General features: G+C 38.3%; 1 protein-coding gene across 2 annotated transcripts; it reads left to right on the top strand.

The window, feature by feature from the left end:
- Positions 1 to 46,510: 46,510 nt before the first annotated feature.
- ell2 (elongation factor for RNA polymerase II 2) lies at positions 46,511 to 143,145 on the top strand. Of its 2 annotated transcripts, XM_039759378.1 has the most exons (12): positions 46,512 to 46,674; positions 64,809 to 64,856; positions 87,462 to 87,583; positions 95,943 to 96,106; positions 97,126 to 97,385; positions 108,421 to 108,545; positions 108,701 to 108,791; positions 111,910 to 112,489; positions 125,246 to 125,300; positions 129,559 to 129,730; positions 137,611 to 137,655; positions 139,843 to 143,145. In XM_039759378.1, exons 1-12 carry the CDS (start codon positions 46,543 to 46,545, stop codon positions 139,957 to 139,959), a joined length of 1,911 nt encoding a protein of 636 aa, XP_039615312.1. In that variant the 5' UTR covers positions 46,512 to 46,542; the 3' UTR covers positions 139,960 to 143,145. The 2 variants fall into 2 exon arrangements, with proteins under 2 accessions (XP_039615313.1, XP_039615312.1); XM_039759379.1 differs by lacking the exons at positions 129,559 to 129,730; positions 137,611 to 137,655; positions 139,843 to 143,145 and adding an exon at positions 127,904 to 127,961 and having other exon boundaries at positions 46,511 to 46,674.
- Positions 143,146 to 144,179: the final 1,034 nt, after the last annotated feature.

The raw sequence follows: 144,179 nt of genomic DNA, 5'->3' as shown, positions 1-144,179 counted from the left end.
ATTTAAGACTGCCAGAGAGGCCCACCCATTGACTAAGGCGATTTCTAAGAATATTCTGATCAATGGTGTCAAATGTGGCACTCAGATCTAGGAGGAAGAGAACAGATAAATGGCCTCTGTCTGCATTTACCCGCAAGTCATTTACTACTTTAACGAGTGCAGTACATGCATGCAGCAGTGCATGACGCACACCATGAACTTTAATGAAATTTGTAGTATTATACTGTTTATTAACACTTCTGTCATATGTGTGCCATTAAATCAGTCATACCTACATTATTGTGCAATCTCTACCTGTGGACATGTTGATACTGTATTTGTTGTGCTTGCTCTTTCAGAAAAAATACCAGTTGATAACAATGTATTACATGGTATTTTGCACATCCCAAGGTTTTTCCTGGAGTCATCCATTTTGGTTTTTGGAATGTTTTACTAGAATGCATTCAACTCAGGTGTGATGTCATATCCAGCTCTAACTGTGATGAAAGAGAAGAATCTGCTGGTGACAATGCCACTTGTTGTCCTGGGGTGGAACTGCTTACCTCATCAGAGTCAGGAAGGTAGCCCTCAGGTGCACATGTGACAAAGTATTCAACCTTCTTTTCACATTTTGTGGTTATAAAATACTGTATATGACTGAATTTTAATTTGGCGTTGTTGATACTGATCAACAGAATAAGATGCTTTAATGTCAAAGTGAAAACAGATATCTGCAAAATATTCTAAATTAATTACAAATTTAAAACATACAATAATGTAATGCCTAAGTATTTGCCCTGTTCAAGTCAATATTAAGTAGATGAACCTTTGGCAGACATGACAGGCTTGAGTTAGTGTGGGCAGCTAACTATCAGCTTTGCACATCTGAACATTGCCATTTTTTTCCTCATTCTCTTTTTAAAACTGCTCAAATTCTGTCAGGTTATAAAGGGGTCACCTGTGAACGTCCTTTTTTCAAGTCCACCCACAAATTCTCTTTTGACATTAATGAGTCTTTTTTCAGTTGATCAGTGTCAAGAAAGGCAAATTAAATCCACTGTGATTCAATATTGTATAGTAATAAAGTGTAAAAACTTCCAAGGTAGGGGTGGGTTAATACTTTTTACTAGCACTGTTCATCCCCATTTAAACTTTTTGTACTGCTGGCCGAGCATTATAGAGTATAACTTTGTCCCCCCAGCCTTGTCATTCATTATCCTTGCTACAGTAGCCAATGCTGGGAGGTTGCACTGAGCCAGCGTCAGCCTTAGGGAGTGCACGCCTACCTGACACCAAGATTACCAGTCGTTGTTACTTGCCTTATATGCTAATGCTCAGTAAATCCACATTGTGCTCTGTGACTTCTATTTGCTGGAATTCCCCAGGTCAGTTTGTAATGCCCCTTTAGTGTTTACACTGAAATCCCACCTAAAAACATATACCTTATCTCATTACCATTGTCCACTCCTGCACCTATCTATTCTATGACCCTTCATTACTGGCAGTACTGCTCCTTATAATTATTGTCAATCTGCTATCCTGCACTAGCAGACGCCTTACAATTTTGTTCCTTTATTTGTTCCTTCATTAAGTAATTGGCCGATGTCTTCGCTATAGTAATAATATGAATAAACGTTTAGGATGTTGTTGCTTGTAAAAAATAACGTTCACTAATGATAATGGGAAGCTATAGAACATTCACTTTTTTATATAATTTCCCCCTGTATTTTGACAAAGACCTCACAAGTATACACAGGCACATATGTAAGTACTATGCAAACCTTTGACCTCCATGCTCAATCTACCTTTCCCACAAAATCTCTGAATACATTTTGTGTTTCTCCAGAAAACAGAACTGGCATTCTGTCCTCAGGGTAAGGGTAAAGATCAGCTAACATCAGTCATGTTTCAGATGTGTAAGTACACCTTTTCTGTAATGTAGTATTCATGAGTACAAAAAGGTAGGATTTGCATTTTTTTTTCTGGGAGGTAATTTGTTTTCTAAATGTGTGACTTCATGGGACGAGACAAATCTTCATACGCTATGGTGTAGTCCTTAAAGGTAATAAATAAATGAAAAAAATCACTGAAATACAGATACTCATTACATTTCTTACTCTTTGACTATCCCCAAAACATTAGTACTGTTATCTTTGATGTATTATACATTAGTATTCATTCTTATCAATGTTATAATAAATTATAGCAACAGTGAAACAATGTACATCTAACTATCAAAGCACTATAAAAATCAAAGTAACGGATACTGCTTAATCATCAACTATCACAAAATATACAATAAAAAGAGGGTTGGGCAAAAGTAGGTTTACTGTTGTTTGTATGGAAAAAGACATGCAGGTGATGATTATTACAATAGCTTTATTAACTTTATTAACTCAAAAGAATGTCACAATGGTGCATTGCTCTTAGGTATAATTTCATAAATGTTCAAAATTGCCAGCCTTCATTGCTAATAACAATAATAATCAGAAGAAGAAGACAACTAATAAAAATATATAATAAAATAATTAATAAATAAATAATAGTACAAGAACAAGCTCTGTGTTTTGCATAATCAAAACGGTAAACCTGCTTTTGCCCACATTATACAATGTACATAAGTAGTATAATGTGCATGGTAATACAAAAGACCCCTCATAACCACAGGTGATACATTACAAGACCTATTGCAGATGCCCAAAATTGCAGATAGTAGTGAACCCTCTATATACATATTGTCACAATAAGACACAGGAAACATCAAAGGTTTGGGGCAGCCACCCATATAGTATCCCTGGCTGCAAAGTGGGTATTTTTTTCCATGAGTTGTGCATGCTACAATGTCCAAACAGAACTCACTTAGGTTGAGTAAAATGGTGGTTTTAAAGGTCGGGACAGGAAATTACGTCATCGGGACCGGAAGTGATGTCGCAAGGACTGGATGTGACTTCATCAGTGGCGCCTGTACCAGATGTGATGTTATTAAAATTGTCGGCACCTAGTGGGATTTCCCGAGGATAGTCAGCAGAGAACAGAGAGATAGAGAGAGTACAGCTCGTCACTCCCTGGTCTGGTGTGGTATTACTGCTATTTAAGCCCTCTAGCTGCCTCCCATGCGCACGTGTGTGACAATATATATGTATATGTATCTGGGTAGTATTTAACTCTTCCAGTACATACATATGGTATGACACAGCTTAGGAATGACTGTGAGATTCCTGACCGGTCAGCATGTTCACATTCAAAAGCATCCGTCTCCAAATACTATATATTTTTTACAACCTGTAACAGAACAGGGATTGCATGATTTCTGCATAATGCTCTCTGGCTCCAGAGAGGCTCCAATTCAGCACACAACTCCAAGAGGGTAGCCATAGGAAGTCTAAATCAACTTATAAATCAGTCATCATCATAAGCCAAAAAATCATTGTGATCCCTGATATCTTGGAATTAGTGATATCCTCCAAAGAGAAAAATACTGCCTTTGCCAGTGCACAACGCACAGCACTCCATTTTTATAGACACAACAGATAGGCATATACAGTAGGCATTATTAGCAGCACTGAGCACAGTTGTATTGCAAGAACGTGTCAGTTAACTGATATAATTAGTTCAAGAACATCAGAATGACATCTTGGTATGTGCAACATAAGATTTTCTGTTCACTTCATTGCCCTGCTGCCTGGTTTCACAAAAATGCCAACCCCAAAAAAGCCTGTAGAGGATTTACCTAGTACTGTAAAGTTGCTAAAACATTTTTAAGACTGTTAACAGATTATCCTTATTTCATGGGGTTCCCTGAATATATACTTTCTGGTTAACTGCTTTCTTTACCCTTTTTCTCTCTGAAAATGTTTTTTTCACATTTTAGTGCTAAACAGATTACTTCTTTTGAAGAGCCCTCTAAATTATGACTCATCATATCATTTTAAGTTCTTCCAAAAGGCCTTTTGTAAAAGCAGAAATTAGAGCTGCATTCATTTTACACATCTGCTGCTTAAGTCTTGAAACATATTATATAATTACTAAAACATTTGGTCTTCTGTTTTAGATTTAGATTTAGCAGTTTACTTGTTAGCATAGCCTTGTGTTTTTTCAGGTATCAAATACAAAAACAAAATTTTATCTGGAAACTCTCAAAATCATTACAGCACGGTTGACTGCTAACATTTATGGCAGTTGCCCATTCAAGATACTTGCCAATGAGAAAAGAAACTATAAGGGCTATATTTAAAATTCTGTGTAGCAAAACTACTGGGCTGTAGGTTAAATGTCAATTTGTGTGTCCAAAATTGTCTTCCAAGCAGCACTTGCGTTTGATGGTATTTGTGTTTTCTTATTATTACTGCTGTTCGGGATGCAGCCGCAGCAGCTCCTAGACTTCATTTTTATGCACCTCCCTCCACTACTAGTTGTTTGATGACAACAGCCAGTTTAGAAACCTGCATCTGCAGGCTGTTATTTTGTTGTGAAACAACTTTTAAGAAAAGACATTTTAATCACCATGCCTCCATCATTTAAGATTTGAACTTTGGTAATGTCTGAGTAGGATGTAGTTCTAGCTGGCAAATTCGGGTAATGAGTAGTTGAGATCTAAAGAAGCCTTTCTTTAGATTTACTGTTTATGCCAAGGTGAAAACTCTCTTTGACAGAGAACAAAAAACATGAAATTGTCCACAAAATGACAAGGGAGTGAATGGCTAAACAAAAGACTAGTCATTTAAAAAGTTAGGGGATAAAACCAGGAAGACAAAAGACACTGGTGCCAAGCCAATGTGAAACCCAGAAGCCAATGTAAAAAAACAAAACAAGACAAATGGTCCTAATGTAAGTAGAAATCCTTTCCCTAACTAAAGTCATTTACAACAAAGATTTCTTGATCTTAGACACCATGAGATCTTAAATACTAAGTGCTCATAGAATCCCACACCAAGATAATGTCCAGTCTTAATGGCTAAAATAAATAAAATTTCTACAAACATAAAAAGGACAAAATTACATACAGTATCTACTGTATAACATAATAAAACAACATTATTAATAAATACAATTGTAAAGAATATTTTATACTTCTGTGATGGTCCATGTCGGCTCCATATTCCCTTGTCATTTCCTCAAGCTTCTTAAACCTGAACCCATCAACAGTCATAAACCATGATGAGCCGGCCAATGAGGACACATTTATTAAAACCAGGAGAACAAGCAGTGTTCCATAAAAGTGCAGTACAACAAACGATCTTCAATAAATAGTCAATAAATAAATAATCCCATAAAACCAAGTTGAACATGAAGGCTAAAAAAAATCTAAATAAATAAAGCCAGCTACAGTGGGCTGGTGCCCTGCCCTGGGTTTGTTTCCTGCCTTGCGCCCTGTGTTGGTTGGGATTGGCTCCAGCAGACCCCTGTGACCCTGTAGGTAGGATATAGCAGGTAGGATAATGAATGGATGGAGTAAAACAAGAAGCCAGTAAAACAAGGTTAAAATTCAGAGACAGTTCTTCCATATAAATATGAGCCCTAATGTTTCCATCTAAAACTGCCTGAGAGAAGATGCCCAACTGACAAGTGCAGTTAACCATAAATTCCTGACTCAGGTCCCCATTGCCAGGCCTTCAGCATCCATGGGGTGCCATGCCAACTCACACACATGTCTCCCACTGCCAGTCTCTCAGCGTCTGAGGTAGACACTGCAAAACAGACCACTCCTACTCCCCAGCATCACTCAATGCAAGTGCCCCCCTCTTCAGCCTCAGGCTCGCTCCCAACCACCTGCCTCCATTCCTCTCTGCATGTGCTCTCCTGATCCTGCCTCTTTCTTTCTCTGTTCTTCTTTCCTTTTAACCTCCATTCGGGTGCAGATATGACCCTCTGCCCACTCTGAGGTGTGAAAGAGGCACCTGACTGACAGTGCACTACTTTGCCTGGGGGCATATGATGCTGTTAAGACGGCTGTTGTCTAACGTAAGCAGTGGTGATGAATGAAATGACTCAGGTGAAACTAAATTTCCAGTGAAATTCTATTTGAATTTGTGTTACTGACACAAGAGCAAAGATGTTTAGTCCTCTCTGGAAGCATTTACATGCCTTAATTATGTATGCCTCTGCCAGTCATTTAGTATTTAAATAAAGATCTCTAGTGAGCAACATATAGACATTTGGCTGAACCGCATCATGTGTTCTGATGAAAAGATCCCCAATTATGATGACAAACTTAGTGACTGCAATCCTAAAGATGCCTTGTAGACAGAAAAGAAACTTGAAACTCCAAGGCACTTAGGGAGTGCATACTCATTCTCTTCAGCAGGAATCGAATAACAGGAAATGGTGGTTACCAATAAATGGCAGAGGAGGAGGCTCTGCAGTGTGGTAAGATTTTGCAGTGGAGAAAAAAGTAATGTACATAGTAAAGTGCATGATCCAATCCACCTCCTGGAGAACCTTTCACCATGCTCCTCCATAGGTTTTCCCTGACTGCTTTGCCGCCTTCTCTCAATCACTGTTTCCCATTTGCTTCTGCCCATTCTCTTTTCTTACACCTTACTTTCATGATTTCTCTTCTCAATTCATTCTCCCTTTCTCTTTTCCACTCAGGCCCTTTATACCTTGTGGGTGAAGGTACTCTGCTAATGACCTGCACAGCATCAATGAAGAACAGCTGAGCTGATCGTGTCTGCATGTTAACAAGCAATCAGCTCGCCTTCCCATTGAACACCCCACGGATGCACAGCTTTGCAGCAGCGCATACCCGCGCCCACTAGCCTGAGCTGCACTGTTTTATTTTTAAATCAATGCACTGCCATGGACCCCTTACTTGCTTCATCAAAGCAGTATATCACGGAGCCATATTGATGAATAGTTGATGTCAGGCCAGCTCTATTGACAGCAGCACACTTACAAAATCAATAAAGAAGTTGCACTTACTGATAACTCTCCACAAAACTTTTCATCTTGACCCCATCAGAAAAAAAAATTGGCATGAAGTTAAATCTCTTATAAAGCCATCAACCTTCACCCATAAACATGAATCTGTTTCTCATAATGTTAACAGGCATGATTCTTCACCTTTAACTTAGAACGCTGCCAACTTTCATCCACTTCTGTGACAAGCCTTTCAGCTCCATCCTTGATAGTAGCCTGAACTTTGACTCTAAAGTCTCATCTGTCATTAAAATTTCTCCCTATTTACAAAACATGAGCAGTCTTTCTTTGTCTCTCTTTATCTCAGATATGGAGTTTGAATCATCTTGAGGAAATTGCTTCTTACTGTAGATGCAGTACAAATAACATCTGCGTACACAGAAGATATTCAGAAACTTCATCTCAGTGACTATTGTCTTTGGTGTTTCTTGTTTTTATGTAACCAAGCTAAAGACCAACCTCTTAATAAATGATGACTGTATAATGCACGTATTATTATCTGGTCACACATTGTGGTCTTCATCTCTTCTGCTATAATATATATTACATTTCACATTTCACCTTACATTATATTGCATTCCTTCATTCTTTGATACTCAGCACATTACTTGTTTTTGTGTTTCTACAAAAACCTCTGGGAATATATTTATGTAAATGTTCTGCCTGGTAAATGTCATTACATTATTATTATTACACATGAAGTGCATTACTCACTAAACATTTGTTTCAAAGTATTTGTTAGATCAAACCTACCACAATGCCTTTAAAGAAAAAAACAGAATTTTGCATAACATGACAGTTTGGATTGGGATCAAGTATTTTTATTGCAATAAGATGATGTTCTATTGTTGCTAAATTGTTGGAATATACATGTCATTACATCCTTAAACTATTTTAAGAGAAGCAGCCCATAGCAGCATATAGACCAGGACCAACTCGGACACATGGTCACCCTCACACTCCCTCAAGGATAATCAAGAATCCCCAATTAACTTTTACATGTGCATCATTTGGCGATGTGGAAGAAGAAAGTGAGTACTTGAGGAATAACCACTTAGACAACAACCTGGCGTGGGATTATAGCTCAGAATCTTTGAAAGGCTAAGGCATCATATCTGAACAGTGGGACACTGACACCAAAAAAACAGAATTTCACCTAATTCTAAAGCCAAAGAAACAACAGCATGCTTAAAAAATTAGGGAAGAAAATAAATACCAACCAGATATTCCACAAAAGTAATGAAGCAACCCTCTAACTGTACTTCTGTACTGAAGATTTTATTACACTACATGACTTTTCCAATACTTTTCTTTTTTGTGATTATCTATTAACTTTTCCAGTGATTTCAATCACTTTTAATCATTTACTTTAATCTTAGCAAGTTGAGGTATGCTGTAGCTCGCTGTCATGGTCATCAGTCAAGTAGTGTGACATCTTCAATGACTCACTCACTCACTCTGTCTAGCCACGGCAGTGTATTGTTTTGTCTTAAGCTGTACAGATGGGTACTTGTGTGTGAGAGTTGACAACCAGTGAGTGCTCATATTTGTCACATCATAACAGACGAAAAGGAAAATAGATAGGCCAAAACTGCAGTTGAATTTGTACAGACACAGACATTGTCATGCAGCACACTAATTAGCTGTCAAAATGTGGTAAGCTTGCGATACTTTGGAATTGTGCTGAAAGGTCATGAGGCAATTGTGTTAGCGGCACCACCTACGATTGCTACTCGTGAAATCTGATATTCTCAAGGCAATGAGGTCCAGCAACCGTAGTCATTAGGTCTGACATGCTCTCTGACTCGAACTTGCGTAGTGTCTCTCTGTACAAGTTTTAAGATGGCATCCTAATAAACCTTCATCCATCAGGCGTGTGTTCATTAGCTGTTTTTCTAATTCCTGCCTAAGTTCCTGACCAGTGCAATTACCTACTGAAACTATTTTTAATATAGAATTATTAAATGTACTACATAATAATTCCATATTACATTCTCATTCAAGTGAATTGATTCTTTCATTTAACAATAAGTAAGAACATTTCATCTATAAAAACACAAAAAGGAAGCTGAATCAAATATGCACATGGCCATCCCAAGTTTCTGAACCTTCGTGATGACCTTAGCAGTAATCTATCTATCCAGTCCCTTTTTAGTTCTGTTTGGTTCAATTCATGGTATCTGACAGCACTGAGCACAAGACACAATTCATTAGAAGGTACATACGGTCACAACAGGCCCAAATTAAAGCCATCAATGACCCCAATCTGAAAACTTTGGAAATGGATGTACCCAGAGCACCAGAAGAAAAACCCATGCAGACAAGGACAAGCATTGCAAATGCCACACAGACAATGACCACAAAGGCATCTGAGGCAAATCACTTGTACTGGTGACAGAGAAGAATGAATGTCTGCATCATTATTGAGTAGTATGCATTGCTGACATTCTTCAATCTGCAGACCAGTAGCCATTTGAACTCCTCCACCTTTGTTTGCTTGGTCAAGTCAATCTGCCTACTTGGCACCTTTCTGTCACTCTTCTCTTCCTGCTGTATATTATCATGCAACGTTAAATTCCTCAGTCATGATATACTGCAAAAATAATAAATGAATCACATATTGTACATGAAGAATGTCTTTTTGTTCCAGCTTAGTACAAACTCTCCTCATTTTATTCCGCAAACTTTGACTGAGGTAGATACATAAATGCTTAGCATTTCCAGTTCTATTCTAGTGAATGATAGGAGTCCGTCCATACCTATCTGCAGGAACCCTTAAAAGGTTAGTCATTTTCAAGGTCTTATATCATCCCTCTATTATAACCCGCCTTTCATAACCATTGGACTCATGAATGTAGCAAAAATAATTACATTACATGTGCCACTTTTTGATAAATATGGGAACTTCTAGGCAACAAAGTTTGTTTATAATTTAATATTTCAGCTTGAGCTTCAGCTTACTTATTTAGAAGCTAGTTTTTGTTGGCTATAAATTATTGGATTTTATATTTTTACATCTTACACATCTTATACCTTTTCTTCTACTTCTTCTGTATTTTACTTTACACCCCACTTCTTGCTTCTTCTCACTTCTTTGTTCCTATTTTCCCTCTTTTGCTAACTTGCCTTACTCTGTCTCTGTCTGCCCTCCTCTGTGCCTCTGTGGGGGTTCCTTTTATTTATGTGATTTTTTAGTGCATTCACCTTTAACTTATTTAGTATTTTTAGTTGATCAATATGTTCTGCATTACCTGCATTACTTGCATGTTACGAATTCATCTATATACTTCATTATGTAGTGTTAACAATTCTAGCACTAATCAGGAAAATTGGATGAAATTTCAAAGAACTTTCAAGAAGAAAAGGTGGAATTACAATCTTAAAGCTAAACACGTATACATATTTAAGAACAAAGTAAGAACCAAGCACTTGGCAATGGGAAGCACATTAAGAGAATGGTATGGCATTGTAAAAGAGGTTGTGGTTTTGGAATGTAATTGAGCACACACCAGAGAAGATTGTTGCACTCCGAAGTTTTGTCGAGGAAATGCTACCACCTTGACAATAGACAGGAGAGAATTAAAATGGATTACCTTGATGAAATAATGAGCAGGGAAATATGCAGAGACAGTATATGGTTCTTCACTCAGATCAGTAGCTTTCTAACTTGATAGGGAGTAGACAGACATGTTATTCCACCTATTTTGCTTTGTCCCTTTAAACTTAGTCTCCATTAGCTCAGTCGAAACTTTCACCTTCACGACAAGAAAAATTAATTTTGTAAAGAAGACTTGAGTTAAGCCATTGCTTTACTTTCATACCAAATACCATAGGTCACATAACAGTGTTTTAAAATGAAGGACACCAGAGCAAAGCAGGGCAACTTCAGATTCTGAGTCAGTCTATTTGACTCATGACAGCGATTTTGGAGCCAAGCTAAAAAAAAGAATAAGATAACAAATAACAACACTCCTCAAGATAATACCTTTAGTAATGGGCTAAATGTTACATCTTATCTTCAAATGAGAGTGCAGATGTTTTTGGACCTCATACTCAGTGTGTCTGTCTCACAATGGAGGAAGTGGTGTAAAGATAGGTAATGTTAGGAATTCTCAAGAGCCTGGATAGATGGATGCTGGCTTGTGTAAAGAACTGGCCATGCTCTTATGGGAATATAAAGTATAAAATTTGAAAAAATAGGCAATACTTTCCAATTCAGTATTCAAGAGGTATGCTCCACTTGTTAACAGTGTAGCATTAAAACAAAAAACAAAAAGCAAGAAAATATAATGTTCTAACTATAATTATCTTCCCAACTAACTCCCAGGATGATAGTATCAAAGGAACAGTCAGACAGTTTATGACCATTAATGCAGTCAAATCCATTTAAATGGGTTCACACAATTTGCATTGGTTCTTCCTGATGAGCAATCAAAGGTACTGTTAGTATGAAAAATGAGAAACAAGTACTACCAGTCTGCTTTAAAAATGGCCAAACTCATTTTTAAGCTAGTCACCCAACTAAAACAATATATCAGTTAAATTAATGAAGTTATTATATTAATGCATGAGGTGGTGAGAAGACATGAATTAAGTTCTCAGAGAAAGCTTTGATTTTAGTGGTCACTTTACACTCTGCATTAGTTAGGCCTCATCTAATGCATAAGGTGAAGTTTTGGTCACCATATTACAAAAGAGATAATGCTGCACTTGAGATACTTGAGCTACAAGGAATAACTGAAGCAGCAGTCTCATTTCAGTTCTGAGCAAATAAGTTGGAAGACATGATGGAAATGTTCATAATAATAAAGGGAATTAGTACAGTGAATACCTGTTGCCACTGTAAAATGAGCCCTTCAGCTAGAACAAGGGGGGGGGGCAAACATTTTCCATAAACATGAAGTACTTTTATTCACACTGAGAACCTTAGATTTATGGAATATGTTCCCAAGTAGTGTGAGAGATAACTGTATTTTGGTGACCATCAAATCTGAACTGGATACCAGTTGCGTTAGTTAGAGATTGATGAGCTACAATTATGTTGGGACATATGCTCTTTTTCCCATATTCACTCATACTCACCAGCTTTTGGGAGAGATCAGAATATAGTGGTCACAGGAACACATGGCTAAGATTAACTTCAAAGAAAGGGTTGTTAGTAGTGATAAGAGAAACAGTGGAGTATTCTTTTGCATAGATTTTTCTTTTTTTTTTTAAGTGTTTTGCATGAAGTTCACAATTGTGAAGCATAAAACTCATTAAAAAGAGGTTTTAGGATTTTTTCGTTTTTTGGGGTGAAAAAACATTCTTCACTGTTTTGTATTTGCCTGAGATTTTCCACAGCTGTGTAGTGCAGGTAATCTGTTGCACACCAGTAAAATAAAATTATACTTTATATCTTTTTTACCATCACTATAAAGTAGCATGGTGTATATTTTAAAAATGAAATGCATTTCATATTATCAATGCAAAGACACAAAAAATGCCATTTTCCCCCCAGATAAAACTCACCCTTTGCCATTATGTACCAAATGCCCTTTCCTATTTATTGATTCCAGCCAGATGAGGCTGAATTTATGCTACTCCAAGCTTAGTGGAGGAATTAAAAAATTTTTGTTTAATTCCAAAACATACATTTATGATTGTGATCACTAAGACTGTTATCATAATTGGTAAAATGGGCATCATACTGCCAGAACAACCACAATACAAGTCTCATGTCTCAATCAAATGTCTACATATGACAGTAAATAAGTTATTTTTTTCACTAGAGAACTTTTATTTAAACTCTAAATGACAGTCAGATGGAATTAAGATGGGAAAACACTTTCAGACAGGAACTAAATACCTTTCCTTCAGTGTCAATGCTCCAAAATTTGTTGATCATGAAATAAAATATTTTTGTGAAGTAAAAAGTTTCACTGCAAATTCAATTTCACATGAATTGCAGGTTCATTACTAGGTATTAGACTCACTCTCTATGACAGCACAAGGAGCGCAACCATGCAGGTGGAACTTAGGATACAGCTGTTCCTCTTCCAGACCAAGCCGGTGAGGTATATCAATCACAACAAATTGGGGGGAGGCCCAATAGTATACCAAAGGCATTTTGGGAACATTTTATCTCTTAATTGGACTGTGAACAGCAGAATTGGTGAAGGAGATACAGAATTTTGTTGGAGTAAGGCAACATTCATCACAATGTTGTCCATAGTAAAATTTGATTCAAAAGGTGCAATGAGTGGATTGTACACAAAATACATAGGAGTACAAGTAAAGAGTACATAGACAGCATATGGAAAGTGCAAGGATAAGGCAAAAATGAGAAACAAAACTAACCACACAGAGTGAATAAAAATGTTGCTTTTCAGAGAACAAATGTGAAAATATGGCTTTTCAGCCTGGATATAGAAGTTAAGACTCCAAGAGTTTCATGGTCATTTAAACAGTACCATGTACTGTACATTTAACCACCCTAAAAAAGTTTAGGGAGGTAAAAATAATTCTAAAAGTGCATACCACCAACCTACAAATCTGTCAAGGTTTTATTATGACATATTTTTGATACCTGCCACTATGAATTGTCTTAAGAGGGTTTAATAATGGATGGATGGATGGATGGATAGATATTTCCAATAATTAAATATATGTGGCATTTAAATTATTCTTTGAGCTGTTACAGTAATATACTTTTCAAGATGCTTTAATTCGTATTTGTGGTTAGGAATATGAAAACTATTGGCAAGAAATACTCTCTGCAGCTGTAAAGTTTTCTAAAGCTTATAAATTGAAAAACTTAATGTTACGACATTCTTAGAATGAAATTAATTCCATACATATTTGAATGCTTATAATCCAAATATAACAGAACATATGGTTCAATTTATCCTTTTTATTGGCCAACCAAGATCATATTTCTCACACATTTAGTATTGCCTTATAGGTTTTAAATAAAAGGTCAGACCATGTTTGCATGATTATAAAGAAATCGATATTGTTCAAAACTGAAACAAGTGTGATTGGGGTCTCCTTTGGGCCTGGCCTTTGCTGGGTTTTTGCTTTCACCTTTATTTAACATAATGCATTTCAGAACTCATTGTTGTTCTTTGACTTAAATGTTTTATGCTAATCTTCATGGAACCCACCATACCGAGCTTTATTGCAAAAATGTTTATTAAAATGTTGACCTATATTGAAAAGTAAAGTCCATAGACAGAAAGGCTGCCAACCTGAAGCTGTAATATCACGAATGTAATGGATTCTGTGTCCTGTTGGAGGAAGAAAAAGCCCGTCTAACAAGCATGTAGTGATTCACACTCATAAAGCACATAGAAGAACATATACAAAACAAAGCATTTAACGTGTTACTTTAGTTGCAATGGTATTTGAAAAACTAGTAAATTAAATGATTTTAAGATGAAGTTTATGATGTTCTACTTTAATGACAAAATAAACTATGTGATTAAAGTGGAAATTTCGAGATTAAGGTTAACATTTCGAGCTTTTTTCCCCACTGTGTCCCTATTTTTTCTTTTTTCTTTTCTCTGTACCCTAATAAGCTTCTATACTACACTCAGACAGTGGGCTATGACTCACCTTTTCACAGCGACTTTGATATCTGACAACTTATTTTTTATTTTGGGAACTGTGCGACTTTGTGAACTTGAGCTTTTGAGTTTTTCCAACAATCTATGTCACTCAATCAACTTCCTTTTGTTGTTTATACAACTGTTTAAACCAACAAATAGCACATTTTTCCTTGTCTCCACTTGGTATTCACTGAAATTCTTCTATTTTCCCCTGTGCTTTTGCCATTGCCTTTTCACAGAATGCTGAGCTTAATGGATATTTATTTTGATTTTCATATTCAAAGAGGCGTAGTTCTGGGAGGAGTTATGGAGTGGCAGCAGGCGCGTGCATGTGCATTACTTTCGTGATGCCCAGGATTTATGTAGCAAAAGAACATGGAAGTTAGCGAACACATAGATTAATGTATCTGGATTTTTTTGTGCGTACGCACATTTCCACTCTTGTCCATATACCATGTTTTAGTGTGAATTCTACGCACAGCGTTATGCATGAGGCCCCAAGTCAGTACTTAACCTTGGGGGGATGATCAAACAACCAGCTGTTCTTCAATGATCACATTGCAACTGTCTCTCTTTTGTGCAGATTTGTCCTGTATAACATCCATAAGATCAGGCCATATCTGATGTAGCATGCAATAACTTCTATTTCAGGCATTTGTCCTTTCATGTCTGGACTACTGCAACTCCTTACTGGCAGAAGTACCTGAATGTGCTACGTACCAAGCCACTGCAGATCATTCAAAATGCAGCAGAATATCTTCTCTTCTACCAGAGGCATGCATGTCAGTCCTCTTTTTAGGCGACCACACTATATGCTGTAGCAGCATGCATTAAGTTCATATCCTTAGCTAAGTATATGGTGGCACTCATAATTTCCTTTGCTCCTTTTCATCCAGTCAGGTCTGCTAGTGAATGATATCTGGTGATACCACCTCTGTATGGCATCAAATCTCTAACCAGACTCTTTTCACATGTACTGTAGCTTCCAGCTGGTGAAACAAGGTGCCCACCTTCATCCAAGTCACTGACTGCCTCAATGTGTTTAAGAAATATTTGAATGCTCTTTAGTTTTTCTGATGTTACAGTAGATTCTTATATTCTTCTGTTTGGTTTAGAGCTCTTCAATTGTGGTGATCAATTTTGTAACCTTGTTCTGTAACACTTCTTTCAAAACAGTCCCGAGGCTGATATTTACATGATTATGTTTGACCTCTTTTTTAAGGCTCTTTGGATACAAGCATTTGCTAAGTGAGAAAATGTAATGTTTTGATGATATTTACTGACATTTGAACCCAAATACTCTTGACACTCAATGCTCATTGTCATGAGGGCCTGCAGAATCTGCCTGCTGGTCTTAAAATGAGATTTTAAATTAGGATTTCCAAATTTTCAGTCTTGTGCATTTAGATATGTCATGAGGTGTGTCATGTCATGATTAGTGTCTTATTCAGGGATGGTTTCTGCTTGGCACCTAATGTTTCTGGGATAGGCACTAACCATCCAAACACTGACCTGGAAAAATAGGTTTGGTTATAGAGGAATGAATGTATGGATTCTTTTTGGCAATTTATAAGCCATCATGGATTGGTTCTGGATTTGCTCTGAAGGTTGCCAGTATAGGCCCCAGCCCCCAACATACCAGGTAGTTATTAGTCACTTTAATTTCACCATTGATTGAATTTATGCTGCTTCGGATTATCTGGGTTTAATTTTCATCAGATTTGACTGTTCACTCTTGTAGAAGTGTCCGATATAAAGTGTCCAATATAAAAAGAACAAAAATTACATGTTCTTAGATTGATTAAACCAGTCTGACATTATCTATTAGAAAGCTCATTAAATGGCAGCATGGAGAATGTTTATTGGCGAAATGATGGTATTTGAAGGATTCTACTAGCCGGTGAGTGTTAAGACAAGGCTGCTGTATCTATCACAAGTAACATCTGTAAGACAAACATGGAGGGTAAGGGCTAAATTAATGTAAATTGTGTTGAAGAAAATTGTAGCAAAAGAGATGACATACAAGCAAAAAAGCAAAAAATAAAGGTATACAATAAAATCACATCTACAAACAATAACCTCTTGTCTTCCCTATCTGTGCAGATTGCCTTTTTCCTAAAGCACCATTAAATATCCCACTTTAAACCCATATTCTCTGTTTACAGCCACTCAGATACAGAAAAAGTAATCATCTCTAGGATAAATGATGCAGGGTGGGATGGCAGCAAATAGCTTGAGACTAAGTTTTGAATTTTTGCCGAATCACTGTTTCTGAGGTTTATACTGTATATGTTCTCCTCCTTTGCATATAAACCTTTCATTGGGTACTACAGTTTCCTTCCAGAGCTCAACATTTGGCATGCTGGGTTAATCATTGACTTTAAATTGACCTAGTGTGAGTGTGTATGGAGGTGCATGTGGGCCTGCTCTGTGCTGAATTTCCTTACTTGTGCTTAATTCTGCCAGCATAGGCTTCAGGTCTCCATGACCGTAAAAGTAGATTGAGTGGGGTCAATAAATGGTTTAACGAATAGCTGTCACATAAATGCTAACACACCTATAAAAACATGATACTAGAATTTCATAAGCACTTACTTGGTTGTTCTGATATTTATTACCACATATTTATGTTAATTTGGTAATAAATAAATGTACTGTATAATAAAAACTCCATGCTAATTTATTTAATATATTATGTCAATTGAATACAATTTTTGCCACTGTTTTAAAGTTATTTGCAAGATTTATCATTGTGAGAGTTGCTATATAATTAAGGCTGATTATTTTAATATCTTGCAATGTACATTTCAATGCTTCATATTTGTACTGATGTATCCCACAGAGGGACATCCTATTAGCTTCACTATTACACATGCTCTTTTCCTATCAGTTTTTATTTGAAAGAAAAAGGGTGCTAATGGAAAAAAACAACCGATAACCTTGCTTCAGGTCAAAAATAATGGAGCTTATTCAGTGGATTTAAGATTATTTAGTGATTTTTATCTTTGACTCAAAATAATTGTATTGCTTTTTATCTGCACATAAGAAAAGCGTAACACTCAGTGTTGCCAGCTCACAGCAGGTGTAAGATCTGAAGATTAGTTCTGGGATAAGGTGCTTTCCATTTACATTTGGCATATTCTTCCAGTGTTTAATGGAATGTTTTTTGAAAATGTAAAAAATGCTGTGAACATGATGGGAGGCATTAAAGAGTGTGCTGTGCTGTGCACAACACTGTCTTAAAGATCTTAATTATATCCAAAGCCTGTTATTGTTTCTTTGTAACAGCATCTCTGATGTAAACCAATGAATGGATTTTACTTTAAACCCTATACAGTATGTACAATTTGTAGTGGTGTGAAATACTGGAGTACAGATAATATAAAAACATAATATTGCATAACATTTTCCAGACTTATTACAGGGTCGTAAAGGACTATAGCCTATCATGACAGTACTGGACGCAAGGCATAATATCCGTTCATTGCAGGGTCTAGTCAATTATATATGCTGTCACAAAACGAGTCAAAGACAGAAAAGGTTTGGGGCAGCCACCCATGTAATTTGGTATCCTGGCTGCAACTTCGTTTTCTTTCAAATACCAGCACTGAAGTGCTTACAACAGAGTCCAAAACAAGACTGACACAGAAGGGAAAAGGGAAGGCTTTTAAAGGGGGAGACAGGAAGTGAGGTCATAAGGGTCGGGCACGTGTTCATTGTTCATTGGTTTAGTCCCGGATGTGACATCAGGGGGGCCGGAGCTGGCAAGGTCTGTCTCCATTGGCTCGGTCCCAGAAGTGACGTCCAGAGAGACAGGTGGAACCTCCCGGGTTAGGTCTACAGGGAAGTGAGAAAGAGAGTTAGTGCGCTCTGCCACATCCCGGCATGGCTCAGAACTGCCTTCACTCGAGCCCTTTAGCTGCCTCCCATGCGGCGTGTGTGACAAGGCCCCCTCAGCCCAGACCCGTGGGTCGGGCGACCTAACCGAGAGGTCGTAACCCGAGAGAGCATCGGCGTTGGCATGGAGAGCACCCGGCGATGAGCGAGCGAAAACTTTGCGGCTGCAGGTCAAGAAACCACCGGGTGACCCGCGGATTCGACTCCTTGTGCAGGGCCATCCACTGTAGAGGTGCATGGTCCGTGACAAGGGTGAACTCACGCCCAACAGGTAGTACCTCAGCTGAGTGATCGCCCATTTAATCGCCAGAGCCTCCCTCTCCACCGCCGCATACCTGGTCTCCCGGTCCAACAGTTTCCGGCTCAGGAACATGACGGGTGTTGACACCATCGACACTTTGGCTCAGCACGGCTCCCAGGCCTGTGTCCGGCGTCCGTCTGGAGGATGAAAGGCAAAGAAAAGTTAGGTGCCATCAAAATAGGTGCGGGCGTAAGGGCCTTCTTCAAGTCACCAAATGCAGCGTCTGTTTTGCAGTCCATACCACAATGTTGGGGCCCTCTTCTTTGTTAAATCAGTCAAGGCGCTTTCTCCGAAACCGGGTACAAACCGGCGGTAGTACCCGGCTAACCGAAAGGCTTGGACCTGCCGCTTGGTTCATGGACGGGCCATTTCAGAATGGCATCAATTTTGGAGCACTGTGGCCTTACGGTACCCGACCCACCAGGTAGCCTAAATATTTGGCCTCGCTTAATCCAAAGAAACATTTCTTGGGATTAATCCGAGCCCGCCTCACCAAGTGTCCGTAATACCGCTTGGACATGCTGTAGGTGTTCCTTCCATGTGCTGGAATAGATGACCACGTCATCTAGGTAGGCAGCACTGTATGAGTTATGAGGCGAAGCACTTTGTCCACCAGGCGCTGAAAGGTTGCTGGAGCCCGTGTAACCCAAATGGAAGGACACGATACTGCCAGTGTCCGCTAGGGGTACTAAGCGCGTTTTTCCTTGGAGTCCGTTAAAGGAACCTGCCAGTACCCTTTGTCATGTCAAGTGTGGTCAGGTATTGAGCCTGTCCAAGCCTCTCGAGGAGGTCGTCCCACGCGTGGCATTGGATAGGCATCAAATTGGGAGACTTGGTTAAGCCGGCGGAAGTCATTGCAGAACCTCCAACTCCGTCAGGCTTACCGGCGAGCACAATGGGGCTGGACCAGGGACTATAACTCTCCTCAATTACACCTAGTTCCAGCATGCGCTTGATCTCAGTTCCACTTCAGCCTTTTTGCCTCGGGAAGGCACGGGCGTTCTCGGACAACAACCCGGGCTCTGTCACAATGTTGTGCTCAATCAGAGAGGTCCTTCCGGGTGTTCACTGACTACCTCTCGAGCGGTCCGGATAACTGTTTCCAGCTCCTGCCGTTGCCTGGGTCTCAAGTCTGCGCCAAAGTTAAGGTCGTGTGTGTGAGCGAAGAGTGGCGGGGCTGGCGGAGGAGGGATCAGGGTCCCTGTCCTTCCACGGTTTCAGCAGGTTCACATGATATACCGCTCCTTTGGCCGGCGATTGGGTTGACTCACCAAATAGTCGACCAGTCCCTTCCTCTCCTTAACTTCGTAGGGGCCCTGCCAGTGGGCAAGCAACTTAGAGTGGGAGGTAGGCACTAGGACCATGACCCGATCTCCGGGTGGAACTCCCGAAGAGGCGTGCGCGGTTGTAGTAGCGAACCTGTGCTGCTTGAGCCTCCTCCATGTGACTTTTAAGGACAGGCGAATCTTTCCAAATCTATCGCGTAACTGCGATATACTCCAGTATGTTAGTGGTGGGAAGAGCCTCTTCTTCCCAGCCTTCTTTCAAAATATCCAATATGCCCGAGGTTGTCGCCCATACAGTAGTTCAAAGGGGAGAACCCGTGGAGGCTTGTGGGACTTCCGATAGGCAAAAGGACGAGGGGAGGAGCTGATCCCAGTTCCTTCCATCCTCGCTGACCACCTTACGTAGCATTTGCTTGAGAGTTTGATTAAACCTCTCTACTAATCCGTCGGTTTGAGGATGATACACGAGGTTTTAAATGCTTTATTTTCAGTAATCTGGCAGTCTCCTTGAACGTCTCCGAGGTGAAGGGGTCCCCTGGTCTGTCAAGACTTCTTTGGGGATCCCCACGCCAATACCCTAGTAATTCCCGTGCGATGGCTTTAGAGGTAGCTGGCGCAACGGAACAGCTTCGGGTATCGTGTAGCATAATCCACGAGGACTAAAATGTACTTGTGTCCTCGGGCTGAGGGCTCTAGAGGTCCCACCAGGTCGACCCGATTCTGTGGAAGGGAGCGTCAATCAAGGGAATAGGAACAAGAGGAGCACGGTCCCTCCTAGGAATCTGTCGCAGTTGACACTCCGGGCAGGAAGCGCCAAAGCGGCGAACCTCCTCATTAATTCCTGGCCAGTAAAACGGAGCTTGATCCGCTCCAGAGTTTTTCGGTGCCCAGGTGGCCACTTAGGAGGTGGGCGTGTGCTAGCTCGCAGACCTGCTGCCGGAAGGTGCGCGGCACTAGCAGCAGCCTCGTCTCCTGCCCGTCATGCATTGCTACACGGTAAAGGAGGTCATTATCTAACACAAAGTAGGGGCCCTGTGGCATCGACTGACTAGTGCGCTGGCCATTGACAAGGACCACTGCATTTTTTACAAACTTCAGGGAGTCGTCATTCCATTGCTCCCTTTTGAAAGAAGCCGGCGTCTTTTTAATTGAAACCGCAACACGGAGAGAGGGTCAGCGCCGACCTCAATGGGCGTGGTTTCCTCCCGCTCCGCCGGGCGTTGGTGGATGGCGTGTCAGCCTGCGGCGGCCGGGAGTTGCCACGTCAGCCAGGGCGGCTGCTTCACCTCTCTGCCGGCTGATTACACGGCGTGGAGGCAGCTTGAGACGGTTCATCTCCGTCCATAACGAGGCCCAACTTAACCCGGGAGTGGTATGTGTCTCGCCGCTTTTAATGTCAGACCAGTCCGCCCTAGTATCACCGGGTGCGGAGGATCAGGAAGGATTGCCACGGTTACTTTCTGGACTGATCCTCCGTAGCTAATGACACAGCGGCGGTGCTGTACCAGCGGTTTCCCGTGGACACAGGTTATACTGGTCTTGAATTTTAGCCATTGTCGCGGTAGCACAAAGCGGCGGGCAACAATGGAAATGTTGCTGCGGAATCGAGCAGAGCGGAAGTTTTAAACCCGTTAACAATCACCACGTCTGTGTGCGGGACCGTCAACGGGTTTGTCAGAGCACACCAAGCCCTCCTCCCCTCCACCTGCATTCCTCCTCGCCTCCAAGCGGTTTTGCGTGCCAGCGCCGCGGACGCCGATGCAAGCTCCGGGTTATACAGGGAGGGGCTAGGTCTTGGGACATACCCGGCTGAGTTTGGCAGAAGGGCGGTTCTGCTCTCCCAGAGTGTGAGGCCGCCCTCTGTGTTTCCAGAAGCTCTATGAGCTCAGACATGTTCTTAAACTGCACGCCCCAGACCGGCTGGGTGAAGCCCTGGGGAAGTGCTTTCAGGAGCAGATAGCACGCTACCTGCTCAATGACCTGGTGGGGTTTGTTTTCCAAGGGCCGTAGCCACTGCCATACTTTTGCCCATAAGGACCAGGCTTGTTTACTGGTCGGCCTCTCAGGGTCCAACCTCCACTTGTTATTTTACTCACCTGCCAGTCTGGGGCACCCCAAGGTGGTAAAGGGGCTGTGGTTTCACTGGGGGCAGGCACTCTCCCCAAGAGAGCATACTGAGTCCCTCTTGTCTCCCCCCAGGGCAGCCCAATTCGGTGAGCCCCACCCGCACACTCCCTGGCCTCTCTAGACGGCCTAGTTCTGCGTGCTGGGAGCGGAGCCCGCACCGGGTCTCGCCGAACCACGGGCACCCTCCCGCCTGAATACTCGGCCCGCACGCTCCCACCTGGGTGTTTTGCAGGTCCTGTCCCCTTCTCTTCTGGGACTTCTCCATCCTGCCGCTCGCCACTGTCACAAAACGAGTCAAAGACAGAAAAGGTTTGGGGCAGCCACCCATGTAATTTGGTATCCTGGCTGCAACTTCGTTTTCTTTCAATACCAGCACTGAAGTGCTTACAACAGAGTCCAAAACAAGACTGACACAGAAGGGAAAAGGGAAGGCTTTTAAAGGGGAGACAGGAAGTGAGGTCATAAGGGTGGGCACGTGTTCATTGTTCATTGGTTTAGTCCCGGATGTGACATCAGGGGCGGAGCTGGCAAGGTCTGTCTCCATTGGCTCGGTCCCAGAAGTGACGTCCAGAGAGACAGGTGGAACCTCCCGGGTTAGGTCTACAGGGAAGTGAGAAAGAGAGTTAGTGCGCTCTGCCACATCCCGGCATGGCTCAGAACTGCCTTCACTCGAGCCCTTTAGCTGCCTCCCATGCGGCGTGTGTGACAATGCTCAAGTGCCTATTCTTATATCCACATATGAAAAATCCAAAATTACCAACTTTGCACAACAAAAATATTGATGTCTTTAACATTATGTCAGAAATACATGTAGCTGAAAGTGCTTTACAAATGGAGGTTAGACAAAATATCTTTAAAAAAGAGTTAATTACACACTTTTTTATTTAAATATATGCTTAGGTATACCTTATTTGATTATTTTGAATTTTTGTTTTACTTATGTAACACTCATACATACATACATACATACATACATACATATATACAGACTGTATATATTTTTTCAGATTTTCCACACTTCTTGTGTAAATTCTGTCATGACCATGGAGAATCTGTCATGGCACAACATCAGACTCTAGTCTTGCACTCTGGATCCAGCATTGAAGTACAGTATATACCAGAAGGAGGGCATTCAATTGGAAAGAATAGATTTTAGGGTGCCAACCCTGCTGTCCCCTTATTTTCTGTTGGTTTGTTCTTGAAACATAAACAAAAAGGCACTCTATAGTACAAGATAAACAAACAAAATAATCTCTAACAGACTCTTTAGGTCTTAAGCAAAACATTCACTAAATGTGGATCCAAGGGATTGAGTTCCATCTTACTGGACGCTCGGATTAATGAAGGACACCTCGGTCCAGAAGGCTCAAGATTTATAGGATGGGGAAAAGAAGGTGTAGAGTCAGTTGCCCTCACTGGACATCTCAGAATTGTGGAGGGAAAGGAAGAGAACTGGATTGGTATCAGTACCCCTTCTCATTCAGGAGTGGGATTGCGTACTTCAGATGAGTCTAGAACATGCTCCTCTGATGCATGTGCATGACAATGTATACTTGAGAAGAACTTCTTAAATCCTTCCCAACCCATGGAATTACTCAAATCAACTTTAGTATAAGAATGCTGACAGAATATTCCTCTAGGTGACACAGCTAATATATTTGTGTAGAAAGGTGCACCAGAAATCCCAAGGAAATACTAAATTGGTTGTGTGGTATTGTGTATCCACCTGGTTGCATGTTCTCTCTAAGCTCATTGTCATGAGGGCCTGCAAAATCTGCCTTAAAATGAGATTTTAAATTAGGATTTCCAAATTTTCAATCTTGTGCATTTAGATGTGCCATGAGGTGTGTCATGTCATGATTAGTGTCTTATTCAGGGATGGTTTCTGCTTGGCACCTAATGTTTCTGGGATAGGCACTAACCATCCAAACACTGACCTGGAAAAATAGGTTTGGTTATAGAGGAATAAATGTATGGATTCTTTTTGGCAATTTATAAGCCATCATGGATTGGTTCTGAATTTGCTCTGAAGGTTGCCAGTATAGGCCCCAGCCCCCAACATACCAGGTAGTTATTAGTCACTTTAATTTCTCCATTGATTGCATTTATGCTGCTTCGTATTATCTGGGTTTAATTTTCATCTGATTTGATTGTTCACTCTTGTAGAAGTGTCCGATATAAAGTGTCCAATATAAAATGAACAAAAATTACATGTTCTTAGATTGATTAAGCCAGTCTGACATTATCTATTAGAAAGCTCATTAAATGGCAGCATGGAGAATGTTTATTGGCGAAATGATGGTATTTGAAGGATTCTACTAGCTGGTGAGTGTTAAGACAAGGCTGCTGTATCTATCATCTCTTTCCTCCTTAACAGACTGGCAAAAATGTAGATATTCCTAAGAAGGCTCAAGATTTATAGGATGGGGAAAAGAAGGTGTAGAGTCAGTTGCCTTCACTGGATATCTTCTCAGAATTGTGGAGGGAAAGGAAGAGAACTGGATTGGTATCAGTACCCCTTCTCATTCAGGAGTGGGATCACGTACTTCAGATGAGCCTAGAACATGCTCCTCTGATGTATGTGCATGACAATGTATACTTGAGAAGAACTTCCCAACCCATGGAATTATTCAAATCAACTTTAGTATAAGATTGCTGAGAGAATATTCCTCTAGGTGACACAGCTAATATATTTGTGTAGAAGGGTGCACCAGAAATCCCAAGGAAATACTAAATTGGTTGTGTGGTATTGTTTATCCACCTGGTTGCATGTTTAAAAAATCCTTTTTGTGTTCCTCTGCAACAACATTTAATTCCAGATTCATTGCATTCAGGTCAAGTTGATAACAAGCCGTTTGAATGTAATCTTTGCAGTTTTGCTAAATTTATACAATTCATTAGCTCATTCAGATAACTCTAACAGTTGTAGAAAAGGTTATGTAGTCCTAAATTATTAGGTACAGCACTTGTAATTGTATGCACAGTCTTGCATAAATTATTAAAGAAAAAATATTATGCCCGTACTATACGATTTTTAATTCAAATTATTGCAAGATCATTAATGGACTTGAAAGTCTGACATAAACAACACATTGTACGAGTCGGTACATTCTTTCCCATAGCAGAAAGCTTGATGAAAAATACTGTTTTTTCAAGGCAAAACTGACAAATGCATTAAACTCTATAATGAATAATGAATGCGATTTGCAAAACAGATGTTTTAATTATTAGGATTCAGTTCACCTTTGGGATTAATTAATTTTGTTTCGGTTATGTGAATGCATTTTGCCTAAAATGGTTTAGTCATCCTGTTTATCAATAATCTGCTTTCCACTTGTTTATTTTCCCTACAAATAGTGTATGTATATATAATACAAATCTTTTTTTTCACAAAACCATAATAGATTAACATTTTTCTTGAATAATCTATTTTGTTTTGGTCATTTTTGAAATCAGAATTGAACTTTAAAAAGGCTAGTGCATTGCAACCCTTGGAAAAACTTGCTCAAATTAACACAAAAATAAAGATTTCTCTAATAACCAATTAGCACTTAAACATGTTTAATTAAAGATTGACTAAGAGAGTTTATCATTAGGTCACTTGAGTAATAAATGCTGAAAATGGATATTTGCAGTCATATGTGAAAAATAATTTATAAATCTGTCACTTCAAACAGTAATAGCCATTAGCAACATCAGTAATGTCTTGGCTATATTTTTAAATAAATTTAATAGTACCTTAATTAAAAAAAGTATCAATTGCCATCAAAAAAGTGATTCCAAACTTCTGACCACTAGCGTATATTTTGTGATAATATACAGGAGTACGGGAGAGCCACAAGGGAGAAGATGTGGGACTCCAGAAGCTTCATAACATGTTATTCCTTCTTTTCATGAGAGAACCAGAATCATTTGAAGAGAAACACACCCTTTAACAAAACCAAAGGATAGCAGGGAGTTTGCTCCACCAAAGATCACTGAGGATAAACAACCAATTCTGGTCAGGTACTGTAACTCTGGTCTTAGGCCTTGTTCACACGGGCGTTAAAATCGAGCGTTTTTTGCATTCGTAGCGTCCGGTGAGCGCGGATCAAGTGCCGATTGTTTTCTACACGTAGGAGTCAATAAGAGTGTTCACACGGGCTTTGGTGACGTGCGTTTGTCCGGCAGCACGTTTATACGGCATCAAAAAAACTTTGCATGCAGCTTTTTCTTGGCGTTCAAAACCCAACGAACGCAAGGAAACCGCTTCTAGTTCGTTTTCTGCGCGTTTATTTTACGCTTCGGAGGACCGGATATATATAAGTTTACATGTTGTATATGAAAAAATATTAATATTTTATGTTTTCATATACAACATATATATTTTCATATTGCTTATTTTATTTTATTGTCTCATGTAATTTGTAAACCATGAACCTATTAATTTATGTTCTAATATAATATTTGATAACGATTATGTAGGGGGGGCAATCCATGGCGGGGAGGGGCATTTCAGTGCATAACACTGGTGTAAGCGCACACTCGACTACTGTTTCCTTACCTCAAAGTGACAAGTAGTCTCTCTTTGGGGCTAACACCAAGTCGCATATTGGTTGATTGGCGTGCAATGTGGCATTGCACCAGCTGCAGCAGACAATCAAAAGTGGAAACCGACATCCGACAGTAATTAAAAACTTGCGGAAATTTTAGCATTTCTTCATAAAGCACAAAAAAACTTCCTTTAACCCGACGTTGTGCAGTCAGAGGATGAACCCAGTAGCGGCGATTTTTTTCTCTCCCTACATTGCCGTATTACGAGTATTTTTAAAACAAGAAGCAAAATGGTCCATATTGAAAGGAGGCACCTCAAATAAAACGACAAGGGCTTTCATATCCAGTTCCCGACACTGCCTTCACAGGTTAACACACAAACTACAATTTGGGCTGCAGGCTGGCGTTAGACAGAGACAAACGAACGCCGGTGTAGAAGTCAATCGATCGCCACCACAAAATGCAACATAAACGTCTAGGATGTTCAGAGTAAGTTCGTTTATCCAAAAACTTAACGCCCGTGTGAACAAGGCCTTAGATACTGTGAACGCTGGCCCGGACACAGACAGACGGACATCATAATTTCACCACACACCGTTTATTTTATAACTACTATGTACAAAGTCTACCGTGCAGTCACACCCCAGTGCCTCCAGCACCGATCCCCCAAAGTCCAGGCCACACTCTTCCAGTCTTGGTGCCTTTCTCCTGGCCGCCTCCTGTCCTCACTCTAACTCCGTCTTCCTTCCTCCCGACTCTCGCGCCATGACTGCTGGGAGGCGGCCCCCTTTTATGGGAACCCGGATGGGCTCCAGCTGCTTCCCGGCACTCCTCCGCAGACACGCCCTTGTGTGGCAGAAGTGCCGGCTGCACACCCGGAAGCCGTCCAGGTGTCCCCTGTCGTCTTCCCCCCAGCACTTCCTGGTGTGGCGGAAGTGCTGGGCTCCAGGTCTGTTCAGGCAGCGAGGCGCCGCCTGGCGGTGGCCACAGGCCCCTACAGGGCTGGGCTTCCATGCCCCTTACCCGAGGCCACCAACATAACCAGGGCGGACACCCCCTCGTGGTCTGATGGAGGTACAGGCCCTCCTCCGGTCCTCCTGGGCGTCCCGGCCGGGCTCCTGCCTCGGTCGGATGTGGCAGATGATGGTCTGGAGTGGGGCGCCACCTGGCGGTGACCACGGGCCCCTACAGGGCTGGGCTTCCATGCCCTCTACCCGAGGCCACCAGCGTAACCAGGATGGACGCCCCCTCACGGTCTGGAGGAGGTACAAGCCCTCCTCTAGTCCTCCTGGGCGTCCCGGCCGGACTCCTGCCCCGGCCAGGTGCCACAATACGTAAATGAAGCATTAAGAGTAAGACTGTAAATTCACTTCACGTGTCAAGAGAAGAAGAAACTCAGCCTAGGCACAAGGCATTGTTTGTCTCATTTTCAAAAAGAGTCCCTAATGCTGTATACTAATAGCAAACAGCTACAAGAAAGACTGGTATAACACCCAAACACATTTTTGAAACTTTGAATTTCGTTTTTATAGAACTTCACTCAACTTCATTAAGATGATGGATACTAGGATTCAGTTAAACAGTAGGTGAAATCCTTACAGTGTTATTATACTTACTTTTGACTTCAGTTACATATGGTTGAAAAAAAAACAATAAGAATTGTGTACTGAAGTTGCCTGATTACCCCCACCTGACAATTTCACACACACAAACACACAAATATACCGGTAGGTCTGAATTTTAAGTGTGTATTTTCAATGGATTTACATATTTTAGACATCACTGAACACAGTTTGACCACTGGAGTGCAACTTGTCTGATCCCATGTGCATGTTATCTGAGTGCTAGGATCTGAGTTACTGTGAACTCACAAATGTTCAAATAAAGCTTGGCAAAGTTATCAGTATTGCTAATTCATTTCAGAAGATTTACATTCATTACAAAATTTGCTTTATTATGTCAAACTGCATTAAAAATGAGAAAGAATAATACTAATTTTTTCAACAAGATATAATTGTCACTTTTCATTTTAACGTAATACAATATTGGACTGCAATATGGTACTGCTAAAACAATATTTTTACATCAGAAAATGAATGTGCACACATTAAATTTAAATTAAATAAGACATGCTGTTTCAGATATGCAAATAACTTATCTTTCATCCAGTAACGGCACACTGCACGATAACGTGCAGTGAATACACTTGGCTTGAGCATTCCTAGTTTTCATCCTCTTTCTCTGTACGTTTAGCATTCATTTGCTCAGAGGTTTTTCCGCTTGCTGCTTACTGAGCAGCTCTTCTTTTCTCCACCCTAGCACCCCACTTCTTCTCTTTTTCTGTTGGCATCTTTTTGCCTTAAAACTGATTAAGTCCGTTTTTGTGTTGCAATTACTTAGTATGCTTTTCTTAATGTTTCACTTAAGCTGGCACTTAAGTATTCAATCTGCCTCAATAATGATTTATCCATACACATGCACCGCATGGCAGCCCTGCTGCTGAGAGTTGATTCTACAATAAAATAAAATAAAATAAAATAAAAAGAGGAATAGCCTTGGAGGTCAATCATCACCCTGAAAGCGGACAGTAGACGTCACGTAGTATATATGTGCCAAATTTCCAGTCAATAGGTCAAAGCTATGCGAGCTACAGGTGATTTAAAATCCTGGACAGACAAACAAACAACCACGGTAGCGTATTATATATAAAGATTACAGGGTCTTGAGTGGCCACAGACTATGTTAGCTGCATTGGATAAAAGGCAGAAACAAACCCAAGATGGGAGGCTAGTTCACCACAGGATACATCCGTATACATCTTCACTGTGCCAAGTTGGACTTTCAGTTTATCTAACATGCTCATTCGTTGGAGGAGTGAGAGCAAACTGGAAGACCTAAGAAAGGCTCAATGAACATAAGTGGAGTAGAGTAGAGGTAGAGTATGCAGACGCCACACAGAGACTGAGCATCCAAGAATTTAAACCACTGTGTGGGAGCTGAGAGACAATAACATAAGCCACTGCAACACCTTGGCACTTCTCTGTCAACCACCTTTCATTATATTGTATTCCTTTTTGAATGTAAAAGAACCCTAGATCTCTTTCTAGTAAAATGATATAAGGAACTATGAAGAACAACATAAGGAATTGAACAAAGCCTTAAACAATGCCCGTGCCCAATATGCATTGTCTAGCTATTCCAAGGTCTAAAATCTATGATAAAAGCATCTATGTATCTGAAGAAATGGGTCTGCAGGATATCATTGAGTATCAACTACAGCAGTATTAACAGTGTTGTATATTATAAACTCACCATTAAAAAGGGCAAGTTGGAATGACACTTCTCTTTTTCATTACCAGATGATTTTATCTTAATTTTGACTTTAACATCGGTTAAAGCAGTTAGTCTGTGTATATTTTACCAAGGGGGCGGCACAGTGGCACAGTTTTAGCGCTGCTGCCTCACAATAAGGAGACCTGGGTTTGCTTCCCGGGTCCTCCCCGCGTGGAGTTTGCATGTTCTCCCCGTGTCTGCATGGGTTTCCTCCGGGTGCTCCGGTTTCCTCCTACTGTCCAAAGATATGCAGGTTAGGTGGATTGGCGATTCTAAATTGCCCTAGTGTGTGCTTTTTGTGTGTGTGTGTGCGCCCTGTGGTGGGTTGATGCCCTGCCCGGGAATGGTTCCTACCTTGCGCTCTGTGTTGGCTGGGATTGGCTCCAGCAGACCCCCGTGACCCTGTGTTCGGATTCAGCTGGTTGAAAAATGGATGGATGGATGGACGTTTTACCAAGTCACACTAACATCATTGCGAAATTGTGCAACATCACCATGACATTTGTGTGTACAGGGCCCCACATAAGTAGATGGCATAAATGCTAGCATTCAAGAAGCATTTCGGGTTTCAGAGGAAAGGATGACTAAAAAACAGAATAAAAAAGTGTCAAAATTTGTTTCATGGTATTTCTGTGTCTGTTTTATAACAAGTTTTTTAATGTTTTATAATAATATTATAATAATTACTTTTTGTGCCCAGCACAAATTTTGTATTTAGTTACAAATTTTTCTGAAGCCTGACACTTGACTGAAAAATTAAATTCTCAATATATTCTTTCAAGATGATTTGCTAAGCCCTCACAGCAATTCAATGGCTGTTTATTTTAGAGCTTTGACTTTTACCCTCTTTTGAAGAAAGCAAATAAATATTTGATGGAATTACAACTTTCAACTTTTTTCCCCTTGATGAGATTCTTGGTCACTTTTGGAGTGTATTTTGGCTCATTGTCTGGTCAATAAAGTCTGGAGGCTTTTCCTTGTATACAGACAAAGAAAATGCTTCTGTGCACTTCTGTGGTAATTTTGCCACTACATTAGTTGCATTACAAATGTAAATTAGTGATACACTTCCAGAATTAGCCATTTATGCCACAAGCTATGCCACCAAATTGGCATAACTACACTTTGATTTTGGAGAGGCATGAATTGCATTGGGCTATAATCTACAAATAAAATCTGAAAAACATTTCTTATGAAGCAGTGTATTTGTATCAGTTTGGTGCTACTTTCCAGATGGATATATATGCTCTTGAGGATTGTAGGTGTGGGGAGGAAGGTTTCCAATAGGTTATTCATAAGGCATGAACAAATCCTGACAATGCAACAATCAATTAAAGGGCACTTCCACACACAAAGACACACGCTTACTTATACCAGTCCAACTAAAAATGCACATATTTATAATATGAAAGGAAGCCAAACACAAGATGGACGTGCAAACTCTAAGATCTAAACAAAGACATTTTACGTTACAGATACACAAAATAGCTAATGATAAATGCTAGCATTCTGTACTTTTGCTTCAAATTAATATTTTCATTAAAAATACAAATTAATTTTCAATACCTAAATATAATTATGTTGACTTTACTGTCTCAGTAGTGGATAGCACATTGATGTAGTTATTAATGCTGCTACCTCACAACTCCAGACTAAAAGTTTTAAATTGTGGCCTAGTCACCTCTGTGAGAGGTTTATATGTCATCCCTGCAAGTAGTGTGCATAGTTTTTTTTATTGGCAATTCTAGATTAGCCTGGCTAGAAATGTTGCGTGTGACTGTGAATATTCTGCAAAGAGCTGGCATCCTTTACAGGTTACTATTTTTCTCAAAGTGCTTCAGGAAAGTGTATTCCAAAATACATAGGCGGATGTCCAAATATGTATATATACTAGGGGGCAAACCCCTCTGGAGCCTTCGGGGCACAACCCCCAGTATAATTTATTAAATTATTATTTATTGGAGTCAAAATCACAAAATTCTAAAAATATGCAAAAGAAAAATTATTATTTAACAGAGTAAAAATCATGAAATGAGAATAAAATATTTACTTTCTTACCGATTGAAGTGTTCCTGTTAAACTGAGGTTTACTATGCTCAATGAGTATTTATAAGAGTCTAAATAAACGATCCATTCGTTTTAACTGACAAAAACTACAACTTTCTTGATATTTTAGATTATAATTTAAAAACGGAATAAGAATCTGAAAATCTAACATCACATTAAAGTTCGATAAACTCTGAAAAGAATGATACCAAACATATATACTGTATGTAGGTTTTAAAATAAGCTCAATTTAAAGCGTGACAAAAAAGTGACATAAAAAGTCACATAAAATCATTGCACAAAATCGTTGAACTTTTAGGCTTAGGATTTTATATACTGTACATAGAGTAGATATATATATCCATGTGCAAGTATACACTATGCTTGCATACTGTTATGTACTGTATCATAGATAGAAAGATAATGACAATATTTTCATAACATTGAAGACCAGAGCTTATCCAGCAGCAATATGCCAGGCAGGACCCAGCCTTGCAGGGGGTAATGGTCCATCGCAGGTCCCATATAAGCAAACAGCAATAGGGCCAATTTAGAATCAACAATCAACCTAACAATCTTATCATTGAGGATATGGGAGGAAATTCCATGCAGACACAGGTAAATAGTGTAAACGCCAAACGGATAGTACCAGACATTGGATTTAAACCTGGTATCCTGGATCTATAAGACTTCATGATAACCACTGGACCACCAACCAAAAAAATGGTTTGTTATATTTATTAATAAAAAGAAGCCTGTGATTAATTTTGCACTATCATGAACCACTAATATGTTTCAATTTTATCCTAGACCCAAAAATATTTTTTGGTGCCTTAAGTACCAAATGTTCCACCATTATGACACCCAATAGAGCCTTTGTCATTTATGTCACCAAACAGGTTTGTTTTGTGCCTCACCCAGGAGCTCCAATTAAAGCTGAAACATACACTTCTGAACCAACTGATTATTCTGTTTCATTTTCACATATACATTAGTGAATCTGTCTATAAAGTAATTCCAGGGTCGTAGGGTGTTAGAACGTATCCTAGCAGCATCAAAAACTGTGCATATACACAATATATAGCATATATTGTATGTAGTATGTAACTAACTGATTAAACTGTGTTTTAAAATGCATTCTGAAAAAATCTGATTAATTCTAATTACTTCATAGCAAGTGTTTAAGGGATTATTACTGAATTAAAAAATTAAATCGATACTGACAATTCATGTTTTTATGTTACAAATTGCTTATAGAAAGACAAAACAGCATTTTTGAAAACATTAACTGGCTGTCAATATAACAGAGTTTTTTTTTTTTCTTTTTAGCCTGCAGACAACAATTACATTTTGCATTTGATAAAGTAAGATTAAAGACAATTTGACTGAATGTGATCTGATCTTCACTGTGCCAAATTTCAGCACCTAAAATGAATTATTGTGAGGTGTAAGATAAAGTACATTTACTGCTTGTGCATTAAAAAGTCATACTTCATCAATGGTAGTGAATGTTCTCCTGCTTTGAAAACAAAAGTAACAGAAACCAAATATTTTCTTGTAATCCAAAAATATTAATTTATTGAAATATTAATCTGCCAGTGCTTATTTGTGGCCATGTTTGACCTCTAGTTTGGTGGCTTCCTTTTATCAAACTAGCACTAAACATCAAGATGGAAAGTGGGTTTGAGCTGAAGAACTAGCAAATCGAGCAAACAGCAGGTTGTCAGTTCAATTTCAATGTTCTAACAAAAAAAAATGCACATTTGAACAAAAATCATCAGCACCACTCATTAAATTTAGATATATAATGAACATTATGTAAATGTAACAGATTAAATATTCCTGGTGTAAACTGGTCCCCACAAAGACTGAAACATACACTTTAACACTGCCAGTTCACTTATAGAGAAGTAAAATGTGTGAGGATGGACACAAAACAGAACTGATGCAGTGTCTATCAAAGTGTATATAGTCAATATACAGTATAATACAATATCTTAAATAACAGATAAGTGATAATATAAATTCCTAACATTGTATTAATTTTCTGCACTGCATATGAGCATACTGGTTTAATGGTTTTTCTGGTATATTGGAACTTAGATGAAGTAGTAATTACATTATACCATGATGCTATATTAGACCTATGAAACATAATAAAAAGCAGCAAGTGAAATTAGAAATAATAAGAATGATTGCTCTTTTCATCTACCTATCTTTTTTCTTTTTGTTTTTGCATAGCATCGTTGACATCACATGCGATAATAGGGCTCATTGTGGAGCAAAAGACTGTGTAGGAAAGAAGATTGTCCAAAGAAAATGACCTAACCTTCAAAATAGGGAATTACATTTAATAATGTGTGAGCCTGCTTCATATACTGTATTACTGTAACTACTTCTTAAATATCTAATTTCATACAAAAAAATATATGTACCATGTTATTCACTTTTTGGCAGCTTTCATTGCATTATCTTCATCATGGATATCACTCCTATATAGACATCTTTAAATATTACCAAGGCATTGAAGTGATTAAATGTGTCTTTACAACAACAACAACGACATTTATTAAATCTCCATGACACGATCCTCCATCACAGATCCTTATTAGACTCATAAATTTGTTCTCACTCTTTAATACTTTCTCTTCTAGTAGGCCTAATGTTTTTTGGTAACCATGTCAGCAGAATTGCTATGGGTCCTAAAATGCTACTATCTTAGCTGGTGAGATTAAAATTGCACTTGATGTATGCATGTGATATTTTAATGGTTCTTTCCTGGTCTAGAGTGTAGCCAAAGTACATTCACAATTTTTCATATATTTTTCAAATTCACTGCTAATGTACTGTACCTAATAATATTCTATAATCTTTTGACATAAATCTATCCTTTGACTAACCACAACTGAAACTTTTTTTTGACTGCAAAAACATTGACTCACATAGTTATCTTCTCTATGGTTAATTCATCCAAGGTTGCCAGGGCACAGAGAATATTCCAGCTCTTTTCAGTTTTTCAATGCTTTATATACCCCATCATCTCTAAACAGGTTAAAATTACACACATTTCAGTATACAATATGCAAAGATTAGTTTACAAAAAAAAATATCCTCAATGTCTGAGCCTGGTTATGTCATTTAACATGAATATGTGCATCTTCTAAAAATATATATGTAAACAAATAAAATGTGCCATGATCTTGTATGTTACATTTCATAAAAACATTTGCCAAGTAAATAATAATAATAATACAAAATACAAATACACATCACAGCTAATGATATACTTGAACAATAAAAAGACTGTTGAAGGCAATATATGTGTTGCAAGGAATAGCTATGCAGTTTCCTAAAACATATACATGTATACACACCACATAAAACTGTCTTACGTCTTTGCCTTGGTCTGATATAGGCAGAAGCAATAGAACTATCACAGAAAATATTTTGAATAATCAAATTAAATATTTATCAATGTACATTACTCATGGAACCTTCAGCCAATCCAACACAATGCCTTAAAATATTCACCACAAAAAGTACAACATCTGCTTCTTTCCTTCCATTCCTAACACGTTTCTTTTACATCAAGCTACTAAGAGTAACTTTCCAATCTGTCAGATTATTCTCTTCTCACACAACAATATGTTCCTATCTGTTCCTCCATGCACTTTTAGTATTTCCAATTGGGGCATGCTTGCTTGTTTGTAAACCTATTTGAAGTTTTCCTCTAGAAAGAGTACAACAGTTTTTAAACTTAAAGCCGAAATGTTTTTGGGTGTCTATTTATAAACATATAAAAAGTGCATCTACTTTTTCATTTTTCTTTCTTTTTTCTTTATTAATTGTTTTTCCCATTTTTGCTTTTGTATTTCCCATTAATTTTACATCTATTATTGTTAGCTTGGGGTGGTACTGAATTGAGATACTACCCTCAGGTGATACATTAGAGCTGCAATTATTTGAAGACTATTTCAAAACGCCTGCTGCCACAGCTTCTTTGCTGCAGTATTAACTCTTGTAGATGTGTCATTTGGCTGCTCTCTGCTTTATTCCTTTGTAACTCTTTCGGTCTGGTGATTATTGAGATTTAGGACATTTGCTTTGATATTCTGGGAATTTTGGACTGTCATACCTCCTGTTTAAAAATGTATTTATTTGGATTACTTCATAGTTAATTTCGTATTTCATTTGCAATTTTAATTTCTTTTTTTTTGGAATTTGAAAATTTATATTTTGCTGTATTTTGCATATTTTATTTTTTTATTTAATGTAATAAATCAAATAATTATGGTATTGCTTGGAAAATATACTTTGGCAGTTTTGGCATCCAAATTCTGGTCTAATCATATGACTGTTAGTCCTTTAATTGTAAGTAAAAAAAAAAGTATGTTACAAAACACTGTTTGAAAAGTACATATAAAGGAGACTCTATAATCAGAGTTTTTGTACAAGAGCTTTTACAATATATGACCCCAAAAGAATTTTTCACTTCAGTATTTAAGGTATTTTTTGACAACATTGAAATCACTAATCCTCAAAATAAATTAATTGATTAAAAATGCAATAGTGGCCAATAACCAAAGTAATCTGTTTTTGAATTAAATTTTGGAACGTTTTTCTAATTACTACTGATATAACTCAAAAACTAAATTATAACATTGATACAGAGAGTCAACATGTCCTAATACCAATACTGATAACTACATTTTTGCTGGTAACTGAACTGTTTTTCCATCCAATTATGACTTTTTCAATCCAAGGAAGCTGAATAGTTTAACTGTGGCATAATTTATGGAATAAATCTCAACCAGGGAAAACATTGGGCTCTCCTTCCAAATAAAACATTATTATGCAAAGCAACATCATTGTTAACTAAGTATATTCTGCTGTAAATGCAGTCAACATGAAATTGTCTGCTTAAAAAAAGCTTAAAAGAGACATTGAATATTTTGAACAGTACATAAACATTATATGGTATTGCAGTATGTTTTAAAATGTGAAATAGTTTGCTTAAGTTTGTTTTTAAAGTTAGCTGATATTAAAATGGAGATGAAGTGTGCTTTGGTCAGACAGCCATGACTGTAATTTCATTCAAAGATGATTGCAGTGCGAGGCCACAACACAGTGTCCCATGGATACCATGTGGTCAGCAAGTCTCTCAGCATTCCCTGTGTATCACTGCTCTGTACTAAAAATGAAGAGAAGAGATTTTGGTAGTATTTATAACATTACTGGTCCAACAAGATTTTGAGCCTTAAATCCAGCTTCACCGTTTTCCACACTTACACTTCTACTGTCATCTGAGATTTTTTTGTCATAATCCTTTACAGTAACAGTTTTAAAAAGGCTCCTGGCACTTGTTTGAAGTGGCACTTGACTAAGCACATGTTTGTTAAAATCAGCTCTTGCTACTAATTTCTTCTATTCTTTCTTAAATTTTTCCTTCATTTTGTCCTTTTTCTACTTGTTAGCCTGGCATGACTTGTTCTCTTATTGTTCTGTCCTTGTCTGACTATTTTGTCCACTCCTGATCACATCTAGATTTGCACCTTTTTGTTTCTGTTCATACACACTACGTGCTTAGCCATGTCACTATAACAAATAATTTATCCTTATATAAAATAAAAATGGAATAATTACACTGTTAACAACATTCATTTGATCACTCATTGGCTACTTTAAGTTGTGGTGACTTTTCTGACAAAAAATCTTTAATGTACCAGAACATTCTACATCAAATGCTGATCTGATCATTCAACTCCAAATCATATCATATGCCTTTACAATATCTATAAAAATGGAAATTGAGACTTCTTATTCTTATTTGCTCTTTTAACATCTGTCTCTAGTACAACAATATGACTTAGTATTCATCGATTTTTCCTGAATCCACACTGATGGTTAATAAGTAAATCTTTATTTTCTATATAGTGTATCAATCTCCTGCAGTGGGCTGGCGCCCTGCCCAGGGTTTGCTTCCTGCCTTGCGCCCTGTGTTGACTGGGAATGGCTCCAGCAGACCCCTGTGACCATGTAGTTAGGATATAGCGGGTTGGATAATGGATGGATGGATGTATCAATCTCTTATTTACCCTCTGTGTTTATTTACACATATATAACTGATGTTACAGAAGAATCTGGGGAAGAACTCAAAATTTAACCATTCCATATTCTTTATAAAAGAAATCTGTCTTCTAAAATAGGAAAACAAAAATAACTTTAACTGAATTATTCAATTCTAACACACTTTATGTTCTGATCAATTGCAGGATTCTAAGTTTCCCAGCTCTTTACCACAGTTTATAAGTTCTTGGAGCCTGCCCAAAGCAACACATTTTGTTGCTGGAAGCTCTTCCTTATCCAAAACATACACCCTCCAGGGAAGGCTGCTCTGAAGTGCACTAAATCAGAAACTTCTGGTTTCCCTTTTAATCAGACCCCTGAGAATTACGTTGCGAGAACTGACTTGCAGTCTGCATGATTTCCCTCACTGGGCAGTCCTTAGGCCCTTGGTGCCCAGTGACCTTGAGTATCACTGGCTGAGGCTGGCTTCTGGTCTTCACCTAGGAAGATAGAACAGCTGACTCTGAAGCACCAGGAATTTCTCATTTATTCCCTTTGAGCTTTCCCTGTACTCACATTGAGCAGGCGGGGGAGTGAGCCATAATTCAAATGAGATGTTAATACAATTGGCTAGAGGACAATTGTAAAAATGTAACTATAGATTAATTTGAATGCTGTTTATTATTGTGTTTCATTTGGCTAATTAACATTTGCCATATGCCTTTATCCTTTCTCAGATTGACTTATCACATTTATTATTCCTCCTTAGAACCATTTTTTAGCTTTAAACTGGAATTCACATTACAGCAATTTTCATCAAACACCAGTAACAATTCCATTAAACTTCCCACTATCTTAATCATGACATTCTTGCGTAGTGAACTCTTCATTAAAACTCATAAATTTTATGGAATCTGGTTTATGGAAACTGGGATGCAGTACTGACTCCAAATTATAAGACAAACATTTGCCAGTTTTCACACTAAATTATTACTATTTACTGTACTTCCCATGCATACCATATAGCACCAGAGCTAAGGACAAATGTAAGATCTAAACAAGGTTTATTCAACCAACTATCAAGCTGTTTACCACTATCATTATTTTAGAATACTACACGTAACACCATTGATTCAAAACTTCCTCAACACACTCTCCATTTTTACCACTATATCTACTACCCAATAATACATAAACCACAATGATATCCCCACAACCAATATTTCTGGAAAATGTTGTATCCTCAAGCTAATTAATAAGGCACCCAATATATAAATCTTTACTAGAACTAGAAGTAAATACAGTTAAATGTTCTCTCAATCTCTTGTAGACCATTCACAGGAAATCCTGCAGAGTACCAGCACCACTGATGACGCCACTTTCCGGCAATAATCAGATAAGACTATATAACATGCTAGATGGCAGCATCCCTGGCCTTTTGGACCCACTTGGATGCTCCCAGGGTATGCTGGGAACTGTATTCCTCAAGGGCAGCACTGTTGGGGTTCTTGGGTGCTGCTAAAGGTACCTGCAAGGTAATGCTACCCCTCCTTCAAGGGACTTTTGTTTGACCTGGAGGTTCACAGGCAATGCTCTGGCACTGGAAATACCCCAGGGTCTTAGACAAAAAGAAAACACTTCACCTACCTCAAAGAGTCAGCGTCAGGTGGCAGAGGACAAAGCTCATCAAAGGAGTGGGAAAAGAGATAGAACAATATATAAATTATATCTGTGGTTGTGGTAGTTTGGCTGTGCTTACCTGCTCTTTAAGGTACTGTGATTAATAAAATAGACTATATTTGAACCCGTGACTATGTTGGATGAGATTGTGTCTGGGGGTTTGGGGCTCTATTGTATCCCCTACTGGTTACAATATATACACACTTAGTATATAGAAGAGGAAGGCTTGTGCTGTTAACACTGAAAGTGATGTCAGCCATCTTCTAGTGTTTTCTCCTCAACTCAAAGGGAAACAGAAACAGAAAGCCACAAAACACATCTGGATGTTGGGGTTCCAAAAGAACAAATGCTCATGAAAGGAACAAAATAAGGAATGTGCATGAAGCAGCACCAGCACAAAGTTAACCATTTGTCTTTTTTAATGCTCTAAATAGAGGCAATCTCTCCTTCACAGGATCAGGGGCCAGAATGGATGCTGAATTCCTGTGGCTTCTCTGGTAATATATGGAACTAGGCAGAAGATACACAAGGTGGAACTGACATCAGAGTTTGCTCAAGTAGTCCTCCTTCACACAGAGGCAGCTAGTGACAGTGTTTCGTCATTATCCTTCCCCATTTTGACATGCTCAAAGACAGGAAGCCTCTCCTGTGGCTTGCGTGTGTGACTCCACATAGGCAGAAACATTCTTTGCTTCTGACCTGCTATTCATATAGCATTTCAAGTGAATGTTGACCAGTAAATTTCAATTGTCCACTTTTGAATTATTCATTGATATTCAATGCATGCAAAGAAAATCAAACCATATATTAGTGCTGCTAGAAAAGTTGATGTGCCTGGCTGTGAGGATCATTCACAATTTTTAACATATTTTCATCTATGAACAGAATGAAATCCTGTAAGATATCATTTGTATCTGAAGCATCTGCCTTGCACTCTGGAGATCCATTGAATGGCAATTTTGAAAGCTGCCCAACACTCTTGTCATACCATGCATGATCAGAAAGAGACATCACAGTATAGAGCAAAATCATTTCCTGTGTATGCTTCATTATCACTAAAACTAGCATTTATTACACTGTCATTGTCCATTTCTAAAGAACTGGTACTACTATGACATGATAAATCACTTTCTTCTTCAAGTACTTGGAAATGCTGCTAGACTATGTGGCTCTGGTCTACATCTCTTTATTAATTTTAACTGCTTTTAAAACTACTTTATCAAGAGAATGTTTACATTTGTTGTTCCCCTTGATTGTCCCTTTGCATTCTTTACCATACCAATCTTTTAACAGACCAATATATTATATACTTCAAATTATTACATTTTTTTCTTCAGTTTAAACTCATTGAACTTCCTGCACTAAGAGCTCTGCCACAATTGCAACATTATAATCTCTAACTCTTCTCACATTTCCTGTAGTAACATTCTGCTCTACACTGTGAACATCTAGATATACCTCTGCAAAGAATAACCACGTGTCCAAATTTTTGTCATTTAAAACATCTCAATAATTTCATTATATAAACTTTAACTTACGAAAGTTCTGGCTGTCCCCTCCTTGAACCGTCACCTTATTGTGGTGGAGGGGTTTGCGTGTCCCAATGATCCTAGGAGCTATGTTGTCTGGGGCTTTATGCCCCTGGTAGGGCCACCCAAGGCAAACTGGTCCTAGGTGAGGGATGAGACAAAGAGCAGTTCAACAAACCTCCAATGACGAAAGACAACTGGAGCCAGGCTTGGAGGTGGGGCTCGATGGTGAGCGCCTGGTGGCCAGGCCTGCACCCATAGGGCTCGGCCAGGCACAGCCCGAAGAGGTAACGTGGGTCCTCCTCCCCATGGGCTCACCACCTGTGGGAGGGGCCAAGGAGGTTGGGTGCAGTGTGAGTTGGGTGGTGGCCGGAGGCGGGGACCTTGGTGGTCTGATCCTCGGCTACAGAAACTGGCTCTTGCGACGTGGAATGTCACCTCTCTGAAGGGAAGGAGCCTGAGCTAGTGCGCGAGGTTGAAAGGTTCCGGCTAGATATAGTCGGACTCACCTCGACGCACAGCTTGGACTCTGGAACCAATCTCCTTGAGAGGGGCTGGACTCTCTACCACTCTGGAGTTGCCCCCGGTGAGAGGCACCGAGCAGGTGTGGGCATACTTATTGCCCCCACTGGAGCCTGTGCATTGGGGTTTACCCGGTGGGCGAGAGGGTGGCCTCCCTCCTCCGGGTGGGGAAGGGTCCTGACTGTTGTTTGTGCATATGCGCCGAACAGCAGTTTGGAGTATCCACCCTTTTTGGAGTCTCTGAAGGGATGCTAGAGGGCATACCTTCTGGGGATTCCCTCGTTTTGCTGGGAGACTTCAATGCTCACGTGGGTAATGACAGTGAGACCTGGAAGGGCGTGATTGGGAGGAATGGCCCCGATCTGAACCCGAGCGGTGTTTTGTTATTGGACTTCTGTGCTCATCACGGATTGTCCATAACGAACACCATGTTCAAGCATAAGGGTGTTCATATGTGCACTTGGCACCAGGACACCCTAGGCCTCAGGTCGATGATTAACTTTGTGGTCGTGTCATTGGACTTGCGGCCATATGTCTTGGACACTCGGGTGAAGAGAGGGGCGAGCTGTCAACTGATCACCACCTGGTGGTGAGTTGGCTTCGATGGTGGGGAAGATGCGGTCAGACCTGGTAGGCCCAAACGTGTTCTGAGGGTCTGCTGGGAACGGCTGTCAGAAGTAGCTTCAACTCCCACCTTCGGCAGAACTTCGACCACATCCCGAGGGAGGTGGGGACATTGAGTCCGAATGGGCCATGTTCCGTGCCTCTATTGTTGAGGAGGCTGACCGGAGCTGTGGCCGCAAGGTGGTCGGTGCCTGTCGTGGCGGCAATCCCCAAACCTGTTGGTGGACACCGGCGGTGAGGGATGCCGTCAAGCTGAAGAAGGAGTCCTATAGGACTTTTTGTCCTGTGGGTCTCTGGAGGCAGCTGATAGGTACCGCAGGCCAAGCGGAATGCGGCTTCGTTGTTGCTGAGGCAAAACTCGGGCATGGGAGGAGTTTGGGAGGCCATGGAGAGCGATTTCGGACGGCTTCGAGGAGATTCTGGTCCACCGTCCGGCGTCTCAGGAGGGGGAAGCAGTGCAGTGTCAACACCGTATATGGAGGGGATGGTGCGCTGCTGACCTCGACTCAGACGTTGTGGGTTGGTGGGGGAGTACTTCGAAGACCTCCTCAATCCCACTAACATGCCTTCCAATGAGGAAGCAGAGCCTGGGGACTCTGAGGTGGGCTCTCCCATCTCTGGGACTGAAGTCACCGAGGTGGTCAAAAAACTCCTTGGTGGCAGGGCCCCAGGGTGGATGAGATCGCCGGAGTTCCTTAAGGCTCTGGATGTTGTAGGACTGTCTTGGTTGACACGTCTCTGCAACATCGCATGGACATCGGGGACAGTGCCTCTGGATTGGCAGACCGGGGTGGTGGTCCCCTCTTTAAAAGGGGACGGAGGGTGTGTTCCAACTATAGAGGGATCACACTCCTCAGCCTCCCTGGAAAAGTCTATTCAGGGGTTCTGGAGAGGAGGGTCCGTGGATAGTCAACCTCGGATTCAGGAGGAACAGTGTGGTTTTCGTCCCTGGTCGCGAACAGTGGACCAGCTCTTCACCCTTAGCAGAATCCTAGAGGGTGCATGGGAGTTTGCCCAACCAGTCTACATGTGTTTTGTGGACTTGGAAAAGGCATTCGACCGTGTCCCTCAGGGAAACCTGTGGGGGGTGCTCCAGGAATATGGGGTACTAGACCCCCTGATAAGAGCTGTTCGGTCCCTGTACAACCGGTGTCAGAGCTTGGTCCGCATTGCCGGCAGTAAGTCGAGCCCATTTCCAGTGAGAGTTGGACTCCGCCAGGGCTGCCCTTTGTCACCGATTCTGTTCATAACTTTTATGGACAGAATTTCTAGGCACAGCCAGGGTGTTGAAGGGGTCCGGTTTGGTGGACTCAGGATTGGGTCACTGCTTTTTGCAGATGATGTTGTCCTGTTTGCTTCATCAGGCCGTGATCTTCAGCTCTCTCTGGAGTGGTTCGCAGCTGAGTGTGAAGCGGCTGGGATGAGAATCAGCACCTCCAAATCCGAGACCATGGTCCTCAGCCGGAAAAGGGTGGAGTGCCCTCTCAGGGTTGGGGGAGAGATCCTGCCCCAAGTGGAGGAGTTTAAGTATCTCGGGGTCTTGTTCACGAGTGAGGGAAGAATGGAGCATGAGATCGACAGGCGGATCGGTGCGGCATCCGCAGTGATGCGGCTCTGCATCGGTCTGTCATGGTGAAAAAGAGCTGAGCCGTAAGGCAAAGCTCTCAATTTACCAGTCGATCTACGTTCCTACCCTCACCTATGGTCATGAGCTATGGGTAGTGACCGAAAGAACGAGATCGCAAATACAAGCGGCTGAAATGAGTTTCCTCTGCAGGGTGTCTTGGCTTTCCCTTAAAGATAGGGTGAGAAGCTCAGTCATCCAGGAGGGGCTCAGAGTAGAGCTGCTGCTCCTCCGCATCGAGAGGAGTCAGATGAGGTGGCTCGGGCATCTGATCAGGATGCCTCCTGGACGCCTCCCTGGTGAGGTGTTCGGCACGCCCAACCGGGAGGAGGCCCCGGGGAAGACCCAGGACACGCTGGAGGGACTATGTCTCCCGGCTGGCCTGGGAACGCCTTGGGATTCTACAGGAAGAGCTGGAAGAAGTGGCCAGGGAGAGGGAAGTCTGGGCTTCTCTGCTTAAGCTGCTGCCCCCGAAACCCGACCCCGGATAAGTGGAAGAGGATGGATGGATGGATGAAGTTCTGGCTGTGTGTCAAAGGATGAAGTGTAGTAAAATGTCAGATCCTTTCCATATATACATACTGTATAAAGACAACCACCCATGCATGGTAGTTGGCAGTACACACCTTCAACAGTGATGATATCTGTGATTAAATCAGATTGACAAAAAGAAACACATATAGCCCACAGTATATGCAAGTACCTGCATTTAAATGGCTTTTCAGCAAACAGAAAATTGATGGACACATTCAACAACATAAATAGGTAAAGAGACATGGACAATGCACATAAATGGCATACTCCTCTTATATGGTAATAGTCTGACATCTGACCCTGCGCTATCTTGTGCCACACTGCAATAATATGAGAGCCAAAACACTTTTTTCAGTAGCTTCCCATTAAAATTTACGAAAACAGAAATTATAGGGCTTTCAATTCCATTCCTTTTGGAAATTGGTCTTACTGCTTTGCTTACTTTATATTTAATGTGTTTATGTGCATATGCAAAACCGGGATAAGGTGAGTAACCCAGTTAAGGCAGAAAACTGTTTTCTCAAAAATTCCAGTTTAATGTGTCTGTACACTTATGGAGTCCTCCTTTAGCAAAATGCTCCAATGTCCTAAAAATGCTCTAAAAATATTAACTATCATCAATGGATGCTGTGAATCTGAAGGCAAGATTGGAGTATGTGTCTCCCAAAATTTTACTGCTGAGCTTAGCACTTTACCTTTAACTCAGCCACATAAATGAAGAGATTTGTGAAATATTTAGACAGATTTTTTCAGCCAGGAGAAGGAATATTGCAAATGCCCAAGCATTTTCCTCAGGAAATTTATCTTTGTGGACACTGACTTCCACTGTTTTCTACCTGTGGCTGTTGGATGAATGTGCAAGCAAACACATGTGGAGGTTAATAGAGAGCAACAGGCATGCACTGACAACGAAACCCTTAACTGGTTAAATGTTCATATAGCCACATAACCTGGCTACTCAATGAGAAATTTACATGTGTTAACCCTGTTTGTCTAACCGGAATAAGGGTATACAAGAACTTTGTAACACCAGGTTTCTGTGAATAACGGACTTATAAAAGTGAATGTAAAGGCACATTTTAAAAAAGAATTTACAATCTCTTACACTGAAATACCTATGGTAAGTTTGGAAAGTACCTGTCTCGGGAACAAAACTTTTAATAATTTACCTCAGTTAGTACAAATAATAGTTATTAACTTATTAACAATAATCAATCTCTCATCTCATATATTTAATCATTTATGCATTTGTGAATTATGTCATATCGTCTATTATATCTATAATCCATTGTGTCAGATTAACTGGACTAACAACCTCTACTCTTTTCCTCTCATCATTTGCACTGAAAATAACAACAAATTCCCCTTATTCACATCTTCCTTATCTGAACTTGTCTCTTCATTAGAACTTCCACCGCTTCCTTTCCTTCCTCTTTTCTTGCTACTTTTATTAATCCAAGTTCTCTTCTCTTTCCCCTTCATTTCTTTTAAACTGAGACCTCAGAAGTATCTCTTAAATATTCCAGTTTCACAACTACAAACCCCTTCTAAACCCCATTGCAGGCCTTCTTTCTTATCAGTTTTAAATTTTGTTCGCCTTTAGCTGAGCACACTCTAACGTAGTGCTGATGTCCAACCCTTGACGTGTAAAAAAATGCCTAGCTGTTGCCATGACTTTAAGACGCCTGAAACAGCTGATGCGAAGCTGCAAACCCTCGCTCTACCTATCATTTTTGACGTGCCAAATAAGAAAATGAACCAATCGCCTGCAACTATGCATTGGCGAATTGTCACGTCCTTCATGTTATCTTTGCCAATCACAAAGCGTAGATCTAATGTCAATCACTTACCTCCCATTACTGTACAGATTTAGAAACTCCGCCTCCTTAACTCAACGGGTAGGCTGCGTCTAGTATATGTAAGTACGTCAGCGGGTTGATTGGAGGAGCTGAAGATGGCGGCGCTGAGTGAGGATGGCAGGTATGGGTTGTCTTGTGGGAGAGTAAACCCTGGCAAAATATCAGTGCTTCATGTAAAATTGACAGAGACGGCTTATAGGACATTGGAGTTATATAAGTCGTGTAAGGTGAGACTTCAAACTTTGTTTGTATTTTTTATTATTTTTTTTTTATTTTTTTAAAGCATGCATCCCGTCATATACTCACTGTTTTCTTCCAGTTCAAGGTTTATTAACATAGGAAGATTGCTCGAGCAACAAAAAGTTTTCGGTCGGCATTTTTGCGGCGTTTACTTCTATAATACAGGAAAAAAGCAAGCGGACAAGACCGCTTCCGCAAGTTTAATTAAAGTTCACCGTAGCTCCAGTTGTCGTCATCCGTCTGATGCCTGTGCTCAATACAGCAGTTTGGGAGCAGCAGGGCAGGCTGGTGAGCCTCATTCTCCAGCAGATTTCGCCCTCGAATAAACTGATGTGCAGTAACACCAAACGATGATCACTTGATAGAAACCGTGGAAGTTCGGCCTTGTAACGCTGTTAAGCATATGGATAGTTATATTTTTTTTTCTTCTTTAGATTTTTGCTTTTTAATTTGTTGGCAGTAGTTTGTCATCATTGAGCAATACAGAATCATAAATTTTGTTCAATATGGAACCATTTAGCAGTGTCTTGCAAAGTGTTTTACATATCTGGGTTTCCACCAAACTGCGGTTTATTATCGCAGTAAGGAAGCCTCCTTGCTGAACTGTACGTTTTTCTTCTGTCATGTTAAATGTGGACTATGCTATATTTTAATGCATGTCGTTTATGCAAGTATTTGCTTTTGGGTGTTTAAAGGAAAAGTCTTTACTAAAACGCCGCCTCTTGTCAGTTTGCCAGACTTTTTACTGACATAAAAAGGGGGTGGATTAAACCTAAGTAAATTTATTAATTCGCGGTGCTTGCTGGTGCAAAGGCACATCTTTCAGTAAGGACATAGTCTGCAGAAGTACTATCTCAGCTGGCAGATGAAATCGAGTTTTTTTTTTTTTCTTCCCCCAAAAGTAAAATGCGTGTGTGGCAGTGAGGTGCTGGTGTCGTGGTGTGGGGGAGGTGGGAGCACTTCGTTTTTTCTACAGTATTTTTTTAATACCTTGCCTGTGTAAAACTAATCACCTTGCAATATCACATTTTTGTTACCTTTACGATTTCCTACATGTCGTGTGCATGCTTTCTCAGTGATTTCTTAAGGCATTTTCGAAAGCATATCGCCGTTTTTAGAGTTTCGTATTTCTGTAACAATTTTTCTTAACCTATCGGCAAACCTTTTTTTTTTTTTTTTTTTAAATGTATTATTTTTAAATGATATCATTGTTTGATAGCCGTATGGTTTGAGAAAAAAATAGTCCGGTAGTAAGGGTAGTTTCATCTGCCGGTGGATGGGGAAGGGGATTTTAGGGGTCGAATTAAAATATTCCCTATAAGTATTGTAGCCATTGCGAAGTTCCGACTGTCTCCGTACAGCAACAGAAAATTCCTGATTAAAAGTAGGTACATAGCTTTTAGGAATAGGCTTCAAATTTAGAAGTATGACAGGCACTTGCTATTTATATATACATTTATATATGTAAATAAGGTCCACTATGGTAATATGAGGAGCCATACTGCTTTCTGGATTGTTTTGACATATCTCCTGTTTTACAATTTGCTTGTAAAGCATTCTTATTACAGTGTGGCCATTATCAATTTTTCCATTTTATTTATTTATTTATTTCACCCAGTCCTCCTAAATATGTCTGGGCCTAGTTGAATAGTGGTAGCCTTGGCAGCCGATTGCCAATAAAAATAACTCTTGAATGTGGGAAATTATTCCAACTTCTGAAAGTGTAGTTTGCATGACTGAAACAAAAGCAAATGAGTCAGTAACATTTTGTATGGATTACTTATAAACACTGTAACTTGTCCATATTTAAAAGTATGATTTTGTTAAAGTGTGTCATATTGCATAGTAATAACTGAGTTTGTTTCACCTTCTCTTGATTCATTTAGGCCAGCCTTCTGTAGTAATTATATCTACTTCAGGTAGTTCACAGCTTTTGGGTTTGTGTCCTTGGAGTTCAGCTTTCATTTGTAAGCAATTGTGGTACGTTACATTTGGTTATTTTTCTAAAATGTATTCATATTTTTAATGCCTCTGTATTTGCTTCAATTCTTGTAGTTTTACTTGCTTCAGATTTTGCTACTTCAAACAAATACGATTAAAGTTACTCTGCCATGGTGTTGATCTGTCTTATTTGTGCTGAATTTAAAAGGCATGGTGTCCAGTTTGCTTTGCTGAGTCAGTGAAGTGAATTCCTTGCACCCTCAGTCTAAGTATGGAAAGGGAGCACGTCCCACTGTCAGCTCAACATATCATTTTAGGAGTGATCTTGGATTACCCACAGTTCTTGCTGCAGTCCTTTATAAATATGTGTTGTATATAGCAGCATGTAATCTTTCTTTGGGATAGTGGCAAGGGATTGAATTTAGATGAAAATACTTAACAGTTTGCATAAGATTTTCTCCGAAATGCACTGTCAAATATACATTTAAAGAATATGGGTTTGTGTAAGATTTTGCATAACATCTGTTTCTAATTGAATCCTTAATTTTATATAAAAATGTGTGGATGCATGCTGACTTGAGATGAAGTTAGGTATGCACACGAACCGCACTCTTCAATTTAATATTTCTTGAGTTACTGCAAGAGAGAGTGAGCGCTCGAGCCATTTGGAATGAACAGCTGCTTCTTGTATTATTTGCATAGGCTTAACTTTTATTACTGCATTTCACCTTTTAATGTGTTTAGAGTCATTGGTTTTAATAAAGGATGTGAATTATCAAGAGTGTTACCCATTTTTTAAATGCCACATTTTTTTCTTCTCTGCTGTTATCCAATGTTTACGGCAGTATAAAAATTTAACCCCTTTGTATCTAAATGTTTTAATTTACAGTTTTGATCTTTCATTCCCAGTAGTTTATGCATTTCTGGTTCTAAATGTTTTTTGTTTCTCTACAATTTGGCCAAAAATACTCTGTCAGTTTTGAATTAACAGAGGCATCTTCTAGATAAAAAGGATGGAGGTTAATGGTTCACTAGGTATGCAGGTTTTGAAAAAAGATAGATGGGGTGTTGGATCCAGGGATGTTACAATTAAAACCAAGCTCTCCTAATATTCATATTTGTTTTGGAAATTTATTTTAATTCCTGTATTGTAATATAGGTAGACTTTCTTTGAGAAATGTGGTTTTTTTTTTAAATATAACTTGGACATCTGTGGGTAGAATTTAAATTATGTTTCAGTTTGTTTCCATTCTAGAAGCAGAATAGACACCCTCTCTGAAAAATTAAGTATGCTAATTTTAGGTCTCTTTAGGAGCATCATTTGTGGAAAGGTAAACTGTTCTGAAAACTCACAAATACTATGCAGCACATATGCAATGTGATACATTATCGTCAGCAAAACAAGCATGAATTTGCCTGGTTGGACTATGTAAGCATAACATTTTATCAACTACACTAGTAATGTGAGTGGTCACAGGAAATTGGAGGGTGTGATTTATTCAACATGATTGACAGCGGAAATTTTTGGCAAGTAAAATTATTAGAGATGCATTGATACTACTTGTTGGCACTAGAATTGCACTGAAGTTTTTGTCCCAAGAGGTCCTTTTTTTTTTAATGCATAAGTTCAAAAAATAAATAAGCATTATGTTCATACCAGAAATATTAAGAAGTTAGTAACATTCAGGTGCCTTCATTGACTAAGTTGGCTGTTGTGAAAATTAGAATATTTTATATATACTTTATCCAGGAGTCAGTTGTGACATTTTTGAGTCCTATTCAAAAGTAATGGCAATAATAGAATGCAGTTAAATGTGTTATTAGACTACATTACATATGAGGTTTCTAGCAGCAGTTTACAATAGGATTAAAGCCAGAGCAAGATAAGCTTGTTGTGACTCAATAGCTTTAATACACAGCAGAGTGCTGTTCAAGTGATGTGAAAATGGCATTAATTTGATATTTGTTATTGGTGTAGGGTATGTAACTAATTGTTCAATTTTCTTAAACATAACATTTTTGAAAGCATATCCAGTAGAGTATTAGCAGCTGAAAAACATCTATTACTATAAAAATGTCCAATACTAGTATAACATCAGTGTCAATATTACCCTATTAAAGGAGAAAAGGAGCTAAAATAATTGGTCTGTCAAGCTTTTAATATTTAAAATGGAGTGTTTCATTAAAATTTATATCCGTTTTGAAAGGATCTGATTTATTCTTTAACGGGAAATCAGATGGTACATGATGAGAAAGCAATAATTGTTCATGTATATTACAGGGGGTACCGAACAACAAATATCAGGGGCTTAAGCCACTGAAGCCTTCCAACTCTCTACACCACTGTCCATTTTTTAAACCCCTCGTTTGTTTATATCAGTTAAGGTGCTGCACCTTTCCTGTGTTATTAATTAGTAAAACACTGTTTAACTGCAGGTTGATAATGTTGGTTCTTCATAGTAATAATCTGCAGATAATTGTTCAATCAATTCAGTCTTGTATTTGCTTACATTATTGTTTTCCCATTCCATTTACAGGTAGTCAGTGACTTAAGACCCACGTGCCTTACGGCTGTTCAACTTGCAACTGCTACTGCATTGCACAGGCAAACAGTTTTTGCCAAGTCATTTCATATGCCGTGACTCATTCATTTCAATCTGTTTATTACCTGCAGAGATTTTGACTACATTCAGTTACATTTGTCTTACAATTACAGGGGAAAAAAAGACGATTGATGTCAACACAAAAGTGAAGGTAATCGAGCAGAATTAGAGAGGAAAGAAAGCAAATGCAATCGCACGTTACTTTAAGTTTTCCCATTGTAACTGGTATTCACCGCATGCACTGTGCTGCCGCGCTCTGATTTTGAATCCAGTAAATGTCCTTGGCTTTTTTGCATTGTGACTCCCAATGTGCTTCTTCATGTGAACTGCCACTAAGGGGAAATGCACCACACTGTCTGTTTAAACTTTATTAACAGGCTGAAATGTTAAAACGGAAAACATGAGTGCACAAACCCTGGCAGTACAATTCCTCTTCTCACAGTCAACACAGCGAACACTGGGAGAGGCTCACACTGATAACATAACATGAAGAATAAATATTTTACAAAAAAAGAGAATCTACACAATGTGGTAAGTAGTGCTGGGTGGTATACCGGTTCATACCAAAAACCGTGTTTTATTTTTGTTATGGTATGGATTTTTCTTATACCGCAACACTGGTTTAAATTGCCTAAACAATGTTCAGAACATGGTGCAGCGGGAAACTGTTTAAGGGGGACCTTTTTCAATGCTACACCGCTAAACATATACAACAGAGTGCATGCGTTAGTGGAGGTATTGCGCGGGGGTCTTTTTCACTGCTACAACGCTAAACAGGCATGCAATGGAGTACATGCGTTAGTGGAGGCAGTGAATGGTGAAAATGGACAGAGAACATTCAGAAACTGAAGCTGTAACAGAAGATAAAGTTGAACATGATGACACAGAAGACCTTTTGCTGGGAAAAACCTTGTGTTTAAAAGGTCAGATGTTGACCATTATGTTCAAATGTGTGAATACTGTTTCTATACTACTGGATAATACTGCAAGCCAAGTTGTACTTGTTTTATTTTTTTCAATACTGTGTAATGTGCCTGGGTACTGTGTAATAGTGTGATGACATGTTGACTTTGTTCTCGACATTTTTAATTTATTCTCTCCGTTTGTCGAGATTAAAGTCGACATGTTGACTTTATTCTTGTAATTTTGTCATTAAAGTAGAACATTGTAAACTAAACTTCATCTTAAAATGAATATTTAATTTACTAGACTTTCTCAAACCCCTTCGTAAGTTATGTAGCACATTAAATACTTTAAGTTTTCCCCAGCCATGTTAATTGCTACGTGCTTCTTTAACTAACTTCCTCTTGCACTAAGAGGAGGCGGAGGCAGCACACAGAATACATTAATTTCATGATATTTCTGCTCCCTGAACATTTAGAATACTAAGTACTTGATATCATTTTCATGATGACATGCATTTAAGCATGTATTAATCATGTCGGGGTATGGTGGTGTGGAGGTTGCACTGCTGCCACGCAGCAAAGGGGTCCCGGGTGTTCCCTACTTTGAAGTTGCATGTTTTTCTGGTGTGCTTCAGTTTCCTTTTAAAGTCACGTAGGATGTGGGGTTTTGTTATGCTATATTAACCATGCTAGAGCATGTGTTTCTCGTATTCACCCCGCGATGTGCTGGAGCCTCGTTCAAGATTTGCTCCTGCCTCACACGCAGTGCTTGCTGGGATGGGCGCAGTCCTGAATGGATGGCATATTTAAACATGTATTACATTTTTTTTAAAGCTCTGAACAGTCCATGGTCTAAGTTTAACCTGTGCGATACCTATTCATACATCCAGTTTTTTGAAGCCTCGTTACACCTGCCATAAAGTTTACACTGAACGTATACCTGGGGACCCCTTGCTGTGAGGGAGCAGCACTACTGCCTCACTACCGTGCATATTTAATACCTGCTTTAATGCATTTCATCCTGAAAATGATATGAAGTATTTATCTTAGCATTTTAAATTTTCAGAGAGCAGGAATGTTATGAAGTGATTGGATTTTGTGCGGCGATCCCTCCCTGCGCCTCTTCTTAGTGTAGAGGAAGTCAGTTTAAGAAGCGTATAATGATTAAAAACTGGGTCGGGGATCACTTAACACAAAGCATTAAATGTGCTACATAACTTATGACGGGGTTTAAGAAAATCTAGTACATTAAACAATGATTTTAGGATGAAGTTTAGTTCGACATACACCTTCAATGAGAAAATTGAGAATAAAGTGGAAATGTCGAGAATAAAGTCAACCTGTTGACTTTTCATAGTGCCACCCCCTTGAAAACACTTTATGGGGCCATGCAAACCTGTATTAATACTTGTGTGCACATTTTTTTTTTTTTGTTTTTTTTCTTTGTACAATGTACATTTCTCTTGACAGTGGAACAGGTTATTCTTATCCAGTCTTCTCCAGTAATTGCAGTGGAAAATGTGGTTAACATCCATTCATGCATGGGGGAAAGAATACCACCGGTATAATTTTGAAAAGTACCGTGATATAGAAGTTTGGTCATACCGCCCAGTACTAGTGGTAAGAATGATAGAAAAGGATATAAAACAAACAATAAGACTTAAGAGGCTTATTATACAGTGCTATACATAAGGTCAGGTTTGAATAAGCATAGATAGATAGCATATCAGTCTATCTTGCGTCCAGATCAACTTGTGACTTGCCTTTCAGAACGAGTGTGCTTGTGGTCTTTACTATTTATCCTCCCATGAAGCAGCAGAAAGTGCAGTTGTGTGAGCCGTTTGTGGACATGTGCTCTGCCCAGTGTCGGACTTGGTGGCATTGGGTATTCAAGCGGCTAAGGAGGAAAATGGGCAAAATATACAAGTTAATGTAACCGCCCTTATGGCAAAATTTAAACGGTAAACTATTTCTTACTTGAATTCACAGAGAATGTTTCTATGTTTTAAGATGTACAAGTTTGCAAATATTCTAATGCTTTTCAATGGGAAATTTAGAAATTTTAAATCTTCATACAACACAATCTGAATGAAAGTTGACAAATTTCTTTTAAGTATGCCACATCTCAGCATAATTAGTCGCGTAGTTTCATGCAGACAGACTTGGGCTTTTGCAACAGGTGCATTGCACATTATATGTGAACACCCGTGATGTGGCTAAAGATACAGTAAAAAGGGCAGTTACAGTGAAGCATTATAAAGATGTATTGCCACTCCTACAAAGGAGCTCCAATAGTGGTTTTTATATGAACCTGTTATATTTATAGTTTTGAGGTGTACAGGTTGAAGGGAAAGGGAGAAAGGACCATTCCTTATGTTGCTGTAGATTTGCTGGTCATTGGAAGAAAGAAGGGGTTGGTGAAATAAAGTATTGATTCTGGGTGTTAGCTTTTTCCACATTCTTTTCTAGCACCTGAACTAATAATGATGCTCGGTCCATTCCAAGCACAATTTGTTACTCTGGATGTGTTTTCTATTTTAATTCTGTAAGCCTCCTTCCCTTTGAATGTTCTATTCACATTTGGGAGCTCCTTTGTAATACAGGCTGCTTGTTGGGAAAGCTGTATACATTATTTTTTTTTTAGGACACAGTTGCATTGGCTCAAATTTAATTTATTCTGTGATGCAGTGACAGAGTTCCTCAATATTATCCCCATGTGATTCCCATTAAGTCCTTCCTTTTTAGAAGTGGTCATTCAAGGCCATTTCAACCTCCAGGCTATACTTCACTAACCTGGTGGTAACAGGTTGCCAGTCTAGTAACAGACTTGATAGCCTGTTAACAGTGGGGAATTAGATGAATCAGATTGTGGCCAGATCTACCCAGAGGTGCAACAGGCTTACATTTATAGGCATATTTCACATTTGAAGAGAACGGGTAAAGCTTCTTTCCTCAAGTGGAACATGACACATACTGATAGATGTTTGTCATTTTTCTTTATAAATGTGCATGGTTAAAGTAGTAGTGTGTGATATGCATTGTCTAAGATAATATCTTAATTGTATTAACTATGTGCCCGCTAAAATTATCAACTATGTTACACACTTTACAAAAACACGCCTTGAGAGTCCAGGCATTCAGTCTTGTGTAACCTAACAGGATAAACTACTGCGCATGTGCAAAGCGAGCACCTAGGTGTGCACAGTTAGTGCACCACAAGTTAAGCTAGAGTAGCGGCTTAAAAATGAGTGAGCAAAAGGAGGCAGTGGATAAAACTGCCTTGCAGTCTACATCATTAGATTTAATTTCAGGACTTGGATCCCCATCACTTGCATGGAGGTGGATTGGCTTTGAAAAGACTAATGTTGCTCAAAAGATAGCAATCCATTTGTTCATTTGGATTATTTTTGTTTCCATAAGAAGCATATGCCTATGGGGCACTTTTTATTTCACAAGCTGTCTTGGTTGGGGGTCCTCAATTCCAAAGCCCCTCTTTTTTTTCCTTTCATTATTTAAAACACTTGCACAGATTTTTGACTTGTGCCACCTCCCTCTCCAGCTCTCTCTCTCTCATGACAGATTCTTTTCAAAACGCACACACTCGCACACCATCAGATGCCCACACTACTGGTTAAATGTGGGATCTTCTGTGTTAGCGTGAAAAGGGACTAATAAATACCCAGGGCATTTACAGGCTTTCTACAGAGAAAGTCAGCTTTAGCCCATGGATTTCACATCCACAAAAATGTCTTACTTTAAGCAAAAACTTGATTAGATAAAAAGATAAAAGGTATTACTTGTGATATTTTTGAATGTAAAATAAAATGGATACATCAGCCAATTTTTGTTAACTTCAGTTTATAGTTAAAATGCCCACCCCAGGTACAAAACATCAGCTATTTGTGAAGCAGGAATATTCTGATCAATGATCAGAGGCACAAGAAACTACTCGGCTCCAGTTTTCTCCATTCAAAGATGATCCATCCTTTACTTCCTTATCTGGATTACTTTTAAATGAAGCGCTGCCAATAAGGAATAACAGAAATCACTGTGAGGTATTCTGTCAATGATAAACTACGTTTAACGGAGACCTCACCCCTGACTGATACAAATATCAAGGGAGAAATACAAACAGAAAAGTGGGGTGTGTGGATCATATTAACTGTGTGATATCAATAATGTAAAATGAAAGAAAAACATGAGACTGCAAATAAGATATTTGGAAAGTCAGATGCTGAGCTGGTGCAGTCAGTTATTACAGATCATCTAACAGTGACTTCTGTTATTTCTTATTGGCCGCACTTCATTTAAAAGAAATGCAGACCAGGGGCCTCCTGCATAATGTTGTGCGTAGAATTCGCACTAAAACATGGCATATGGTGTGGCATCCAGCCGGGACGCCCAGGAGGACCGGAGGAGGGCTTGTACCTCCTCCAGACCGCGAGGGGGCGTCCACTCTGGTTATGTTGGGGACATGGGTAAAAGGGCTTGGAAGCCCAGCCCTGTAGGGACCCGTGGCCACCGCCAGGCAGCGCCCCGGTGCCTGAATATCCCAGGAGCCCAGCACTTCCGCCACACCAGGAAGTGCTGGGGGGGAACACGACAGGGGACACCCGGACGGCTTCCGGGTGCGCAGCCGGCACTTTCACCACACTGGGGCGTGGCTATGGTGGAGTGCCGGGAAGCAGCTGGAGCCCATCCGGGTTCCTATTTAAGGGGCCACCTCCCTTCAGTCGAGAGCGGAAGTCAGGTGGAAGAGAGACGGAGCTGGAGAGAGGCCAGGAGTGAGGCATTGTGACTGTGGGGCCTGGACATTTGGGGAAACGGTGCAAGAGGCACTAGGGAGTGCATGTGACTAACTGTAAATAAATATTGTAAATAAACAGTGTGTGATGGAGCCAACGATGTCCGTCTGTGTGTGTCCGGGTTCAAGTCCACAATGGACAAGAGTGGAAATGTGCATATGCACAAAAAAATCCAGATACATTAATCTGTGTGTTCGCCAACTTCCACGTTCTTTTGCTACATAAATCCTGGGCATCATGAAAGTAACACAAGACTCCTCCCAGAATTACACCTCTTTGAATATGCAAATCAGTATAAATAGTCCCTTATGTTTTGCATTCTGTGAAAAAACCAATGGCAAAAGCACGGGGGGTGAAGACGAATTTCAGTGAATACCAAGTAGAGGCAAAGAAAAACTTTTGTTAGTTTAAGCAGTGATATAAACAGCAAACGAAAGTTGATCAAGTTCAGAAAGCTGCAGAGTGCGGTAGTCAGATATCAAAGTCGCTGTGAAAAGGCGAGTTGTGGCCCACTGTCTGAGTGTCATATGAAAGCATATTAGGGTACAGAGAAAAGAATATAAAATGGGGACACAGTTGAAAAAAATGTCAATGTTCCTTTTAATCTTGATATTTCCACTTTAATCACAGTTTGTCATTAAAGTAGAAAGTCATAAACTTCATCTTAAAATTGTTTCATTTACTAGTTTCTCAGATCCCATTGTAATTACGTTAAATGCTTTGTGTTGTACTCTGTGTGTGAATCACTATGTGCTTCTTAAATGGGCTTTCTCTTCCTCCGACAGGACACAGACTGGATTACCTTCATGATATTACATCTTGGATGGATAGATACTTTATTAACCCCAAGGGGAAATTCACATAATGCAGCAGCAGTATACTGATACAAAAAAAAAAAATATTAAATTAAATAGTAATAAAAATGCTTTCTGAACAATCTAAATATGACTATGTATACTTAATATCATTTTCATAATGATAGGAATTAAAGCATGTATTAAACATGGGGACACGATGGCGCAGAGATTGGTGCCCTGTCCAGAGATTGTTCCTGCCTCCTGTAAGATGCCTGCTGCGCCTTGTGTGACCTTCGATGAAATAATTTATTGCAGCAGTACTGTCTCTAACTCAAATGTACTAACCTCCAATTCCTGTCCTTCCATTTCTTTTTCCAAGTATCCAATCATTACACGATCAGCTCTGTAATAGATGCCAAGCCATCTGTAAGCTTAGAATGCAGATTCTTCAAAACTTTTATGGAGCATTGAATTATCTTTGCAGTACGTTTAGTTATTCCATTAATCTATCCATCTAGGGACGCTCCAATCCCAGCTATCATACAGCACGAGGCAGGAATAATCCCTGATCAAGGTGTCCTCACATGTTTAATTATTAACAATATACAGTAATCCCTCCTCGATCACGGGGGTTGCGTTCCAGACCCCCCTGCGATAGGTGAAAATCCGAGAAGTAAAAACCATATGTTTGTATGGTTTATTTTTATATATTTTAAGCCCTTATAAACTCTCCCACACTGTTTATAAATATTCCCTGCACAGTTATACAGCATAATCCCTTTGTATTCTCTTAGGTATTAGGTAAGATTCATTGAAATTATGTATATAAACATACTATTTATATACAGTAAAACCTAAATATTTTAAAGATATCAAGTATCTCCGATATCACATATGTTACAGCCATTATGATAGACAGGCCACCAACAATAAATACGTACAATGCAAGAAAAATAGTATACAGTAAATGTGTGTACAGTGACACTAAACGTACATACATGTACTAAGTACTGTAAGTAGAAAATTATTTATGGTTACTCGCCAACAGTGACACGATGACTTGTCCAATAACAATGAGTTTAATTTTACTGCACAACAAAGGAGAGTGTTACAGCCCTTCTAAAGGAGCCTCTTCAGGCGATTGTGTAGCACTGCTGTTGTTCTTCTGGCAGTCTTCAATCCAAATCCCTAAAGCAGATTCCAACTCGTTTTGCACCCTGATTAAAAGGACACTGCGGCCGCAGATCTTATTCTTTTCCTACTTTTTAAATAAAAAGAATTGTAGCCTCATTGATGCTGTAATGGCGTCCTACAGCGGTGTAGCTTTTCCCTTCCTTCAACAAATCCAAAACGTTTACCTTTTCGGCAATCGTTAACATTTTCCGTTGGCGCTTGGGCACGGCCCCTGAAGCAGTAGCAGGAGCAGATCGTTTTGGAGCCATAATGAAGGGCTTGACTATGCACAAAGAAACACAAAAGAGCATAACGCTTTATACAGAGAAACACGTTGATGCTGAATGAGCGAGATGAGACTTCCTGGTTAACACTGCATTCAGCACACAGGAACTTAACTGCGTGATCTGATTGGTTAGCTTCTCAGTCATCCGCCAATAGGCGTCCCTTGTATGAAATCAACTGGGCAAACCAACTGAGGAAGCATGTACAGGAAGTAAAAAGACACATTGTCCGCAGAAGCAGTGAAAAATCTGCGTTTATATTTAGTTATGCTTACATATAAAATCCGCGGTAGAGTGAAGCCGCGAAAGTCGAAGCGCGATATAGCGAGGGATTACTGTACATTATTTAAATGAAGTTTAAAATTTATCTCCTTTATTAACATAAAGTGGAACCTCAGGTCACGAATGTCTCTGAAAACGTACAAATCGGGTTACAACCAAAAAGTTCGCCAAACTTTTGCATCTGTTCACGACCCCACACTCGGGTGATGAACAAGCCAGTTTCTCTTCCGGTTCGTACGCATTGATTTTAGCATGTGTTCAGTCTCTCCCTGTACATTGTTCTCTGTAATACGTGCGTGCATTTACTGTGAACTGTGTTCTGTTTAGTGTGCTTTTGCATTAATTTTGCAATTAACCATGGCCTCTTAGCAAGTGAAGAGTGGTAGTGTTGGTGAGAAGAAAGGTTTGAAGAAAATTGAAATTGAATTAAAGGCAGAAATTATTGAAAAGTATGAGTGATGCGTTAGTGTTACTATTTTTGCCGCGGAGTACAAGAAGTCAAAATCTACGATTTTGACTATTCTAAAGCAGAAAGAGGCAATTTAAAGCAGCGGATGTTGCAAAAGGAGTTAGTGTTAACTAAGTAGAGGCCTCAAGTGCTGGAAGAGGTGGAAAAACTGTTGCTAGTGTGGTTGAACGAGAAGCACCTTGCAGGGATAGCATAAGCGAGGCAATGTTATGCGAGAAAGCCAGGAAGATTCATGGTGATTTGCTGCAAGGTTAGTTTTCTTGGTGGTTTATGGTTAGTGTTTGTATAAATTAAGGATTTTTCAAATTTTCATTTTTTTCCCTGTGCTTAAAACTCATGTTTACAGCGAGTGGTTCGTAAGGCTGTACTGTGAACTCTTGCAATGTTAGTTTGTTCAAGGTTTTCCTCAGTGTTGTTCAATGTTTTTACATTTAGTTTACTATTACACTATGCATTTTATGGTATAATTAACTATTTTTGTGCTTAAAAACAATCCTATGGGGGAAATTAGTTCGGGTCACGACCAAATTGGGTTGTGACTAGAGTTTTGAAATGAATTACGGTCGTGACCCGAGGTTCCACTGTACTGCATTTCATCTTAAAAATAATATCAAGAGCTCCAAGAAGATAGCGCTTGGAAATCTGAATCAACTTAGAAGCCAGTCATCATCGTGTGTAATTACGTGCTTTATAAAGTGACTCAGGTTGTGCAATATAACCGTAGTAGAAGTTTACAGTGAGGTAATTGTACTTATAAGTACAAACAATTCTACCAGGATCACTCGATGGACTGATTGAGTGTGTTTAGAGCTCTTGGGATGAATCTTTTTCTGAAGTGCGCGGTCCCCACAGGAAAGGCTCTGAAGCATTTGCCATACTGTATGGAAGAGGTTCAGATAGACTGCGCATGGCTGTGGCATGTGTGCTAGATACTGTATCCCAATTATCCTCTTTCCGTTCAGCTGCTGTAGAGCTGTGATTCCATACTCGAAATCAGTGTGTTAAATACTCAGTGGTGCACTGAGAGTATCAATGCTAAAGCAGCTATAGTATTTGGAATAGTTTGGCCATTCTGTGCACCATTATATGGTTACGGGTTGATTACAGTCCGATGCCTTAAACTAATAAATGATATGTGGTTAATTTCAGTCTAATTGATAAAGTTGCGTCAAGGATGTGAATCTAAAAAATAAAGGGAAAGCACTCGGGATCAGTTGCACTGTTTTGACGCTGGGTGCTGCCAGTTTGCAATGCCGAGCAGAGAACTTGTGTACACAAGGGAATGAGCTAGCGTGAAAATGTGCGTGGCTTTACACCAAGTTTAGTTTTTATACATCATGATGTGAGCGTGGAAACGGGCATACGCAACATTTTTGTGCGTATGCACCGCTTATACATGAGGCCCCACGATTGGGTAGGGAAAACGCTAGAGGTGCACATTTGTTTATGAATGACGATCAATGTTTAAAAATACAAAATGATCAGAAGATTCTTCACAAATAACTGATGTTTGTATGTGTATTGCAGTATAAACTTCTTCCCCGAAAATGCAAGCACCACTGGGAGAACATAGCAGTAAGTTCCTTAAACATGGGAAAGGTGCTATATAAATGTATTTAAGTGAGCAGTGTCTTGGGTTAAGGTGAGAAAGGATGAGTAAATACCCAGAGCAGTTACTGTTGTCCTTTACTTGCAAGGCATTTACCTGTGAAGCAGGAATATTGTGATCATTTTATATCCCCGATTTCGATGTATATATTTAGATATCTAGTATCCTTGGTTTAAATGTTTATATTTTGGTTTAATTAGATGAGTTTAGATTTATACATCGGTTCAAATATGTTCAGGTATATATGCTTGGTTAAGATGCATCTATTTGGATATATAGGTTGGTTCAGAATGCACAGAACTTGAAGTTAGTAATTTGTTTAAAAATGTTATAGGTTTGGGTTTTTTGTATCTTTGTGCAATATATGACAGAACTTGTTTCCAAATACTATAGGTTTGTTTTGGTTTTTTTTTTTCTCCCCCCCTGTGCAGTTTTTGACAGGACTGTGTTAGATTTTTATTCTTACTTGTATGCTACACTATTCACCATTCAGCCGAGCAGTTTGTTTATCCAGAGTGTAATGTTCATGCCTTGTAGTTCAGTTACGATCAGTATTTTATTCCCTTTGGATTCATATCTTGTTTACAGTAAGAGTTAGTGTTTAAAATGCTATCATTCTAAAAGGTTTGTTGGTCTTACTGTATTTTTTTGTTTAAATCCTGTAGGCCCCTTTTGAAATGGTTTACTTATACTTGTACTACTCTGAGTAATAATTTTACTGGTGATTTAAATTTTTTTGTGTTTTTACTTAATTTATAAGTACATAAGACCAGTTCTCAACTATTTCCATTAATCTTTGTTACAATTGATGTCCTATTAACAAGACTAGGCTAGATCAATAAGACTATTACAAACCCCTTTTTAAAGGATGCAGAATATTGTCAAATTATCATTATCAAAGTCCCAGAAAATATCAAGATATAATTTTTTGCCAATATTGCACACATCTAGGTTGAAGTCATCTCATTATTATAACTGTCGCATCAAAATGTTTCATCTTTAGAGTGCTGGTAACAGTAAATTTCTGAATCTGGAATCTGGGAGGAATATAAACAAATCATCCTTATTAATCTCTCTGAGCAAATAGTAAATAAGAGTGAATTTCAACAGCAAGAATTTCAATGTCTGTATTACAAATTTTAGTTTTGACTGTAATGTTCCCTTTTACTCTTTCTTGTTCCTCAGTCACATAGATGATCAGACCCCTCTATTGCCTTTTTTCTCACACAGCAGTGGGTCCTTTCCTCAAATAAGATAAAATAGTGTTTGTATGTTAGGTTAAGTCCGCTCCCCATTATAACCGATTCTACAGTAACTCTGTGTGCCGTGACCCAGTATGAGAGCAGAATGTTCGTTCATCCTATTTGTGAGCAATTGAACTTTGTCTGTTACAATAGATAGCAGATCAGCTCCAAGTTGTTTCTGTCTGGCTTTTCTTTCTCCACCACTTTGCCCTCTCCGTCTTGAAATCTGTTGTAGTGTGGAACAGAGTTGCTTCAGTGCTAGAGATCCCAGTGTTGGGAGATGATTGTGGGAATTTTTAATACACCCCACTTAATTTCTATGGGTCTGTTATATTTCCAGGTATTGCAGAAGTAAGGTTGGTTTTAGATCCTCTTTGCTGTCAATGTCACTAGTGCTAGTGCTAGGGTCACAATAACACTGGCAGATTATTGATAAATTTAAACTCATTTTATATAATATGTATTAGCTACTATCTCTGACAAATCAAATCAAGTTTGGAAATCATTCAAAACTAGTAAAAAAAAAAAAAATAAAGAAACGAAAAAAAAAAAAACAACTTCTGTCAAAGGCTACTTACCCGTGCAGTGTATGGAAGTGAACTTGTAGCTACTTGTAGTTGTTATCAGTTACATGTTTTGCATTTCTGAGTGCTCAACTCTGAAGTCCAAGCAGCAAAAAAATTAAACTGATATTGGAAGTTTTAAATACAAAATTTTAAAATTTTGCTTGCACTGGCTTTGTTTCTGCCACACTTCAGATATGTTGGTATCTCCAAATAAAACTTTAAAGCAAATAAAGTTGTGTTTCCTGTTTTGGAAGTTTTTCTTTCTTTTTTGTTTAGATTTAAAAAATCACCTCTCTTTGTATTTGATGGGGAAATTAAGGTGAAGTGCCAATTTTACATAAGTTACACTTGCAATTTTAAATCAATTTAAATATTTGATAACTCTTCACTTATAGACTAAGCCTGTTTGAATTTTTGAGCAGTTACCTTGTTGGGTTATCACAATGCTGAAATACCCAACTTAAGCGCCAGTCTTTAAATGGTATACATATTTCATACCATTTTTCTATACCAAAGTCTAGGGTTGTGGAATGCACAAAAAATTGAGGATCAGTATTTATTATTCAGGATAAACTATGTAAAGATAATGGGACAAATTAAGTTGCTGCAATTGTCCTGATACCTTAGATTGCCGCACATTCAGTAGTCCGTAAAATGTAATTAGTGCAAATAAAGCCAAGCAGTCTTCTGTAACTATTTCTGTAACCTAAATGGTGCTTTCCATACCCTTTTTAAAAGCATCAAAGGAGTTTTAAATAAAAGTGGGGTGGATTAAATAGTCCGGTAAACGGCTACTTGCCCTGCGATCACAAACATCTTAGCAGCTCACTTTCACTTTACAGCTGGAGCTGTTTGTCCACAGAGGGTCGTATGCTGGCGTGAGAATAAAAGCAAGGCAAAAGGGTTTTAGAAATGGTCTACCATCCTTTGTAATGGGCAATTTTCGATTGCTGCCATATAAGATGGATGAAATTTCTGCTCTTATAGTGAGTAATGGAGCATACAAGTACAGTGGCATTTTGTGTTTTACTTAAAGTTAGCTTAAACTTGATATACCTGCACTGTTTTAATGTTGGGCAGTTTTAACCTTATTTGAGCAACATAATAATCATGTACTGTATATTGATATGATTATAAACCTAGTTTACATTGTGCAGTGATTTGCGTAACAATTGTAGTTTAGGAGTTTTCTTCAGCTTTTCAAGCTTTATTACATGGCCCATAAATTAAATTTTTGTAATGGCATTTAAACACTATTTTAATGTGATGCTTGCATTAAATGATTATCACAATAAGCCACTAACTTAGTCCTTCTAAAAAATAAGGTACTTAATTAATTCCTATACATGTAATTTTTGTATTAGCAGCACTTTTAGAAGAAAGATTTTTTTTTTTCCCCCTCTATGTAATGATTTTAATTTAGATTATTGCTTCTTATTTCAGAATGCATCCGCCTCCCAGCCAACAATTCAGTTTAATGGACTACAAGGGGTAAGTGGGTTTTTGTTTTCTTAAAGGGTTCTGTTTAGTTTGTATTCCCAGAGTTCATGAGACTACAACAGAAATTTTGCTAACATAGTGAGTTTTCAGGTTTTTCAGAACCAGGTAAGTTATTGCTCTTGGTTTCTGTGAGTTTTTGCTCATATATAGTGGAGTTGTAATTGATATCTGTCTTAACCTAAAATCAGTATGTCCCTTTAGATAGATATAGATATAGATAGATATATAAATAAATATATAATAAATTTTCTACCAGGAGACTTGTTTTATTGTGTGGCAGAAACATGCAATACTTTCTTCACACTTGCTCTTTGTAAAGCAAGTGTACTACACTCCAGTCCTGAAGGTCTACAGGTTGCAGGTTTTCATTCCAACCAGTTTCATAATTCGAAGCTAGGCCTAGCAGGTAGTGAATCTTCATAGTTATTTATTACTCGCTGATGCTTTAATTCTTTCAAGACAAAGCTTTATCACATTATAGATGTTTCATTTTCTGAGAACATTATCCATGTGTTTTATGGTCTGAAATAGATTTGTACCTCTTGGTGCTGCTATTCGCTCTTTTTTTCTCCCCAAAATAATATATTAGCACACATTTCATGATACATGTATACAGTTAATTAAAACATGTTAGCTGGAGAGCTGATGTTTCCTTTTGTCATTGGCACTTCATTAATAACTGATGGCTGCTTAAGAAAATGGGCAAAAATTTAAACCCAGATGTAGCTGTTTAAAACTAAAATCCGCAATCAAGGCACCTTAATAATGAGTGCACTGCATTTTGGGAGTTTTACAAAACATCTGCTGCACTTTAAAAGTTGCAGCAATATACTGTGTAGTTATTACTTTCTAGGCAGTAATTAGTGTGTGTTCAGTACAGGCTTTGCCTGATCTGGGCATATGTTTTTATTGAAACTTCTGTTTTCAAATATTTTTATATTTATTCATTCCTTGAAGTATATGTTATACATTTCACCATTATTTAACTTCACTTTATAACCTAACCCAATCAGACCATCAAAGGGACAAAAGGAGCTTTCAAATAGTATTTCATAGATTTCACCACAACCTCCAAACAAACATTGTCAACCAATGTAGATTGCTGACAGCTACATTTTGCAGGAGGCACATGCTCTCTGAAAAATAGTCTTTCTATTTTATAGCTCTGGCTTACTGCCTAATCTTTACATACACAATCTACAGTTTTAACTTGTTTAAACAGCCAACAGGAAGTGAGTCTACGTTTATATAATTTTATTTTTATATATGAGAGAGAGGGTGAGAGAGACGGTGGTATAATTTCATACTCGGTACTTAAGCACCTTTTATGCTAGTCATTTTAAAGCCATGAACCTTTCATTTCTTATATGGATTCTGGGATTTACACTGCATCATTAAGCTGTTGGAATATTCTTTTACTGATTAACGCTATGTTGTGTCATTCAGCCTTGATAGTTTGTGCTAGTGGTAGGGTAATAAAATTAATGCTTGCTTGGTGAAGTGAATTATTTGTGGCCATTTGATGCTGGCATTTAACAGTTTAACATTTTGGTGTTTTCTGTCCTTGTTGTGTACTTAAGATTACAGGTCAGTTGATGATGGTACATTTATCTATGTGTGTTTACAAAAGTGTGGCAATTTATAAGCTATTTTGCTGCTTACAATGTACTGTTTCATGCCTGCCAGCAGTGAATAGTTGAAACCCACTGTAATTTGTTTTTTACCCCCTAATCCTCAGTTTGGGTCTTCACATTTCTTTTCCAAGTTCCTTTAATAACTTATATTTTCTGAAAAGATTCAGGAAATTTGATTTTTGAACAGACATTTATTGCATGATTACCTATTTAAACATGTTTGTTGTTCAGTTTTTTTTAATTTTAGATCACCTAAGTAATAGAGGTTTTCAGTGAAGAGTGTTTGAAAAGTATATTATAATGCTTTAACTTTTATGTTCTCTAAGCAATGCATGTTATGGTAGCAGTGCTTAAAATTCATTTTCAAAATGGGGGTAATTCAACCCCCCCTTTTAAACATAACACTTGGGGATATTTCTGACTCTTGGGTAAGAGAAAATGTTAGTTGTGGACAAAAAAACCACCGTTTTTATATATATATAAAAAAAAAAATTTGCAGTAATTTTTTTAACTCACAACTTTCTGATATTTACAAAAGTTTATTATATTTTGAGTATATAGGTAAAATTCTGTTATAACGAACTCCCACGGACCTAAAAAATATTTTGTAACGAAAATTTCTTTGTAATGAGATTCTGTATTTGTTACTATAGTGCTTTCTTTAACTTGAGTCCAAGTGTTTACAATCATTTTCAATAGCTGCTTTCACGTTAATTTTAATCTCCTCCTGCCTACAAGTTATGCTGACATTTTTTTCTCAGCATTTCCTTGCAGTTAATACTTTCATGGTGCAAGTGATGCCCAAATCCAATGGCTGAAGCACTGCTGTGCAATTGGGTGGGAGGAATTCAACGTAAACATTTAAATGTAGAAGCATGTTGTGGGCAGCAGTTATCCAATCAGGAGCCGAATCATCCTTTTCTTCTTCTGTGGAAGATTTTGTCTGTTGTTGGGGCAGGGCAACATCAGGCTCATAGAGCTGCAGTGAAGCGACACGGAAGCAAATCATAAAAGATAGGGGTCGTGCTAGAAGTCCCTGTCTTGCACCCCAAAACATGAGGTTTAGTCTCGGTACTTTAGCAAAACCAGCTTTATTCAGCTTGAAACAGGAACGGCACAGTTATTTATTGTGGTGTGATCTGCCACTCTGCTATACACAGACACAGCAGTCAGGCAGGGTCGTGGCCAGATCAGTGACCAAGTAAACCTGTTATCTGCATTTACAATGTACCTTGCATTACCCACCGATTATCTTTTCTGTTTGCTTTGGTGGAGAGACGACACCATAGCTGAGAGATGCAGCATAGCTTTGAGCCTGCTGGTGCCCTGGCAATAGAAACAGTCTTCCATAGCGGGACGCTCTTCGGTGTGTCGTCCAGTTGTGGGAGGTCCCAAGAGTTTACAAACCTCACATTTTCTTGAATGAGTGCCGCATTAATAGGAATGTTTCTTGAGCGAGCATCACTGAACCATATAAAAGCTGCTTTTTCAACGTGTCTAAATGCAGCAGTTCACATACATTTGCAACCCAAGATTTTTCTTTTTTTTGCTTGGTCTGTCATGAAAGTTGACAGTGTCGATGGCGAAATTCCGAATTCACTGACGTCTTTTCTTTTTGCCGCAATCGAGCTGCAAAAACATAAAGGATTTTTTTTACCCCCCAATGGATGTTTTTCAAATGTTGATGAGCAATAAGCAAAGGGTATTGTTGAAAACCACCGAAAACAAACACAGCAAAAAAAAAAAAGTACAAGGAAAGTTCGAAGAAAAATTAAAAAAAAAATTGCAATGTTTCTGTTTTGGGGATCTTTGTGTACAACTGAGCTGCGGCCATAGAACTAACTGCTCTGTGGATGATTCAGGCATTTCAAGGTCTTTTAGGCACTTCGTTGTAATAAAAGTATCTGCTGAATGTACTTCATTGTAACAAGATTTCTATAGACTCACGTTATATGGGGAAACTGACGGGACCATAAAAATACCTTGCTATGAAAATTTTGTTGCAAAGATATTCATTGTAACAGATTTTACCTGTATAAAGTTGAAAGCCAATCTTAAATATTAGAAATGACAAAACTGTTTAAAACTTTAAATGATTTTTTTTTTCCACATAGAGATTTTCACATACACTTATCCAAAAAGAAAGGGAGAGATTAAGAGCATGTACTGATTCGGCACATTGCTGAACCCCCCACATGATGAATCACCTCAAGGTCCCTAATTTGGACCCAACCGCTGCCATGCTGTGGATGACCCCTCAGTGCCGCACTAGTCTGAATGGAACATGGCAAGGGTTTTTTTAAACAATGACTAGAGTGTCAATCCTGCCACCAGGATTTCCCTGCATGTTGGAGAACCTGCTTGCAGGGCTGGTTACAGGTTAAAACTCTTTTAGGGCTAATTTTTTTTTATTTTTTATTTTCTTCCAGGGCTGAATATATTTCCAAAAACTAACTTTTTTTTTATTTTATTAAAAAGAACACAGTGGTTTAACATATCAAATCAACAAAAATATTTACTTTTGACAAATGTTACTGTCTTGCATGTTGTATGAACCTTAATACTATATGATTTCACATGCATATCACATACGTGCTACACAGCAAAGTATACCGGTCAAAGCAGCCAATTGTATGCATTGCCACATTGCACTGCTTACAATGTGTTGCACTGGTGCTTCCTTTTCAATTGTCTCTCACTGCATTTTCACATTTTTAGTGTGTACTGTAGAGACAAGTCACCCATTTGACATCGTGCCATGCCACTGCCACCAAGTTTTCCGCCCGCATGAAAACCATATTGTCACCTCTTTTCATCTTCAACCTGTCTAGGTTCAACTGTGCAGGCATGTGTCTCCTGTTCACCCTCGCTGTGCCACAAGCTCCAATTCCCCTGCTCTGTAGCTCCTTGAAAAATTCTGGGCATGTATAAAAATTGTCCATGTACACATGACCCAAATGTTCATAGCCCTGAATCGGCTCCAGCACAACCTGACTTGTCAAGGGACAGTTCTCTTTGAAAGAAATACTTTCCTGTATATGTGTTTACTTTCAGGCAGAAACCAGTGTTTGCTTCTGCCAGTACAAAATCCTTTATGCCATACTTAATGGGCTTGTCTGGCATATGTTGGTGGGGGGAAAAAAGGTGCCCCTTGTAATTTATCATAGATTAATGCACAGACAAATCACGGCCAGGCTGATAAAATTGTTTATATGTTGGTTCCACAATGTCAAGCAGGAGGTGAACTTTATACATGGGGTTATAGCCTGGCTCACCCCTTGGGATTTCCTTCTGGTTATCACAGAAGTTAATAACCTGTCCAAAGCCACCAGGGGACAAAGCATGTTTGGACCAATGTCATATCCAACAGCAAGCCTTGCTGTCTTCTGAAGTCCGGTAGCCAGTTTGGCTCCTGAGGATCAACATCTGGGTATTCCTTCCACACGAACTTTGCCGTAGGTGCATCGTCTGTGCAAATGCGCTCACCTGGCAGCCAATCAGCTGGGGTGGCATTGGCTGGTGTCTGATCAGCTGATGCCAGTTCCTCACTCTCTTGCACGATCTCATGATCACTGTCAAAATCAGATTCTGAAAAATCAGTCCAACTCGGTGATAATGCGCAAAACATTATCTGCTGAGTATTTTCTTCTCTGCACTCGCTTTGCTTCCTCGTGAGATGTCGATGCCATTTTGCCTTTGTTTACATTTCGTAACTCGCTCACACGCAATAATTAGATGCAAAGTCAATGAGTCTAACATTCCTCCAAGTAGAGAGGGAATGCCTGTGACGTAACAGTGAATTTTGTTGCCAGTAACAGCGGATTGTCGCCCTCTGCCCCTGGATGTCGACTTTTGTCTACATGCGCCTTCAACCCCTACTGTCTACAAAAGTCAACTTCCACCCTAAAAGGGTTAAAGTCCTATCTAGGACAGAGCAATTGCAGGATAATGGCCATGCTCATCCATTGAAGTGTAATCATTGGCAACCTTCCGATTGCTGGCCTAGATCGCTAGCCTCTGAGCCACCACTCCACCTAAAAATCCAGAGAATGTAGACCAAAACATGTTGAGAATTTTTCCATCCACACTGTACATTTTTCCTGTTGGAGTATGATTTTTCTGCAGCTTTAAATCCATTGATCTGCCAACTTAAGGCTCTAAATTTGAATGCTGTTTATCTTTTGCTTAGGTGGCACAGTATTGCAGATCCAGCATACTCTTTTTTTTTTTTTTTTTTTAACCACCCAAAACCCAAGTTCAGTGTGGAGTTTGAATGTTCTTCCTGTGTCTTGTGCATGTGTTTGGTTTTTTTTTTTTTTTTTCCCAAACACTCTGATTACTGTAGTTTTCCTCCAACATTCTTAAAGACTCGTAGTTTAATTAAATGGCCCTTTTCCTGCATTGTGCCAAGTATTGCCAGGTTAGGCTGTCACTCCGTGCTCCTCCGAATTGGAGAAAGCAGGTTTAAGAATGACTGACTTGTTTGTCTGTGAACATTTTTGTTTTGGTATGAAAGGGTTAAAAAATACAATGTCAAAGAAATAAATGCCATTTAAATATAAACTACAAAGTATTTTTTTTTCTCCCCTGGAAGTACAAAGGGGAAGGCTTTCAAAATGAGGACATATCTGCCTTGTCACAGGAAATTGCTCATTTAAGATCATGAAAAGAATATCTCTCTCAACACTAGAAACGTCCATTCTAATTTGATAAGCAGGGATCTGACTCTTATTACCTCACTATTGCAGTGGATATTCATTTCTTGAGCTTCAGAAAGAAATTCCTGCACCCACCAGATATATCTTTTGTAAATGTCACATTTGCTGTTTACTTTTTTTTTTTTTCCATAAAGTTAATCATAGCTATACATTAACATTTTCATGAAAATCCTTTTGTTTTAGTCTGCTTGCTGTTGAAATTATTTGCCTTTTACACTTAAGATGCCAACGAAATATTTGGCTAGATCTATCCAAACATTTAAATGGGTGCATTCATTGCATCTTTAATATCTAAAACAAACTCCTGACACTTCGGTCATTACAAGTACATTAAATTAGCCAAATGTTGAGGGTCAGATATCTCCTATTAAAAATAAGCACATACTTAAAATGGTAAAACATTCAGAAATATTTGAATAAGATGTGCATTCTGTCTGGACACCATTAGGTAGTGGCCCCCGATGCTAGATATTGTATGCAGAAACTGATTCCATATTTTGCGTTGCAAGTCTGCAGAAGACCAGGAGCAGGCACTCTAGAAATAACATGGCTCTAAACTAAATTGACCCGCTCTCTCTCATGATCATTGAAAGTCATTATGTTGATTAATTTGATGTAACTATTTATGTTGGGCAATGGATTAGGTACCTGTTAGTCATTGGCTCTTTAGCTACTGTGGTTTCAGGGAAGCCGAATTTACTACTCAGAAATGACCACAGGAAAGCCCCTTCTGATTGGAAAATGGTGGTATACTTAGAACAGTTTATTGGAACTTTTATTGTGCTCATCTCAAGAGACAGGATGTGTGCTCTAAATCAGTCGGTTTGGTTAAACTATTCCGTAGTTGTGTTTTTGTTTTTGAATTGTAAACCTACATGTAAAAAATGCTTTAGGCAGCTTGTTCAAATTTCATTCTGAATCATTTTGTCAAACTTATTTTAACTATGCTTCTAAAGGCTGTTTAATATGACATATTGTTGGGTGTATTTAATGAAAAAACATTATTCTTGAAGTTTAACAAGATTGGTTGTGATGGATGCATTTGACATGCTTTGCTATAACCAACAATTTTGATGATGGATTTGTAATGTGATTGGATTGCAAAAAAATAAACAATTTGCAATTAAACACATGAAGTGCATTAAATGGAACCTTTGATCAAATAAAAAGGTCTGTTTAAAATTTTCAGAATGTGTTCACAACTGAACGAAGTAGTGACAAAATTGCATGGCACAACATACTCCACCTAATGATGTAATTAACTAATCAATGAAAGTGATCATTACCAACGTTTTTAATAGATAATAATAGGTCTGGACACCTATTTCATCTGTTTTAAATTAATAACTCTTAACCTCTCGGAATACTGTGCTTACTCTGAGCAACCATGGACCCTTCCAAGCTTTTGGGCAAGGAATTGAAAATAAAGGTATTTGTTTCTCACAAAAATTTGATGTTTATAAAACAGTCTCTGGGCACTTTCAGTAACAACAACATTTATTTATATAGCACATTTTTATACAAATGATGTAGCTGAAAGTGCTTTACAAGATAAAGAAAAGCTTATATAAATAAAAATTGGGCAATACTAAATAACAAAGAATAAAAGTAAGGTCAGGAGGAAAAAAAAACCAAAAAAAAACCTACAGATGGACTGGGATAAAAAGTTCCTTGTTGACTTCATATTTACTTATTTCTAGGTTATTGCATTGAAAAAATTGAAGAGCCAGAAAAATCTTAGGTGCAGAAGTTTTAGATGTTGGTCAGCAGCTGTACAATGCAAAACTTGCATTTTGTTGCAGAATGTTTTAGGCAGCACCAAACTTAAAACTTAATGCTAGTTTAATTGTTCAATGTGACATAAGGTTGATTGGGTTAGTCTGGGTTCATAGTACTTGTTACTGGGATTATGGCCTTTAACAAACTGCAGAAAGTGTGTAGGAAAAAAAATAAGCATTGCATCCTCCTTCAAATGCAACTCTTTAGTTTTATATAGATTAATTAGGTTTAACCATTAACACTAGAATTACCAGAACCTATGAAAAAACTCGTAGATCTGTCCCACCTTAAATCGCTTCTCACCTCTCCGTCAGCATCTTTTGTCCTTTAAATTTGTTGATAAGCAGCAAACTGCAAGCAGTCTGTTATTGCAATCCCTCCCCTCCCCACACAGTTTTCTCGGCCCAAGTCTGTTTACCTGCGTGTCAGTGGGTTGGAGTTGTATATAGTGAGAAGTCAAGCAAAATCACACCTTTTATAAATACCATATTGTTTGGAACACATGCATTTCATGTGTATTGTTCCATTTCTGCAGTGATCTATGTAAACACACCGTTAAAGAAACGTTTTTCATGTTTTAGTAATAATTGACAAGATGTAGACATGAAGATTTATAATGTGTGAAGCCTGAAGTCCAAATATCAAAGAAACACTTTCACGAAAGGTACAAATACAACAAAACAAGTGAGCTTTTACTCAAAAATATAACTGCAGAAAAACAACACGAATTAGGGTGTGACATTGACACGCATTTATTAAGACAGCTTGGGTGGCGCAACGGTATCAACAGTTGACTGGTAATCCAAACTTCACGGGTTCGATCCCGACGAGTCTGTTTTGAGAAGTCAGTTGCTTTTATTCTTACTATTTTAGAATAAAAACATACATTTGATTTCAGTCTGTAACAGCTGGTGTAAAGGTATGATACTTGTAAAGGTTAGCTTTGTGTGTTTTTTTTTTTTTTTTTTTTTTTTTCCCAATTCAGTTTCATACTGTCGCATTCACAATCCTACCCAAAACCCCACCCCGCCCCCCACCCCAAATCTGACACTGCTGTTTTCATATAAAGACGTGCTATAGCTCTGCACTCTGTAGGAAATAAGTAAATAACATTTGATCTGGCGCTTATGTAAGTAACATAAATGTTGATGTACAAGTATAACAAAACAAGTGCACTTTTATTCAAGACTATAACTGAAGAAAAAAGAAACTCGAGTACACTGCAGAGCTTCCTGTGATTTGAGCGACATGGGCATGCTCAAAAAATACACGTGTAATGCCAGAAAAAGTGCATGTAGACACTTCAGTTCACAAGCATTCTTATGAGAATGCATTTAGACTTCTTTGTAGGACATATACATCGTCCAGATGTTATGTATTTGGATTTATTTACTTTCTACAGAGTGCAGAGCTATAACGCATCTTTATGTGAAAACAGCAGTGTCAGATGGTGGTGGTAAGGTAGGATCGTGAACGCGACTGAGAGAATGAAACTGATAAAAACAAAACAAAGCTAACCTTTACAAGTATCATACATTTATGCCGGCTGTTACAGACTGAAATCAAATGTAAGTTTTTATTCTAAAATAAGGAGAATTAAAGCAGAGGACTTATCAAAACGGACTCGTCGGGGATCGAACCTTTGATTACCAGTCAACAGTTGATACCATTGCGTCACTGAAGCAGTCGTACTAAATGCGTGTCAATGTCTCACCCTAATGCGTGTTGTTTTTCTGCAGTTATATTTTTGAATAAAATTGCACTTATGTTGTATTTGTATCTTTTTTATGAAAGTATTTCTTTGATATTTGGACTTCAGGCTTCCCACATTATAAACTTCATGTCTATATTTTTGTTGATTATTACTAAAACATGAAAAACGTTTGTTTTTTGTAATGATGTGTTCACATATATCGCTGTAGACACGGAACACACAATGCATATGTTCCAAATAAAGATATATTATTTATAAAATGTGTTATGTTGCTTGACTTCTCACTCTATACAACTCCAAGCAACTGATACGCAGGTAGACAGACTTTGGCTGAGAAAACTGTGCATGGTGAAGGGGATGTGATAGCAGACTGCTTGCTGTTTGCTGCTTATCAACACATTTAAAGGACAAAAGACGCTGACGGAGCAGTGAGAAGCAATTTAAGGTTGGACGGATATACGAGTTTTTTCATAGGCTCTGGTAATTCTAGTGTTAAGGTTGCACCATTCCGGCTGCCCTCCTTCAGTTAAGCTGCACTGATGTTACAATCTTATTTACACATGTTAGAAGCTGTAAAAAAAGGGCTGCAATAAGAGCTGTGGTTAACTAGAAGTGCATTTGTAATGTAGGATATAGAATTGATACCATGAAAAATGAGTATTGAAATAACTTTTAAAATGCTGAAATAGATCCCTATCGATCTTGTTATACTGTTTGGCACCCTTACCATAAACACATTTTATTCAGTGTCTTTCTGTTGATTCCCTAACGCGTTTTGTGTCACTGTCTTTTGCTATTTTCTTGTAAAGGTTCTTAATATTGAATTCATTGTTTTTCCCCCTATGATGACTCATTGCTCAGGCTCCGAGGTTGCAAAGCAGATATAAACTATGATGCTCCTTCTGCAGTGCTTTACACTGTCAGAATAAACTTTTGGTGTAGAAACAAACAAGTTTGTGTTTTGTAGTTTGCCCAAAAACTTCAAGTTTTATATCCTCAGTCCGAAGAATATTATGTCAGTAGTATTTTGGAATGTGCCGGTAGTCTTTTCCAACATTGAGACTTGAAGTCATAGTTTCCTATATAGCAGGGCAATTCAGTTGGGCCATATTCTCAAACCAAGAAATTTAGCTGCGCCAGACTTTTTCAGTGGCCGGTAAGCAGCAGGTAATGACAAATTTTAAATCCACAGAAATAAATGTACAATATATAAAAACAAGTAGTGTTTATTCATTGTTTGCCTTTTAAATTTGGTCACATCTGCACTGGCAATCGGAAGGTGGAAAAAGAATCTGAGGTAGTAGCAATACTTTTTTTTTTTTTCTACTTTTGAAATAAAAAAAAAAATACATTTTGCTCACATCTTACCCAGACACATCTCAAAGTCCATAAATGTGCACAGTATTAGCAATAACTTTGGTTTCCCTTTTGAAATAAGAGATCCTCCTCCGATTTAAAGGGGTGGTCATGGCAGGCAAGGGATTTTTTTTTTCATGGAACTTAAAACAATTTCATTCACACGGTTTTAATCACTCATATGATGGAGGTTAAATTTTAGTTCCACAACAACGCCTCTTTTGTGGAAAAAGAGAAAAACCCTTTAAGTAAATATTGAAGAGCAAGGCTGCACATATGGCATGAAAGTGGATTTGTACATTTATTTTAAAATGTCTTTGTACAGAGTTGTTGGGTGATGTCTTGGGTAACAACTAACAATGTGACTCCCGCCGCGACTCCCTTGCACCCAGAGCGGGCCGCAATTTGAATAGGCCTACTATATGTTATCTTTCAATGATAGCCTTTCTTTAAGGGTTTCTTCTATTGTACACATCAATAAAGACTTTGGCAAGTTCAGGAGATATCTGCAGGTTCCTTTGTTCTGTTTGAGCTTCTTTGGCATTAAATGCTGTGGTGGTAACTCGGAGATGGTGGCCTCAGTTTTCTGTCTACTATCTGAACAAACGGCAACTCTGCATGCTTATAGGAAAAATGTACTTTGCTGATTTTGTTGTGGCTTTTCTTTAGTGCATATTTTGCATTTTCTTATTACGAGTGCAAACGACAGGCTGCAAAAAGCACATAACACTGTGTGTTGAGTGGTACTGTGAACTTGCAATATACGATGTGCATGCAGAAGGACAATGGCACTGGCTTTTTTAAAAGCAAGACCCTGCCTTGGTAAGTAGTGTAATAGGTATATTTCAAATTATCTTGTATACACAGTACAATTAAGTTCCTCTTTACCCTCAAGCAGTGCTAGAAGTGGAACCTCCCAATTCATTGTTACTTTTATACAACTGAGCAGGGGGCTCCCCCTTGGAGGTAATGTACTGTATATCAAAGGGAGGGGTCCTCCTGATGCTTTGAGCATTGCTGGTACCCAGCCCACAAGCACTACTTTCAAGACTAAACAAACACCATCATGCTGCCATTTTCCATGTCCAGCACCTGAATCTCACTTGTTTAGGTTATGTAAACTTGTAACACCACAAGCAAAGACTCCAGCTGCCCCTTGACCTTCCCAGAATAAGCGGATTAGGAAAACGAATGGTGAATGAAAAATACTGAAATGTCTCAATATGAAAGTTTCATTAACCTGGGGATCATTCACCTTTCGTATGAGCCGATATCACACAAATGAGCAGCTTCAGAGAAAATGGGGCAAACCTGCCTAAGTCGCAAAAGAAATCCAACTTGTGCAGCCACAGTGAGTGTTCTTTTTAAGGATAATAAGCTACCTAAAAGAGTGGGAAATGATGGGATCTTGGAGTCTGCAAGCACCGCAGTGGTACATAAATGCAATTTTTCCCATTCAAACTTTGTACTCTGTATAGTAAACGCAAGCTTGTAGAAATATAACTCTCCCTTAATCCACATGACCTATACTTATTTGAAAATAATATAAATACCAACTAGGTTTAATCTGAGAGGTTTCTGAAAAACACATTCTCAAAAGCTATTGCATTTATAGACCATGTCTTTGCATCCTACGAACAATTTCTTTCACTACCTTCAAATTAGAAACATTGTTTAAAAGAACCTGCCTAATTTTCCTCCCCTCCCACCTACCTCTATAATGGAAAAAATATTGATTAGTCTTGAGGACTCGGACAGCATTTCTGTAATATATAAAACCATTTTACCTTTCTAAGATCCAAGAGTACAGTGGGAAAAGGATCTCACTCAGCATCTCAAAGGAGAGGAAGGCAGCAATGTACAAAATTCACTCGAGCTCCATATCTGCAAAGTAGAATTATTCAAGTCAAAATGTATATTTAGAGTGTATCTCTCTCTCCTTTAAAATTGTCTAAAATGTTTCCAGGGCAAGATCCAACCTGCAAACGTTGCAGTCAAGTTCCAGCCTCACTGGGCCACATGTTTTGGGCGTGCACCAAATTAACATGATTTTGGACCAAAATCTTTAAATGCCTTTCTAAAGACAGCCTTGGTGTCACAATCCCTCCTAATCCACTAACAGCTGTGTTTGAGGTACTTCCAGATCGGCTTAAAGTGGAGAAGGACAAACGAACTGTAATTGCCTTTACTATACTATTGGCATGTAGACTTATCTTGCTCTACTGGAAGAATCCTAACTCTCCACTTCTAAGTCAGTGGTTAACTGATGATGTATGTTATTTGAAACTGGTAAAAATCAAATTTGCACTTAGAGGATCTGTACAAAACTTTTTCAAAATCTGGCAGAATCTAATCAATAACATTTTAGAATAAGCATTTAATTGAGGAAGCCGGTTCCCTCCCCTCTTACTCCATTTATCTTTATTCATTTATCTATTTACTTATTTTTACTAGCTTAAAGTTTTTATCTTCTGGTCTAGCCCTCTTTCTCAGGGTTTGGGGTTGATTTGTTTTGAACGTTTTTTACAAAAAAAAAAAACTGGAGTTCTTTGTGTGGTATGTTGTTTTGATTTTGATAAAATCAAAAAAATTAAAGGTATTGCATTGGCAAACCTTGGGTTTCCTTGACTGGAAAAAAGCTCTTCTACCGAGATGGCATTGACACCCTGAATAGCATCCCACAGCACAATCGCCGGTGTCTGTAGGAAATAAAATATTGGTTGCTAGGGCAACCGCAGGCTCTCAGCACTGACCGCTCTCTGCGAAAAAAAATCAGAAAAGATCGGTCATGCTATGAGCTCCTGCTGTCGATGGGTGATGCAAGTAAAATTATAACTTCTGGGAAAAGTATTACTTGGCCATTAACCTGACCACGACTCTGCCTTTTTGCTGTACCTGGGTATAGGAGAGTGGTAGATCCTGCTACAATAAATAACAATGCTGTTCCTGTTTCAAGCTGAATAAAGTTGGTTTTGCTAAAGCACTGAGACTCAGCCTCATGTTTTGGTGTGCAAGAAAGGGACTCGCACGTCACAATGTTTCTAAAACTTATTACATTATGTCAGCACAAGTGTTTGTTTGGAGTTTAATAGTTTGCGTTATAATGCTGCAGTCATTACTACATTTGCTGCAGTCATTACTACAATTTGTCAAGCAAAAGGGGAGAAATCTTGAAGTGTTACAAACATTACAAGATCCTGACACAGCTTACTGTTAGTCAAAATATATTCTTCCTCCTCTCCTCCATTACATTTCGAATACAGCATCAATAACTAAACATGGCAGATGCAAGTAATTTAAAAAAAAAAAAAAAGGCAAGGCATCCATTATTCATCAGAATACTTAAAACTGCAGCCCGACCAATATAAGTTGTTAAAAAAAAAATGCAAAAAGTTGTACATTTTTAGTTAAAATAAACTCTACATATTATGTGGCAAAGGGAGAATAGTTTCACACAAAACCACTTGTACTACAAAAAGCTGTTTTCTCTGTCACTCTGTCCTGGCAGCTGAGTGTGTTTAATAGTACAGAGTCGGTGTCCTCAACAGGATGCAAGGCTCTTTTTGCAGAGCATTTCTTTTGTTCACAGCAATGGTCCATACTATAATGAAAAAAAGACCACAACAGACACCCAGGCAAGCAATTAGGCTGGAGAAAGAGGGGGAAAAAAACCCAAAATCCTCCCCACGTATTTCTACTCCTATATTGTTTCAGTATATTGTTACATTTTACACACAGTAGCTTAGTAGAGTGAATGGTTGTGATGGGGCATATTTTGGTTAGACTGTTAATCGCTTAGATTTTTACCCTAAATTTCTGAAGTAAAAAAAAAAAAAAAAAGTTGTTTATATTGTCAAATAATGACTGGTATTGCAAGTGGGGGAGGGGGTGGCCAGTCAATTGATTTGTAAAGAAAATGGAGCATGTACTTTTGAAGGCAAGACATTTGTATTATGAACATATAGATGGGAGTGATAAGGTCTAGGAGTCCTGTCTAGATGAGCTTGGTACACCAGATTCAGATTCTGGCAATTTGGGCCTGTTAATGGGTGCCAAATTCATTGAAGCCAGAGCATTTTGGGGTAGGGCCAGAACCCACTAAGGCTTACTGTGTGACACCATGAGTTGGATGGAAACGCTTTTCTGACATTGCAAAGGCTTTTTAAATTGAGAATTTGAAGCATTATAATAAAAATCTGAATTGTGGCTTTTTTTTTTCCCATTTGCATTAAGGAAAATGTCTTGTCATAAAAACAGTGTATGACAACAGTCAAAGATCTTAGGTTTAAAACTGAATCAGAACTGTCAGAAGGAGAAATTTACTTTTAGGGTACCAGAGAAGTATTTGAAAACCTGTACATCAAAATATAAACCATAGGTGTAGGGAAAAAAAAAAAATGGCTGTAACTTTCTTCAACTAAGATAGAGCTGATCATTCAAAACTATGGAAAGACTGATTGTGACAGTGATGTGTGTGTGTGTATATAATATATAAAGATGCTAAATATCATTGAACTGCATAGTATATTTGAAGTAACGCAATGATAAACTGTGTGAGTGGACAAAACAAACAGCCATTGTCTTATAGTCAAATGTCAGCTTTTACCTTTTGAATGTGATTTATCATATAAATATGAGTTATATTCCAATAATGATATTTAAATTATAAAATGTGCCATTTTAAATCTGTTCTTAAATTCATAAATGGCTATTATTGTCCCGACATGGTACAAATAAAAATATTTTGTGAAATGCTGTGCAATTAGAACACTGCATATATAAGGTTTATGATTTGTTGGAACAAAAATGAGATTTAAATGTGTTCTTAGGGGTTCTTTTTTAGATTGAGCAGTATTAATTTTGACAATACATTTTGATTTAGTTGAAGTCTTAATCTTTTGACTAAATTGCATTTTAGTTTTAGTCAAATTTTAGACAATTAATTATAGTCTAGCTTTAGTTGATAAAATTTTAGTGGAGAAAAGTAAATTGGTTTTAGTTGACTAAAATTAAAGACTCAGAGTTATCTTTAACATATGAATATTCAGAGTATACTGTACCTTTAAACTATTATACTAACATGTGCACTAGTGAGCCAAACTACCGTATATATTCATGTACAAGTCTCTTACAATATAGGTGTATGAGGGTGTGAGATACAAAAACACAAATCAGTGCAAATGTTGCTTCGGAATAGTTTGGGTATTGCTGTGTGGTCACATAGGCACAATAGAGAGAGGTTAGGAGCATGCGCCGATACAGCGCATTGCCGCGCCTACATAGGAAAAAAATAAGGCCGTGTGCTCCGTGGTTACTCTCTCAGGTAGGTGTATATATAATGGCAGCTCTGGTCTGTCATCAGTTTTCTGGCCTTAAACATGCCTTCGTTATGCTGCTATAAGATTTTACCAAAAAGGCTGCACCATGCAGCACATATATTTAATTTCAGCATAGGGTTTATAAAGAAAGTGATCATTATGGAGACTCTGACTTATCTGACCATGTGGACATTTTAAATTTATTCTGTTAATTTTTTTTTCCCCAGCAACTGTAAACTTAAATAATACTAAAAATTGCATTTAAAGAAAACCTTAAAAGCTGTGTTTGTAACAAGATACTTTTAAATCTTTTTTTTTTTTTTTTAAAGAGAATCCCTGTTAGGTTTGCAGCATTTGCTATTGTAAGATTTATATTTACACTAGCTTGTGTTTAAAAAAACCTCACTAATGATGAACATTTAATGGATGAGTGAAATTTTTTACATTAATCCAGTATCTCAGAAATTCTGTAAAATAAACTTTGCTGTGCTGCCGCCGAAGTGTCTCGCATGAGTGATTAGACTTTATTGCTTAGTCTGTGTGCAAATCCAGAATTACAATTACAATTCATTGTAATTTAGAGACTGTATTACCCTAATAATATTCTGTATGTGACATAATTGCTTTTACTACATTCTTAACATTTTAGTTATAAACATTAGTTTGCCCTCAAAACCCAAATGAATAACACAAACTTGGCAGCAATGCTGTTTTGCCATACTGTATATGTACATATTGCATTAATTAGGCAATGCACTTCAAGCACTGAAATCCGTAATACATTTTGTTAGTATTAAGAAACAGAGCAGCTCATTTCATCAATGATGCAGACAAGCCAAATAGCCAATTCATTTGAAATTTGCCTAGATTTTTAGCTGCCACAGCTGTTGTCATCACTGCCATTGTCCCTGTAGGTATAAGAGGATGCATGCGAGGTGGCCAATTTAAACATGTGAAGATGTGCTCATTACAGTCACAGAACAAATAAAAAGCCTGTGTTTATCAGGACTTTGTAGGACACTGTAGTAAAAGTGATTAATTCCCCCGTCATTTCATCTGCTGTAACAAATGAATGACATTGCGAGCTAAACAGTTAAAACTTGCATCTGAGTTTGAGAGCATCTGGTCGTGCTCTCAAAGCTGCACAAATCTGTCTCTTAAGTAACTCGTAAAGGGATATAAAATGGCAATGTCTGTGTATTGGGTTTTTTCCCTAATTATTAAGCATGTTTTCCTCAACCGCAGTTGACCCATTAGTATTAGCAGGGTGAACGAGAGCCAGAGGTAATAGTATTGGTGTCGGGCAAGTCGCCAGCTAGATAACATTACATGTAGTACTTTGGCATGATCTCAAGATGGTGCTCCTATAAATGCCTCTAGGTTTAGGGTGTTCTTTTCTGTGAGCTTCATTCCACATGGCTTAAAGCACTGGGATTAATTTTTGTCAGCGTTGTAATTTAAGTTGGTCCTTATGGATGACTGCTTTTTTTTCCCCCCCTGAGAATCATATTGTCCAACATAGCAGAATGGAGTAGGATTCTGGCTCACTTGATGGATTTCCTCATGGTGCCCAAACTTGTGTTATCCAATTGCAAACATACATGCAATTTTTTTTTTAAATTGCACCTCTACATTCTTTTTTTTATTTGTTAGCGGACTGTTGTGTGTTTAGAGATGTGCAAAAAGCTTCACATCAGCCATTGTCTATTTGTAATATTTTCTTTTTTGTTTAGTTTTCGTCAACAGTGAGTGGTTTTGGAAAGCATTCATCTTAGTTTTTGTTGGGCACATTTTTTTTTAGTTTTTCTGTTTCATCATAGAGAAAAATTTTGTATTTTTCGTCTTTGTTTTTATCAATAAATTAACACTGTTACTGAGGCAAACTTTTTTCAAAAAAGCATGTGACAAACATTGCAGTGTCGGTCTGTATCAATTTTGAAGTGTCACTGGGGTAGTGCAATTTGGTAGTGGTAATTTTAATTCCGTATTCCTCAAAAATTACTTGCCTTTATATATGGTGTGTTATTCTTGCCTTCATAAGATTTTACTATACAATATTCTACAGTTGATTATGTTCAATTCTTTAATAAAAGGGCCAAAAGAAAGCTTTAATGTTTTATTGCATGCTCATTGCTCAGATGAAATGGGGTGTACAGGGAAAACCATAATCAATGAGTATTAAATATTATTTTCTACTGTATTCTAGTTAATTTCCTGTGAACTAAGTCCAAGCTTTGGTTAATATTTCACACATAATTTTGCTACTTGAAGAGTGAATGTTGGATGGCTAAGTAAGAGAGGATTTCATTGTGGCCCCTTTACACCTGGTGTTAATATGTAGTTTGTATCTGGATTGCATTTAGTAATGTCCCTGAATTACATTTAAATTTGGAAAATTGTTTCCCCATTGGCCTATGTCTGGAGAAAGAGTGCTAATGTCACCACCTCCCATGCAAAATTTGAATTGGCTTCTGTTTGTGGTATTGTATGCAGATAGAAAATGCAGTTAGATCTGTGTGATTTCTATTTCTGGCCACCACTTAATATGGTCTGAGTGAACTAATCACAATTGTATTCAAACCTTGTTTCTTATTAACTTAAGTACTGTCAGATTGAGATTAGATAATTGAAAATACCTGTTAATGCCAGGTGTTAAAAGGAGACTATAAATTTGAAAATATGCTTTGTATAAAGTGCTTAGGTTCTGTGTACTCTGCACGGTCCACATTGACAAATATTCAGAAATTATTTAATGTACCTGATAGAATGTTATGTTGCATAGCATATGTTGTATAGCTAAAGAAATACCACCCTGGATTTATATTCAATACACTAGTGAGGCTTCATGACGGTTTTGTGCATGCAGATTTGTGTCTTCATTTAGAATGCATAAGCACAAGTAGATCAATTCCAGGAGTACTGTTTGTATAATCTGTAAGGAAAAGGTTAAGAGTTGAAAGATTTTAATTTAAGTTAATGGAGTTTAACAATACAGTGATCCCTCACTATATCGCGCTTCGACTTTCGCGGCTTCACTCCATCGCGGATTTTAAATGAAAGCATATCTAAATATATATCACAGATTTTTCGCTGGTTCACGGATTTCTGCGGACAATGTGTTTTAATTTATGGTACATGCTTCCTCAGTTTGTTTGCCCAGTTGATTTCATACAAGGGACGCTATTGGCGGATGGCTTAGAAGCTACCCAATCAGAGCATGTATTACATATTAACTAAAAGTCCTCAATGATATACAATGTGCTTGATTGTTTGCTTTTCTCTGTCTCTCTCACTCTCTCTGCCTGACGAATGGGGTGTGAGCAGAGGGGCTGTTTGCCTAGAGGACACAGACGCTCTACAAAATGGCGCTTTATCGCGGTGCTTCAAGCATACCTAAAATCCCAAAAGCACGTATTGATTTTTTGATTGTTTGCTTTTCTCTCGTTCTCTCTCTCTCTCTCGTGTTCTCTCTCTCTCTCTCTCGTTCTCTGATCCTGACACACATTCTTTGAAGAGGAAAATATGTTTGCATTCTTTTAATTGTGAGAAAGAACTGTCATCTCTGTCTTGTCATAGAGCACAGTTTAAACTTTTGACTAAAGGGTGTTATTTCATGTCTAGAGGGCTGTAATGTTAACAGTGTGGGAGTTTATAAGGGCTTAAAATATATAAAAATAACCACACAAACATATGGTTTCTACTTCGCGGATTTTCATCTATCAGAACGCAACCCCTGCGATCGAGGAGGGATTACTGTAGATAGGATGGAACTGTTTTGTTCTATCAGGTGATTTTTACAATAGTGGATTTCAATTGTAATTTTTCAGTGAGGATGTGCAGTCGCATATTAAAGTTGGTTAAGGGTAAATATGACACAACTATTAAGTTTTTCTTTCATAGAGGGCCATAGATGTGTACAATAAATTATGGAGGTTGGGCAGTGAACAGGTGTATTGGAGTTCTGAAGTGTTTTTATTATGGAGCTCTGTTGTGCTGAGTAACCAGTTCTTGTCAATTGTTTTTGTAGTTATTTTCCCTTGTACGCTGATGAGGGTTTTTTAAGTTTGGCACCTATTCGTCTGAGGGTTGTCAGCAAGATGCTTTGTGCATTCATCTGGTAGTACTTTTTATATATAAACTGCTCAAAAAATTAAAGGAACACTTTGAAAACACATCAGATCTCAATGGGGAAAAAGAAATCCTCCTGGATCTCTATAATGATATAGACTGGGTAATGTGTTAGGAACGAAAGGATGCCACATCGTTTGATGGAAATGAAAATGATCAACCTACAGAGCCCTGAATTCAAAGACGCCCCAAAAATCAGAGTGAAAAAATTGTGGCAGGCTAGTCCATTTTGCCAAAATTTAATTGCAGCAACTCAAAATTGTACGCAGCACTTTTTCTTGTATACATGCCTGACAACATCGGGGCATGCTTCTAATGAGATGACAGATGGTGCTGTGGGGGATCTCCTCCCAGATCTGGACCAGGGCATCACTGAGCTCCTGGACAGTCTGAGGTGCAACCTGGTGGCATTGGATGGACCAAAACATAATGTCCCAGAGGTGTTCTATTGGATTTAGGTCAGGAAAGTGTGGTGGCCAGTCAATGGTATCAATTCCTTCATCCTCCAGGAACTGCCTGCATACTCTCACCACATGAGGCCAGGAATTGTCGTGCACCAGGAGCCACTGTACCAGCATAGGGTCTGACAATGGGTCCAAGGATTTCATCCTGATACCTAATGGCAGCCAAGGTGCCTTTGTCAAGCCTGTAGCGGTCTGTGTGACCCTCCATGGATATGCCTCCCCAGACAATCATTAACCCACCACCAAACTGCTCATGCTGAATGATGTTACAGGCAGCATAATGTTCTCCATGGCTTCTCCAGACCCTTTCACTTCTGTCACGTGCTCAGGGTGAACCTGCTCTCATCTGTAAAAGCACAGGGCACCAGTGGTGCATCTGCCAATTCTGGTATTCTATGGCGAATGCCAATCGAGCTGCATGCTGCTGGGCAGTGAGCTCAGGGCCCATTAGAGGACATGGGGCCCTTGGGTCACCCTCATGAAGTCTTTCTGGTTGTTTGGTCAGAGACATTCACACCAGTGGCCTGCTGGAGGTCATTTTGTAGGGCTCTGGCAGTGCTCATCCTGTTCCTCCTTGCCCAAAGGAGCAGATACTGGTCCTGCTGATGGGTTATGGACCTTCTATGGCCCTCTCCAGCTCTGCTAGAGTAACTGCTTGTCTCCTAGAATCTCCTCCATGCCCTTGAGACTGTGCAGGAGACACAGCAAACCTTCTGGCAATGACACGTATTGATGTGCCATCCTGGAGAAGTTGGACTACCTGTGCAACCTCTGTAGGGTCCAGGTATCGCCTCATGCTACCAGTAGTGACACTGACTGTAGCCAAATGCAAAACTAGTGAAGAAACAGTCAGAAAAGATGAGGAGGGAAAAATGTCAGTGGCCTCCACCTGTTAAACCATTCCTGTTTTGGGGTCATCTCATTGTTGCCCCTCTAGTGCATCTGTTGTTAATTTCATTAACACCACAGCAGCTGAAACTGATTAACAACCCCCTCTGCTACTTAACTGACCAGATTAACATCCCATAAGTTTCATTGACTTTATGCTATACTCTGATTAAAAAGTGTTCCTTTAATTCTTTTGATTATCTATCTATCTATCTATCTATCTATCTATCTATCTATCTATCTATCTATCTATCTATCTATCTATCTATCTATCTATCTATCTATCTATCTATCTATCTATCTATCTATCTATCTATCTATCTATCTATCTATCTATCTATCTATCTATCTATCTATCTATCTATCTATCTATCTATCTATCTATCTATCTATCTATCTATCTATCTATCTATCTATCTATCTATCTATCTATCGTTAATCACAGCATGAAGAGCAAAGTTCAGCGTGTAGATTTTAAACTGTAATTTGAAGTCTGTTTTACCATGCCAAATAAAAGTAAAAAATGCCCTTTAACATTTGTTTGTCACATAATTATTTACATAGAGCATCTTAAATTGATTTTTTTTTTTTTAATAGCATATTAAAATTCCAAGGAACGATGCATCCAGTGAAGTGCACAATTTTGATTTTTACTTATCCAGTGTTGGCAAAGATAACCCTCAGGGAAGCTTTGACTGCATTCAACAGTATGAATCACGGTAAGGTTTATTTCTTATGTTCACTGATCAAATTTTGCCCACATTTTTCTTCAGAGTTTCTATTAAAAGAAAAAAAAAAGCCATACAACATGTTGACAATTTTTCTCAATGTCCCAGTAATGTGAATACAGTTGTATGCAATATTTTGGGAGCCCTTTTTTAAATTGCATAAATAAAAATTTAAGACTGTTTATAGGGTACAAATGTGAAAGACACATTTAATATTTTGTAGGGTGTTTTTTGCAGTCATAGTACAGTGCATCCGGAAAGTATTCACAGCACATCACTTTTATTAAAAATAAAAAAATTGAGAAATCACATGTACATAAGTATTCACAGCCTTTGCTCAATACTTTGTCGATGCACCTTTGGCAGCAATTACAGCCTCAAATCTTTTTGAATATGATGCCACAAGCTTGGCACACCTATCCTTGGCCAGTTTCGCCCATTCCTCTGCAGCACCTCTCAAGCTCCATCAGGTTGAATGGGAAGCGTCGGAGCACAGCCATTTTAAGATCTCTCCAGAGATGTTCAATCAGATTCAAGTCTGGGCTCTGGCTTGGCCACTCTAGGACATTCACAGAGTTGTCCTGAAGCTACTCCTTTGATATCTTGGCTGTGTGCTTAGGGTCGTTGTCCTGCTGAAAGATGAACCGACTCGGTCAAGAGCGCTCTGGAGCAGGTTTTCATTAAGGATGTCTCTGTACATTGCTGCAGTCATCTTTCCCTTTATCCTGACTAGTCTCCCAGTTCATGCCACTGAAAAACATCCCCACCGCATGATGCTGCCACCACCATGCTCCACTGTAGGGATGGCATTGGCCTGGTGATGAGCGGTGCCTGGTTTCCTCCAAACATGTCTGGCATTCACATAAGAGTTCAATCTTTGTGTCATCAGAACAGAGAATTTTGTTTCCCATAGTCTGAGAGTCCTTCAGGTGCCTTTTGGCAAACTCCAGGCGGGCTGCCATGTGCCTTTTACTAAGGAGTGGCTTCCGTCTGGCCACTCTACCATACAAGCCTGATTGGTGGATTTCTGCAGAGATGGTTGTCTTTCTGGAAGGTTCTCCTCTCTCCACAGAGGACCTCTGGAGCTCTGGCAAAGTGACCATCGGGTTCTTGGTCACCTCCCTGACTAAGGCCCTTCTCCCCCGATCGCTCAGTTTAAATGGCCGGCCAGCTCTAGAAACAGTCCTGGTGGTTTCAAACTTTTTCCACTTACGGCTGATGGAGGCCACTGTGCTCATTGGGACCTTCAAAACAGCAGAAATTTTTCTGTAACCTTCCCCAGATTTGTGCCTCGAGACAAACCTGTCTCGGAGGTCTACAGACAATTCCTTTGACTTCATGCTTGGTTTGTGCTCTGACATGAACTGTCAACTGTGGGATCTTATATAGACAGGTGTGTGCCTTTCCAAATCATGTCCAATCAACTCAATTTACCACAGGTGGACTCCAATTAAGCTGCAGAAACATTTCATGAATGATCAGGGGAAACAGGATGCACCTGAGCTCAATTTTGAGCTTTATGGCAAAGGCTGTGAATACTTATGTACATGTGATTTTTCAGTTTTTATTTTTAATAAATTTGCAAAAATCTCATACTTTTTTTACGTTGTCATTATGGGGTATTGTGAGTAGAATTCTGAGGAAAAAAATAAATTTAATCCATTTTGAAATAAGGCTGTAACTTAACAAAATGTGCAAAAAGTGATGCACTGTGAATACTTTCCGGATGCACTGTATGTTTTTTCATTTGTCTTGTACTCCAGCTTTAAGTGAAGTTATCATATTATTTTTTTAGTATATATATGTAAAATGTGTATGTGTGTGTGTGTGTGTGTATATATATAATTAATTTATAAACCGGATTCCAAAAAAGTTGGGACACTAAACAAATTGTGAATAAAAACTGAATGCAATGATGTGGAGATGGCAAATGTCAATATTTTATTTGTAATAGAACGTAGATGACCGATCAAACGTTTAATCCGAGTAAATGTATCATTTTAAAGGAAAAATATGTTGATTCTAAATTTCACAGTGTCACACACCACATTCTGCCTCAATCGCAACATCATGGCTGCGTAGGAGAAGGATCCGGGTACTGAAATGGCCAGTCTGCAGTCCAGGGGCCTCATGAATAACGCCGTGCGTAGAACTCGCACTATAACATGGCGTAAGCACAAAAGCCGAAATATGCTTACGCACAGAAAAATCCAGATGCAGAAATCTGTGCGTACTCCAACTTCCACGTTCTTCCGCTACATAAATCCCATCAGCGTGAAAACTAACGCCGTGCACGCGCATTATGTAACGCCCAAATCCTCCCAGAATTACGCCTATTTGAATATGCAAATCAATATAAATCGCCCTTAAGCGCAGCCTTCTGTGAAAAGACAATGGGAAAAGCACGGGGGGAAACATAAGAATTTCAGCGAATACCAAGTGGAGGCAAAGGAAAAACATACTATTTGTTCAAATAAGCCGTGGTATAATCAACAAAAGGAAGTTGATCGAGTGGCATAGCGTGTTGGAGAAACATGAAAGCTCACATCCACAAAATCGCACAGTGCCGGAAATAAAAAGAAGTCACATATCAAAGTCGCCGTGGAAAGCCGAGTTGTCTGAGTGTCATATGTAAGCTTATTAGGGTACAGAGAAAAAAGCCACACGGTGGGGAAAAAGCACGAAATGTCCACTTCAATCTCGACATTTCCACTTTAATCACGTAGTTTATTTTGTCATTAAAGTAGAACATCATAAAATTCATCTTAAAATTGTTTAATTAACCAGTTTCTAAAATCACATCGTAATTAAAGTAGCACGTTAAATGCTTTTTTTTGTATTTGATTTTCTATGTGCTCTATGTGTGTGAATCACTACTTGCTTCTTAAACCGGCTCTCTTCCTCCAACTGGACACAGAGTCCATTACATTCGTGATATTACAGCTCTCTGAATAACTAAAATACTGAGATGTATACGTGATATCATTTTCATGATGATAGGAGTTAAAGCACGTTATTAAACATGTTTCACTTCATGAAATAATTTATTGCAGCAGTACTCAGGGCGGCTCTAAGCTTGTGGTGGCACTGGGCAGAGGAAGAATCGGTGGCTCCTTAAGCCAATGTCATGCACGGTGGATGGCCACGTATGTTGCAGACACTAGCCGCCTCGTGCTCATGACACAAGCATTTAACTTTTGCCAAATTTGTCGCTGTTTTTTAGCTGTGTTGTTATTTTTTCTTTTTGTTTTATATTCAATATATATTGGCGTAGCCGTTACTGCAGTCAGTGCTTTTCTTTCCCCAAGTAACCGATCGCCATACAATCAGCTCTGTAATAGACGTTAAGCCATCTGTAAGCTTAGCGCCGATTCTTCAAAACGTTTAAAGAACATTGAAATATCTTTGTAGTACATGTTTAATTATTCTATCCTTCAAGACACTCCCAGTGAAGAATATAGATTTTTTTAAATGAAGTTAAAGTTTTATCTGTATAATTTAGCAAACATATTTTGCTGCATTTCACCTTAAAAATGATATCGTCATCATATGTAAATACGGGCTTTATAAAGTGGCTCAGGTTGTGTGATATTATAACTATAGTGCAAGTTTACAGTGGGGTGATTGTACTTATAAGTACAAACAGTTCTACAAGGAGCACTTGATTGGCTGCATTTAAAGTTCTTGGGATTAAACTGTTTCTGAACCGCGAGGTCCGTACAGGAAAGGCTTTGAAACGTTTTGCCGTGGCTGAGATAGCGTGTGCTTAATGCCGTATACCGATAATTCTCTTTCCGATCAGCTGCTGCTGTGATTCACACTCAGATACAGTGATATAAATACTCCGAGTGGTGCAGTGAGAGAAATATGGAAAAAGATGATCCGCTGTGGCAACTCCTAACGGGAGGAGCTGAAAGAAGAAGAAGAAGAAGAATAATAAGGAGAAGTGAGAGTAACAACACTAAAGCAGTTATGGCATTTGGAATACTATGGCTGTTCCCTGGACCATTATATTGTTACGGTTAATTACAATCGGATGCATTACACTAAGCCGCGTCATGAACATAATGAGTAATCACACAAGAACAGTAGCACTGCTTTGACGCTGGGTGCCGCCAGTTTGCAAAACCGAGCGGAGAACTTGCGTATGACAAGGCATGAGGTACTGTGGAAAAGTGCGTGGCTTTACGCCAAGTGTAGGTTTTATACATCACGATTTGAACGTGGAAAAGTTATTACGCAACATTTCTGTGCGTACGCACCGTTTATACATGAGGCCCCAGATTTTTCACCTATAGAGAACATTTGCCGCATCATAAAGAGGAAGGTGCGACAAAGAAGGCCCAAGACGATTGAACAGTTTATGTATGTATGTATGTATGTATGTATGTATGTATGTAATCCCTCTTCAATCGTGGGGGTTGCGTTCCAGACTCGACCCCCTGCGATAGGTGAAAATCCGCGAAGTAGAAACCATATGTTTATATGGTTATTTTCATATATATTTAAGCCCTTATAAACTCTCCCACACTGTTTATAAATATTCCCCGCACAGTTATACAGCATAATCCCTTTGTATTCTCTTAGATATTAGGTAAGATTCATTGAAATTATGTATGTAAACACACTGTTTATATGCAGTAAAACCTAAATATTATTTTAAAGATATCGAGTGTCTCCGATATCACATGTGTTTCTGCCATTACGATAGACAGGCCACCAGCAATAAATACGTACAATGCAAGATAAATTGTATACAGTAAATGTGTGTACAGTGAAACTAAATGTACATAAATGTATTAAGTACTGTAAGTAGAAAATTAATTATGGTTACTCCCCAACAATGACACGATGAGTTTAATTTTAATGCACAACAAAGGATAGCGTTACAGCCCTTCTAAAGGAGCCACTTTAGGCGACTGTGTAGCACCGCCATTGCTCTTCTTCCGGCAGTCTTCAATCCAAAATCCAGACTACTGCCTCATTACATTCACTTACAACTCGTTTTGCACCCTGGCTAAAAGTACACTGCGGCTGTAGATCTTATATTCCTTTCCTACTTTTTTAAATAAAAAGAATCGTAGCCTCATTGATGCTATAATGGCGTCCTACAGTGGTGTAGCTTTTCCCTTCCTTCAACAAATCCAAAACGTTTACCTTTTCGCAACCGTTAACATCTTCCGTTGGCGCTTGGGCACAGCCCCTGAAGCAGTAGCAGGAGCAGATCATTTTGGAGCCATAATGAAGGGCTTGACTATGCACAAAGAGAAACACAAAAGAGCACAAAAGTTATATATTTTGTTATGCTTACATATAAAATCCGCGAAAGTCGAAGCGCGATATAGCGAGGGATTACTGTGTGTGTATGTATATATGTAGGGATATTAAAATCCAAGAAATGTTTTGTATAAAAGAATTGGAATTGTGTAAACTATTACACAGAAATCTGAACTTGATGTCAAGTAACTAAAATGGCAGATGGAAGGTCACATGCACCACACTGCCTCTAAAATGGCTCCTACCATGAGAGAGAGGCTCCAAATTGTATGCCATGTATAATTCTAAAGTTGTTGACTGGTGCTTTAACATTGTGAGCTGGTTTTTAAACACTGAGAATATGTGTCGATCACTTGCTTTGTGCTGTCTATTCTCTCCATCTCTCTCCCTCTGTGCTTAGGTGGGTAAAATATATTGATTGTGAATGCTTCTGTTTGTTTTTGGTAACTTCACTTAAAAATGTAAAAATGAATTTGAACGGTGGAGGGAATTAACTTTTCAGCTAGATAAGACCTATTTACAATCTCTCTCTCTCTCTCTCTCTCTCTCTCTCTCTCTCTCTCAGATAACACCTATTTACATGGCACTTCGTAGTTCATATGCAGAAATAACCGACCATGTTAAGAATTTTTCTCTCCTTTACTGAGTGAACATACTATGAAACGAAGCTACTAAAACAACACAAGCAAAAGTCCTTTTCTTCTAAACCTGTTTTAAAACACGTGCACTTTATAGATGTTTCGGAAACCGAATAAGCAGCCTAGCTACAAGTAACACCATCAGTGCTTAAAATTGTTAAAGCAGTAAGAGCTCACGAATGGTTATGAGGTGCATCTTTTAACAGTAGAATTACCAGAGCCTACGAAAAAACTCTTAGATCCATCCCTCCTTTAAATCGCTTCTTAAAACTGTTCTCACCTCTCCGCCAGTGTCTTTTGTTAATCTAAATGTGCTGATAAGTAAAAGTTGCAAGTAGCCGGCTATTCCATCCCCCACCGCTTAGAACGTGCACAAACTTCTCCCAGTTCATGCCTTGATTGATTATCTGGGAGTGAAGTGGAGTTTTAGAGTGGAAATAATAGATGATAATTTGGAATACACGCATTTCACATGTGTTCCGTTTCTACAGTAATCCGTGTAAACACATTTTTAAAGCAGAAACGTTTTTTCATATTGTAGTAGTAAATGACAAAATGTAGGCATAAATTTTATAACGTATGAAGCCTGAAGTCCAAATATCAAAAACAGTTTCACAAAAGGTACAAATTTTATTCAAAAATAAGACTGCAGAAAAAAAGCCACCTTAGCATGCCACATTGACACATACTTATTACAACTGCCACGGTGCGATATGCGGTAAGATACGCTAAGATGCTGCCAGGATGCCGGGAACTTCCGCTTTGTAAATAGCCTCAGTTTCGCTAGTGATCAATAGAGATTAGTAATCTTGTTAGTGTGCATTTTTTTTTTTGTATTCCCCTTTTTAGAAACATTCACCTTTTTGAGCTGTTTTTATTTAGTTTAGTCAGTTTCCTGTTCTAACTGTATATTTGCGTCTTCCTTGGCCACTACACAATCCTAAAGTATCAAAATGGTGTGTACTCACCAATGGCCCTAGAGAAATAGAATACTGCATAGTGTCATGCCTACAGTCTTCTTTATATTGGCAGTTGGTGATTTTTAAAGACAGATACTCTGCTAAAACAAACTCGTACAAGAGGGCAAAAATTGCCTTACGATATTGGCCAGCTGTAACTGGTACAGATAAAAGTTCACTCTTTCAATCTTTGCTGCAGCTGGCTATAACAGCATCTGCTTTGAAGTACTGTTTGGTTGTTAACACTAGAATTACCAGAGCCTACGAAAAAAACTTGTAGATCCGTCCCACGTTAAATCGCTTCACATCTCTTCAGCGTCTTTTGTCTTGTAAATGTGTTGATAAGCAGCAAGTAGCCTGCTATCACATCCCCCACCAGCGCACAGTTTTCTCAGCTCAAGTCTGTTTATCTGCATGTCAGTTGCTTGGAGTTGTATGGAGTGAGAAGCCAAGCAAAATCATACCTTTTTATAAATACTATATTATTTAAAATACATTCATTTCATTTAGATATAAGAAGTTTCTCTAAAGGTATTACTCCTGTACACTTTTTCACCACTGAATGATTGGATTGATGGCACTAATTGTAGTCAAAAGGTTTGATTGGCTCCAAGGCTTGTGTGCTGAAGTAATTGTTTTGAATTATTATTCACAAATTGCACATTTCATTTTCAGCTCATTGTTTGCTGTAACACTGACAACAAAAATGAACCAAAAGTTTGACATGCACACAGACTGAGCAATAAGCATAGAAATTTCTGCAGCAGTGCTCATGCTTGAGTAGGCCTTTGTTACAATATGAGAAGAAAGCATTTTCTTAAGCTAGTATGGGTAAAGTGAATTGCTTCCACAGTACCAAAGATTGCATACCGTACACACTGGCACTGCTGAATAGATTCTTCTATATCACACAAAAATGAGTGCAGAAAGTTTTTTCTGATATACTGTGATGGAAATATTGATATACTGCATGTACCACACCAACATTTCTACTGGGTAATTTGGAGCACTTCATGTTGCAGTGCCCTTCCTTCAGATTTTGAAAGATCTGATTCTTTGAAACAGTTTAGTCTATGTCTGTGTGGATGGCAAAGCTCTAAACTAACAACATACTTTGCTCTAGTTTCAGTGTGATGTCTTGGTGATAGTGGAGCTACTGAGAAACAGACTATGACAATCGGTAGCAGGAATCACTGTGTTCACAAATTTGGTTTATGCATTTACTACCTATTTATTGACAGTTCTGTAGTTTGAAATGCTATCTTAGAAATTTGTTGTTTTTTTCCTTGTAGTAACCTTGCATTGTATTAAGTGTTCAAATTGGCCACTGAATCAGAGAAGTAACTAGTTTTTGTGTTTTTTAAACAGTTTTGTTTCTTATATTCTTTGCTCTTTTTGTCAGTATGCATATCTATAGCTATACATATTATTTCTGTGCTTATTGTAAAGTGTGTGCTGTTCTTGTTTTATGTAAAGCTTGGGAGTTCCTCAACTCGACTTCCAGGGTATTATACAAGATAAAATAACAATATGTGCCACAAATGACTCCTATCAGATGACTCGGGAACGAATGACACAAGCAGAAGAAGAAACTCGTAGCAGGAGTACCAAAGTTATTAAGCCTGGTGGGCGATTTGTAGGTAAGAATGAGTTTTAACCTGCATAGCCTTTCTCATTATTAAATTTAGTGAGAAGTCAAGCCAAATTAACACCTTTTATTAGCTGACTAAAGAGATTACAATATGCAAGCTTTCAAGGCAGATTGATGTCCTGCCTGAAGAAGGCGCCTGAGTTGCCTTGAAAACTTGCATATTGTAATCTTTTTAGTTAGCCAGTAAAAGGTGTCATTTTGCTTGACTTATTGGCTAGCGCAGAATAACACCCTAGTACTACAGATTACTGCTACAGTCCTCATTTTAAGAAACTCTGTTTGACCATTAATTATGTTTAACCTGTTATTACAGAAAATGAACTGAAATATATGCAGTAAATGTAATAATGTACAGACTTGGACGTTTTTGGCATGAAAGTTCTGGGGTCCATATGAGAATTACCTTTTACGTTTGAATTCCTCCTCTGTGCCCCTATACAGTTGTGCTTAATGCAGAAATGCCACAGTGCAGACTACTTTAGGCTGTGACCTAGGTAATCAAAAGAGGAGTTGTAAAATCCTAAAATACTCCTTAAAAATACTAATGTTAACCAACACAGGTTTAAAGAGCTGAATATTTTTTGTTTGTAGAAATTGTTGATTCTTAATTTGTTTGTAGAAATTGTTGATTCTTAATTTGTTTTAGCACGGGTGCTGTCAGTTACAGGCAGTGAATTTTGTATAGTTCTGATGATGTCAGAGAGCTTAGTATTTCAAGACACTGTCTTATTTTAATGCCTCACCTCTACCCCAGTGGTTCTATTATATTATAGAATGTATCTCGAAAATCTGCATATTTTGAGTTTAAACTTTTTATAGTAATTTTTTTTTAAAGGAAATGGGAAAACATTTAGATCTACTTTTCTGCTGTCTGTATCCGTTTACTCTGCTTAACATCAGTCTTACTGTAGGAATAGCACACTTTTATTGCTAGTTTGCAAGATGTTTACTCTGTAGTGATAGATTTGCCAGTCACTTAGTTTTTATTTATTTATTTTTTTCTCTCAGGTAAAACGGTTCAGATAAGAAAACCAGCACCAGGAGCCCAGGATCCTGCCCCTGAAAGGAAACGTTCAACTCCTATCAACCCTGCAAATACTTTAAGAAAGAACAATTCAAATACAGCTATTTCTCAACGTCCTTATAGGGAAAGGGTGATTCACCTGTTGGCTTTGAAACCATTCAAGAAACCTGAACTGCTGGCTCGCTTACAAAAAGATGGAGTTAGTCAGAAAGACAAGAATTCTCTTGGACCCATCCTTCAGCAGGTTGGTAACCCAATGTTGACAGTGTTTTTTTGGATGGCTCTAATTACAGTTTGCAAAAATAAAAAGAGGGGGAAAATTTTCTGGCACTGTCTAACATATAAGGTAACTTTGAGTTAAGGTTTCAGAATTTTTTTTATACTTTACTGAAAACTTGGAGTTTCCTTTTTAAGTAATTTTTAATAGTGTCCTGAATTCTTCCTTATCTGTATTTTTTAATGTTATAACTGTATGTTTAAGTGTTTTGCTTGCTGTTTTGTTTCATTACACTTAAGTTTCAAGCATCATGCTTGTTGAGCATGTTTACATTTTTACAGGCAAATTTCTATTAATAGAAATTTTCAAATAATTGAAACTCAAGTGAGTATGAAAGAGAACCATCCCAAATGGAAACAGCAGACAGCACTTTGTATGTTGAAAATGAATGGCCTATTAATTAGTGGCAGAGTTTACAGTGGACCAGTTTTTACAAAGGGGAGTTTCAAGCAAGAGGTCGGAGACAACTTGACTGCAGTAGTACCCAGGGAGAAAAGCCTCCGTTACCCTTATTTGTATTACAAGTCTTGAGTTCTAACAGAAAACCGATATGGAGTGTGACACTTTATGATGGAGTCCATGGGTAAAGGACCAGAAGGGAGAGTGCTGGAAAGTTTTTCAGGAAAATCCTGCAGTATTTAAGTAATGGAGTGGGAAGTATGAAACAGTAGTCGCCTTTATAACAGAGATTTGGTAGGTTGTTAAATGTTTGTTGCACAAATTGAAAATTAATGTATTGGTGAATAGGTGTGAGAGTGTTAAGACGTGTTAACAAAATTGGACATTAAAGTTATGTCGGTGTCTTTGGAGAAGGTCACTATCAGAAAACATGTATATATCTATTATTTTGATACTTGTTTTTTTATGTAACTTTTTAGCAATAACTCCTTGCAGTTTAACACAGGTCTAGTCTTTAAATTCTATGTTTCCTTACCTGGACAAATACGTTCTCAAAATACATCCAGATAGTTTCTAGGTAGTGCTGGGTGGGATGCCCAGAATTCTATATCACGGTATTTTTAAAAATTTTATACTGGTTTCACTGTATTTTTTTCCTCATGCATGCGTGGATGTTAACCACATTTTCCACTACAATTACTGCAGTAGATTGGCTAAAAATAACCTATTCCACTGTCATTAGAATTGTACATTGTACAAAAAAAACATTTTAATGTACACACAAGTATTAATACAGGTTTACATGGCCTCATAAAGTGATAGTTTTTAAGGGGGTGGCACTAATGAAGAGAAGGAATCGCATTGCATGACAGTTGCAGTCAAAATATAGAACCTTTTTATTAAACAAATTTTTGCAAACAACTTAAACTAAAATTTTGACAACATATTTTCAACCATCCAAAGAGGCATTTAGACTTAGTAAAATATTCAGAGGTGCTTGACAAAAGTTGATTGCACTGAACATGTCTTAGAAAAGGAATAGTAAATATTTTTTGTAAATCAACTACACTTTGTTAATGTTACAATATCTGTCCACTGACACGTTAAAGTGACTTTTTAAACAACTTTACCATCATTACACTGCATGATATTGAAACTAATAAATAATAAAATTAATAGTGCAACTTCCATTAATAATACTATTACTTCAAGACTTCAAGTCCAGGTGCATTACACAGTATTCGCCAAATGAAAATAAAATAAAACAAGTGCAACTTGGTGTTAACATCTTTATCAACTGAACCATCATTAAGGCAGACTGCATTAATATGGACCTTGCTTCAAGCTAAGCTATATACATAAATGATAAAACTGCAACTTGCGTTTAAAATGCTATTTGTGGTATAGCCCTACGGAAGCGTATTAGGGAAACGGTGAAGGAAAAAAAATTGTCGAGAATAAAGTCTACATGTTGACTTTATTCTCGACATTTCTGCTTTAATCTCGCCATTTATGTCGAGATTAAAGTCGACATTTACACTTTATTTTCATAGTTTGTCATTAAAGTAGAATGTCATAAACTAAACTTAATCCTAAAATCAATGTTTAGTTTGCTAGATTTTCTCAAACCCCATCATAAGTTATGTAGCACATTAAATGCTTTGTGTTAAGTGTTCCCTGACCCAGTTGTTAATCACTACACGCTTCTTAAACTGACTTCCTCTGCACTAAGAGGAGGCACAGGCAGGTCACACCACACTTCATGATATTCCTGCTCTCTGAAAATGTAGAATGCTAAGATAAATACTTGATATTTTCATAATGAAATGCATCAAAGCAGGTGTTAAACATGAAATTACGGTGGAGTGGTGGCAGTGCTGCTCCCTCGCAGTAAGGGGTCCCCAGGTGTACATTCATAGTAGAGAACTTTATGGCAGGTGTGACAAGGCTCCAAAAACTGCATGTATGAATAGGTTGAACTTAAATACAGTATTATGTAAATGTTGGGTTTGTGATCTGGTGGTCGGAGACACGAACACAGAATTCAATGGATGTTCTTCTGAGCGGGCTTTCTTTATTGCATGCGTGCTGTCTCTATCTGACGTACCAAATCCCCAGTTCCTATCCATCCCTTTTCTTTCTCCACATAACCTCCACACGATAAATGTTTTTGTGAAATGAAAAGTAGTTACAAACTTAGACCTTAGAGTGTTCAGGACTGAATTATACATGTTTAATGCACCCATCCCAGCAATCATAGTGTGCGAGGCAGGACGGGTGCCAGCTCATAGCAGGGTCAATATAGCATAAAAAACCCCACATCCTACATGACTTTGAAAGGAAACTGAAACACACCGAGTAAACCCACCAGAAAAATTTGCAAATTCAAGGCATGGAACACCTGAGACCCCCTTGCTGTGAGGCAGCAGTTCAACCTCCACGCCACCGTGCCCCCACATGATTAATACATGCTGTAATGCATTTCATCATGAAAATTATATCAAATACTTAGCATTCTAAATGTTAAGGGAGCAGGAATATCCTGAAATGAATGTATTCTGTGTGCTGTCTGCACCTCCTCTTAGTACAGAGGAAGTCGGTTTAAGAAGCACGTAGCACTTAAAGCATTTAATGTGCTACATAACTTATAACAGGGTTTGAGAAAATCTAGTAAATTAAATATTAATTTTAAGATGAAGCTTAGTTTACGATGTTCTACTTTAATGACAAATTACAAGAATAAAGTCAACATGTCGACTTTAATCTCAACATAAATGGTGAGAATAAAGTGGAAATGTCACACTATTACACAGTACCCAGGTACATTACACAGTATTGAAGAAAAAAAAAATAATAAAACAAGTGCAACCTGGCTTGCAGTATTATCCAGTGGTGTAGAAACAGAATTCACATATTTGAACATAATGGTCCACATCTGACCTTTTAAAACCAAAGTATCTCCAGACAACAGACACGGCTCCTTTTTTCAGCAAAAGTTCTTGTGTCATCATGTTCAACTTTATAGTCTGCTACAGCTTCAGTTTCAATACCTCTACTAACGCATGTACTCCATTGTATGCATGTTTAGCGGTGCAGCAGTGAAAAAGGTCCACCCTTAAACAGTTTCCCACTACGCCATGTTCAGAACGTTGTTTAGGTTATTTAAACCGGTGTTGTAGTATAAGAAAAATCCATATCATCTATACTAATAAAAGGCAAAGCCCTCACTGACTGACTGACTCACTGACTCATCACTAATTCTCCAACTTCCTGCGTAGGTAGAAGGCTGAAATTTGGCAGGCTCATTCCTTACAGCTTACTTACAAAATTCTAAGCGTAACGGTCATAATGGTCGACAACGTCCGCCATGTTGAACTTTATTTATGGCCTCATCTTCACGAAATTTGGTAGGCGGCTTCCCTGTGCTAACCGAAACCAATGTACGTACTTTTTTGGTGGTATGACTGTCGGCCGCCATATTGAACTTTCCCACTGTCTTTGTTACTTATGGGACCATCTTCAAGAAATTTGGTACACGGGTTCCCAGTGCTAACTGAATCCTACTTACGTACATATATACGTCCATAGCCTGCAGCTCGGTCACCATGTGAGGTGGCGTTGGGTCCCCCATCCCAACGCCTCCCACGTTGTTGGCTGCCTGCCTATATAAGGCCGTCCGTTGCTCCAGTCTCTACATTCCCTTCCTTGCTTCGCCACGGGATTCACGTCTCCCTGCTGATAACTGCAGCCTTTTTATTTAATCCACGGCTTCTCTGCTGTTTTATTGTTCGTTTATTACGATTATAGTTATTGTGTAGGTATTTTAGACTTGCTTTACATTGTTCAGGTACCCATTTCCTTTATCGTTCCAACTGTATCCCCATTAAAATGTCTATCGAAGTGATCACCATCGATTAAAGAACTATCACTTACCGAGTGGTTTCCATGCCCAGAGATGGCACCTGCCTTTTCCATTCTCTTTGTTATACTGTATATTGCATGGCCATATCAGGCTCACTCTTGATATCCAGAGGAACATTGTGTCTTATGTATTGAATGACTGGGAAAGGTTCAAGGTGTGGACTGATGACGGTACAGGACATAATTATACTACACAGGAGCACTAGATGAGTGAAATGCTTAAACCCTTCACCTATGGTTCTGCATGTGAGTTGATGGTTGGAGCTGAATTGTTCGGTTGTCACTTTCAAGTGTACCAAAATGGCAAAATATTTTACACCTTTCGACAACCGCCAATGCCTCTTAAACATCTTAGATTCATAGGTGACGATTTCAGTAGTGGACACTTTGATGTTTATGAATGTTTAAACTCTCAAAAGCTGGATGTGAAGTTATCGATGAAACCGGTTGTATGCTTACAACGCTTGACAGATGCCGAATGTCACTTCAACACAAGTCTTGCAAATACTGTCGTAATTGAAACAAACCATGAAACTCAAACCGAGTATGACAGCAGCAATCCAAGCTGTGAGATTTGAGACAAGATTACTTTTCACATGGCCAACTGTATGTTGCATGATCAAGAGTAAGCTCAGCGCACAGCTTGGTCATATTACAACAGGATGGCCGAACTGACAATGTAGTATACAAAGAGATCCTTAACAAATAATTATTGGTATATTTTCCCTCAGTTTAAAAAGGTTTCATTTTCTTAACAAAAATTTTAAGGCAGTACTTCGCCACTGCGAAGCGCGGGTATTTTTCTAGTAACAAAAATTAAACAGTTTTTGGTGTGAACCGGTATACCGCCCAGCACTATTTATAGGGTGTATTTTTAAATACACTCTGATACAGTGGGCAAGAAAGTGGATTCTAAACTATGGAACCATAGACAAGTCTCCAAATCTGGTTATGTTTGAACTATAAAACATGTTCAAACAGTTGCAGTATACATGCATAATAAAGCTTGTAGTTCATCATAAATTTTAGTTTGCCAGTCTGGAGCATGTACATTTTGTGTGGCCAACCCCATTATAAATGCTCAGTTTAGATCAGGGGAGTTGAACTCCGGTCCTGGAGGGCCAAAATGACTGCAGGTTGTAATTCTAACCACCTTTAATTAGTGACCTGTTTTTGCTGCTGATTAACTTCTTTGTTCTTAGTTTTAATTAACTCGACTTGGACTCCTTAGTTTCCTTAATTAAAAGCCAAACAATAATGAGACACAAAACGAGCAAACGGGTGACCAGCTAACAACATTATCTGAAAATAAAGAAAGGTGAGGGTCTCGGCAAGTTTGATTTCTCAGGACAATAATCAGAAACAGAAGACCGACAGTTTGGAAAATTTCTGCTGTGGCAGAATGAGAGCGGCAACACGCCATGGAATTGTGAAACGGGTGTAATTAACAGCAAGAATTAGCTTCTTATTAAGAAATTGGTTAGAGTTTGAAACTGCAGTTTAGCTGGTCATCTGTTGGCTCGTTTCACATCTCATTTCTGTTTGGCTGCCATTTAATGAAGAAAAGAATCAATTGAGAGGAGTGAATCCTTAAACGGGGCTATTAAAATGAAGGGAAAAGGAGTTAATTACTGTAGCACCGAAAACTGGTCCCTGATGAGGAAAAGGGTTAGAATGAAAACCTGCGGCCCAACAGGGTTCAACACCCGTGATTTAGATTGTATTGTACTGTAATATACGATACTAGCCAACCCGCGGCGTACCATACGCCGCATAATCAGGCCGGTTTTTTAATCATTTTTAAGCACAGGGAGAAAATTTAACATTTGCAAAATCGGTAATGTAATAAATCGGCAAGAAAAGCAACATTGTAACAATGCACGGAACGAACGAACACACAATCGTCCGTGCGGCGTAGCGAGGTGAGGGGGGTGTGTACAAAGTGCAGGATCATCTAAGAAGACGCATGTTTGTCGCGGATGCGAATTGCTGTATGTAGCGTGTACAACACTTTGCTATGCTGCACGCGGACGTGTGTCATAACCGAAAACTCGTTTTTTAAAGACTGCTCACGTCATTGTGTTTTAACCTCAGTTGTAAAGGAATGTTTTAATGATCCCATGGGATATCCCTCGCAAACTGTTTTACACGCTGCATATGGCGATTAACCTCCACGAGTAACATGCCTCTATTAACAGTCAATGTGTGGCTTACCCACGCCTAGACACACGGTCAATCTCGTGCATAATTATTTATTGAATGGTAAACACTTCTGGAAAGACACGGTTGTCTAAAACAGGTTAGTGTGAGAATACAAGAATAAGTGAATGAAAAGATGGAACTCTGGAGAGAGCAAAATACAACACAATAGTGAACCCGCGGCATAACAAACGCCGCATAATTATTTATTGATGGTTGAACACTTCTGGAAAGACACAGGGACACCCCTCGCAAACTGTTCTACACTCCGCATACAGCGATTCACAACTGCGACAAACTGTTTTACACACTGCATACAGCAAATCACATCTGTGACATGATTTTTCCTAGATGGTCCTGTCGCGTCCACCCTCGCACTCGAAGCATACACACGGCCTGCTCATGTGCTCCGGTGCAAGCGCGTCCAGCCTCGTTCTCGAAGCATAAACACCGCCTAGTCATATGTCCGCTCGCAAGAGAAACTCACGGAGAGCCGCCTACCAGCTGCCTGTGTGTGTGCCTCTGTCTGTCTCTGGCGCGGCTTTCTCTTGCGCTGCCTCTGTGTGAACCGGTCAGGCACAGAGAAGGTCAGCTGCTGACAGAGCGTCTCGACTGTTGCAGGGCCTGCATTAGTGAAGCAGGTGAGACGGTAATGAAACAGACACAGGGCTTATTGGTTTTTAAAGACTGATTCCTTCATTGTGCTTTAACCTCAGTTTTAAAGGATTGTTTTAAGGTTCCCATGGGATACCCCTCGCAAACCGTTTCACACGCTGCATATGGCGATTGCCTCCGCGAAACATGCCTCTATGAACAGTCAACGTAGCTCGGAGGTACATGACATTAACCTGACCTGCACTGCATGTGGCCTCTACGACAGACGAACATAAATGACGTCATTTTTTCTGTGTCGTCGCGTCCGAGTTGTTGGGCGTGGCCCTGCGAGTTGTTGTCGTATCCAATGGTCTTGGAGTTGGTGGGCGTGGCTCCTTCCTGCGTGCGCCATAGGTGTCTCACTTGTCGGCGGCTTAGTGAATCCACGCCCCTTCCGGCGTGCTTTTCATGGTTGTCTTGCCTTAGTGAATTATATATATAGATAGTAAAAATAATGAGGGATGTGACCTTTCAATTTGTGCTCTTATTTACACATTTTTCAGCAAAAACTGCCCAAAAGTTTTATACAGCTAACCTATAAAAACTGAATCATTTTAGTAGCAATGTGTAAAGAGAAAAGTACCTCTGTTTGAAAGAATTTTAACCACAGGGTAGTTAAAATATAATTGATTATATCTTAGTCTATGAAAAGCTAACGATCACATTAAAATTTCCTGCTAATCTCAATCCCACAGTTCAGTCAATATGGCAACTGTGCATTAGGGATATCAGTTATACTGGTATCCACTACCCTAAACCTACCTTAAAGAGTGCAGGATTTTTTTTTTTAATGTAGCAAAAAAAAAAAAACAGTTTACTGCATTTTCTTTTGAGTGGAGACACTTGTTTGTTGAAAAGAAGAAACAGTTATGTGAGAGATCCAGAAGCATCACTTGTAGTGAAATTCCAAATAGGAGCTCTATTGAGGTTTGCTACAAAGTAATCAACTAAAATGTAGTTTATGGCAGATATGTCTGTCATAATACAATTCTGCAACTCTGGAGTTGTATTGTAGGCTCACCTATTTTTATATATATATAAAAAAAAAAGCTTTTGCCATCTGACTAGTTTGAAAAAACAGGTTTCAAATAACTTTGCTTATCTGCATTGCTGGAATTTCTTGAAGGACTTTTTTTTTTTTCGTTTAAATCAAAAACTGAAGTGATTGTCTCAGAATAAAAACTTCAGTGAGGTAATTTACCATTAATAAACTAAACATGTGAAAGTACTATATACCGTGCATCCAGAAAGTATTCACAGCGCATCATTTATTACACATTTTGTTATGTTACAGCCTTATTCCAAAATGGATTAAATTCATTTTTTTCCTCAGAATTCTACACACAACACCCCATAATGGCAACGTGAAAAAAGGTTTACTTGAAGTTTTTGCAAATTTGTTAAAAATAAAAAAATTGAGAAATCACATGTACATAAGTATTCACAGCTTTTGCTCAATACTTTGTCGATGCACCTTTGGCAGCAATTACAGCCTCAAGTCTTTTTGAATATGATGCCACAAGCTTGGCACACCTATCCTTGACCAGTTTCGCCCATTCCTCTTTGCAGCACCTCTCAAGCTTCATCAGGTTGGATGGGAAGCGTCGGTGCACAGCCATTTTAAGATCTCTCCAGAGATGTTCAATCGGATTCAAGTCTGGGCTCTACCTGGGCCACTCTAGGACATTCACAGAGTTGTCCTAAAGCCACTCCTTTGATAACTTGGCTGTGTGCTTAGGGGGGTCGTCCTGCTGAAAGATGAACCGTCGCCCCAGTCTGAGGTCAAGAGCGCTCTGGAGCAGGTTTTCATCCAGGATGTGTCTGTACACTGCTGCAGTCATCTTTCCCTTTATCCTGACTAGTCTCCTATTTCCTGCTGCTGAATAACATCCCCACAGCATGATGCTGCCACCACTATGCTTCACTGTAGGGATGGTATTGGCCTGGTGATGAGCGGAGCCTGGTTTCCTCCAAACGTGACGTCTGGCATTCACATAAGAGTTCAATCTTTGTGTCATCAGAACAGAGAATTTTGTTTCTCATGGTCTGGAAGTCCTTCAGGTGCCTTTTGGCACACTCCAGGTGGGCTGCCATGTGCCTTTTACTAAGGAGTGGCTTCCGTCTGGCCACTCTACCATACAGGCCTGATTGGTGGATTGCTGTAGAGATGGTTGTCCTTCTGGAAGGTTCTCTTCTCTCCACAGAGCACCTCTGGAGCTCTGACAGAGTGACCATCAGGTTCTTGGTCACCTCCCTGACTAAGGCCCTTCTCCCCCAATCACTCAGTTTAGATGGCCGGCCAGCTCTAGGAAGAGTCCTGGCGGTTTCGAACTTCTTCCACTTACGAATGATGGAGGCCACTGTGCTCACTGGGACCTTCAAAGCAGCAGAAATTTTTATGTAACCTTCCCCAGATTTGTGCATCGCGACAATCCTGTCTCTGAGGACTACAGACAATTCTTTAGACTTCATGCTTGGTTTGTGCTCTGACATAAACTGTCAACTGTGGGACCTTATGGGGACAGGTGTGTGCCTTTCCAAATCATGTCCAAATAACTGAATTTACCACAGATGGACTCCAATTAAGCCGCTGAAACATCTCAAGGATGATCGGGGGAAACGGTGCACCTGCGCTCAATTTTGAGCTTCATGGCAAAGGCTGTGAATACTTATGTACATGTGTTTTCTCAGGTTTTTTTTATTTTTGATAAATTTGCAAAAACCTCTAATTTTTTCATGTCATTATGGGGTGTCGTTTGTAGAATTCTGAGGAAAAAATGTAATTCATTTTGGAATAAGGCTATAACATAATGTGGAAAAAGTCATGCGCTGTGAATACTTTCTGGATGCACTGTAAATATAAAAGTAATTAAGATAAAATATAGCTAAAATTGAATTAGATAATGCAGATTGAAAATTAATTGGAATTCAATACCACATATCAGTGCTTCCCAACCTCGGTTTTGTAGACCAATCCACTGTGGCTGCAGATTTTTGTTCCAACCAAATTCATAATCGGTGACAACACCTGATAACACTGATCTTATTTAATTAGCTGGTATTTTTTTTTCTCTCTTATTCTACATTCTGAAAAGAATAGCAGCAAGATTTTTACATTTATAAGACACTTAGAAATAGTTCTGCTTTTGCTGTAGATTTAAATGCTTAACTCTTATTTGTTAATTTCATTATTTTTGCCTTTTCTCTGTGCATTTTCCCCCTTCATTATATTTTAATGACAATTAAAAATGAGTAGAGCAGATTCCCAGGTAAACAACCCTGAATAATCGAAGGCTTTAGTGTCGTAACCCATAATTGGTAAATAATGAATTAATTAAACAATTGAAACACCTGGAAAAGTAGAATGAAAATCATAAAAATATTGTTTAAAAAAGGACATTATTTCCATAGAACTACTTAGTACATTTTAATATTTTTTTTTCTAATTTCTATATTGTTCCCAAAACACAGAACTTGGGGAAATAACAGTTCACTTAATTCGCCCAGCAGTCCAATTAAAATCAGAAGCTTGTTGGAACAAAAACCTGCAGCCACAGTGGGTCTCTCAGGACTGAGTTTGGGAAGCACTGCTACATATGAAAGCAGTGTTTAAAATCCAGTTTGTGTCCCAAGTATATTCCTACTGGCTTAATCCTGCAATGGTTGAAGGTGAAATAATGATACTTATGCTGTAGTTTTGGCATAACCTCCAGGGCTTATCAATATATTTAGTTATTTAGAATTATTATTTTAACAAAAAAAAAAACTTCTCTTTGGTCACTAGCCTTGTGTTCTGACTTTCTTTTTTTTTTTCCTTCTTTCTTTTTAGGTAGCTAACTTAAACCCCAGAGACAACTCCTATACACTTAAGGAATTTGTGTACAAAGATATTCAGAAAGACTGGCCTGGCTATTCAGAAGAAGATAGAAATCAGCTAGAACATATAGTTTCTCGGTACTGTGTCCGTATGTGCCTTTTCAATTAATGAATTTATAATGTACGGTGTAATTTTTCAGTTTACAGTTTTATTTACCTCAATTTTAAAATTACTGTACAAGTTATTTGAGTTTCTTTAAAATGTTAAATTTAATTTTTCTTTGTACATTTAGTAAAGCATATTTGTCACAGAACTCAATCAACACTCAATCTGAAACCTTTCCTCAGAGTCCACCAAAGGACACTGTTCCTTCATCTCCACAGGTAATGTGTATACATAGTAAATTACTTTTAGTTCCAAGAAAATGTTTCATTATTTTGTATGTAGCAGCTTACCAGTTAAAACAATAACTTGGAGATTTTTTCAATACACCGTGAATTGTCTATCTTTGTTAGGCTTACTTCCTGTAGCTTAGATGTAATATTTTAAGGGTTTTCTGAGTAATCAAGTTTTTTCCAGGTGTAAGGAACACTCTGAAGATTACTTCATTTCTCCCCATCTTATTTAGTTTTGGGACTTTTTTTTTTTTTTATGGTTAATTTAGAAGTAGCTAATTACTGTGGTGGCCGAAGGCGGGGACCTTGACGGTTGTGAAAAAGGAGCTGAGCCGTAAGGCAAAGCTCTCAATTTACCAGTCGATCTATGTTCCTACCCTCACCTATGGTCATGAGCTATGGGTAGTGACTGAAAGAATGAGATTGCGAATACAAGCGGCTGAAATGAGTTTCCTCCGCAGGGTGGTCTGGGCTTTCCCTTAAAGAGAGGGTGAGAAGCTCAGTCATCCGGGAGGGGCTCGGAGTAGAGCCGCTGCTCCTCCGCATCGAGAGGATTCAGATGAGGTGGCTCGGGCATCTGATCAAGATGCCTCCCTGGTGAGGTATTCCGGGCATGTCCAACTGGGAGGAGGCCCTGGGTCAGACCCAGGACACGCTGGAGGGACTGTCTCCTGACTGGCCTGGGAATGCCTCGGGATTCCTCCAGAAGAGCTAGAAGTAGTGGCTGGGGAGAGGGATGTCTGGGCATCTCTGCTCAAGCTGCTGCCCCCGCGACCCGATCTCGGATAAGTGGAAGAGGATGGATGGATGGTAGCTAATTACAGAAAAGCTAGGAATTTTGCTGCAGTCCATGCAGTGGGAGACAACATTGATATTTAACTCCAAAACTTCTTAGTCCATTTCAAAATCCCATTTTTTCTTTTTTGAGGAACAAAGCCAACTAATAGCACTGTGAAATATAATAAATAACATTATTACATAAATTAGTTTTTGTAACTGGTATTAATAATAAATTAATTTAAATGTGACCTTTGCAGAAGACGCAAAAAGTGGAAAATACCAAATACTATACAGAGAGCATAAAATGCAAAAAAACCATAATACTTTTTAAAGAATTGACAGTCAAAATTCAGTATAAAAAGTGATATAAATGAAAAGTTGTGCTTCTTAATGCTTTCAAATAAACACTGCCTTGAAAATAAAATTCTAATAGTTTCTTTGTAATGCTTTGTAAAGCATTAAGGACTAGATCTGCATAAACATCCCAGGAAAGGCTGAATTTTTTTTACAATAAACTTGTTAAAAGGTATCCATTTGACAGGAATGGAATAATAATCATAAAGTCTTGTATGTTAAGTGATCGCTTTATCTATTTGGGAAAGCCAAGTGCTGTTTGACCCCTGTGTAGAAAATCACTTCCTGCCCACATCCCACTCAGCATCAACAGTTTAGATGTCGAGACTGTTAAGAGTACCAAGTTCCTTGGTGTGCACATAACTGAGGAACTTGCGTGGACACAACACCTTGTCACTAATCAAGAAAGCCTAGCAGAGACTATACTTCCTGAGGCAGCTGAAGCGAGCAATTCTTCCCCCTTCCATCCTCACCATGTTCTACAGAGGCACCATTGAGAGTGTTCTGACCATCTACATCACTATCTGGTATGGCAACTGCAACATATCTGACCGCAGGCGCCTGCAAAGGATAGTGAGGACAGCAGAGGTCATTATTGGGTTGCCTCTCCCTTCACTACAGGACATATTTTACAAATGCAGTGTCCCTAAGGCCTGCTGCATTGTGCAGGACCCCTTACACCCCTCACATGGACTTTTCAAAGTTCTGCCATCCAAGAGAAGATACTGTCCTGCAGCCTGGCAGATCTGGCTTTGATGCTAGAGTTTTTACCTCCTAGCTGTCGGACTCCTTAACACCATGCTGCCCCTCTGGGATCTTCCACACTGCTTCAACCACCTCTAAAAACAGAACTTTTATACATGGCAGGCCACTTTCCTGCAAAGACTAGTGTGCATGTAGAAAAAGAACTGAAAATCTCATAGTGACCTTTAAGTATTTTGACACTCTTGATATCCTTCTGCTGTGAAACATTCTGACCTGTCATTGTTTACACATGTCTTAAACAACTATTATCATACACTGATAATTTCTGTGTTATCTATATCTATTTATTATATTGCATATCTATTGACTATTTGTGTCTAGATTGCAAATACTATACATTACATCAATGTTCATATTGTTGACTAAACGTCAATATGGCTGCTAGTTTTTCTTATCTTTGCACAGTATCTTGACTTGTTTGTGTTTTAATTTTAAATTTAAAATTTTAATTTTATTTTTAATTTATTTGCACGTCATGTTGTTAAACTGTGGACCCTGATCTTCAGAATTTCGTCTGTCTGTATACTTATATGGTTGAGATGACAGTAAAGTTCACTTTGACTCTGAGATAACGATACATATGTAAATCGCAAACAATATCACAGTAACACACACAGGTGGTAATGCAAACTGTATTGTAGCAGCCTTCATCTTACGCAGAGGATGAGCAGGGCTCAGTGGGTGACTGACAGAGAAATGCACACAGGTTTGCTGAGTTCTGTACTCCAAAAACCCCTGGAACGTTCTTGTTACACTTTACAAGGCCAGAAGGGTCAAGAAGGCAGGCAGAGACTCCAGGGCCTTTGGATAAATAGACCCTTGTAGAAGGTAATGCTAGAAGGCACTGGAGAGCTGTGTTCCATTCTTTTCTGCCGACTTCTTGCTTCTAATGAGACATTCTTTCTGTTATGTGTAATAAAAGAAGCACCTTGTACTTTATAGCTTCAATGGACAGATCATTGCATATTAGTTCATTACCATTTCTTTTTTTTATGTAATAGTTGACCAATCTTTCAGATGCATAAAGTAGCTTCAAGATATTGATTTACTGAAATATTTTAATCTTTAGTCTTTGTGTATCACAGTTTATTTTCTGATTAAAATAATATTTCTATGGTTTCTTAATTTTAAAGCTTATTGTAAACCATTTTGATAAATTACCTTAACCTGTGCCTACACTAAAAAGTTTTTTTTTTTACTATTGCAGAAACGTCGTTTGGATTGTGATTTTATCGACCCCCTATTGCCAAAGAAAGCCCGTATTTCTCATCTTCAGAATCGTGTTCAGCCCTCTCTTGGTGATCATTCAGCACCAGCTGAGGAAAAACCTTCAGTCGCTGCCTTTCCAGCTCCTCCACCTTTACCAGTTCACCTCCCACCCCCATCACATCTTCCTGTGTCTAATCCACCAGTTCCTGTAAACTCAAATTCTAATTCCCCAAGTACTCCTGAGGGCCGTGGAACACAAGATCTCCCAGTGGACAGCTGCAGCCAGAACAGAACCGCTTATGAGGACCAGCAGGAAGAATTCATTTCTCGGACTTCTTTGAAGGACCCTGCTCCTCGTCGGGTTTTGGTTCCAGCTGATGGCTCAAAACAAGCTTCTGAAACTGATAGCTCCTCGCATACCAAGAAAGCAAAAAAGAAATCTAAAAAGCATAAGGACAAAGAGAGGGAGCATGATAAGCATAAAAGTGACAATGGTGAGAATTCCAAAAATAGACGCACAGAAGCAAAAGAGGACCAGACCAATCAAATGGATAAAACTAAAATCTCCAGGAGAGAAGGTACTTTGTTTTGTTTTGGGTTTTTTTTTTTTTGTGTGTGTGTTACTGCAAGAGTTGATTCCGTATAAGCATGCCAAAGATTTGTCTTAATCTGCCAAAACTTTTTTCACAAATAGGATTGGCTATTAAGTAACATTCATTTGCTGTTCAAGGTAGTTGATTTTGCATAACAAACATCTATCTAATCAGTATAAAACCTGTTTAATATTAACATTAAATTAGCTATTATAAATATTTTATTTGCTTATGTACAGATGGGCAGTTATTTCATTTTCAAATGCTACCCGTAAAAGCTGACAATTTTTAGATTTTTTTTCTTTAGTTGATGAGAAATTTATAAAAATGCATATTCAAGGTCCTGTGGTCAGATGAGCATATGGCCATATGAGCAACTTTTTTTTACTTTTTGACTGGAATTCAGAATGGTACATCTGTCTATGAAATATCCAAATATCACCATTCCTAAAATAAGCAAGAGTTGTGGAGTTATTCTGTTTGGATGTAATTTTCTTTAGCTACGACAGAGGTGCTTGTCAGGATAATAAGGTAGGTGGATGATGTAAAATGCAAGCAGACTCTGGATCATCACCTGCATCACTCACCCAAGAAGTTAATTATGGATGAAGGCATTATATAAATTATTATTATTGCTTGAAGAGTTCACAGTCTTATCAGTAGTCATAATACAGTTTGGCTTAGTTTAAAAAAAAAAAAAATCTAAGGAATAATGAATAAAACTTCCTCTCTGTAGGTGTATCACGTTGGCAGAGTTGTATATAAACACACTCGAGGCTGTAATTAATTGTACAAAAGGTGGTTCTACAAAGTTTCTCAAGGGGTGTTCTATAGAGTTACCTTGTCTTCACCAGAGACAATGTCATTTCTGCACAGAGGGCAAGTAGGGCTATCAAATTTATAGCTTGAATACTCCTGTTAAAAATAAGTAAACATTGAATATATTTTCAAATTTAGGTTAAAAGTTCTACGTGTTACTACATGTATGTTTGTATTTAATGTGCCTTTTTATACTTTATTATTTTTGCTTATGGTACATTTCTTATAGCAAGTATGACTTGTGCACTGATGTTTCTCCACTAAAAGGATTTTCTCCGAATGGAAAGTGACATAATCAAAAAGAAAAGTGTGACTGAGATACTTGTATGAAACTCATACAAAAATCATTAATGATTACTTAAACATGTTCAATGCGCTTGTTACTCTAATACTCCACAACCTGCCTCCTTCTCTTTCAGCAAAAATATAGGAAATGTAACATAAATTCTTCATTTCGCCTTTGTTTTAGGAATTGTCAAGCCAGTAGCCTCCAAAAAGCACGTGTTAGTGGAGGTAGAGAAGTACTTTACTGACACTAGAAATGCTGTTTAAAATTGCAATTTTAATTCTTTTCTAAAAATAGCTAAATTAGAAATATAGTTGTTATTTCACATTATGCGTAATGAGACGGGAAACCAGATTTTGTTTCCTAGAATGAGTGCTTAATAATTTTAAAGCATCAAACCAAGAGTTTCAAAAGTAAAACGGAGCAGAGTCCGGAACAAACTGGTACTTCTAAGGTGCTGGGGGATGCTTTAGAATATTTTATTACCTCACACATTCACTAAATAGCAGAGCAGTGTGGTTAAAAAATCTGTTCAAACTAACAAATTGTAAAATCTTTGATTGTAGAAGTGATGTGCAAAATACGTACAAAAGTACTGCAGCATACTGTATTTGTAGTAACACACAGCCAAAATTCATGCAAGGTTAAAATATCATTCTTTTTATAATGAAATGTCATCCACTCCACTTTTTTTTTTTTTTAAAAGTAGGTTTGAATCATGTGTGAATCATAATTTTTAATAATATTCACATTTAAGCTGCCCGACCCAGAGAAATAATACTGCTGCATTAATTAGGCTAGCACTTTAAATAATATTTTTAATAATCTGACTTTGCTGCCAATGTGCAGTGCAAACTCAGCTGTTAACAACATGCTCTCGCTTTCTGGTGTACGTGCATGTTTTCAAATAAAGTTCCTCTGTTTTTGATTGGTAATGGAAGGAGGATAAATGCACCCTAGCTAGCACAGAAGAGAATTTGTAAATTACAGAACCTGACCAAATTCATGTAAAAAGTAAATCTATGAATGAAATTACAAATGTCATAAAGGAGCACATTGCTAAGGAAATGCAAACCATTTTTTTGATGTAAAAAGGGAAATTTTAAAAAATGACTTGAAACACCTTGGACTCCAGTTGTATAATACTAAATTGCATTTAAGTCACCAAAGCAGTGCTTCCTCAAAGGTATGAAGAATGCAGGCAGAAAGACCACTCCGATATTAAATGAATTGGCTATTTATATGCAGAATGAATTTATGGTCTCTAAACTCATCTGAACCATATACAGTGGAACCTCGGGTCACAACCGTAATTCGTTCCAAAACTCCGGATCACTACTAAATTAGGTTGCGACCAAAGTAATTTCCCCCATAGGATTGTATAGAAATACTATTAATCCATTCCGGACTGTACGAAGTGTATGTAAAGTGTATGTAAATATACATTTTTTTTAAAAGATTTTTAAGCACAAAAATGGTTAATTGTACCATAGAATGCACAGTGTAATAGTAAACTAAATGTAAAAGCATTGAATAACGCTGAGAACCTTGAACAGAGAAAACTAACATTGCAAGAGTTCACCCTATAGCCTTACGAACCGCTCGCTATAAACACTTTTTTTTTTTTTTTTTTTTTTCTTCAATTCCTGCTTTTCTAAGCTTTACTGTAATTTAGCTGCAGTGCTCCTTCATGTAAGGTATTGCAGTAGTTTAGTTAGCACACGTCTCTTATTTTGCAACAAACTTCCTGCAGTGTAAATTGCAGTCATGGTTTGTGTTTTTAGATATACAGCAAGAAAAACTACTTTAATGAATTCAGACCTTTTGTATTTTGTCCTTTAAAAAACAATCTGAATATTTTCTGGGACTCTGACGATAACGATAATTCCAAGATATTCTGCATCCTTTAAACGTGTTTGTAAGTCTGAATTAAGATCTAGCTTGGTCTTGGTAATAGAAAATTAATTGTAGCTTAATGAAATAGTTAAGGAAAACTGGTTTTATTTATTTAATTAAAAGTGAAGTAAAACACCTGGGTCCTTTCTGTATGGAGTTTGCGCGCTCTCCCTGTGTTCGTGTGGGTTTTTGCCGGGGGCTCCGGTTTCCTCCCACAGTCCAAAAGTGTGCAGGGTAAGCTGATTGACAGATCTAAATTTACCCTGTAATTGTGTGAGTGTGTGCACCCTGCGGTGTGTTGGCGCCCACCCAGGGTTGGTTCCTGCCTGTGCCTGTTGTTCCCGGGACCAGCTCTGACCATGACCCCAGTTGGGATAAAGCAGTTACGATAATGGATTGGGGGGAATGAATGAAGTAAAACAAACATTAAATTCACCAGTCATCTTATTACAGTATGTATTATAGTACATAACTGTTAACAGTGGCCTACAGGATGTACACAAACATTTGCACTGAGACCAACAAAACTAATAAAATGAGAGCACCTACTATATTAATGTAAACAGGCTATAAATGCACAGGGAATAAAATACCTGAGTATTACAATTACAGGCCATGAGCTGAACATGTGCTGCATGCAAGCAAGAACACAAATTTAACATACTATACTATACTGTAAACATCTGAACATCCATTGAATACTGCAGAAGTAGCATGTGTAAACAAGTTTTACACAAACACACACTATTAAAGAAATTGCAAACTTCATTTGTCCAATATTGCTCAAAGTTATGAGTTTTGAGAAAGTTATGAGAACTGTAAAATTCTACTGGAGAAACTTCAAATTGTGTGATAGGAACACCAGCCTGTCCACAGCATCAGGCTTCAAAACAGCCCAGTTACATGTTAAAACATTTCTTCCGGTGCTGAAAGCCCTCTCCGAAACACTGCTTGAGGCAGGAATGCACAGGTAGTTTTTTGCTAGGTTCCCCAATCTGGGGAAATTTACTTCTTGTGTATTCCACCTCTCAAGTGGATTTACCTCAATGTCCACCTCGGGTATCATTAAGTAGTTCTTGATCTCTTTTTCCAATGGCAGTGTGCAGAGACTTGTATTCTCTGTATTTCTGTGCTTTTTTGAAATAGCTGCCAAAAGACCTTTTTTTCTTCTTTTTGCTCCCTCCCTTGTGTCATTACCTGATCCAGTTTCTGCAGCCATCAGGTGAGCTGAAGCAATTGAGGGTCCAGAGGTAGGGCTGTCTTCCACTGTCGCCACAGACATAAGTTTTCTCGCAGCTGCCATCGAAATGGCTTTGATCCTGTCATTATTAAAGCGATTTTTGAACCATGGGTCAAATGTGGATGCCAAACCCAACAGCTCGTCTACACAGTCCTCTGTGTATTTGGAGTTTAGATACTCTAGAATGGCTTGTTTGATCTTTTTGGTTAGGTCTGTGTCATCAGACTTCACCAATCGCAATATGAAGCCTATGCCCAAAACAAGGTAGCCTCTTCCAGTGCACTGACGTTATCCCTGCTGTCTGTTGTCATGCAAACCGTGCAGTCTTCTCACAGTGACCATGATGCCAGCGCATCTTTCAGACCTTGCACAATGATGTCGCCATTGTGATCTTCTGGGAAGTAGGATGTTTGCAAACGAAAGCTTTGCAGTTGCCAGTTTTCGTCAATGAAATGCACCGTCACGGAGTGGTATGGCTCGGATGTACAGCTTGACCATAAATCCGTTATGGCAGAATGTGAAAACTTTTGCAGTTTATGCGTCAGAGTTTGGTGACACGAATCATGCAACTTAGGCAGAGCTGTTTGACTGAAATTTTTTCTAAAGTATTCAAAAGTTGTTTAAAACCGTCTCTCTCAACCACTTGAATTGGCACCATATCTTTTGCGATGTCATTGGTGACGGTGTTTATGTCATGCCATCTGTTGCTTTTCTTGTCGTAAGGCACTTTTTTTTGTAGAATGAGTCTGCTAAAGTTTGAGTGTTTTTGTGCTTGTACTTTGGTTACTTTAGACTTGTGCTGGACAGTTGACTCCTTAAGCTTTTCGTATTCTTCGTTTTCTGTGCGGTTAGTTCACAAATGGTGAAACAAGTTAGTTGTTGAGCTGTCTTTAACGGCAACCGATTTACCACATAGTTTGCAGATTGCCGTGTCTTGAACAACATCTGTCTTTTCAAAATCAAACCACTGCCAAGTGAGTGAAAATGAACCATGTCTGGCAATTAACTCTGACGTAGATGGCGAGGCTGTTTTATCTGGAGCTGTTTGTTCACTCATTTTGAGGCAGCAAATGACACTAACGTGCAGCTTGATAGACGTGCACGCCTGCGCAACTCTTTGCGCACACACAGTGGTCTATACTGTTGCATTAGTGAATTAACTTTTTTTTTTTTTTTGCAAAGCAAGTTACATACTCGATAATCTCACACATCGTTAAAACGGCAATTAAGATATTGTAAATGATGTATATCGCACACGCCTAGGTAACACTTTAAATAGGTTACAAGGTTTCTATGCGTCTAGTTATGCTGGAGCTTAGTGTAAAATATTTCTAAAATGGTTAAAGAAGAAAAAATCAGAATTGGAATCGGACAGTCAAGTAACATGAAATCAGTGATTGGTATCAGAATAGAAATACCTGATTGGAGCATTGCTAGTGCAAAGCAATAACTTTTTTATCAGATCAGGAATATTATGGGCAGGAAATTGTAGAGGTGCAGGGCTCAGACCAGGTGGAGGAAAGTAAGGGAATGGAGGGCAAGAAGCTGCAGCAGCTGCTAATCAGAGTGAAACACCACAAGCCACATCACCTGAAACAGCATCCTATAGAAGCAAAAGTGGACAAACTTAAAAGGTGCCACATGTCCTGTATCACTGGACTACAAAAAAAATTGATTGATTGCTCTATGTGCCACGAGCCATGATGTTGCAATGGCCACAAAAATGTAACTCTAGTCTGATTATTGTGCTGAGTAGTACAATATAACTATGTTTTATTCTGTTTTATAGGAAATGTTTAAATCATTTAAATGTATAGTGTTCCAGGCGGAGTTATTCAGAAAGTTTGCACAACTATGGTTATTTGTGGCTTGATTTATACTGTGTGTTTGTATAAAATAAATATACAGTATATTCCAGCTCACTAAAGTTTGTGGTATATAATAGTGTTTCCTGAAAGTTCCATGTATAGCAGGGTTAAGAAAGCTACAAAAAGCTCAGAAATTGGTCTTGGCAGCAGACATGCAACTGAGAGAGCTACAAAGCTGTCAGAAAATGGCTGATGCAGGCAGTGTGTGGTCCTCTGCAATGGTGGAAACCAAATAAAACCAAGTTACCTTGGGTGTGTTGTCTTACAAAGAATTTGGTATATATTCCTGCAACTGTTACCCTGTCTTAAAGGGTATTTAGCACCGATGGAAACAATGTTATTTGACATATTATTTAGGCCTGAAAGTGTAGACAAGCTTGACAGTTCTCAGAATACTGAGTTAGTAGAAGCACACAATATCAACATCTGCATTACAACAATCTATTTGATCCCTTTTTTAAGGTTTGTGGTTTTTTGTTTTTTTGTTTTTTTTGTGCAATTTTTCACACTTGAAATATTTTAAGTAGTGTCCAGTAAAAGTGAATTATATCATCTGGTGAATGCATTTATTAAGTCTCCAAATATTAAGATTGTTTTAAAAGAATAGAATATATAATGTAAATAAAAGTACATTTTCTTGCTGGGAAATTTTTTGTCTGGTAAAATTTTGAAATACTGTGTAAAGTTTAAAGTAGATCTTTTTGACATAGAGTACTGGTGCTTTGGAGGTCCAGTGTTTTATATTTATTAACATATTTTTAAATATCGTATCTTGATATACTGAATAAATATCGTTTGATATTTCATTTTGTCAAGATCGCCCATCACTAGTTTGAATTATGTTTGAATAGTGATGATCTTTCTGACAGCCCTAGTGAGTAGCACCAAAGCTGGTAACTGCACTTAGTTTTGCCATGCTCATGTTTTTGCTATAGTTTAGTACTTAACATGATTTTGTCACAAATTATTGTAGGCTTTATCTGAAATAGATGATTTGAACATACATTGCCACAGCTTGCTTTGTGAACATTTTACTCTACAGTGATGTGGTACACCATAGTGATGTTTAGAGAAGAGTTCTCAAAGCTCTGATGGAAAAGGATGTGTTAATTAATAATAGCCAACCTGTGTTTTTTTTGTGTCTGTTCCTTAACCGAGTTTTGATTAAATCAAACCGTTTTTTAAAATGTTATGGTGTGTGTGTGTATATATGTATATATGTATATATATATATGTGTATATATATATGTATGTATATATATATGTGTATATATGTGTGTGTGTGTGTGTATATATATATATATATATATATATATATATATATATATATATATATATACATACAGTCATGTGAAAGCATGTGGTTTTTGTAACATTTTAATAAATGGTTATTTCATCTCCGTTTCAACAATACAGAGAGATTAAAGTAATCCAACTAAACAAAGAAAACTGAAGAAAAGTCTTTTCAAGATCTTCTGTAAATGTCATTCTACAAAAATGCTTTCAAAGGGTGTCCTAATGTTTTCACATGACTGTATATTTTTTTGTGCAAGGAGGAAACCTCTTGTTTGCCCCTGAATATTAATTTAGGCAAAATGTACTTTCATGGTGGATATCAACAGCCCTAAAAAAATCTTTTATATACATTAATTGAATTTGTCTTTGGAAAAATAGGACATTTGGATTACTTGTTAAAATAAGCTGGGCTTAGTACTTAAACACACAAATTTATTAAAATTGAAGAATTTTTGGGAAAAAGTATTACCCATATATGATATACCACATGTTTCATTTTTTTTAAATGGGTGAAACTAAAAAGCAATTTTTTTTTTTTTAAGGTTGAAATTAACTAGCTCATCAGAGAGTAACCGTTTTATCCCGTCCGTGTCCACCCAGGAAATTGCACAATATGACTTGAGTAGTTGGGTAGATTTTTTTTTTTTTACAGTGAAATCTTAACATACTTCCAGTAAAACATGTTTAAATTTCTGCACACAGCCAAATGTAAGTTTGTTTTATTCTGATACCATGACTGTTTTAGTAAAACAAAAGATTTTGTTGGGGAAAAAAATAGACTAATACTAGCATGTTTTTGTAAGCAAAATTAGATCTTAAGATTCTTGATTTTTTAGGGATAGTTGCCTTATCTAAATACTAAGTCAGATAACGATACATGACATAGGAATACATCAAATTCTAATGATAAAAGCAATTTTATGTTAAACCGCTAAAGATTCTTTTAATGCCCTTGACTCCTAAATTGGGACAAATTTTATCAACAAAAATGATAAAGCTTGAATAGGGTGACAATGGTCAGCAAGATTTCGTAATGGTAGCGCTGCTGCCTTGCAACAAAAAGGCTAAGGTCCTTGATCCTCCTTGTGTGGAGTTTGCATGTTCTTCCTGTGTTCACATGAGTTTCCTCCAGTTTCTCTGCTTTTCTACCTCAGTCCTAAGATGTGCAGAATGGATGGAAAGGATAGGGTCAGTTTATCCCTTCTTCCTTATACTTTCCAAGTTCTGTTTCAACAAAAAAAAAAAAAAAAAGTGCCTGTGTATGGGAAAGCAGTAAAAGCAAATAACTCCTTTACCCATGGGTCTCCATGCCAGAGTGCTCTGCTTATGCTCCTAGAGGGGAAAAACCTATCGGGTGCAAAGAGAAATTGGTAAATAAGCACCTTTACTGGAGATAATCTTCTTGATAAGTGATTTGTCAATTCCCTTTAAATGGTCGTCGAACAGTTGATTCCAGTACTTTAGTATATTTTGCACATTTTAGAAATGTGCTTTATAGTTTAATTTTTGAAGTATTTTATCATTTGACTATATTAGATTTCAATATAGTGAACTTAAAAGGTTAATTGTAGAAGAGGATGGCAAGTTGTATTGGATTTTAAAAGAATGTAAATCTTTATAGTACATAATGTCAGAAATGAGAGTAATGATATTGTGAAGACAGATGTGCCAGTTATGAAACTTTGATTCATGCAAGTGCTTAATAAATTCTCATTCTACTTAGAATATTTATAAATATTCAGTTCGGCTTGTTGTTGATGGGGTTAGAGTTTGAATACCATGGATTGCTTCTTATTATTGTATTAATGTATTCTTTTCTGAAAATGCTACATTTTAGCCTGTTCACATATGAAGTATTTCAACATGCCATTTCAACATACCTCAACAATTGGCAAACTGCATATGGAATGTGTTGATACTTTTTTTGAGAAACCAGTCACATTAAACTGGTTACTGCTTATGTTATAATTGACTGTTTATATATCCTATTGAAGAATAATCACAACCAGGGTCAAACAATAAAATATCAAATCTCAGCAGCATTTTCAAACCACCACTATTGATATTTCCTTAAATGTTTTCTAAATATTGTATACAGAAAACATCAAAAAGCAAATCTGCCATTCCTAGAATAGTATTTGATTACATTAACTACACTGACCAAAAGACCTAACTAAAAGCATATTATATTGCCCTTAGTCTTTGCCATGTAGATAGATACTTTATTAATCCCAAGGGGATACAAAAAAACAATATTAAATTAGAGTAATAAAAATGCATGGAAAAACACACTAACTTTGAATAATGTTATCATTTACTCCCCCAGGTGGAATTGAAGAGTCGCATAGTGTAGGGGAGGAACGATCTCCTCGGTCTGTCAGTGGAGCAAGACAGTGACAAAAGTCTGTCATTGAAGCTACTCCTCTGCCTGGAGATGACACTGTTCATTGGATGCTGTGGATTCTTCATGATTGACAGGAGTTTGCTTAGTGCCCGTCGCACTGCTACAGATGTTAAATTGTCCAGCTTTAGTCCTACAATAGTGCCTGCCTTAACAAGTTTGTCCAGGCGTGAGACGTTCTCCTTTATGCTGCCTCCGCAGCACACCACCGCGTAGAAGAGGGCACTCACCACAACTGTCTGGTAGAACATCTGCAGCATCGTATTGCAGATGTTTAAGGACGCCAACCTTCTAAGAAAGTATAGTCGGCTCTGACCTTTCTTACACAGAGCATCAGTATAGACAGTCCAGTCCAATTTGTTATCCAGCTGCACTCTCGGCTATTTATAGGTCTGTACCCTCTGCACACAGTTTTCTCTGATGATCAAGGAGTCCAGGAGGGGCCTGGGCCTCCTAAAATCCACCACCAGTTCCTCGGTCTTGCTGGTGTTCAGGTGTAAGTGGTTTGCGTCGCACCATTTAACAAAGTCTTTGATTAGCTTCCTGTACTCCTCCTCCTGCCCACTCCTGATGCAGCCCACAATAGCAGTGTCATCAGCGAACTTTTGCACGTGGCAGGACTCCAAATCGTATTGGAAGTCTGATGTATATAGGCTGAACAGGGCGGCGAAGGAGCAGTACAGGAGAAAGCTGGAGCAGAGCAGAGGTTGGATGGTGTTGAAGGCGCTAGAGAAGTCCAAAAACATGATTCTTACAGCATCATTGCCTCTGTCCAGGTGGGAGAGGGATCAGTGTAGCATAGATGATGGCATCCTCCGCCCCTACCTTCTCCTGGTATGCAAATTGCAGAGGGTCGTGGGTGTGGTGGACCTGTGGTCTCAGGTGATGAAGCAGCAGCCGCTCCATGGTCTTCATCACATGCGACGTCAGAGCAACAGGCCGGAAGTCATTCATCTCACTAGAACGTGATATCTTTGGGACTGGGGTGATACAAGATGTTTTCCAAAGCCTCGGGACTCTCCCCTGTTCCAGGCTCAGGTTGAAGATGCGCTGTAGAGGACTCCTCAGTTCCAACACACAGGCCTTCAGCAGTCGTTGCGATACTCCATCTGGACCTGCTGCTTTGCTGGCACGAAGTCTCCTCAGCTCTCTGCTCACCTGTGCTGCTGTAATTGTGGGTGTGGATGTCTCACCTATGCTGGTATCAGCAGGAGGATGGTTGGAGGATGAAGTACTCAGAGGTGAGAGTGGGTTAGGGTGGTCAAACCTGTTAAAGAAGTTGTTCAATTGGCTTGCTCTCTCGATGGTGGCACCCCGCTTCGAGCTGCAGCCAGTGATGATCTTCATCCCATCCCACACTTCCTTCATGCTGCTGTTCTGCAATTTCTGCTCCAGCTTTCTCCTGTACTGCTCCTTCACCGCCCTGAGCTGGACTCGGAGTTCCTTCTGCACGCGCTTCAGCTCATGCTGATAACTGCCTTTAAAAGCCCTTTTCTTCTGGTTCAAAAGGCCCTTGATGTCACTTGTAATCCATGGCTGCTTGTTCGCATAGCAGCCTACTGTTCTTACTGGAACTACAATGTCCATACAGAAGTTGATGTAATCAGTTGTGCAGTCAACGGCCTCTTCAATGTTCTCACTATGTGACCCCAGCAGTATATCCCAGTCTGTAGTTCCAAAGCAGTCTCTCAGAGCCTGCTCTGCCTCAGGGGACCACTTCCTGAATGATCGTGTGGTTGTAGGTAGCGGCTTCACTCTTGGTTTGTAGTGAGGCTGAAGCAGAACCAGGTTATGATCTGCTTTCCCAAGCGCAGGCAGCGGGGTGGCGCTGTATGCATCTTTAACGTTTGCATACAGTAGGTCAATAGTCCTATTTCCCCGGGTGTTGCAGTCCACATACTGAAAGAAGGCAGGTAATGTTTTATCCAGCGTCACTTGGTTAAAGTCTCCAGTGATTAGCACAAGAGCCTATGGGTGCTGCGTTTGTAACTTAGCAACTGCGGAATGGATGATGTCACTCGCTATCTCCGCGGTCTTTCGAGGGGGAATGTAAACAATAACAACAATCGTGTCCAAACTCTCTTGGCAATTAATAGGGACGCAAACTTACGGCTAACAGTTCGATGTCCCTGCAGCAATAGGAGATTTTAACATTTATATGTCCAGAGTTGCACCACCTTGTATTCACATAGAGAGCGAGTCCTCCTCCTTTATTCTTACCACAAGTATTTGTGTCTCTGTCTGCTCTGACTGTGCTAAACCCGGGTAGCTCCACGTTAGCATCTGGAATGGTGGTAGTTAGCCACGTTTCACTAAAACACAGCAAGCTGCATTCTCTGTAGGTTCTGTTATGGTATTATGTAAATAATACCATGAATTTATTTGCAACATGTGATCACAAATGCCAGAGACCTGTGCACATTGCTTCAATAATCTGGCAATTTGTTTTGGTTAAGAACATAATGTGCACTTCCACCTCACCTACACTTTTATTCAGCCTCTTAGAACTAGGCATCTGTACTACATAAAAATGTAGCAGACTAAATAAGGCAAGAAATGCTATATTATCTCATTTACTTTCCAATGGTGCTGTACTGTAAGGGCCCTTCACTTAACCTATACTATAAATCTGAATGAAACAGCCAATTTGCCAGGTAAAGCACCTTTTGATTGCTCTCACTGTGGACATTTGCAGTATTGTGTATACTTTTTTTTGGTCTGACTAGTAAGTCGTATTTTTGATTGTGTAATTCAAAATATACTATGACTAAATTTATAGTTGCCAGTAATGTATATAACTTAAAGATTGGCAATTTAAAATGTAGCTTTTGAACTTAACCTTTCATTTGTTCCTCATGTATTCATTTTTTGCACTTTTATGAGTTGACTAAAGATTTGTTTTTTGTTTTTTTTTTGTTTTTTTTTATATATACAGAGAATACAGCCTCTGCTGAGCTGTCATCAACGACTGAAATGCCTGATTACTTAATGTGAGTAAATAAGTCTCCACCAACAATGCACTAAGCACTTCATCACTGGATGGCATTCAAATTATTACCTTTCAGTTTTGACTTACTGTTATATCTGTTCTGTTTTAATACTAGCTTTTCTTGGGAGCTTTGTTTGCTTCAGTATGTAATGTAGCTCATGCGACACTGACAAAGTAACTTCCTAGTTAAGAGGAATGACTGATCCTGCTATATAACAATGAGAGTATTTTTATTATCTTGCTGCATTTGTTTGTGTTTCTCTTTTGAATGTTATGACTAAAGTTGGAATTTCGTGGCTGTTTGAAGAGATCCTGTGTGTATGTTTGGACAATTGCATATTTTAAATCAGTTTGGTTTAGCTATACCTTAAGAGATTTGCTGATGTTTCATATAAAATTTCAAAAAATTTTATTGGTTTTTATGTTTACAATAAAATAGGTCAAAATGTATTCAGCCTTACACCTTTCTTCATTTTTTCAGTCTTGGATTTTTACCAGTTTGATCAGGAATATGCATTTGTCAAACATGATAGTCACAGAGCCCTTATTAAAAAAAAAAAAAGTTGGGTTAAGACCCAAACAAAGGAAATGGGGGAGAGACAAATATTTAACTCAGATCTGTACTCTTCACTCCCATATGACCAGCCATAATCTTTTTAGATAGGCTTTTGCATTGAATTGATGGGCAGAGTTTGTCTAGTTCAGGGGTGGGCAAAGTCAATCCTGGAGGGCCGCAGTGGCTACAACCCAGTTGCTTAATTAGAAAATAATCCTTGCTAACAATTTAATTTCATGGCTTGTTAGTGCTTTAACTCTGTCATGTCAAGTCATTCTCATATCATAGATTTTTGTTTCTCTTTCTAAGGATATAATCCAAATGATTTGAAGCCTAAAACAGATGAGTAATTCACTTTCACTTCCTTCCAAGTATTTAATTAAACCAGATCATGCATGATTAATACACACAAGCTAAATGGAGAACTGCTGATTTCTTTTGTCATTTGCATGTTATTGCTAATAAGGTACAATTGAAAACCAAGAATACAGCAGTTGAAGATTAAAATAAATAATAAGGGTTCAAAATCTTAACTAGCAAGACAACTAAAATGAAGCAGAAGTGTTACTTGAGCAATAAGCACTTCTTATTAAGCAACTGGGTTAGAACAAAAACCTGCACACACTGTGTTCCTCCAGGAACAACTTTGCTCATTCCTGGTCTACTTGAATTCAGTTAGCAGTAAAACATTGAAACATGATTTCTGACTGGGCCACTCGGACATTTGTTTCTTTTAAGGTCACCTCTTTGTTCTGGAATAGAGATTTGGATCATTTTATGTCCGTGTTCAAAATCACATCATGTACAACTCAGACTAATAAGATCCACCGTAACCTATTTGGGCCACAAGTTTTAATATCAAATATCCACAATGTTTTTAAGATGAGGTTTTACAAACACTCATTTCTTGCCACATTCCCATAAATTCTGATTTAGGCATTGGGTCTTTAGTTTTTTTTTTTTTTTTTTCCCTTCAACTTAAGCTTTAGTAGGTACTGCCTAACTACTAACAGTAGGAATACAGTGTTAATAGGTACTACCCTTTCAATCATCAAATCCAGAGCCTTTAAAAAGATTGAAAACTCCTATTGTGGTCTGCGGAGGATGCACCAGCTCCTCAAACCTGACACAGATGGACACCAGGCACCAGTTGAGCAACACACACAGGCTTTTTTCCTAATTGCTTCCCGCAGCACAGTACAAAAGCACCCATAATAACAGTAGCACACAACACTTGTCTTTCTCTTTCAATCCTTCTGCCTCCACTCCTTCTCTGGCAGGCTTTGTCTTCTCCCTCCCAACTCTGGCTCCTTGAGTGAAGTGAGATGTTCCCTTTTATGCTGCACCTGGGGGTACTCCAGGTGGCCCATTAGCATGATGAGGAAGTACTCATGGATACAGCAGAAGCCCAAAGTAGTAGGAATCCGCAGCACCCCCAGAACCCAACAGGGCTATGCTGAACTCCATTAAGCCCATTGGGAATCTGAGGCACCACTGTCATTTAGCTGTCCGGTGGAGGTAGTACACACACACTGGATACATGTTACTGTTTAGCTGAAACTGAGTTTACTTGGGCAACACTGAACTATACTTTTCATTATGACTGTGGCAGACATTCATTTTCCATCTCCTCTACTGGCAAGTTAAGTTGTTTAACACGCTAACTGCCATAGGAAAAAAATAGGTAAATTTGTTCCTAACATCAATATAAAGTCAAGGTGTTATTTTAGTACATTAAGTATATTTTGTTACTGACCAAAACTCAAATTTACTCTTTTTATATAAAAAAAAAAAAAAAATCTTCTTACAGCTGGCATTTAAAGTTCTTTGTGAATTGCCAGCTGGGTGCACATAGCAGCAGTGCAATAATGGCTTTTGTGCACACTCTGGATCTTTGTAGTAGCAAGATGGTAATCATTGCGAAAGATTAAGATGTTTGTGGTTCTACATACATATGTAAATTGTTTTTGTGATAAAGAAATTTAATCCAAAATTTGAAATATTCTGTCCTATGATACCACATTAATTTTTTTCATTATTTTAAATAGGAATATGCCTGTGCCTGGCGCTACAGCTCCAGAGATGGTTTAAGAGAACTCGTAGGTGGCATCCTTCTGTAGATCGCCTACTTTGAGTTAACTCTTATTTAAGTCAATTTGTCAATATCTACCTTTTGTATACAAGTTTTTGTAATTAGACTGTATCATTCTTGGTGCAGTTTTTTATCTATAATGAAGTGATATTAATCATTAAATTTGTTTGCTTATGTTTTTACTTTTTATGTATTTTATTTCTTTTGTTTGATCTATTACACACAATAGTTTGGTTATGTGGAAAAAAACCTACCATGTTTGGTTAGGTTCAAAGGCATAGACTGGGCTCAAGGTTCAAACCCTGTGCTAGATCCAGTATTACCATGCTTCCTTTCATAAGAGCTACTGGTCTGTATAGTTTGTTAGTAAATAATGCCTTTGCTAAAACTATATAGTTTTGTCATGCTTCTTTTTTTGTTGCCTCACTGTTTAGCTTCCTTTCTTTCTTGCTCTTTTACTTCCTTATTTACATTACAACTCCACTCATGGTGCTGGCATTGAGCATCCATGAAAAATAGTGCCAATAATCTGTGATAAAATTTATCCTGTTGTCATAAACATACATCAAAAACACAACAGGTTTTATGAAATTGTAAAGTGTGCAATGAAAGGATTTCAACCTAGTAAGATTGTACATGCCATTTTAAAAATAGGTTTTATAAGTTTGTCATCCATTTTCTGCATTTGTCTAAGAGCAATGAAATGCCTGGTTTATAAATAATTAAAATTGTTTAGGCAATTATGCGTGAAATCACAAATACCATGATAGGGAATGAACAGTTATCACAGCTCTTCATGTTCTGTGATAAAGGCACAACTGTACATAAGGAAATTATAGGAAAAAAGTCACCACAAGTATTCATAAAATCTATTTTGAGTTTTTATTTTTTATGGTATTGTACATAAAGCATGTTGTCATTCATATTTGTTATACCTTTTAACTTTTATTTCCAGAATTCACTATTACTCGTTTTGTAAGCATGAGTCTGTCATTGATTTTATGATATGTTAGACATTTTTGTGGATATTTTTTGTTTCAGTTCTGTCATATGCTTACTGCCCAGGTTCTAAGTACTTTGTCATTATCAGAGCTTTTCATGGATTTAATGGAGCATAGTGAGTTGTAAAATTCTCCTGGAGTGTTAGTAAATGTATAATATGTGTCTTCTTTCTCCCCTAACTTTGTACTATATTTAAAGTATTAATTCTGTTTTACTAGTTAGCATCATATTAAAACAATAGTGGTCACAAGCAATGCTTTGTTAATATAAACCTACTAATTGAGTTGTTTCTTTGTTTACACACACAGCATCTTGAATTCATATGAGTTTAGACTTGGGATACCATAGTTATTAGCTGGCGGTTTGTCTCTATTGTCAAGTGTTATTTCATAGATTCTTGACTGAATTGAGATCTGGGAATGGGTAAAGACAATATGGCAGTAATTTGTTAGGCATTAGTCTTTTAGTTGGCTTTAGAGTCTGTTGTAAATTCCACACCCATTTTCTGTTTATAGTATGATCAAATCTTTATGGCTTAATTTTTCTAAGTTTTCTGTTTAAAAAAAAAAAAAAAACTATTTTTCTAAACTTTTTTTTTTCCTAACATAGGAAATACACTGCAATTATTAACATGGATCAAAGACAAACTTACAAGAATGATTTTAATGCAGAGTATGATGAATACAGAAATCTGCATGCAAGAGTGGAGAATGTTACTCGGCGGTTTGCAAAACTTGATGCTGAACGCAAACGGTTGCCTCCAGGCTCCAAGGAGTATCAGGTAATAACTTCCGTCTGGAGTTTTTTTTTTTTGTTTTTTTTGTCCCCCCTGGCCATTGAACCTTACTCTTATTCGATGTTAATTAATGTTGATTTATTTTGTTTTATAATTGTCTTTCATTTTTCTATTCTTTAATATGTAAAGCACTTTGAGCTACTGTTTGTATGAAAATGTGCTATATAAATAAATGTTGTTGTTGTTCACATAAACACATGAACGTCTTCCAGGGCTGTTTCTGTTTTGCTTCTAAGATTACATTTGAACACTTAAGAACATTGTTCTTTTAACTGTTTAATAGTTGTGGTATATACAGATGTAATTGTCTTCACAATTTTAAAGTAAAAAAAAAAAAGACTTGAGACCCTTTTTTTGTAGGTAGCTGTCTTCAGGTATGAATATTATCCCATGCCCTTAGGAAATGTGGCAAATGATCAAGTTATAAGTGAATTGAGCTGATCTACTTGTGTTCTAAATATGTTAGCTGTTTCTGACTTAGTTATTTTAGTATCCAAATACGTCTTTGGCATATCACATTTGCAGGGTAAATACTTGGATCATTTAAAACCAAACTGAAGATCATCAAATTGTTAGCTTGAGCTAGATCCACTTCCTCAGATGAATTTTTAACATGGCACCGCATGACTGAGTTGTTTTCTAAAAAAAAAAAAAAAATTTATGATTACAATTTTTAAAATTGCATTTAAGAATTTAACAATACACAGGTTAAGTTGCTCCAGATCAGGTGAACTCACTAATTTTAACAAAGGCATGGTACTTTAAATGTTTAAAATTAAGAGCAGTTGACAGTTTTTGCTCATGTGCTTCAAATGCAAAAAAAATCTCTAATACCATACATAAAGTTAAAGGATGGGAAAGAATTCTGCATAAATGTATGTACAATCTTTAGTTGTTACAAGCTGTTAGTTTCTCTTTTTGATAGCCCCAGGTTTACCATAGCTCAGACCTATTCAAATGGTGTCCCACAGGCCACATGCGACCCAGAAACAACGTCCAAGTGGCCTAGCCCGTGGTCCCGCAATATTTCTAAAGTACATGCCGCTGCTGACGGGACAGCCATGAATTTCAACGAGAGGCTGGTTATGCTTGTACCAGAATAATGAACGGGGGGCTGATTATGATCATTTACAATTCCTCTGCTCATCATATAGGTCCACTGTTATGTGGATATCTGTGCAGGCACACTAAGGTGTGATTGTCACTGATCTCCTTTTGTTTGTGCATCTACTCATGGAGACTCTTTTTTTGATTTAACGCATACTCCATACAAAATGCTGACCTGTCCGTCAGTAAGCATGTTTGAGCAATCTCCTGCCTGCTGTTTCGTCACACCCAGCAATGTGATCAAGTCTACTTTTTAAGGTTGCAAGTGTTTTACTGTCATTTTAATGGGCTGCTCTGTGATTGATGGCAGACGGCTTAACTTTGTTAAAATGGCATTTCATTAGTTGTTGCTCAGTCATTTTGGCATGCCCACTATATGTTCTGTTACCAATAAATTCTTCAACGGGAGCTCATCAACAAACATGGAAAATAAGATTTAGTAAAAAATAATTATTTCATTACTTGACACACAAACTCTGTACAAAGACATTTTAAAGAAATCATTAAAATGTACCAATTCACTTTCAACCCATACGTGGTGCCTTGCTCTTAAACATTTTCTCAGGTAGATTTTGTGTTTTTTTTTTTTTTTTTTTGGTTTTTTTTTTCCTCTGGGGGCGAGAAACATTTCCACAGGAAAGGGGCTTTGTGGAACTCAAATTTAACCTCTTTTGGGGGAGGATCTCATATTTCAAAAGGGAAACCAATGTTCTTGCTAATACTGTGCACATTTTTGATTTTGAGTACTTTTGAGATGTGCCTTTGTCAGATGTGAGCAAAAAAAAAAAAATTATTTTAAAAGTAGGAAAAAGTATTGATACTACCTCAGATTCTGTTCAGTTATATTTAAATATATATAAATATTTTATTTACATTTTTGATATGCCTGTGTTAGAGAGAGGTTGGGAGTATACACCTGGATAGGGTCCCGAGTGTGACAGATTACACCTCGGTACCAAGTTTTCCCTGTAAATTGGAATACCTGCATACTGGGCTGGATGCAGGATTAATGCCATACCCAGGACAAAGCAATTGTAGGTAAAGGGCCTCGCTCAAGGTCCCAATGGAGTCATTTCTGTCGTTTACAGGATTTGAACTGTCAACCTTCTGATTGACCAAATTTTAAAGGTAAACAATGAATAAACATTACTTGTGTTTAAATACATTCATTTGTGTTGATTTAAAATTTCTCATTACTTACTGGCTGCTGAAAATGTCTGGTGCCCAGCTAAATTCCTTGCTTTTGAAAATCTTGCCCAACTGCATTTGTAATTGAATAGTCCTGCCATAGGCCAGCATCTTTCTTTCTTAAGGGATAAAACAAAATCTGTTAATTCTTTTAGACTATTTGAACATTGAGATATTGAGAAGGCTGAATTCTTTGACATACAATTAAATAGAAATGATGATCAAGTTTTTACATTTTTAGTAAAGAATGCTGAAATTGAAAAGCCTTCTAGATTTCACTACAGGTATAGTGTTGTTTGTCCCACAGTACTGGAGGTAGCAGAAATTCCATTCACAAAAGGATTATAAATAGCATTCTTTCTTCTCCTTACTAGTCAGTCTTTACTCATTTCCTGGAAAATGCTTTAAATATAGGTGAAAGGCATCTTATCAAGAGCATACCATTTTCCTTACTGCAGAGGTAAACTCTATCAAATACAGCAGTGCTTACAACTGATGGAGTATAGGGGACACTTTCATTAGTTGTTAATTAAAAATGTTGCACTCGGGCAAGAAGTGTCCAGTCACTGCTTGGTTTTCAACTAAAGAAGTTAATTGTCTTAAGATAAATCTCTATGGTTCTAAGTGATTTATGCATTTCTTTTTGTATGAGGATCCCATATTTGGTGGGGGGATCCAAATGAGAGTGTAAAATGTATTTTTTAAAGACATAGGAAGAGAAACTTCTCTGCTAGTTTCATAGTTTTCCACCTTTTTGATTTTCAAAATTTTGGCACATATCTTCCGTAAAGCAAGGGTGTGGTGTATACATTTTGTTTGCTTACCTGTTACCTGGTCATGACAATTAACAGATCAACAACTTTCTCTCTTCTAGACAATAAAGACGCCTATCTAACCTTATAAATATATAATCCTGACTATTTTGAAGGAAGCAGTAGATAGACACATTATTTTGCTCTTAGTCAGTTTTTCTAAATCCTTAATTTGGGGTGTTTCTGCCTCCACTTATGTTAAGATAAACAAGTAAGGCTGCCATTTTTCAGCTCAAAATATACTTCAAGTAATCTGAGCAGCAAAAAATATTTGTGCCATAAATGTAACTTGTTTTTCTTAATCAACAAAGCTGCATTTTTCACTGAATCTGATATTTCATGAAAATGGTTGTGGTAGAGAAACTCTTGATACAAAAATGGATTCAGCATAAGTCAAAAGTCCACTCCAAAACCAAACCCCCGGGGGAGCATTAGGTGCAGACGACTTTAGTCTGGATCAGAATTTAAATTAATCTCCTTAACCTTTGGATTCTGTAATGGCTGACAGTGGAAGATAATTTTGAGGTGGTGTACTATCCTGCTGATTTTTAAATAAATGTATGTACTAAATTATCTTTAAAGAAACAGGTCTGACATTTGAGAATTGGGTGGTAATGGTATTTTACACAACAAAGATTGTGTAAATGCACCTTTCTTGGTCAGTGCTCAACTTCCATTTAAATGATCTTTTCTGTTAAGGTCACATAGCATTTTTTATGTAATTGTTTATTTAAATGTGTCTGTTTTCACTTTATATGAAGGTCAGTTTCATTTCAAAGCTACTTGGTTTACCACACCACGACAAAGTATCAAGTATTATCAGCATGAACTATATTTTCAATATTCCTTCTTGAAACATTCTGCATCATTGTGTTCCATTGTAAAAGGAAGCGAGGGGGTTTTGTTGACTTTTGTTGTGGTAGTACTACTGATTAAAGTTTAACATGGTGGAAAAAGAGGAATTTGGTTAGGAAAATGTAAAGTGTAATGGCCACTATAAACAAATATCCTAAAGTCAGTTTCAGATTACAGGACTTGAAGTTAGATGGGATGTCTAACTTGATAAGTTTCTGATAGTCACCTTAGGCTCTCAGAGCACCCTGAATATCAAGTCGCAATGGATCAATGGCAATTCTGGTCTGTCCTGGGAATTAAGAAAGATGGCTGCGAGGGCTCGGAGGGCAGATAGAGGCTTTTGTTAGAGGAATCTGTGAATAAGTGACACACCATCTGTGGTGTAGCAACCCACATCCTCTTTACAGAGGAATCAAAGTATTACACACATCCGAATCTGTTTCTCAGAGAGTTGCAGTCAGGGCGGCTGATGGAACAGTCCTTACGGATGACACTGCAGTTGTGACCTGGCTACTTTGAGCAGTTGTTCAAAGCTGATCATCCGGCTAGGACGTTGGATATCTCTGGGTCTACGGTCCTTGAGGCCAATCGTCCAGTTAGCTGTGAACCACCCAGTCTCATTGAGATTGCACAGGTGGTGAACCAGCAGAGGGGACGAAAGGTTGCAGGGATTTGTGGTATCCGGGGTGAGCTTCTCCAGGCAGGTGGTAAGGCTGTCCTCCTGGCATTGCAAGCAATCTTTGCTTCCATTTGGGAGACTGGCATCATCCCAACTGACTGGAAAACGGGACTTGTTGTCCCTATCTGTAAAGGGGATGATTGCCTGAATTGCAGCAACTACAGGGGTATAACACTGCTCTTGATGCCGGGTAAGGTCCTTGCTAGGGTCATCCTCAATAGGATCCGTGATCACTTGCTCACCTACCAGCGACCGGAACAGTCTAGTTTTACGACCTAAGGAGTCTACCATCGACCACATCCTAGCCCTAAGGCCGGAGTTATACTTCACGCGACGCATGCTGCAGCGGACGCTCCTGCTACGCAAGCGTTGTAGTGTTTATACTTGCACGCGTACTTTACGTAAATCTGGAGGAATCCACCAGGTGGCAGTGCGAGATATTATCGCGGTGAGAACATGTTCGGCTTCTCTGTGTTGTGAATTGCCTAAAACACCTATTAAATTCCGATAACACCTTACCGCAATATCTCTGAAAAAGATGTTTATTGATTAAATCCATAAATCCAGGGATGTATGTGTCCATTCCAGGAAGCATTGGGCACGAGTGAGAAACAGTCCCTTGCCGAGGCCTCAGCTCATCGCAAGGATAATACAAGCACACACATACACTAGCGTCATTTTAGCGGCACCAAATCCCCAAATCTGCATATCTTTGGAAGTAAACTGGAGCACAGTGTGGAATACCAGCAACATAACTCCCTGCGAGACAGCAGTGCTATCGCTCCGCCACCGTGACACCCCATGTGTATAATTATTCCCCCATGCGTGTATTTATTAACAGTATTCATTATTTAAACGAAATTATATGTAACATGTAACATACACATTTTAATGCATTTCATCATGAAAGTGATATCAAGTATAAATCTAAAGATTCTAAATGTGCAGAGAGTTGGAATATCATACATTTAATTTGTTCTGTTTGGCGATCTATTGCTGCTTTCCGCTGCTGAAGCAAAATGCCGACATACAGATGCATTTGTGGCGATTTTATATTCAAGCGTCGCATATTCCCGATCGTAATGACATGATACAGTTTAAAAGTCTCACATACCATCTTTTGTGCCATCTATTTTTTATTGTTTTACTTTACCTGCTGTCAGGTCCAAGAAGCTCGTAGCGATTAAAAACTGGGATGACGCTTACGACCGTCTGCTTTAATGATAAAGTAAACTACGAGGTTAAAGCCGAAATTTCCACTTTAATCACAAAATACACGTTTTCACCGTGTCCTTTATTTTTTTCTCAGTGGCTCAAATACAGCGCTATACATTATGTTGCTGTTCAGTTGCAAAAATTAAAAAATAAAGACATATATAAATGACACAATACATTTTAAAAGTCTCACATACCATCTTTTGTGCCGTCTTTTTTTTTTTTGCAACTTCACATCGGTAACATAATGTATAGCACTGAATTTGAGCCATTCATCAAACAGCAAAGTGCGCACATCGATCCCCGAAGGATCTCCATAGAGGCTTGCTGTCACATGTAGACAGTAAACAGAGACTCTGACGTCACGTTCCGACTTTTAGCACACTGCGCCCCCCGACGTTTTGCTGGTACTGCAACTCGCGCATGCGTCGCGTTAATTTCTGAGGACCTGCTCAGAGGACGTGTGAAATGAATGCTGGGAACGCGTGGCAGCCATGATGCGGGCGCATACGCGTTCTGAGCGTGAAGTATAAATGAGCCCTAAGGGTTCTCATGGAGCGCAGACACGAATATCGGCAGAGTTTCTTTGCAGCCTTTGTCAGTTTTCGTAAAGTGTTCGACTCAGTTGATCGAGCTGCCGTGTGGGACATCCTGAAAGTTCACGAGATCCCCTCAAGATTGCCGGATATCATGGCCGACCTGTACGCTGGTACTGTGAGTGCTGTGCAGAGTGGAGGCAGAACCTACGCTGAGTTTTCCCCAGTTGATTCTGGGGTTCGTCAGGGGTGTGTTTTTGCTCCTACTTTGTTCAGTGCTTGTATGGACTGGTTTTGGGCAAGGTCGTGGGGCATCTTGACGATGCTGTGATCTTCGCGGAGTCAATGGAGGATTGGATCGGGAAGCTCGAGAGACTGAGCAAGGAGTCCGAGTGTCTGGGCTTACTAGTGTCCTGGATGAAAACCAAGATCCAAGCCATTAATGATCTCTTGGGCACAGCCATCAGCAGTGTGTCTGTTTGTGGAGAGAGTGTTGACCTTGTCAAGAGGTTTACCTCCCTTATTAGTGACATTCATGTGTCTGGTGACTCTTCCTATGAAATCAGTAGATGGATTGGGAGAGCATGGGGGGGTCATGAGGTCGCTGGAATGTGTTATGTGGCTCTCCCAATATCTATGCAAAAGGACGAAGGTCCAAGTCTTTAGAGTCCTGGTGCCTTCTGTCTTGCTATATGGTTGCGAGACATGGACGCTATCCAGTGACCTGAGATGAAGACTGGACTCCTTTGGTACTGTCTCTCCGGAAAATCCTTAGGTACTGTTGGTTCGAATGAGCATTTGCTCATGGAGACATTACCCGCATTGTGAGGGACCGTCAGTTACGACACTACGGCCATGTGGCATGTTTCCCAGAGGGTGATCCAGCTCGTAAGATCTTTATTGTTGGGGACCCGAGTGGCTGGACCAAGCCAAGAGGTCACCCACGTAACACCTGGCTGCAGCAGACAGAGGGTCATTTCCGGAGGGTGGAACTGGACAGTGTGTCTGCCTAGGGGGTTGCCAACCGGGATCCCGAGTTGTTTCGTTGTGTAGTGGGTGTGGCAATGCACTGTACCAGTGCATGCTCTCCAACTTGATTTGAGTGCATACTGGTTGGACTCTGTAATTGTGTATGTCGGACCACACGACCTGTGGTCACAGGAGTGCTTTCTGACTACCCTAAGCATATCAGTTGCAGACTGCATTTGTATAATCTAAAGTCTCTAGGCACATCCTGTATTGTGGCATGACCTTTAGTTGGTAAATTACACAGCAATAGTAGGTGTTTAAACAATAGTGTACCTAATCAGTAATGCATGCAGAACGTTCAAATTGGAGCTTTGCAGCAAATTTGGATCATCTGTTGTTTTTTTTACAGATTTTTCAGAATGCGGGATTGCATATGTTTGAATATTGTAGTTTTTGCATGTGTCAAAGCATTTGGGTAATATTTTTTTTTTTTTTCTTCTCTAGACTATTCATGAAGAAGTCTTGCAAGAATATAAGAAAATCAAAATGGTTAGTTGTCAAATATTGTTAAAGTTTTTATTGTAGATCCCTAGTTCTTAGTTTTTAAAGTTAATGTTGTTAATATAAACCAAAATCAATTCTTTTATAATTATATCAGTAAATTTGCCTGTATCTCTCTTCCCACCAGCACCACCTTTTTTTTTTTTTTACTACTTCTAAATGGGACCCTCAATGTAATTTTAGAGTTTTTCCACATTTAATTCAGGGGAGTTTATTTTTAAGACTTCAGTTCACAAATACTCATTTTTGGTTATTTTCTTGTTTGTTTGACAGTTCAAATTCATTTTGAATGTTGTGTATAGCTATTGACCCTGAATGTGAAAAAGTACTAAAAACAATTTTGCCAGACCCAAGCAATTTAAATGCTTGATACTGCTCTTTCATTCTATTTTAGTGCAGGATTTCTTCAAATTTGCCAGCTAATGAAGGAAGGAAAATGGAAAAATTTAGTTTGAACCCAGTTGTTACTGCTATATATGTTAGTAGAAACATTTCCTCAAAAAAGAAGAGCCAGGATTAATGAGCAAGATATTTAACAATTCTTTTACTTCATTCATTGACGTGGTAAAGTTGTAGCAAAGCTTGTAATAATCGCATCTTTAATCAGCATAAAAATATATTTGGATCTAGTCTAAAATAATTATTACAAGTGGTAGTGTGTAAATGCAAAATAGGACATTCAAGAACTGTAGCACACTTATATTGCCTGTTAGCAAGATACACATTTTTACATTCTCTCAGATACTGGAGATTTGTAATACAGTATAATGAATTTTGGTCAGACATGCAAGTATTTCATTGTACTCTGCACACATAAGATAGGAACAAGAAGTTAATAGAATTTTAATTGCTGCAACAATACATATGAAAATAAGAATATTCTACTGGCTGTGTAGCAGAATTTTTAAAGTGTCAAAAGCTATTAAATTTTAATACACTTATAAAACTAGCATAATATTCTCCCAGTAGACAATCTGTAGCGATTACCAGGGCAGACTCCATTCTGTAGTGTGATGAGCTCTGAAGTCTAATCTGAAACAACCTGAAGGTCATTTGTGGACAGTAAAATCTTGAATTAGATTGGACACCACCCACACATTCCATTATTTTAGAAGAAAGCAACAATTTAGTGAGGTCTGTGAATGCTAATGCTATCACCCTAATATGGTTGGTTGGTTTTTGATACTTGATGAATGTAACTAAAAATTGTTTATGGGTCCAGATGTGCTTGCTTTTGGGGTAGATTTAATAGCGTCCGTGTCAAGGGTAGCTGGAATAGAGAAAAATATCTGAACTTATGTATGGCGCTTGATTTGTAGGAGAAATACTTCAGCTGTTCTCATATTTAAACACAATTTAAAAGTCAATGTGTCAGTCTTAACTGTGGTGTAAAGAGGTGTGTGTCAGAATTTGCAACTCTTTCCCGGCTTATCTAGGTATTTAATTTCTGCATCAGATAAGATTGTACAGTTGTAGTAGGCACTGGGCCTTGAACCCTGAAGTTGCAAAGTGTGACCAAGCAAATCTTAATTCCAGCTGGTCCACACGGATGTCAGATGTTATGATAATCACCAAATGAAGCCGGAGACTTTACAAGGTGTCAATACTGCATTTTATGATGCTGGTAGGGATGCGAGAGTTTAATGTGTATTCCTGGCATATGCAAGATCTCCTGTTATCTTAATGCCTCAGCTTTATTGTATGTCACTATCCTCTGTTGGCAGTTCCCAATAGAATGTTGAATGTCAAAAGGGAACACGTCTACAGAAAGTAGAGAGTGACTTTACTGTAGTTGCCAGGATTGTCAGTTGATTTAGATATAATTTGAATATTCAAATAGTGTGTTCCCCTAGAAACTATGAAAGTGGGATCAGCAACCATTTAGTCAGCAGCAGTTTTATAGCCACTGTTTTAGTATCTATAAAGTTATGAGAATGTTTAATTGTGGCCTGCTAAATCCAGACTGCTGTGGAAGCTACACTGGGAGCTTGATGTTACTTAATGTACCTATTAAACTCTTAAGAGCACTGTACTTTTGTGTAACTAATGTTTTGAGCCTAAATGAGAGCAGTAGAAGCTTCAGAATATGCCTATGTTTAAAGCAAATGCATGAATATTTATTTTGGTGGTGTTTTCTTTTTTTAAATTTTGCTATTTTTTTTTCCTCTCTTGCAGAACAGTCCCAACTACCATGAAGAAAAATATAGATGCGAGTATCTCCACAATAAACTAGCACACATTAAGAGACTAATAGCAGAATATGACCAAGCAAGATCAAAATCCTGGCATTAGCCCTGTACAGCTGTTCTGCAGAAACGTTGACTCCTCCAGAAAATTGTGAATAAAAACCTATTTATTTTAATATAAAATTCCATTAACTTGCATTAGAATTGAGACTTTGTAAAGACAATTCAAAGGTTAGTTTCTTGTAACCAGAAGAGATGAATTGTTTTTTGCTCGTTTCCTTTCTTTTGCAGTTTTTGTTTGTACACTTAAACTTGTTTGTTTTTGCCCAACCTCAATTCCCTTTTCCCTTCTCTTACTTGCAAAATGGCTATTTCTGCAAATAGCATATTTCTTTAGGGATCTTGTGGCCAAGATATATGTATGCATGATGAGACAGTAACACTGGTAAACTCTTTAATAGGTGACAAAAAGTATTGAAAAGATCCATAAAGTCTGCCATGCCCAGCTGTATCTTAGTAATGTAATCCCTTTGCCTTAAGGTGTAGGAGGAATCTTAAGCATTTTGCACAAAAAAAATGTAAAAATAAAAAATGTTTTACAGGTGCTGACTCTGAATAAGTGAGGAGATAAGTCTGCTCTCGGACACATTTAGTGTTGCACAGTCAGCCCCTCTTTGCAAGTGATGCCTTAAGGTGTTTGCAGTTTTTTTTTTTTTTTTTTTTTTTAAATAATCCACACTCTAGTTATACCAATATATGTTGTTTCCAAGGCAATTGATCCTTGAGAAGCATGCAGGGGCCTACCTAGTGTGCAAGAGACAGATGTGTGTATGCAACAAGGAGTGAATGAGTGTATGATATTTTAAATTGAGAAACCTAACTATCTACTGAAGCTGCTACTCATAGTAGGCCCAGGCACTCAGGATAAAACTGATGAGTGGTGGAGTTGTTTTTCCTGTAAATTTATAACTTCCTATATGGAAGCAAGCATTTCCAGTTTTCAGCTTTATTAACTAAAATTGAAAGTTGATTACAAAATAAAGATCTATAGTTTTGCGCAAAGTATAATATGTAGGAGACATATTTGTGTATTGCTATATTATTTTTGGAAAGAAACTATACAAAGATTTTGTCGCCTACATGAACTTTATTTAAAATGTATTGTAAATGTTCCTGATTTTTCAGGAATTTAAGAGCAAATGTATTGAATTAAAATATACTGTGATCATTGAACAGCACAAATTTTCATGCTATCTTTCCTGTATTTTTTTTTTTATTATTTAATTGGAATCAGTTAATTTCTGTGGGAACATTAGTATTAGAGTGGCTGTTTAGACATTACGAAACAAATTTTGGGGGTGAGGGCACATAAATGCTGCCAGTAGAAAAGGGAAGCAAGCAAGTATGTTTACAGAAAAGAGTATTGAGATCATTGCCAAAATCCTGTACTTGGGTTCAAATTAACAAAAATTTCCAGCTCCAGTATGCAGTACTATAAACCAGACTTTGCATAAAGCTTTTTTGTATTTTTAATAACAAGCAGTTTAGTCTATTCAAAAGACTTTTCAGAAATCATGTGTTAATTTTTTTCAGCTTGTTGTAAGACTTCAAACATTCAAAGGACAATTGTTTAATTTTCTTTTGTCCCCCTCATTAGTAGTTTTGCTGTAGCTCTCTGTTTTAAAAATGTTTGCTTCATTAGTTTCTAATTAAACCATTGTGTACTCAGAACAAGCACACTCTTTAAATACTTTTATCTTTAACTGATTTCTCAGTGTCAAGGAAAAACTCTAAAACATTATGAAGCTGCGGAGCTTCATAAATGCTAAATATTAGCATTTACTCATTTTTGTGTTGTATATATGAGATGTTAACCCTGATTAATCTAGTGCCTAAAATCATGATGTTTCAGCCTAGTGTCAGTTAAAATAATAAATAAAATACAGTATTGCATGCTTTTTTTTTTTTTTCTTTCATTTTTTTTTTCATTATAGCAATGCTGCTTGCACAGTTCTGGCCTATTACGGCACTGTAAACTGGAGGTGGAGAGGTATTATATTTCTAATACCAGATGTTTATCAGCATTAAAGACCATACAAAAGTGTTCAGACTGGTGTAGGCATCGCTGACTTTTAATATGGAAATATTTGTATACTGGCGAAGATCCAGAGAGAGGTTGGATACCACTGAACATTATTGTCTGATCCTGAAGCTGGATGATTGCTTCCTTTTTCTGTGCCTGTGACCTTGAGTATATTTTTGGTTCTAAATGCATAACAGTATCAATAACTGGACACTAATTATGCAGTGATGTTTATATACTTTGATTTTGTAATTGTGTTAAATGTCCCTTATGTTCAACTAAATGTCATTTTGAATCTTCAGTATGTTCCCAGCTCTTTAGGTCTGCCTCATTTCTGAGCTGAGGCTCAAGCTTGCAAGTGACACAATTATTCTACCACTGCCAAATGGTGGTTTTACAGATGTTTCTTTTTAGGCGTAATTTGGCAAATTAAATAAGGAATACCAGAAATAAAGTATTTAAGCAGCACTTTGAAGTTGCATTCATTTGCAGGAGTAATGATACAGGATAATTTAATTTTAACATTTTGGAGAGTATCTAGGCATATTTTGGGTTTAAAGTTTCTAGCATTCCGATGAAAGAAATCAAGAAATGGTCCTGCTTGGTTTTTTTTCTCTTGTTACTTACCTGGGTCTGAGTCATTGTTTATACTGATTTGCCTTAGCTAGCATTTCTTTCAAAAGTGTAGAGCATTGATCATGGCAACAATCTCTGAATTTAAACATGCAAGTGCATGTGTGTTATGTTTAGACACTTAACCAACTGGTTCAGCACATTCGTGATGAAACAAAATGAACCCGGATAGCTTCATCACATTTTATATTTACACATTTTGACATTTTTCAGCTTATTTCTGAATCTTTGATAATCAAAGCAAACCAAACAAAGTCAGCACTATTCAAAGTTCATCTCAGATTCGGAAAAAGGCTTTCAGCTTCAGAATGTAGCAGGTATTGTGGTTTTTTTTTTTAATAATATATAAAACAAGTGACTGTGAATGACAGGTAACTTGACATTTGATGTTATCTTGCAAGTATTTTTGCTATAGAGCTGGAATTGTCTTAATGTAAAGAAGGAGCTTTTTGGGAACATCTGATCTTGAAGTTTGATCTGCAGCCACAGAATGTCTTCACGCTGATTTCACCCTTCAGTGTATGTACTGCCACAGTCCAATAAATTGTCAACTTTGCACATCATTATTTCCTCTTCTTTGTTTGTGTGTGTGTATTTAATTGTGTAGTGTTTTTTGCCTGGCTGTACCAATAACATGTAAAGGAGCTGAATCATCTTCACGACACCTTTGGGAACTTTTATCATTTTCTGCATTCATTTCTAAGCATTTAATTTCTGTATTCTTTACATTTCAGCAAGAGATTTACTCTTCTCTGTACATGCAATTATTCTGAAATATTTTACATATACAGTGCCCTCCACTAATATTGGCACCCTTTGTAATTTAAGGAAAAATGTGCTGTGAGTCTTTGTCTTCTGATCTTTCATTCAGAATACTAACCTTTTTGAATTAAAGTAATTAAAAGGAACAAAATTCTCATCATAAAAATTTCTCAAATGTATGTGCCTCAATTATTGACAACCTTAGAACACCTAACACCTTATGAGTAAAATCATCTAACCATAATCCTGATCACTGTGGTGTAAATATGAGGTGGCACAGTCATCTATGAAAAAGGAAAAGACCCTGACAACACTCTAATGTGCAACATGTGGGTTATTGAGCCACATTAGTCAGGAAGTGGCTACTGTATAAGAAAGTAAATAAATGGTTGAAAATGTTCATTCCCTCTTTTAAAAAAAAAAAAGTAACCGGAGATAGGCCACATGTCCAAGTATGCAGACACCCCTTCAAACCAAGTTCAGTTGGAATTGATGCAGGTGCATAAAATCGTCACATAGCCATTGAAATCCTTGGCGTTTGAATGGGTTGTACTAAAGAGCTCACTGACTTTAAACATGGCACTTTTGGAGTATGGCATCTTTGCTGCCAGTTGGTATGTAAAAAAAATTCTCTACAAGGTCTTCCCCAGTCAGCTGTAATTGTTATTGTGAAGTAAAAATATCTGGGAGCAACAGCTTGGCCATGTAATGTTAGACAACCCAAACTCCTAGTGGGACCGTCGATTGGTAAAAGTGCATAATGTGTAAAAATCGCCTTTCATTTGTTGCATCACTCACAACAGAGTTGCATACTTCAACTAGAAGGAACATCAGTACAAGAACCATGT

The sequence above is a fragment of the Polypterus senegalus genome, chromosome 7, assembly GCF_016835505.1.
Source record: "Polypterus senegalus isolate Bchr_013 chromosome 7, ASM1683550v1, whole genome shotgun sequence".
In the NCBI taxonomy this organism is placed as follows: Eukaryota; Metazoa; Chordata; class Cladistia; order Polypteriformes; family Polypteridae; genus Polypterus; species Polypterus senegalus.
The sequence above is the reverse complement of the archived record's forward strand: the minus strand, read 5'-3'. Positions and strand labels throughout refer to the sequence as shown.

Excerpts from the sequence above, each read along its gene's own strand:
- ell2 (XM_039759378.1), top strand. The coding sequence starts at position 46,543 with ATGGCGGCGCTGAGTGAGGATGGCAGGTATGGGTTGTCTTGTGGGAGA. Across the intron at positions 96,107-97,125 it reads GCCTGGTGGGCGATTTGTAG|GTAAAACGGTTCAGATAAGA; the intron begins GTAAGAATGAGT and ends TTTTTCTCTCAG. Across the intron at positions 97,386-108,420 it reads TTGGACCCATCCTTCAGCAG|GTAGCTAACTTAAACCCCAG; the intron begins GTTGGTAACCCA and ends CTTTCTTTTTAG.